We start from the raw sequence: 114,796 nt of genomic DNA on the forward strand, positions 1-114,796 counted from the left end.
GGGGGAGCCGCGCGCGGACGGCGGGGGCGCGGGGCTGCCGCCTGCGCTCGCAGCTGGTGCCGGTGCGCGCGCTCGGCCTGGGCCACAGCTCCGACGAGCTGGTGCGTTTCCGCTTCTGCAGCGGCTCCTGCCGCCGCGCGCGCTCCCCGCACGACCTCAGCCTGGCCAGCCTGTTGGGCGCCGGGGCCCTACGGCCGCCCCCGGGCTCGCGGCCGGTCAGCCAGCCGTGCTGCCGCCCCACGCGCTACGAGGCGGTCTCCTTCATGGACGTCAACAGCACCTGGAGAACCGTGGATCGCCTGTCGGCCACTGCCTGCGGCTGCCTGGGCTGAAGCCTCGCTCACGGGGTTGGCGGACTGCACCCTTACCCGCGGCTTCTGGCGCCCGGGGCCCTCTCGCAGGAGAGCCCGGGGTGGGGTGGGGGCGGGGGGTGGCTCGGGCCTCAGCCCAAAACCGAGGCCTCTGCCCGGTGAATGATGGCCATGACCCCCCGAGAGATGGAGGGACGACGGGCCTGGGGCCCTAGGGTCCTCGCCCTGCCAGTCCCAGCCCTGCAGACACCAGACACCTCAGCTGCGGAGACCTTAGGACCCGCTTCACACAGACTCTGGCACTGACTCGGCCACGGCCCCCTGGCCTCAGCCCAGGCCCTGGGGGCACAGAATCGGAGGAGACACACGGCAATCACATTGCCCACGAGGGCCTGGACTCACTCGTGGGAGCTGGACCCCTATTTATTATTCCTAAGTTATTTATTTACTTCGGTGGTTTGTCAGATCCTTTCCTGGGCAGTGGGGCTGAACGGGTAACAGCAGCTGAATGGGGATCAGGGGCTGGCCATCACCCTGTCTTCATGCTGACTCAGGAAATCACATGCCTGGCCTGGATTTTCCATTGCTTGCCTGCAGCCACCAGCTCTGGGATATGGGGCATGGAATACAGGCAGAGTGGGTGGCACAGCGGTGTTCTCCAGTCCCAACAGGCCAGCTCACACACCCCTGCACCATCCCCAGCCCTTGGGACCCGGAGTTACAGTTGGAGAGAACCCTACCCTTGCCACATCAGGCATTCTGGGGGCCTCACTTAATGTGTAATGACACAGAGAACCACAAACTGCCCCACCCCAGGGTCACTCATCTGTGTCCTACCCTCCAGGGCACTCTGACAGGTGCATACACTGCCTCTGCTTATAGACAATCCAGCACGGGGAGCTCACTGCCCACATTCCATGAAGCAGCCCAGGGCAAAAGAGCATCTGCAAAGGCTGCGGTGGGGGAAGAAGGTGCAACTGGTTTGAGGGCGGGGGGGGATGAAGCAGAGAGAGCATCAAGGGAATTAGAGGGCAGGAAAGGACTGAGGGGCCCCCCATAGGGACTGCATTTTGAGAGATGAACAAGGATATTCATTTATTCATTCAACAAGTATTTATTAATTACCTATTATATAGTAGACACCAGAGATACAGAGGTGAAAGGGACATGATCCCTGCCCTTAAGCTTAACTCAGGAGAGACAGACTATAATTATGGAAGTTCAGTTTGACAGATAGTATGAAAAGGACAAGAAGCTAAGAGGTACACACCTGCTTCTGGAAGGAAGGAGAGGTTAGTTCTGACTCTGGCCTTCCACAGTGTCCCCGAGTCATCTCTCAAAAGTCAGTGCAATCATCTGAGCTTTCCTGCCTGTCCCTATGAAACCCTGTTTCCTGGGTCCTGCGAATTTGTCTGATATGATGTTCTTCTTTGGAAATAAGATGAGGGCCTGCATTTAGAAAGGATGCCAAGTCTGAGGAAGCACGGGGCATCGAAGGGCCATCGGGAGGAAGGGATATGTGGTCTGGAGCTGAGAAGGGAGGTCTAGACTGGAGATAGATTTGGCAGCTGTGAGTACAAGGGCAGTGGCTGTAGCCAGGGGCGCATGAGAGCACGGTGGGAATGAGCTGGCTGAGGGTGGGACCCCTCGGGCATCTGCCACTGCTAACCAAAATTCCTTCCAAACTGTCTAAGTGCCTGGCTGCTTTGGCACAGTTGCCTCCTTCACTCGGGCCAAAGTGAGGAGCAGACAACAGGGACAGCTGTGTGCGCTCTGGGTCAAGGAGGAGAAACGGGTCTGTGCTTCCACTCTTCCATTTTCACTGCCCCAGTTCTAGGTGCTCCCCAAACTCTGGTGCTCTCACACTGCCTTCAAACACCCCTTTGCCCCGTCTCTCTTCCTCCAAACTGATTGAGGATCCTCAGTCCCCAGCCCTTCCCACCTGCACCCGAAGAAAATGGAACCAGTGCCATGCAGTTTGCAGACACCTCATGGAGGCCTAGGCCCTGGCCCTGGTTGGGGATGAAGGAGGACATCCCATCAAGCAGAGTCATGGGGTCCAAGGAGCCCCTGCTGGAATGACTTGAAAACCTGGCCTAGCCCCCAAGCCCTCCAGACCCTGTCCTTCAGGGGTCATTTCAGCTCTCAGAGACACTTAAAGAAGACAGACTGAAACCACCTCTGACAATGCTCAAGAGAGCACTGACCTGGCAAGAGAGCCAGGTCAGAACCCAAGCCAAGGGTGCTGGCTCTCAACAGTCCTGATTGCCAGTCCTTGAGCAAGTAGGGTCCCTCCAACTCAACGATGCATTCTGGGCCCCAGAGAGATTGTGCCCAACATCTCACACAGTCCCAGCTGAAACTGTACCTTCTCTAAGAAGAACACAGTCCCATAAGAACCCAAATACCTCTTAAAGAATAAAATAAAATAAAATAAAATAAAATAAAATAAAGCCCCTTTCCCCCAAAGGAACAAGTTCCAGAGCCCGTAGTTCTCAGCCTACAACTTCGCAGAGGTCACTGGCATGTGAACTCACCAGGCAGAGCACTTTCCACTCCCAGAAGCCACAGGTGGTATTTCCATTCTTGACCGTAGTCTTTGTTTCACATTTGCAAAAAAACTACATTGCTCCTTTGAGTGGTCTTCCCAGAACCAAGCTATGGTCTCCTCCAAAGGGCTATCAAGTCACCAACTCTTATAAGATGGAAAACTATAGGCAGCTTTGAAATGGCAGTTTTTAAAGCTTCAGGGAGCACCCAAAACTTCCCTGAACATTTGGTTCATCCAGGAACTGAGGTGTGGGGTTCCATGTGCTGCCCCCTGCACTTGCCAATGGCTTTCTTCCTCTCCTGTCCAAAAATGATCCTGTTTCCCCTGTGACAGAGTGTATGTGCACCAGCTGACTCACTGAGGTCTCATCTGGGAAAGGAGAGGCTGTGTAGAAAGCTAAGGGATCAGAGAAAAGATCTAGGAGAGTCTGCACTATGTGAGATCACCTTTCTTGGTCACAGGAGTGGTTCTTAACCTGTTTTGGGGTTGTAAAGTCCTTAGGAACTCTGATGAAAGCCGGGGGATTCGCTCCCTGCACCCCCAAGTGATGAATTCAATTTATCCTACATCCTACAGATAGGTTTTTCTAAAATGCAAATCCAATCATCACTGCCCACTTGAAACCCCACTTAAGATTTATTGAATGACTAGACTCCGACTAGATTTTGCTTCCAAGCTAATCCAGCCCCCCTCCTTACACCTTTCTTTCTATTCTTCAAGCCCAGACCAAGTTTCTCCTCCTCAGGGAAGCCTACACTCACCTTCTTCAGCCTTAGCAGGTATTGCCAATGTCAGCTTCCTCCATTGAATACAAATACAAGTCCTCCTTTCCCTTTTGATCATTTTCCCCCTGCTGGGATAACTGGCAAGAGTTAATAAAAGATCAGGGTGCCTGGCTGGCTCATTCGGAAGAGCATGGGACTCTTGATCTCAGGGTTGTGAGTCTGGGCCCCACCGTTGGGTGCAGAGATTATTTAAATAAATAAACTTTAAAAATAAGAGTTAGCATAAAGACAAGTGGAAGTGAAGGAGTAGGATCTGCTGGGGTCTGCGGTCAACCAGATCCATGCTGGTCTCTGCTACACTAGCTGAAAGCTCAACCTTTCTCAACCTGTTTCCTCATCGGAAAATGGTGACTAAAAAACCCACCGCAGAGTTGTCCAGAGAATCGGACTTAGGTATGCAAAGTACTACTTGTTCCTAGCACTTAAATGTGAGCTATTCTTATTCTAATTATTCATAAAGAGAAGCTGCTTCCAAGCACCCTAGGAAATTCTCCGAGTACTGTCCATGGTATGTGGTTTCCTGGTTGGTCACTGGGCACTCGGAGAGCCGTCCTTTTTTTTATTCCTGGGGCGCACCAAGCCCCCTTTCTACTGTGGGCGGTGCTGATGCCTTCTGCCCAGATCGCCCTCTTCCCGGACCCCAGGAGGCGCCGGCAGCGCGACACCACGGTGACCTGTTTCTCCACACCAAGCCCCAACGCACGCCTTTTCCTCTAGCCTGCATTCCCAGCTCCAACCACCGGCCCCCTCGGTCACGTCCTCCTAGGGAACTGCTCATCAGCGCCTCCCGCAGATCTGACCCTGTGGCCGGCCGGAGGTCTGGGGCCGGCGGGGCTCCACTGGTCCCCAGCCCACGTGCTCCCGACCTCAGCCGCAAGGCGCCGCCCTCCCGCTAGCCGCAATGCGGACTACGTTTCCCAGGGTACCCAGCGGCGGGGCCTTGGCTCAGTGGGGGCCTCGAGCGGCGCGCAGCTCCGTCGCCTGCTCGGGGGCGCGCGGGCCGGCGCGAGGACAAGACCAGAGACCCGGAATGAGTTTCTGCGCAGTTCCGCTGGGCCGTGCCGGGCCGGGCCAGGGCAGGCGCGGGGGGAGGGCGGCGCCTGAGTCGGCTGTGCCGGGAACAGGCGCTGGGGGCAGCCCGCGCCTCGCTGAGGTCCCCGCCCCGTCCCGGCCGGGCCGGCTCGCCTGTCAGTCACTAGGGCGGCGGCGGCGGCGGTAGCGGGGCCGGAGCCGGGCGGTGAGAAGAGCGCGGGCCAGGCCGGGCGGTGAGAAGAGCGCGGGCCAGGCCGAGCGGAGGAGACCTGCCACAGCCCCTCAACTCTACGGACTCTTCGCCCCAGACTCGCGAAGCTGCACCCCTGCGCCTCGTCGGACGCCTCCGTAACCCGCGAAGGGCTCTCTCCCTCGTCACCCCCTACCCCGTGACCTCCTCGTAGGACCCGAGAGCTCCCTCAGACGAGGGTGTTGTGGGTACAGACCATCGACCCTGTGACCTCTCACGGGCCAGGGGCTCGGTTTCCCCCACAGGCCTGCCTTCCCTATGACTCCTTCCTCAGAGATTCTGGGGACAGAGCCGTAACCCACCACCGGGACCCCCGCCTGCGAACTCTTCACTGACGGCTCCCTCCTCGGAGTCCCCCTCATTGGCTTCCTCTTAAGAGCACCCCTTTGGCCTCTGGCAAGCCCCCCATCCCCGACCGAGGTGGGGAGGCCTCGGCAGCCATGCCCGCCCTGGGCCCCCTGTCACCCCACCGCTTCCTGGGGACCCAAGCCGGGGTCTAGCAGGGGGCCAGCAGCCAAGGGGCTGGGGCAGGAGACAGGTCAGGGTCCACCTCCCTGCTGGGGAGGGAGCAAAGATGGAGCGGCGGGAGGAGCAGCCAGGGGCTACAGGGGCTGGAGCAGCACCAGCCTTGGACTTCACTGTGGAGAACGTGGAGAAGGTATGAGGGCCCTGGGGTGGGCGGTCCAGTGACAGAGCAGAAGTTCTGGGGACTGATACCAATGCCAGAGCCCAGGCTTGGGCTGGGTGCCTGCTGGGATGGTGCCCCCAGAGCACCTGGCATTTGCTGTCTCTCTGGGCAGGCATGGACAGCAGAGTAGTGGTGTCCTAATGGTTTATTTTTGGCTTTCCTTAGACATGGGCTCTCTGTGGATACTCTAGGGTCTTGGGATGGTCCCTCCAGAGTGCTGATGGCCTAGACCTATAGCCACACTGGCTATTCTCCAGCTCCATGGGAACTGCATGAGCAGTGCAGTAAGAAACCAGGAACCCAGGAGACCTGCAGCTCAATCTCCAGGAACCTTACAGATGCTGAGCCATCCTGGACCTGTTTTGTGACCCAGGGGCTCAGAAAATTACCTGAAACTAAAACAGTCTGGGTAGTTTTTACTCTTTCTTGGAGAAGGGTCCTTCTTCTATTGGATGGAGGCCAGACCAGTCCTGGGCAGGCAGGAAGGGCTGGCCCCCCTTTGTTTTGTGCTGGGTCCAAGGGGTTCAGGCCTGCTGGCAGCCTCAGGGTCCTTTCCCTGCTCTCCTGCCCACAGAGCTTCCTGCCATGGCCTTCCCAGGTTCTCCCACTGCCCCGGCCATCTTTTTTGAACTACTTCTCTGGTTCTTTTCTGTGTTCTGCCCCAGAGGCCTGGGATGCAGAAATGCCTCCCCACTGTGATGTATGGGGAGATAGGGCTACCTTGCTGGGAAGCAGGGAATGGTAACAGATATTCACTTGTTATTTTTGATCCCTTTTTGCCATTCCAAATGCTAAGAATGCAATCTTTCTGCTTTTCAGTGCCTGCCTAAGCATCCTGGAGTGGTCAAAAAAGGGACAGTAACTAGAACTTGCTGTCAGAAGTACAGATTGGTCTAAGAATACTTGAATGGAGCCTGCTTAGGGGGGTCAGAGTCCTGAGCTGGCTGTTCTACTCCCTGGGGCTGGGCGGTGTTGGCATGGTGGCTCACTCTTCCATGTGCTGCCAGGGAGACAAACCACTGTTTTCTTACTGTGTGAAGTCCCTATGGAATTGGGGCCCTGGGGATTTGGCTAGTTGAGAGCTCCAGACAAGGCATTTGCCAGGGCTGCCAGCCAAGACTTCTTGACCAGCTTTTTGGACCCTCACGTGTGCTCTCTGAGGGCTGTGCTCACCCTCCCTTCCAGTATGTCTCTGGCCTACCGCTGCCTGGCAAAATCTTAGCCCTGCTCAGATTTCACACTGGCTTTGGTGCCAGCATCTGGAGTGACCTAGGGATGGTCCTGGGGGAGCTGAATAGAAGTCTTGGAGTTGATGGGAGCAGCTGTGCCTGGGAGGGTCAGGGCCCCTCAAGCTATTCCATGTTCTACTCAGGCTTAGCGTCATCCCTGTGGAGCCATTCCTTCAACCTGGGCCTTGTCTTTTACCTCAAGTGTCTCCCTTTTGGGGAGCTCAACCTCCTCTTTCTGACTTCCTGTGGAGGTTCACTCTCTGAACCCATAATGCTTTGCTATAAGGAGAAGAGAATATGGTAGAGCACGGGCAGAGTTCAGGCTCTCAAGATATCAGTAGAACCCTGGGCTCAGAAAACACTGTAGAGCCCTGGGCTCTTCCCGCTCAGGCCCTCAGAGAGAGCAGACTTGCAGGACCAAGTCATACCCTCTGTTCTGGGCTCTGGCAGGATCCAGAGTGCCCAGCACCTGCTCAGTCCTGTGCTGTCCTGCAGGCGCTGCACCAGCTCTACTACGATCCCAACATTGAGAACAAGAACCTGGCTCAGAAATGGCTGATGCAGGCCCAGGTCTCCCCACAGGCCTGGCACTTCAGCTGGCAGCTACTGCAGCCCGACAAGGTGCCTGAGATCCAGTACTTTGGGGCCAGTGCCCTGCACATCAAGATCTCTCGCTACTGGAGTGACATACCCACTGACCAGTACGAAAGTCTAAAGGCACAGCTCTTCACCCAGATCACCCACTTTGCTAGTGGCTCCAAGATTGTGCTGACTCGGCTCTGTGTGGCACTGGCCTCCCTGGCTCTCAGCATGATGCCTGACGCTTGGCCGTGTGCTGTGGCAGATATGGTACGGCTCTTCCAGGCTGAGGACTCGCCGGTGGATGGTCAGGGCCGCTGCCTGGCCCTGCTCGAGCTGCTGACAGTGTTGCCGGAGGAGTTCCAGACGAGCCGTCTGCCCCAGTATCGCAAAGGCCTGGTGAGGGCCAGCCTGGCAGTGGAGTGCGGGGCTGTCTTCCCGTTGCTAGAGCAGCTGCTACAGCAGCCCAGCTCACCCAGCTGTGTGCGTCAGAAGGTGCTCAAGTGCTTTTCCAGCTGGGTGCAGCTGGAGGTGCCATTGCAGGACTGTGAGGCGCTCATTCAGGCTGCCTTTGCTGCTCTGCAGGACTCAGAGCTCTTCGACAGCAGTGTGGAGGCCATTGTCAATGCCATCTCGCAGCCTGATGCCCAGAGGTGAGCTGGTCCCCATCTTCCCAGAGAAGGACAGCTTGCTTGGCCATCCATCCATCCATTCAGTAAACACTATTTGAGTGCCTACAGCATACGTGCTCCTATGCTGGTGATACACAAGGAAGCAAACAAGACGTGGTCCTTATGGTTCAGAGAGGGAGACAGACAACTAACCATCCAACAAATTATTCATTACAATATTTGACTCTTTCTTCTTTTTCTCTCCACCAATCAGTCGCCAAGTCCTGGCTGTTCTGCTCTTGACCATATTGCAAATCTATTTTTTCCGTCTCCACTGCCACCACCCTAGTCCAAGCTGTCATCATCTTTCTCCCCAAATTACTGCAGAGCTTTTTCACTAGTCCCCTGGTTTTTACTCTTGTACCTTTTACTGCACACCCAGCAGCCAGAGTGGTCTTTTGAAAATGAGGATCCAGTTTGTCCTTTCTGCTCAGCCCCCTTCAGTGGCTTTTTACAGTTCTTAGGATGAAGCTCAGAGTCCTTAATGTGATTCACAAAGGTGCTGCACACTGTGGCTAATCTCCAGCCTCTTCTCATGCCACGCTCCTTTCTTCACTCTCACATGATCTTTTCAGTTCCTTGACTGTCCCATGCTCCTAGCCTCTGAACCGTCCCATGTACTTGGCACATCATCTCTACCTCAGCTGAAACTTCACTTTCTTGGGAAAGCCATCAGTGATTTTTAAGACTAAGTTTGGTCTTCTCAGTTATTTCATCTCAGAGCTCCTACTGTTTCTCCTTCTTAGCCTATAACGCAGTTTCTGTTGTAAAGTACCGTGTGTCTCCCCATTGGTCTCTCAGCTCTGTGAGGACAGGCACTGTGTCATTTGATTTTGTCACACTGTGCCTGGCGGCATTTGGTAGCATTCAGTATTTTTTGAACAGAGGAGAAGTAGGAGTTGCCTGAATGGTGAGAGGTGGGAGCGGGGCGGGGGAGGTCAGGGGAGGAGTGAGTGTTCCAGACTTCAGAAACGACAGCAGGGGCAAAGGCCTGTGGTGGGCAGCACCGTAGTACCCACAGGGGCCTGAAGGAAGGTGAGTGTAGTGAGCTGTTTGTGCAGATGTTTGTCAGGCACCTGTTTGTGTCTTGGGCCCTCTGCTGGGCACCCAGCGCGCAAAGATGAATGGGTTGACTTCAGCAAGCCAGGAGCTCACAGTCTAACAGACACCTGAAGGGGCAAGTATGGTCAATGAGATGAATGCCATAATGCAGAAAGCGGGGTTGGGGGTGCTGTGAGAACCCAGAGGAGGCATTTAACCCTATCTTAGGGTTGTGGAAGGCTTCCCAGAGGAGGTGTGCTTTCAAGAGCCTGAGCAATGAAAATGTGTTGAGAGAGCCTGGTGAGTGGGGGTGATTAAACAGCAGGGTTTAAGGGCCAGTTGGAGGTCTGGTCCCAGATCATGCAAGGCCTTGTCAGCTAGGTTTAAGATTTTGGTCTTCATCCTGAGGAGGATGTAAAGATATTAAAGGATTTCAAGCAGAGAAAATGGCATAATGAGATTTTTAGTATAGGTTGGATTGGCCAGGGCAAGACTGGAGACACTAACAACACTATAGAGATAGGGCTTTTAGGGCACCTGAGTGGCTCAGTCAGTTAAGTATCTAACTCTTGATCTCAGCACAGGTCGTGATCTCAGGGTTGTGAGTTCAAGCCCCAAGTTGGGCTCCACACTGGGCATGAAGCCTACTTTAAAAAAAAAAAAAAGGAAGAAGAAGGAGAGGTGGGGCTTTAGAAACGCTTGACAGAGTTGGAGGGGAAAACACGGAAAGAGAGCATCAGAGAGTGGTTAATGCCTCCAGCCTTGGCATTAGTCACGTCTGAGTTTGAATCCCAGATGGTCCACTTGGTAGATCTGAGACCTTGGGTAAGTCATTTTTTTTTTTAAAGATTTTATTTAATTATTTGTCAGAGAGAGAGAGGGAGAGAGAGCAAGCACAGGCAGACAGAATGGCCGGCAGAGGCAGAGGGAGAAGCAGGCTCCCTGATGAGCAAGGAGCCCGATGTGGGACTCGATCCCAGGACGCTGGGATCATGACCTGAGCCGAAGGCAGCTGCTTAACCAACTGAGCCACCCAGGCGTCCCGGGTAAGTCATTTTTAAGCCTCAGTTTCCTCAACAGTAAAATGGGTGTGATCATATCAACCACACAGAGTTGTAAAGGCTTAAACAGGATAATATGCACAGGGCTCCTGGTGCTCTATAAAGAATATTTTGGTATGAGGATCAAAGAAGAGAAGGTCTGTGAAAGGTCTTGCGTGGTTCTTGTACATCCCATAAATGGTACTTGCTAGTATTTGATACTGTTACTGCATTGGTAGTTAGTCTATCTTTCCTGTGGTTTCCCAGGTTTTCCAACTCAAGGTGGGTACTGAGTCCCAGGGCTAGCCTTCCTCAGCAGCCTGTAGCTCAAGTGCCAGCTGGGCTCGGACAGTTAGTGGCTAAGGGGAATTGCCCGGGGCCACTGCATGGGTGATATGGGGTGTCCTTGGATACACCCAGGTTTACCCGCCCAGCCAGTCTCGAGGGCTTTGGCAGGTAATTGATGCCTCTTCTCCTCTGAACGAATGAGCGAACAAGGAGCCAGTGAGGGAACCCACAGCCTCCTGAGCGCCCATTGGCTACAGCCCCCATGGTTGCTTAGCAACTCTCCCCATTTTCTCAGCTCTCCTCCCGGAGCTCTAATTGCAGGTCTGGGCTGAGCTCAGTGTGAGTGGCAGCCAGCAAGTTCTAGCAGCCCTGCCCCGGCAGCTTGAGCTGACCAGTGGGAACTAGGCCTCTTGAACCCAGTCTCAGCCATGGCCTTAAAGATATCCTATCTCCCTCCCCCAAGTCTACAAGCCTCTAGAAGCCTCAGACTTGTTCTTCTGCCTACTCACAGTTCTCAGGAATAGGTGCCCAGGTGGTAGGAAATCTAAACAAGGGTTTTCCCTGTTGGTGGGCTGCACCCATCCTGGTGTCAGAGTTTAGGCCTTGCTCTGTTAGTCTAGTTTCCAGGACTCTGGCTTGAGAAAGTCACCTGTGGTTTTGACTCTTGGGTCATCTGGCCACTGTTTTCCCCAGGTGTCCTGACGTTGGCTGTCCTCTTAACTGAGCTTGCACTCAGGTCCCCTCTTTCCCACTCTTCCAGAAGCTGCTTGGCTCTCTCTGCCTTGATTTTCTTTTTCCTGAAAATGTGTTTTTAATCCTAGAAGAGTTTTTCAGTGGGGGCTGGGGGGAAGAGAAAAAGTGAAATTAGACAGACTCTTGGGGGCTCTTATCAGTTTGAATTTGAGATACGGACTGAGATTTGCATAGATCATTTGGAGAAATTCAGGCTGGGCCCTAAAAGAGCTGTCCTGCTGCAGTAGAAGCGGCTGCCCCAGCCTGGCATTTGTTTCTAAGTTACTATATGACCTTGAGTAATACTCGGAGCTTTTCTGGACCATATTGTCCGTGATTGAGCCTATTATGCAACTCAAATATGACAAATCAAGAACCCAGTGAAGATTGAGTACCTGCTGTGTACATCAACTTCAGCAGGTGTGAGAGAGCCTTGGTAGGGATGCTTTGGGGATAGAGCACTACCTCCTGCCCTCATCTCAGCTGCTGGGAAGCTCGTAGGCCAGGGCTTTGGCCCTCCCCCTGCTCTTTGTGCCAGAGTCTGGCCTGAAGGTACCCATTGTCTGGTGGTGCGGCCTGTGTCAGGGTCATGAGACTGAAGCTATCCCAGCTGTCTCCGAGCTGCATCCTCTAGGGCTGTCTCTGGGTTGGGGGTATCCTGGCATGGGCACCTTGTCCCACCAGAATGGGGATTTGGAGAAAGCCAACATCTTGGGCTGGTTGCCTCTTGTTGTTTTCATCCTACCCCTGAGGTTATGAGACTACCTGCCTGCCTAGCAGCCTGCTTAGGGCAAATACAGATAGAACTCCTCTGGTCCATCAGTCCCCCTTCCTCTCCATAGATTGCTCTGGTGACGCCATGACTGGTAGCAGAGGGTCTCAAGCATCTGATCCCCCAACCCCTGCGGAGAATATCATTTCCTCTGATTAGTCTGATCTCCACAGAGCAGGCTGCTGGAGAGGGGTCCAGTGAGTGGAGCTAGTGTTCTCTGTCTCTTTTGTATACTGTGCTTCCCCTGCTCCCCCTTTAAGATCATTGTGCCTCAGGACTCTGACTTGGACCCTCTTTTCTCTCACTCAGTGCTTTCTTCCTGGGCAATGCTCATCTGCTCCCATAGCTTCAATTATCAGTTGTTTGCCCATGACTATCTCCTGCTCCAACTTATCTCTTGGGCTTCAGGTTTTCATATCCAACTCTCTGGACACTTCTGTTTGCAGATCTCACCAGGTACCTCTGATTCAACATGCCTAATGCTGAACTTACCACCTTCTGGCCTTCCATTAAATTTAATACTATCCCCCTCCACCCACTCCTCCTGACCTCAGTAAATAGCTCCACCATCTTAGCAGTTGTCTCGTAACCTGAGAGCTGTCCTTAACTCTTCCCCATTGTTGTATCCAGTCAGTCATCAAGTCCTGACCATTTTGCCTCTTAGCTGTCTTCCAGTTCATCATCTACTGCTCTCCCTTCATACTGCCACCAGAGTACAAAGGAGTTCGGATTTGGTGGTAGGGAGTTGAGTGGACAGTGGGGATTGATGCTGTCGGTGTCTCCTGGAGTCTTTATCAGGGCTCCTGAGCCTGTATTAACTCCTCCGTTTCCTATCCTTGTTCAGTCTCCCTTAACACTATCTATATTAGTTTCCTGGAGGGGCCATAATAAAGTACCACTTTAGATAAAGTACAATGGATAGCTTTAAACAACAGAAATTTACTGTCTCGCTGTTGCGGAGGTTTGAAGTCCAAAGTCAAAGTGTTGGCTTCCTCTGAAAACCTATAGGAGAGCCCTTCCTAACCTCCACCTAGCTTCTGGTGGTTTGCCGGCAGTCTTGTTCCTTAGCTTGCTGTTGCATGACTCCAATCTTTACCTTTGTCATCACATGTCATTCTCCCTGTAAGTCTGTCTTCATGTGGTTGCCTTCTTTTAGGGATACCCGTTGTATTAGAGCTCTCCCCTACTCTATGACCTCATCTACACTGACCCTGTTTCCAAATAAGATTACATTCTGAGGTATTAGAGATTAAGACTTCAGCATATTTTCTGGGGGGAGGATACAATTCAGCCCATAACAGTCTGCCCTCTAGTCCCCAAAATTTATGTCCTTCCCACGTGCAAAATATGTGCATCTCATTTCAACTTCCCCAGACGTCTTAACCCATGCCAGCATCAACTGTAAGTCTAATTAGAGAACATAATTCAACCCATTCAACACTGACCTTCTTATACTTTCTTCCCAGAGTTCTCCTGGAGGTAGGTCCCTGACCTGAGGTTTTTCCCAACATGGGCAGCATTAAAGCTACCATGTAGGCCCTGACCTCTTTTTCACTTTGGGTTTAATGTAGGGGAGGGGACTTGCTGGAAGACAGAGAGAATGTGCGTCTCTCTCAAAGCTGGTGGGGGATGGGCAGGCAGCTCTGATGGGTCTCCTTAACCTCTTGCCTCCAGGTATGTGAACACACTCTTGAAACTCATCCCGCTGGTGCTGGGACTACAAGATCAACTGCGACAGGCAGTGCAGAATGGGGACATGGAGACCTCCCATGGCATCTGTCGCATTGCTGTGGCCCTGGGCGAGAACCACTCCAGGTAAGGAGTCGGTCAGCTGTCCGGTGGGGAGGGTAGGGGGTGGGGAATAGCAGGGCCCTCTAAGAAGTGGAGTTATGAAGCCCTACTGGGGGAGGTGGAATGACCTTATTATACGTCCTCCTTCCAAGGGCCTTGCTGGATCAAGTGGAGCACTGGCAGAGTTTCCTGGCCCTTGTCAACATGATTATGTTCTGTACTGGCATCCCTGGCCACTACCCTGTCAACGAGACCACCAGTTCCCTGACCCTCACCTTCTGGTACACGCTGCAGGTGTGTCTGTGTGACCTCCAGTAGGATTGAGCTGTAATGATAGAAGGCAGATCATGGACTTCCGGGCCTGGTGCCTAGGTGGCTAACTTCCTTCCCTGGCTCTCTCAGGATGACATTCTGTCCTTCGAGGCAGAGAAGCAGGCTGTATACCAGCAGGTGTACCGGCCAGTCTACTTCCAGCTAGTGGATGTGCTTCTGCACAAGGCCCAGTTCCCTTCTGACGAGGAATACGGATTCTGGTCCTCAGATGAGAAGGAACAGTTCCGGATTTACAGGTGATGGTAGCAGGCCAGTCCTACCTCTAAATAGAGTCCTGAACTGATGAAGGCAATAAGGAGAGGAACCCAAGGCCAGCCTTCCTGAATCCTGGGGCTCCTTTCTCTATTCTCTAGGCACTTTTGCAGGGTTGTGAGGGAATTGGTGGGGGTGGGCTTCTGGACTTAGGGGCAGGATCGGGCAGTGTATAAGGTCTTCATCTGCTTCTTAGGGTGGACATCTCAGATACGCTCATGTATGTGTATGAGATGCTGGGGGCCGAGCTGCTCAGCAACCTCTATGACAAGCTGGGCCGTTTGCTCACCAGCTCAGAGGAGCCCTACTCCTGGCAGGTACCTCCCAAGCCTGATTCCCTCAGCCCTCCCAGAACTGTCATAACCTCCTCCTCAGCCAAGCCAGTGGCACCCTCTTTCCTCAGCACACAGAGGCCCTGCTCTATGGCTTCCAATCCATCGCAGAGACCATCGATGTCAATTATTCTGATGTGGTGCCTGGGCTCATTGGCCTCATTCCACGGATCAGCATCAGCAACGTGCAGCTGGCGGATACTGTCATGTTCACCATTGGTGAGACCTGGCACACACCCATGAGCACATTTCCAGAGCCACAGGCACCCATCCCTAGCCACAGTCAGCCTGCTGGTTCCTGTCCAGAATGGGAGAGACACACATGCCCACACACACAATCAGCATTGCACCCAACAGACTGTCCTGGCACATCTAGGGGTCCTCCTACAGTGTTCTGAGCTGCAATTCAGTGAGGCTAGTTTGCTGTCAATGGAACAGCACTGCTAGGCCTCTTCTGAGTAACTCCTTCCTGCTTCTCAGCTATAAAGCTCCTCTTTGAGGATGTGCATGCATATTTCCCTATTCAGTACTAAGACTGTAACTTGATCCTGCCAGAAGCTCTGTGTGCCTCACAGGAACATGGTACAAAGCCAGCCTGGCCTGCCTCCAATATCCTCCCCTCTCCCTTCTTCCCCCAGGAGCTCTGTCTGAATGGCTGGCTGACCACCCTGTCATGATCAACAGTGTTCTGCCCCTTGTACTGCATGCCCTAGGCAATCCTGAGCTCTCTGTCTCTTCTGTGTCCACCCTCAAGAAGATCTGCCGAGAATGCAAGTATGACCTGCCACCCTATGCTGCTAACATCGTGGCTGTCTCCCAGGTAGGCAGGGGCCTGGGTGGGGCTGGGTCTCAGGGCCCATTGCACTTCACTGATCCCATATTCCTTCTGTTTATCTCCAGGATGTGTTGATGAAACAGATCCACAAGGTGAGCCCAGAAGTTTCTAGGGGTTCTTGGGGATATTGTGGAGATCTGTGGAAATCCTCTTCTGCCTTTTCCTACCCCTTTCTTGTCTTTTGTTCCCTGTTCTTGGAACCTTCCCCCAAGAGGTTCATTCCTCCTACCCACGACCAGATATGTCCAGGATTGACTCTCTGTGTTCTGCCCCACAGACAAGCCAGTGCATGTGGCTGATGCAGGCACTGGGCTTCCTGCTGTCAGCCCTGCAGGTGGAGGAGATCCTTAAGAACCTGCACTCACTTATCTCGCCCTACATCCAGCAGCTGGAGAAGCTAGCAGAGGAGATAGTGAGTGAGCTTGGGGGTGGGGGGTGGTGTGTGTGTGTGTGTGTGTGTGTGTGTGTGTGTGTGTGTGTGTACACATGTAGCCAGAGGGCAGAGATGGGCTTCCCTTTGTGTGGGCTGTGGCTGGCTGCTGGTGGGTTGGGTCAAGTTGGCCGTCAGGGCTGGGGTCAGGAGCCAAACTGAGGCTGGGAGATCCAGAGCTTGGTTTGATTCTCCCCGTAGCCTAATCCTTCCAACAAGCTGGCCATTGTCCACATCTTGGGCCTTCTCTCCAACCTCTTCACCACACTGGATGTCAGTCATCATGAGGACGATCATGAAGGCCCTGAGCTCCGGAAGCTGCCAGTGCCACAGGGACCCAACCCCGTGGGTGATGTTGCCATTGTCCCCCCCGACCATACACCCTGTGGGAATGTCATTGTTTCTCCCCAACTTTATGGGTAATATTGTCATTGTTCCCTTGGCCCCGTGAGGCATGATACATTTGGTCCTCTGACCCTGTGAATGACCTTATCATTGCCCTTCACTCTATAGAGAGTGATGTCATTGCCTCATCCAACCCTGTGGGCGATGTTGTCTTTGTCCCCAGCCCAACTGGGGTGAGGTCATTGTGGTTCCTTCGCCCCATGGGGGACACTGGCATTATCCTTCAACCTCCTAAGTGATGTAATTATGGACCCCTGTTTAACCCCCAACTTCTACTTCACTATTCACTGTTCCCTATGGGCACTGGGGATACTTACATGCTCTACATGTATACATGTAATCAGATTGTCGCAAAGCAGTGTGACAAGTACCATGGTAAGCTTAGGCACAGTGGGGTTGGGGTGACCACTTAGAAGCTGTTTGATCTGGGGCCAGCCTCAGCTTTCCATTCAAAACCATGAATGTCAGATTCTCTGGCTTGCTCATCTCATAGAGCTGTGCTGGGTACCATATGTGAAAGTACTTTGCATACTGTAAAGTTCTGAATAAATGTGGGAGACTGCTTGGATCATTGTTCCCAGGATTTCTCCTGGAGAAAAGGAAGTCACAGTATCCTGGCTCCTCTCCTCAACTCCTCACCTTAGTTTCAGTTTCCCTTTTGGCTCTAGATCAAACTTGGGCCAGCATCCTCCAACAGAGCCCCTTCTCCTTCCATGGTAGTCATTGTCCTGCCTTCCCTCACCTCCCAGGACCTCAGTCTGCTCTCTGCTCCTCCATAAACTGTCATATATGTGTATACCTTGGGGCTCTCCACCCTAGGCCTGTTTGGGTGACATAGCATCTCCACTTCTTCAGGGGCTAGCCCTTAGGGTTTGGCACTAACAGGATTTTTCTGAGCAGAAATGGATAGAGAGTGATTTTTTTTTTTAAGTTACAAAGTTTTGGTAATTTTCTGAAGCCCTCATAATATCCCTGCTTTGCACTTTGAGGCTTCCTCTAAAATGATCCTTAGAATTCAGGATATCCTCTTTCACTCATGGGGGATTCAGTGAACTAGCCCTTCCCCCAAGGTCCCATTCACTGAGGACTCAATGTCTAGTCTAGGGTAATAGAGTTGAACTTCCAACCTGCTTTGTATTACCATGTCCATCTCAGGTGGGCGAGAGTGGTGGTGGGGGCACCTCACTTCTTCCTGTGTCTTCAGGTGGTTGTGGTGTTGCAGCAGGTCTTCCAGCTTATCCAGAAGGTGCTGAGCAAATGGCTGAATGATGCCCAGGTGGTGGAGGTGAGCCCCCGTCCTTGCTCTCTACCCACATGGTGACTGTGCTTAGATATGGAGCAGGAGGAAGGTGTTGCTGCCTCATCTCGGCTTGCAATGGTCTGGAGGAAATAAAGGAGGTGAATCTTGCCCTACAGGTAAAAGGAATTTTTTGGGAAGACATTCAGAACTTCCCAATATCACAAAGTACTTGACCAAAGCACTATGATGTTGGTGCTGAGCGACAGTCAGGGGTCCGCTTTGTAATCAGAGAGCTGCCTTTGGTCCCTTTTCAATTCAGGGTTTTCTTGCTATTGCTGCTCTGTGAGAGGAAATGGTGGAGATGTAAGTAGCAAGACTTGAGTTGCAAAGTTCCATCCTGTGCCCCTTTGAGAAGGGCCTTTTTGCCTCCTGCCTTTTGGGGTGAGGGTCAGACTTGTTTATCTTCCTTGACATGCAGGGTCAGGCCAGGCTTATAGGTAAGGGTCCCTCCTTAGGCCTCCTCTGTGCAGGGCTTCAGTTCTGTTCCAGCTGATTGTGAACTGCTAACCAGGGCCCCTTTGCTTTCTGGTTTCTTTCTTTCTTTCTTGAAATATATTTGATGTTTAACATTGTTTAAATTTAAGTGTACAGCATGTGAACTTGGTATATTTCTGTGTTATAATGTGATTGCCATTGTATGATAATTGGCACCCCATCACATCCCATAATTATAGTTTCTTTTTAGTTGTTGGAGTAATTAAGATCCAGTCTCTTGTCAAGTTTGATGATCATAATACTGTTGTCTATTTCATGGGCCCCTTTGCTTCCTTCCCAAGGCGGTATGCGCTATCTTTGAGAAGTCCGTTAAGACCCTGCTGGATGACTTTGCCCCCATGGTGCCACAGCTGTGTGAGATGCTGGGTCGGATGTACAGCACCATCCCCCAGGCCTCTGCTCTTGACCTCACTCGACAGGTGGGCCTTCTGACTGAGGCAGCTGTGTTGTAGATTTCATCTGACCTTGGGATGGGGTGGATGGGTGGAATGGGGTGAATGGGTGCCCTGGCAGGGGTTCTGACCTGCATTCCGGGGATGCTGGCCAGTTCTTGGTGAGACAGGGCCTCAACTGACCAGCATTCCCTGCTTTGTTGTAGCTGGTCCACATCTTTGCTCATGAACCTGCCCACTTTCCCCCAATCGAGGCCCTCTTCCTGCTCGTCACCTCCGTCACACTCACTCTCTTCCAGCAAGGTAGGTCCTGACCAGGGTCTCTGCTGCTGCCGCCGCTGCCACTGCCTCTGCTTCCCTGACTGGGGAGCTAAAGCTGCCCACTCTGTTCTCCTCTGTCCCCTGAGTTGCACATGGGACTTGATGGGAAACTTACAGGATCAAGGACAGCACAATTGTCACCCTACAAACAGCTGACATCTTAGGTTGAAGTGGATAAGAGAGTGAATGATGTCTTCTACTGGCCTGCTGGGCTCAGGGCCAATCTTGATGTGTGGGAAGGTGGGGCCAGAGCTCTGAGGGACTTGGGGCACTAGGCTGGCTCCTTTTCTTTGGGATATAATGAAAAGGGGAAAGAACATGGGCTTTGGAGTCAGATAGACCTAGATTCTAAGCTCATCACCACCAACTAGTTGTGTGACCTTGGGCAAGTCACTTACCTTTGTTTTGTGGAGCCTTCGTTTCCATGTCCATGGAGTGGAGATTTCATGTACTTGATAGGGTTGTTATAGGTATGAAAGTAGTGCCTTTTGGTCCCCTGACTTGGGGTTTTTTGCACAGGAAGTACTCAGGGAGTGTTGGTTCCTTTCCCTACACTCTAGGTTGAAACCCTTTGGCTGTGGCCCCAGCGCTCTATTCTCTGTGGCCCTCTGCCTGAGAGAGCTGGGAGCAGGGGGCTCCAGGCTTCCCCTGCTGTCTACCCCAGGCTTCTAACTTGGAAAAGAAATGGTGCTGCTCCGCCAGCCTCATGACTCTTGCCTGGATTTATGGTCACAGGCTGGGTGCTCACCAGGGCTTTCCACTGGAGCCAGAGTGCTCTCTGCTTATATGGTCAGTGTGTGGTCCCATGATGCTGGCCTCTGCTCCAGTGGGCTGTGGGTAGGTACGAAGTGGGCAGAAACTTGAACCAGAAACCAGGTGTGGCCATCCTTAACTCTACCTCTCCCACCCTTCATGTCTAGTCAGGGGCAAGTCTGGGTGGTCCTGGACCCTGATTATCCCATAGTCTGCCTACCTCTCCCCTCCCTCCATGACCACACCTCAGTGTGGGGTGTCTGGATCACCTCAACAGTCCTCTAACTGCTTTCCCTGACATCTGCCCTTCTCCCCAGGCCCCTCTTTGCACCCTGCAGTTGTAATGTTCTTTAGGAAACACACATCTGAGTAATTTCCCTCCCCGGCTGGAAACCCTTTCGTCGTTCGCCATTGCCTCAGGTTCTCATCCCACTCCCACCCACATGATGCAGCTCCTGTTTACTCCTCAGTGTCTTCTCCTGCCAGCGTCCCCGACATGCCAGCAGTCCAGCCACACCGACTTCTCCCTTCCTGTGTCCCATTTGATCCTCTGACTGGAATGCCCTGTGCCCTTTACTGGGTGAGCGCCCCTCCTCCAAGCCTTGCCCACGCATCGGTTCTTAGAGGCTTCTTTGGGGCAGAATTGGGTGTTTCTGACTTTGGGCTGGAACTACATCATGTACACACTGCTGACACAGCACCAGTCCTACTCAGTAATCTGCTTTTGTGTGTTCATCTCTCTCCCTAGACTAAGCCCCTCAAGGGCAGAGTTGAGGCTCTTCTCTCTGCCTCTTCAGGGCCCAGAACAAGGCCAGCATAGAGTAGGTATCAGATGCTGTTGAAGAGAGGAGGGTGAGGTCTCCCTGCCCTTGGAGCCTTTCTTCCCCACTGTCTGGGGCCCACCGCTAGCAGGGCATCTGCTGAATATCAAACGCTGTCCGCAGGGGGACCCAAGCATGGGGCACATTGGGCCTCACTTTCCAGGACTTGAGTAACTTGGGGCTCAGGTGTGAAGGAGATGGGCTTTCTCAGTGGCTCCTTGTAGCCTGGAGAGGGAGGCAGGAAAGAGCTCATGGTCTGCTTTATGGTTGGGGAAACTGGGCATTGGTGGCTTGCACAAGATCACACAGCTCCTTAGTGGTGTTTCAGGCAGATGCTCGTGCGGTGCCTCCTCCTCAGAGTGGAGCAGCCCAAGCAGCAGCTCCAGACACATGCCTCGCCCTTGCCACAGGTGTCAACAGCATTGGAAGCAGACTAGTGTCCAACGGCAATCAGATTTGTTGGCCTTATTGGTTGTCTTGCAGGACAGAATGGCCCTCTTACCTGTTACACTTCCCAGTCTTGCCATTCCTTTCTCAGCCTCTGCCCTCCCACTGCACCATGGGGTGACATGTTGACTGGTTTCCCTCTTACTTCGTGTGTCCAGATGGTGGGAGCTGGTGTTTAGCCCTTAGCCTGGCCCTCTGCTGAGTTGGTGTCCATGTGGAGGGACTTTGCTGGGTGGGGCTCTCATTTTGGGCCTCATGATACAGTTTCTTCCCCAGACCCTGCCGGTGGCTTGGCCAGCCATCTCCACAGCATACTGGGCCCTGCCCTAGCCAAGGAGAAGTCCTCTGGTTTAAGTGGACCAAGAAGATTCCTTTCCTTGGCCAGACACAGAGCTCTAAGGCCACGGAAGTGAGAGGGCACCTGCTCAGGCCCTGATGCCCTCACCTTTCCGGGGCCTTTGGCCAGGCATTCGCGGGAGTTACCAAGGACTGACCTCCCACCAGCCCTGCCCTCCTCTTTGATGGCGAGTGTGGGGAGGTATGTGCTAGGAGGCAGTGTAGGGCCACTCCAGCCAGCCAGAGGCTGAAGCAAGAGTGTGGGGGTTGTTTGTTCAGCTCTGTGGAGTCCAACATTGCTCCAGCACCAAAGGATCACTCGGGGGACTGGCCTGAGGAGGAGTGGGGAGTAGGTGGAAGGCCCCTTGGGAGGGAGCTGGGGCAGGCCCGTCCTTCACTTTGCCGTCTCTTTCTGTTGGGCTTCTCCCAGTTCATGGTTTTTGTATGTTTTGTTTCTTTATCTTGCTTCCTGCTGCTCATGTGCCCCCACGCTGTCTCCCTGCAGGCTCTCAGTCCCACATAACTATATGAGGTTGAGTTGCTGTTTGTATAATTTTTTCTTAAGTTCCATCTTTATTATATTTTAGGGCCCAGGGATCATCCTGATATTGTTGATTCATTTATGCAACTCCTGGCACAGGTGTGTTTTAGTTTTATTCATTCACGTTCTGTTCTCTCTCTTTCTCTTTCTCTTATGTTGAAATTCAATTTAAGCCTATTTTTAGCTTTCTGTTGACAAATTTTTTTTCTGTTCAGTTGAATAGAGTTTCTTCATCTGTTTCCGTGGAAGTTGACAACCCAACATCCTCCTTTAGTGCCCCTTTGCCTCAACTAGCTCATTCTTCCACCAAGACCAGGGAGAGGCGATCCTGAAGGGAGGGAGCTGGGCTGGCCTGGGTGGGGGAGGGGGAGTAACTGTGCCCAGCAGCTCCTGTGCAGCTGTGATGCCTGAGACGTTCAGGGGTAAGACTGAAGTTAAAGGGCCTGGGGTTCATTGTCCCCGTGCTCCTGCCGGGAACTGCCTGCCTCAGTGCCCCCAGCCTGATCTGGAGAGGTGGCTGGGAGGAGCTCTGAAGGGAGGGGCTAAAGATGAATGTGCTCGGGGCGGAGTCCTGAATCCTGAGTCGGGCTGGCAGATGGGTTTGCTGCTGCTGGGAGGTGGGGTGCTGGCTCCATTGTGAGACTGCGTTGGGATGTGTTTGTGTTTGGTGTGTGTTTAAGTGTGTTGGACCTTATTTGTGTGTTTTGACTTTGGAAACAGAAATCATGTAGCTGCTCTAAATAGAGCAGCTATTGTGTTGGGATAAATGTGTAGTTGAGTGTGGGCGTGTGCACTGATGGATGTTGTATATTGATGTGCATTAGGCATTGATGGGCTTTGGACAGTGATATGTGTTGGAGGTATGTGTGTTGGGCTGTGGGAGTGTGTATTTTGATGGAGGAGTGTATATAGTGGTATCAGTAGGTCTGTATTAGGGGATGTAGGTTGTGGAAGATACATGTGTTGAGCTATGGGGACATGGGGTTAGTGTGGGGTTGATGGGGAGGTTCCTGTGGGTTGGGGTAATGATGTTTCTTTGCTTAATCATTCTACAAATATTTATTGAGTGTGTAATACATGTTTGGTACTCTGCCAGATGCTGAGGATGTAATGGTAAGCAAAAGCAGGCACAGTTCTTACTCTCTTAGAACTCAAGTCTAGTAGAGGGGGTGGGGCACAGTGGGAATGGGGAACAGGGAGTGTGTTCTGGGCCTGGATGGACGTGTGTGGGTATCTATGAGGGTGCATCCTTGGGGGTGAGGCACTTATATGTGTGTTTGTGGATGGGTGTGTCGGGAGAGTACACATGCTAGAGGACTAGGTAGCTTGAAGGTGTGGGCATGTGGACATGGCTGGGGGATGTGGGGAGGTTTGGGGGTGTGAATATGTAGCAGGGTGTGTTGCAAATGTGGGGAAGTACGTATAAGGGATGTGATAGAGTTGTGTTTGAGGGTAAGTAGGGTGTTCCCAGAGAAGGTACGCGTGAGTGTGTTTGTACATGAGTGAACCTAGGGTAGTGAAAGGTATGTGAGGGGATGGGGGGTTAGGCATCTACATGGTATGCTTTGGGGGGCTGCTGGAGAGCAGCAGTGTTTGATGACTGCTGGAGCTGTGCAGAGTATCTCCTGTGACCTGAGGATGTGCCTGCCATTTGTGTCCTGGTGCCACTTGGGATGGGCTCTCTGGCCCCTGTACTCCTTCCATTCCCCCCACATGGCAGCACTGACTCCTGGGCTGGGTGTGGCTGAGAAGGGCCTGGACACAGGGTGTCCTGGTTGAATGGTGGGGCCATTGGCTCCAAGGCTCCTACCCTACTTTTCCTATTTCTAAGCTGGAGGGTGTTTGAGGAATGCAGGTGGGATGTGGGGAGGGGTGCTTTTGGACTGGGCTTCACATCCCGCTGCCATCTCTTCCTGCTGTCCTGTTAACAAATCCAGGGGGTTTTGACTGCCTCCAAGTCAAAGCAGTCACTGCTGGCTACCTGGAACCTGCAGGAGATCTGACCTTGATGGAGGGGAGAATAAGTGTTTGCTCAGGGAGTGACTTGGGACCCAAGCTTTCTGTATTGTGACACCCCCCCCCCCACCTCTCACACACACCAGTGCATTCAAGTACACGTACATGTACATAGTATCCCCTGGCTGCTCCCCTCCTGACTCACTGAACTGTGGGGTGGGGTGGGTCCCCCAGAGATGGCTGGGTGGCTGATTTTGGCAGCCTGTAACCTATGGTGCGTGAAGTTGGGGCCTGGGGTGGCAGGTGAGTGGGGGGTAAAGGGGGTTGGTCCTTGCAGCTGGTTGGGGCTGGGCTTACCAGCTCCACCTCCTGCAGGCTCTGAAGCGGAAGCCAGATTTGTTCCTGTGTGAACGATTGGATGTCAAGGCTGTGTTCCAGTGTGGTAAGTGGGGCCAGGTGGACAGGAGGGCCTGGGGCCCCCTCAGGAGGATCTTTAGGCCCTATCTAATCTGCCTCTGCCTCTCCCACAGCTGTGCTGGCCCTCAAGTTCCCTGAGGCACCTACTGTCAAGGCCTCCTGTGGCTTCTTTGTGAGTCCCACGCTGAGTCCTAACCCCCCACCACCCTGTACCCAGCCCTGTTCAGGACTCCAGAGGGTAGGGGTGTGGTGTGCCGGTCTTGTCCCCAGGGAGAGTGGGGAAAGAGCTGAGGCTGACAGGCCTCTCCATCCTCTGTAGACAGAGCTGCTGCCTCGGTGTGGGGAAGTAGAACCCGTGGGGAAAGTGGTTCAAGAGGATGGCCGTATGCTGCTCATAGCAGTGCTGGAGGTGAGATGGAGCCAGTATTTGAGGGGGGTGGGGCGCCCCTCACTGCCAAGGCAGCTGCCCTTCTGGGAAGCTGGAGCCTTTGGTTCCCTAAACTCTCTGACTCTGTTTCTTCATCAGTTAAATGGCTGACAGTTGTTAGGGTTGCTGTGAGGATCAGCCGGCTCTCAGAAAACAGCATTCACTTGTCATGTGCAGTTTGGCTGAGGAACTGTCCGGGAGTGGGTGGGATGTGGCTAGGCACCCTTGCCACAAAAGGGGCAAGGCCCTGGTGTGCTGAGAACCCATCTCCCTCAGGCCATTGGGGGCCAGGCCTCCCGCAGCCTCATGGACTGCTTTGCCGACATCCTATTTGCTCTGAACAAACACTGCTTCAGCCTCCTGAGCATGTGGATCAAGGAGGCCCTGCAGCCACCCGGTTTTCCCTCCGCCCGCCTCAGCCCTGAACAGAAGGACACCTTCAGCCAGCAGATCCTTCGGTGAGCAGACCTGGCGGGGCCTGGGCCTGGGTCCAGAGGAGAGGGCGGCGGTGGTGGATGGTACTAACCTGATCTCCCTTCCCTTCTTCAGTGAGCGAGTGAACAAGAGGCGGGTGAAGGAGATGGTGAAGGAATTCACACTGCTGTGCCGGGGGCTTCATGGCACAGATTATACAGCTGACTACTGAGGGGCGCCCCGTCCCACCCACGCCTCCTCACCCCTCCCTGTCCCCAAAGAGTAAACCTGGATCTTCACTGCATTGCTGTCTCGGCTTCCTTTCCTCTGCCACCACCACCTAACTGGACGAAGGCCTGGGGGAAGAATGGAGGATGTTTGGATCCAGGCCTTTGTAGGGAGTTGTGGGGCCAACTTCTAGCTCCTAGAGCAGAAGGGATCCACTGTAGCCAAGCCTCGTAGGCTGGAGCCGTTCATAATATTGCCATTGCCTTTGGGTTAGACTGGTCCTGCAGTAATGTCACCAACCTCCCCCCCACCCACACTGATATCCATTAAATTAGTCCCAGCATTCGTCATGCATACATTTATTAAATCAGCAATGCTGAGTACTAGCCCCCTAGTTCTGCCTTGCTTTGTTCTCTCTGAACAAAGGCTAATCTACTCCACAGCCACCATGTTCAGCTGGGAAAATGGGACCGGTGAGGGAAGGCTGCATGGAGGAATTTTTATTTCTTTTTTGTTGTTGTTGTTGTTTAAGATTTTATTTATTTAAAAAAAAAAGATTTTATTTGTCAGAGAGAGAGAGCATGAGCATACACAAGCAGGGGCAGTGGCAGGCAGAGGGAGAAGCAGGCTCCCCACTGAGCAAGGAGCCCAATGTAGGACTCAATCCCAGGACCCTGAGATCATGACCTGAGTCAAAGGTAGACTCAGCCACCTAGGTGCCCCTCAACTTTCATTTCTGATGGAAATGGATGGTTTCCTAGATAGAGCACTTGGGGCTTTTGGGCTGAAGTGAGGTGGGGCAGGGTCCAGCTTGAAGGGAGGAAATGGAGAGTGGTTTTAAATTCCAGGATAGGTTTGTTGTATGGGGTTATGGAGGCCAAACTTGCACATGGTGGAGGAAAGATATATAAAGTGGGGCTGAGCATGTTTGGTAGGAAGCATGGCAGCCCGCAGAGGAAGAGGAATGCATAACCTGGAGCTGTCTTCATACCCAGAGCGCTCCACCTCTGTGGTACCTGACCACCTCCTGATGGTCAGGGCTCAGTCAGGACCAGGGACAGCTCCTGGATGGCTGTTGATCTCCTCCCTTAGCAGGGTTCTGCCCCTTTCTGTCTCCACCAACCTTGTCTCTTAGATACCCAGCCTTCTCCTCAGTAAGATCTTAAAAGCAGGGTTCGGATCTCCCCATTTCCATTCCTGAACCTTGTGTCTCCTCGGAGGTGATAGGAGAACTAGTTACTCCCGTGTTTGTCTCACACCTTCCCTTGTTTTTTCCCCATCTTTGCCCAAGAATGGAGGCACATCCTCATTCATTCTCTTTCCATGCCAGCCAGCATCATTCCCTGTTTCATATGCCATCTCAAGACCCTTCTTCAGTCCCATTCTCACTTACTTTTGATTTCTCACTTCCCCTGAAGCATGTAGAGATGTTTCTTTCTTTCTTTCTTTCTTTCTTTCTTTCTTTCTTTGAAGATTTTATTTATTTATTTGTCAGAAGGCACAAGCAGGGGAGCAGCAGGCAGAGCAGGCAGAAGGAGAAGCAGGCTCCCGGATGAGCAGGGAGCCCGATGTGGGACTCGATCCCAGGACCCTGAGATCATAACCCGAGCCGAAGGCAGACACTCAACCGTCTGAGCCACCCAGGCACCCCGGAAATGTTTCTATTAGTCCTTTTCTCCTACTACATGGTATCCAAGTGTCTTCCTTGCTATCCCCCATGATTAAATGTAGCATATATAAGCTAGGAGAATGAGGGGGTAAAGCCCACTTTCTGAAGTCAAATCTGGGTTTCATACTGATTGTGCCACTGACTTGCTGGGTCTTACTAGGACCTCAGTGTCCTCATCTGTAAAATGGGGCAATTCTTTTTGTTTTCCAAGATTTTATTTTTTAAAATAATCTCTATAACCACCATGGGGCCCCAACTCACAACCCTGAGATCAAGAGTCCCACGCTCTGCCTACTGAGCAAGCCAGGTGCTCTTGGGACAAGTTTTACTCCAAAGACCGTTAACTTTAAGAATGTAGTACCTGGTGAACAGTAAGTGCTCAATATTTACCCGGTTAACAGACTACTGTGAGGATAACAGCGATGCTTTCAGTATATGATATACAAAGGACTACTTTGTAAACTTTTGTATCTAAATTCATTTGAGCCAGCAATCCTATTAGGAATCCTCTTGCTACAACCCCCAGTTACAGATGAAGAAACAGCCACAGAGACGTTGAATAAGTAGCAATGGCAGAGCACAGTATCCAAACCCAGGCAGTTTGGCACCTGAATTGAAAATTATGCAATACTACTTCCTAGATGATAGAGTGGAATGAAGTGCTTAACAGTGTACCACGATGGGAGCTGCTCAAACGAGTATTTTCAGGGGGTCGCTTTTTTTTTCTAAGTTTATTTATTTAATCTGTACCCCGTGGGGCTCCAACTCACAACCCTGCGATCAAGAGTCACATGCTCTTCTGACTGAGCCAGCCAAGCACCCGGGGAGTCACTTTTTCTGAGTGCCATTGGCGGGCTGAACAGGAAAACCAGCCGCTGGAGAAGAGGACCAGGAGAACTACAATACCCACAAAGCTCCGCGCCTTCCTCTGTGCCTCCCAATTGACTTGGGCTCTGGAGCAGATCATTGGTTCTCTGAGGGCGGCCTGGCGAGGATTGGAAGGCGGGAGCAGTGCTAGTTTAAGATTGGCGAAACTACTGCCAGCCCCGCCTCAAAAACCCGGAAGCAATCCCCCACATGCCCTCGTGTAGTGCTGTAGCCGAAAAACGCGAGTTTGGAAGCGTGGAGGGATGGTCCGAGGGCTGCGCACCGACTTCCCAGATTCGCCGCTCTCATTAAATGACTCTGACTTATTGAGGGCTGCTTTTAAGGACGCGGGGCCTCAAGTTGACCGAGGGAGTTCCCCGCTGCTTTCCGCCACCCAAGCGGTGCCTCATGGAGTCTACGTTCAGCAGCCCCGCTGAGGCAGCGCTGCAGCGAGAGGCGGGCGCCCCGGGGCAGCTCACTCCTCCGGAGGACCTGCACCGCGTGTACGAACTGGAGCGAGTCGCTGAATTTGTCCGCGACTTGGGGTGTCAGCGGGTGAGCGCAGGTTAGGGAGGGGTGGCTTACCTCGGAATGGGTCTCCCAGAAGATCGGGATATTGGGATGGTTTTGTGAGGATTGGGCGGGGGGTGGACGGGGGCAGTTGCTCCTCTGGGAGGAGGGGCTTTGAAGGTTAGGCAGGGACTCCTGGATGGTTTTCCTTGAAGAGGGTGGAGGAGAGGCTGTTCCTGACTCTATGGCTTATACTTACAGGTGGCCTTGCAGTTCCCTGACCAGCTATTGGGAGATGCTGGGGCCGTGGCTGCACGACTGGAGGGGACCACAGGGTCGAAGATGTTCATTCTGGGCGACACGGCCTATGGCAGGTATGAATTTGAGCTTGAGGGTTGGGGACGGGTAGGAGCTGGGGAGTAGGTCTAGGATCCAAGGCTCTTGGTGTTTCCCTTCTATGACAGTGTCTGCCCCCAGTGGCTTGTGTTTTTTCTTGATGATGATGCCCCCTCTTATAGCTGCTCCCTGAATGACAGTGTCTTCATTTATAACATCGTTTACTTCACTGGCGACATTTCAGCCTTCACATTTCCCATGAAGGGCAGCAGCTGTTTTCCCGATGAGAACTCTTCTCACTAATGGTATCTCCCCTGCAGCTGCTGTGTGGATGTACTGGGTGCTGAGCAAGCTGGAGCTCAGGCCCTTGTGCATTTTGGCCCTGCCTGCTTAAGCCCTCCAGCCCGCCCACTGCCTGTGGCCTTCGTCTTTGGTCAACGTTCCGTGCACTTGGAGCTCTGCGCCAAGGCCTTTGAGGCCCAGAACCCAGACCCCAAAGCGCCTGTGGTGCTGCTAAGTGAGCCGGCCTGTGCCCACGCCTTGGGTGAGGGTTTTGCTTGGGCTTGCAGGAAGGGTGGGCGAGCTACTTTGTGCCTTGATAGTCACATTTCAGTATACTCCCACAGAGCTCTTGATACGGGCTTGATCCCAGTCTTTGCTTTTGGGTCACATTCAGTCTCCTGGGGATGATGGGGTTCCTCCTTTGGCAGACCCCAACTCTAACACCACCTCCTCCTTCCAGAGGCCTTGGCCACTCTCCTGCGCCCGCGGTACCTGGACCTGCTTGTCTCCAGCCCAGCTCTTCCATTGCCAGTGGGCTCCTGTAGTCCAGAGCCTGAGCCCCTGGAGCGTTTTGGGCGCCGCTTCCCCCTGGCTCCAGGGAGGTGTCTGGAAGAATATGGTGCCTTCTATGTGGGGGGCTCTGCAGCCAGTGCTGACCTTGACCTTGACCCAGACCTGAGCCGGCTGCTTTTGGGCTGGGCACCAGGGCAGCCCTTCTTCACCTGCTGCCCAGATACAGGGCAGACTCAGGATGAAGGTGTCCGGGCTGGGCGGCTAAGGGCACGTAGACACTATCTGGTAGAGAGGGCCAAAGATGCCCGTGTGGTAGGGCTGTTGGCAGGGACACTGGGTGTGGCCCGACACCGTGAGGCACTGGCACACTTGCGGAAACTGGCTCAGGCTGCAGGCAAGCGTAGCTATGTGTTGGCCCTGGGGCGGCCCACGCCTCCTAAGCTCGCCAACTTCCCTGAGGTGGATGTCTTTGTGCTGTTGGCCTGCCCTCTTGGTGCTTTAGCTCCACAGCCTTCTGGTGGCTTCTTCCGGCCTGTGTTGGCACCATGTGAGCTGGAAGCTGCCTGCAACCCCGCCTGGCCACCTGCAGGCCTGGCTCCCCACCTCACACATTATGCGGATTTATTGCCTGGTGAGTGCTGGGGTACTGCCTGAGCTGGAAACACGTGGGGCAGGAATCGGGCCAGTATAGATCCTCTTTCTCCCTCCCAGGTTCTCCCTTCCACGTGCCCCTCCCACCACCTGACTCAGAACTGTGGGACACCCCAGATGTGTCACTCATTACTGGGGAACTCCGACCCCCACCTGTGTGGAAGCCATCAGATGATCCTGGGTGTTTGGCCCTGACCTTGCGGCCCCAGCTAGAGTTGGCTGAGAGCAGCCCTGCAGGTAAGTGTGCCAAGTCTCTGCTCCCAGCTGAACTCTTTCCCCAGATTCCGCCCACTTGGCCTCAGTCCCCTCTCTCTACAGCCTTGTACCTTAGTTCTCGGAGCTGGCAAGGGCTGCAGCCCCGTCTGGGTCAGACACCGGTGACAGGAGCTGTGAGTGGAAGACGAGGGATTGCCATCGCCTACGAGGATGAGGGAAGCAGCTGATACCATCTGGCCTGAGACACAGATGGACTTAAGAATTGCTGCAAAGACCTTTAATGCTCCCTGCATCCGCCTCCTCTGCCAGAAACCTTGAAGGAGCCTGGATTCAGGGAAGGGTGGACAGCCCCTCACTGAGGAAGGGAATCCTGCTCTGTCCCTGTCCTGGCCCTGGCACAAGGCTTAGCATATAGTGGCTTGATAAATACCTGTTGGACTGATGGGACTGATTTGGGGCTTTCCTGAAGTCTTATGGGCTCATCTGTCCTCCTGGGAACAGCCCAGGACCTCTGGCCAGTCCCAGTTTCTGATGTGCAATTGAGGGTTTGCCCTCTAGATAGTCTAGACCAGGGTTTCCTAACTTTGGTACCATTGACGTTTTGGACCAGATAACTCTTTGCTGTGGGAGGCTGTTCTGTACTATAGTACGTCTAGCATTGTCTCTGGCTTCTGCCCACTCACTCGATGCCACCAACATACCCAATTGTGATTACCAAAAATGCCTCCAGACATTGACAGGTGTCTGCTGTAGGGGCAAAACTGTCCCTAGTTGAGAACCACTGGTGTAGACCTGTGTTGTCCAACAAAGTAACCACTAGACACCCATGGCTGTTAAACGTGAATTTGAATTAGTTAAAATTAAAAATTTCTCAGGGTGCCTGGCTGGCTCAGCTGGAAAAGTGTGCAGCTCTTGATCATGAGTTCAATGTGGTGGGTCAACAGATGACTAAAAAAGTTAACTTTAAAAATAAAAAATAAAAATTCCATTTCTCAGTCAGACTAGTCACATTTCAGTGGTCATTTAGCCACATGAGAGGACAATGCAGCTATAGGACGTTTCCATTATTTCAGAAGGTTCTGTTGGACAATGCTGGTCTATACTGATTCCTATTTTGTTTCTCACAGGAGATCACAGAAACTTGAATAAACTGGATACTTTTTCTCCTTCTGTTTCTTTTTATTCATCAAACACTATAGGTCCTGAGTGGAGATCTGAACTGTATTTAACTGGATTCCTGCCCTCACAGTGTAGTTAGGAAGAGAGGCAGTTAAATAAGCAATTACAAGACAGTGAAACTACTTTCAGTGAGGAGGGAAGGCCCTGGGAGCACTTTTTTTTTTTTTTTTTTTAAGATTTTATTTATTTGACAGCACAATTAAGCAGAACGGCGGGCAGAGGGAGAGAGAGAAGCAGGCTCTCTCCTGAGCATGGAGCCCAATGTGGGACACAATCCCAGGACCCCGGAATCATGACCTGAGTCGAAGGCAGCTGCTTAACCAAATGAGTCACCCAGGCGCCCCATGGGGCATTTCTTCATTACCAAGTTTGCAGACATTCTTGGCATACTGGCACTGTCCAAGGTGTTGAAGAAGCAGGTAAACGGAGATGTGGTCCCTCCTCTCAGGGAGTGCCCAGTCTACTGGTAGAGGCAGATCTGTAAACTGACTGTGGCAGCGGACAAAATGGGCACCAGTCGTGTATTTTACAAATACATATGGAGCACGCACTGTGTGCCAGGCACTGGAAATACAGTAAGCTCAACAGAAACCCTTTCATGGTACTTACATTCTCATGGGGGGTGGAGGAAGAGAGATGGACAAAATACTTAGTATGGGAAATGGTGATAGGTACTATGGAGAACTTTAAAGCTGGGAAGAAGCATAAGGAATAGTGGATTGCGGTATTAAACGAGATGATTAGGGAAGGCCTTTTGAAGAAGGTAAGCAAAGACAGGAAGTTATGGAGTGAGCCATATGGATAAGTAGACGCAGAGGGAACAAATGCAAGGATGATGTAGTGGGGATATGGCTGGTATGTTCAAAGAATAGCAAGGAGGCCAGTGCAGTTAATAGGGGAATATTAGATGAGATCAGGTAAGGGGCATGGGAAGCTGCACCAGGAGAGGCCTAGTAGTAGGCCATTACTAGGACTGTGGCTTTTATTCTGAGTGAAATGGCATTTTATTAAGTATTTTATTTATTTGAGAGAGAAAGCACAAGCAGAGGGAGATGGAGTAGCAGGCTCCCCTGCTGAGCAGGGAGCCTGATGCAGGGTTCTATCCCAGGACCCCAGGATCATGACCTGAGTCAAAAGCGGATGCTTAACTGACTAAGCCACCCAGGCACCCCTGAAATGGCATTTTAAACTAAAGAGTGACAAGTTTCATAGGGATCACCAGGACAGCAGGGGAGCCCAGAGCAGGCACATTGCCCTGCCTCTGGGTTAGGAAAGACTTCCTAGAAGAGTGTTTTCTGGGGACCAATAGGTGTTAGCTGGGCAACGAGATGAACACGAAGAAGCGTGCTTCAGGCAGAAAGGAGCATAAGCAAAGTTAGCAAGACACCCTCGCTGAACTGGGGAGCACAGCAAGGGAGGAGGCCCATGGAATCAGCATGGACTTGGAGGCCTACGAGGAGGCTCTGGTGTAAAGCGGGGCCGGTGAGCCCAAGTGGAGCTGACTATAGGAGCTGAGGAAGAGCGGTTTGGAGAGAGACGAAAGTGACCCGCCGGAGGTCGCGGTACTGAGGACAGCTGGATCCCTTTCCGAAGCGAGGGACTACAACAACCACAATTCTCAGCGCTTTGGCGTCGCCAAAGTTCTGGACGGACAAAGGCGCAGGGTTGGGCGTGGGGTCACGTGGTGTCTGCGCGTCACGTGGGTGAGTCAGGTGGCGCTGCGGGGCCGGCGGACAGACTGCGGGGCGCCCGGTGGACGCAGGGACGCGGGTTTAGCTGTGGCCCCACAGACCCGAGCCCCGCCGTCGTTGCCGCCATGACGGGGCTAGCGCTGCTCTACTCTGGGGTCTTCGTGGCCTTTTGGGCCTGCATGCTGGTCGTGGGTGAGACCGGGCCCTGGCGGGCGGGGCCAGCATTCGGGCCCGCTGGCGGGGCTGGAGTCCAGCGGGAGAAGTGGGGTCCTGGGAATGCTGGGCCCCAGCGTGGGGTCTGTGTCTGGGGCCCCAGGACTTGCCTCAAGGCTGTTGGGGCTTTTGACCCTGACAGAGGAGACCCGGATTTCTAGTCCCTTGAGGAGGGGCGCGGACGGGGGGAGGTGGGGGCCGCGAGAGCAGTTCCGTACTTCTCTGTCACTACCGCCCCTCCCCCATCTCACTGTTGCGATCCCTCGCTTGCTCCAGAGGGGCCTGCTTAGGTCACGAGCCGGCCGTTCCAGTTCCTCTTTTCCCGGTCGTTTGGCCCTCCGCCCCCACCCACAGCTTGTTGGGTAAACAGCGGCTCAGATCCGGCTGGTGGGATCCGGTGCGCTCTCCCTTTCTCCGGGGTATTCAGACCTACTGGTAGATGGCCGTGGAGGGTCTTGGTCTGGGAGGTGGTGTCACTGGGAGACGGTAGGTTACTGAGGGAGTGGCAGAAAATGGAGGCCTGAGCCGAGGAGTCTGAATAGATAGCTGTGCTTTCACATGGAGGCCAGCCTGACAAATCTCCCTTGACTTACCTGTAGGCAGACCTTTGGGGACGTTACAGGTGGGCAAGGACTCTTGTCTAAGTTGGGAAGTTTCTCTCGAGAGAACCGCCTCTAACCCTTTTTCCTCACTCCTGCAGGAATTTGCTACACCATTTTTGACTTGGGTTTCCGCTTTGATGTGGCATGGTAAGGGACTGCAGGGAGAGGATTCCCCTAGGAGCTTCTTTGCAGCTTTCCTTCACTGATCTAAGCCCCTACTCCACCCCATCCCCAGATGCATGGGACATGGACCTTTGGGACATAAGATGTATTTTATCTCAGCGTTCAGGACTGGTGGGCTTGGAGGGTTGGGATATGGATTTTGTGCTCACTTCTCCACCAAGGCTGAAACTGCTTTCCTCCCCGTTTCAACACCAGGTTCCTGACTGAAACTTCCCCCTTCATGTGGTCAAACTTGGGCATTGGTCTAGCTATCTCCCTGTCTGTGGTTGGGGCAGCATGGTGAGTGTTGGGGTGGTGGGACTGGGGAGAGAGGTGAGTCATAGCAGGTGGTGTCAGTGGGTCCTTAGTCATCTTGGGGGCAGTGACAAGCTTGGGCTCTGCTCATCGTTTTTTTTATCTTTCCACCAGGGGCATCTATATTACTGGCTCTTCTATCATTGGAGGAGGGGTGAAGGCCCCCAGGATCAAGACCAAGAATCTGGTCAGGTAAATGTAGGACCTTTGGAGGGTTGCCAGACCATCTGTGTTGGGAGCTCCCTGTTTGTTTGACCTGATATGCTGCTTCTGACCAGCCTCCTGATGGGGTGGGAAATCAGTAGGGGAAATGGTGGCTGGGGACTCTCTGGGGGAGGAAGATTTGTTTCTTTCTCATCTTTTTCTCCTCTCCACCCCCATGCCCACCACTACCAGCATCATCTTCTGTGAGGCTGTGGCCATTTATGGCATCATCATGGCAATTGTGATCAGCAACATGGCTGAGGTACGGAGAACCACGATGGGGTGGGCATCTGTTCCAGTGTGTTCTACACAGTGATTAATGATACTGGAGGAGGAAGAGTAGCTTCTGATTACTTTTCTGCCTCCTGCAGCCTTTCAGTGCCACTGACCCCCAGGCCATTGGGCATCGAAACTACCATGCAGGTAGGTGGATATGTGAAGGAAAAAAGCTGGGGCTTTATGTCTGCTTCCCTACTTCTGTGCCCCAGCTTAGACCCATCATTTCAACATTCACTCCATTTGTTTGGCCTGCTTTGCAGAGTTGGGAGTGGTGACTAGCCCCATGAGTCCATGTTGGGGCCTTGTCTTCCTCTCCCTTTGTGCCTGGCTTGGCCTCAATACTCTTCCTTCCATCCCCTCAGGCTACTCCATGTTTGGAGCTGGCCTCACAGTGGGCCTCTCTAACCTCTTCTGTGGAGTCTGCGTGGGCATCGTGGGCAGTGGAGCTGCACTGGCTGATGCACAGAACCCCAGCCTCTTTGTGAAGATTCTCATCGTGGAGATCTTTGGCAGTGCCATTGGCCTCTTTGGCGTCATTGTTGCAATCCTTCAGGTGATGAATCCCCTGGGGAGCCTGTGTCCTTGTCCCCAACCCAGCTTCACTCTCTTTCCATCTATAACCATAGAATTCCTGAGCATTTCCGGCCACTTAATTCCCATATTTCGGTTTTCCCCTTTTGAAGCTTTCCAGCGCGGTATCACTGACTAGCGTGATGTGTATCTCCCTGCTGCTTTGTGTCTGTAGGTCTGTCTTTGGGGCTTTCTGTTGTATTATTTTTTGGTCTTTATTTGTAGTCTAGCCTGGATTGGGATCTTGTCTGTCAGTCTGTCTTGGTGTGTTTGACTTTGTGTCTCAAGGCCTGTGTGTATCTATTCTGTGAGTAGAACAGCATGTCTGAATTGTGTGCATCTTTTCTAACAATGTGTGCGTGTGGCTGAGGATCAGCCTGGTGGTCTGAATGGGAATGCTTAGCTGGGTTGACTCTTGGTAATGAGTCCTGTTCATGTGCCACTCCTCTGTCTCTCTGTCCCACAGCCTAACTGTGTGGTTGACTGACTGTCCCTGTTCATCGGTGTTTGTCACAGCATGCCCATCTTGGTCCCATCATCCATCTGTTGTGGTCTGTCCATCCCGCCATGGGTTTGCTAGAGCTGACCTTATGTCATTTGTTATTACTGTCTTATTTATTCCTCTGTCACTGCCTGATTTCTCCTTGTTCTTCTTTTGCAGACCTCCAGAGTGAAGATGGGTGACTAGATGATCTGTTTGGGTGGGGCCGTGTCCCACTCTTATTTATTTGTGGTTTTCCCAGGACAGCTGGAGCTGTCACCCTTGGCCTTTCAGGGGGCTTGGTGTTCAGGGCCCTCCCTGCACTTGGCTTCTCGCTGCCCATCAACTTGGAGGCACTACCTGGCTGGAGCCTCAGTGTGGGGAGTGGGTCGCTGATGACTGTGTGCAGCTGTGCACCTATGTCCCGCCTCTACCCCCAACCCATCTTCCCAGTGTTTGTGAAATAAACGTGGTTTTTGTCTGGGTCAGTGCTGCTTCTGTTGCCCTCCTTTGTTACATTATTTCATGGAGAGAGAGTAAACCGACCTATAGGCCTCAACATTATGCCAGCTTCTTGGCACCTGTCTCATATACAGTCTCTGCTTTGGACAGAGCTGGTTCCTGGGTGGAGAGGAAGGGTGCTGGGCTGATGACTCTAGCCTTGAATATCTTTATTGAAAGGAGCAAGGGACACTGGGGATGAATGGACCCAGGTGTTTGTGCAGAGGAGGGGGCTATCCTCCCAGTCCCAGGTCTTCAAGGTTCTGTCTGCTAAGCCCATATGGGCCACATCTATCTGGCTCTACCCTCAGGCATCCCTCACTGTCTATCCCTGTGGGGCTTGGAGCCCATTCGTTTGCCTCTGCATATCCCAGTGCCATCCCCTGCCAGTAACTAATTTGAGCCCTTGTTCCCAGGGCCCCAGCTCCTCCCTCTTCTGTGCAATCTTGTACCAACATCCTTTCACCCTAGAAGCCCCTGCCACACACTTCTCAGGCCTTTAAGGGTCCTGCCCAACCAGCAGCCACCCCCACCCCCACCCCGCGACCGCTGGCAGACCTATAACCCTGTTCCCATCAATGAGAGGACAAATCCCTAACCTCCCTGCTAGAGTCGCCTAACTTCGAAGCCCCCTTTTGGCGGAGTTCACGCTCCAGCCCACACCCACACCCTCCCCAGTCCGGACCCCGAATCCAACCTCTGGGATGAGCCTTACCGATTTCTTCCGCCCCTCTCTGGTCCCGTGCCACCTCTGTCCCCTCGCTCCGCCGCGCTTGGCCGCCGGCAGGGGCGGACGGCAGAGGCGCGCGGCGGGTGCGGGCGCGCTGGAGGCGGGGGCCGCGGGGGCGCGCGCGCGGGCGCGCCGGCCGGGCCTGCCCCTCCGAGGCGCCGTAGCGCGGGAGGGAGGCGGCGGCGCTGTGGTCCATCCGTCCGCCGGTCGTGGGTCTGCCCGGCCGCCCGGCCCCGCCCTGCCCCCCCGGGGCGGCTCGGCTCCATGGCCCGCGGCGGCGGCGGGAGGCGGCCCGGGGGCCGCGGGGGCCGCTGACCGGGCGGCGGGAGGCGGCGGGGCCGGGCCATGGGGGACGGAGCCGTCTGCAGCCACGGGAGCCGGGAACCCAGCCCGAGCTGGAGCGGTGCCCCCTGCTGAGCCCCGAGCGCCGGGTGAGAGGGGTGCGCGCGCGGCCCCCAGCCCAGGGCCCCGACATTCCAGACCCAGCCCCGCGAGGAGCGCCCCGAGCGCGGCCCCGCGATCCCCGCCCAGGAGCCGGTGAGAGGCGCCGGCGGCCAGACCCCGGCCTGGCGTTTCCCCATCCCTCCCCCATCCCTCCCCCTCGGCTCTTCCCTCCCCTCCCCACCCCCCGCCCCGAGCTCCTCTTGCCCGCCCCCTGCCAGCCTCCCTTATTGTCCTCGCTCGCCCTGGCCTCGTGGCGCGGGGAGACGCTCCACTCACGTTTCCCCCGGCCTCGGCCCCCGCCCCCCCCCCCCCCCCCCCATCCCCCCCCCCCCCCCAGACTTCACACCCACCGGGTCCTCACTGCCTCCCCCGCCCCGGGGAGCCACGTGTTCAGGCCGGTCTGCCTTTCAGCCCCGCCCTAAGGCACCTCGCAGCCTGGCCGCCAGCCTGACCCAGAACCCCTGCCCCGGAGGGAGGGGTGGGAATGTTTGCACGTGGGGCCGGGCGTCCGAGCTGCCCGGGAGCCTGCATGCATGGCTGTGTACGTCGAGGAGCAGCGGCTTTGTTTGTGAGTGTGTGACTCTGCGTTACTGTTACTGTTACTGTCACTGGGGTGTGTCTGTGACTCCATGTAGTTCTCAGTGTGTGTGGGTGCAGGTGACTTTAGCTGGGACCCACGGTGGCTGTGGTTGTGTGGTGCTGTGTATCTCTGAGTGAGACCCAGCCCCCAGAAGTGCTGCTCTGTTGGAACCCCAGCTGGAGCCATGGCCCAAGACCCTTCCCTGGCATGCTGGTACTGGACGGGTCTCCAGGGCCTAGGCGTTCCTTCTTCCCGGAATCAGAACCAGTAAGTGCTGGGCAGACTCCAGAAAGTTCATCCCAATCCTTGAGGTCTTAAAGGAGGAGTGTTGTATGCCCCACATTGTATTTTGAGCTCCCACTCCGGAGGGCAGGGATCCCATAAACATCTTGTTCATATTTGGGCCTCCTGGATGCTGAGGGCCACTTCCCAGCCTGGTCCTAGTTGGCCTGGCCTACTTGTCACTGGTACCTGTCCAACCACACCACTGCCCACCATGGTCCTGGGAGGACGAACTGAAGTCACGAGTACCAAGGGTTCCTGCATGCTAGGTACTCAGTAAATGGTCGCGCCTCCCCAGACCAGGAGTTCTGGGTTGAGGATGCTGGCCTGTGGGGTGTCTGTTCTCTGGGGCACAGGTACACATGTGGGTCTGCAAGTAAATGTGTTTTCATTGGGAGGTATGAACCACCGTGGTCAGAGGTCATGTGTTCATGTTTCTGAGGACACACAGGGTTGTGTGTCGAGTCACGCAATAAGGGCGTGCACCTGAGTGTGGGAGCATGAGGTTGTGTTTCTGTGTATGTGTGGCAGTGAGAATGAGGAACATGTGTGTCTGTGGGTTAGTACTCAGGTGTGTGAGGCTGTGTGAGTAGTGAGTTGCCAGGGACTGTGTCCGTGTGAATGGGAGTCTGCGAGTGTCACAGGATGTGAGCAGGTAATAAGTGTAAGGATGCGGTTCTGTGAGGGTGAGCAGCAGGCGGGGGCGGGGGCTGGGTAGCCTGGCTCATCAGGCCCTGACCTGCTGGGTCTGTTTCTCTCTTCCCCCTGCTCAGGCCGGCAGCCGGATGCCCGGGCCCACTGGGCGGGCCGGCGGCCGCCTGCGGGATGAGCAGACTGCTGGGGGGGACGCTGGAGCGCGTGTGCAAGGCCGTGCTCCTCCTCTGCCTGCTGCACTTTCTTGTGGCCGTCATCCTCTACTTTGACGTCTACGCCCAGCACCTGGCCTTCTTCAGCCGCTTCAGTGCCCGTGGCCCTGCCCGGGCCCTCCACCCAGCTGCCAGCAGCAGCACCAACTTCTCTCGGCCCAACGCTACCACCCCCAGCTCGGGGCTCCCCGAGGCTCCCAGCGCCCGGCCCGGCCCCACGGCTCCTGTCCTGCCTCCCTGTCCTGACTCGCCGCCAGGCCTTGGTGAGCCTGCAGGGTAGGGCCAGGCTAGCCTCTAGGGATGCGCAGAAGACCGGTGTGGTTTGGTTCAGGGAGTGACCCATGGGTGTACAGGGGGTCCGGGTCTGTTGCAAGAGGGCTATTCCGGGGCTTCCCTGGCCTTCCCCTGGGGCTGAGCAAGAGGGCCAGCGTCCCTGGCCTCGGACGGCCAGCTGATTCCTGCCACCATCCCGCCTGCAGTGGGCCGACTGCTGATTGAGTTCACCTCGCCCATGCCGCTGGAGCGGGTGCAGAGGGAGAACCCGGGCGTGCTCCTGGGCGGCCGCTATGCGCCCCCCGACTGCATGCCGGCCCAGACGGTGGCAGTCATCATCCCCTTCCGGCACCGAGAGCACCACCTGCGCTACTGGCTCCACTACCTGCACCCCATCCTGAGGCGACAGCGGCTGCGCTATGGCGTCTACGTCATCAACCAGGTGTGCTGCCTGGGGCCCCGGGGCTGGGCACCGTGAGCACCTGCGGCTGGGGAGATCCGTGTGCCTCTCAGTGAGTGAGTGCGGGCGGGAGCATTCATGGCTTCTCGCCTGCCTGTGGTCGTGTGGGGCTTTGTGTACGTGCCTGCTCACGTGGGAGGGTTTGCAGGTGCGTGATGGGGAGTGTGCACGCGAGCATTGGCACACACGCTGATGGCCATGTGCAGCGCAGATGAGCCCCATGGTCTACCCTTGGCGGGCCCCGTGTAGACCCTAGGGTCAGCTGGCGGGCCCCGTGTAGACCCTAGGGTCAGCTGGCTGTGAGGGGCTGTGGAGAAGCCCTTGGAGAGGGGCGGGTTAGAGCCTGAAAGAGGGATGAAGTCTGTGTGAGGGCCACAGCCACAGCAGAGGCCCCGGGAGCTCAGCTCAGGGTCCAGTCCCTGCCCTGGGCCTGGTGAGGCCTGGCTGCTGGGACCTGGGGAGGATCTGATATAGGTCCTCCTTCCAGTACTTGGGACTCCCATACTTGGACTTGGATCCCCATAGACTCCAAGACAACTGTGTGGGATGAGTTGGAGCAGGGGGCTGTGGGGGCACAGATGGGCCTTGAACAGTAGCCCTGGGGTGAAGTGGTGGTTGAGATGGGGCTTGTGGGATGAGTAGGGATCAGTCTGCAGACGGACTGGAGGCCCCAGGTCCCACCCAGAGAGCTGGTCTCATGTCTTCGGGAACCACTGGCGGAGGTGTGGGGTCCAGCGTGTAGGGTGGGTAGCAAAGATGAGCCTGGAGTTGCTGGCACAGGCCAAATCCAGAAAGGTCTCCGGAGGCAAGCGAAGCAGTTGACTTCCAGTCTAAAGGCGGCGTGCCACCACTGGATTAAGCGAGGAGTAGCATGTACGCTTGCTTCCTGGGAAGATCGCTCTGGTTGCATGTGGGGAATGGGACGGAGGGGGAGGCTGGTGGCAGGGTGACCAGTTGAGAAGGGGTATGACATTCAGCAAAGAGACAGTAAATCTGTGTGTGGGTCAGCAGCAGTGGTGGCTGTGAAGGGAGAGATGTGACACGGTAGAAAGTAAGGAAAGGGAGACACCAGGACACCTGGAGGGTTCTTCCTGGCCATTTGCTGTATGGTTAGCTGCGCCTGTGAGTGAGACGGAACAGAGGAGCTGCGCCAGGGAGAGCCTGACCCTGAATTCTTTTTTTGCATGGGATGAGTCTGGGTGCCCGCGCGAAGTACGAAAGGAATGTTCAGCTGGCAGTTGGACCAATGAGTCTTCCCAGCGGTGAGGTCTGAGGTGCAGAGTGGGATCTGGGAACCACCAGCATGCAGATGGTCCCTAAACCCAACAACGTCCATCCTGCCTGGGGAGCTCAGGGCCTGTGAGAGGAAAGCCAGCATGTAAGGGATGGGTGGAGAAAGGGACAGCACTACAGACTGGAAGGTTGGGCAGAAGAGGTTCGAGGAGTCCCAGGAGAGTGTGGTGTCCCAGAAGCCCAGGAGTAAGTGTCCAGAAGGAAGCATGGCAGCTACGTGAGCACTGCTGGGGGAGGAAGGATATGGACTAAGCAGCGTCCAGTGGATTTAGCAACAAGGTGGGCCCAGCGAGAACCATTTCAGGGGCATGGTGGGGGCGGAAGCAGATTGCAGTGGGTTGAAGAAGGAATCAGATTTGACAAAATGGAAATAGCCAATTGGAGGCAACTCTTTAAAAAAAAAAAAAAAAAAACAAAAGAACACTCTGCCGAGAAGGGGAGGCAAAGGTAGGGTGGTGGCTGGAGAGGTTTCTTTTTGAGATGGGGTAAAATTGGACATGTTTATGAGCCGCGTGGGAGAAACTCAGGTCTCCTGGCTGGTGAGAAAGGTCAGAAAGGAGAGCCGATGAGCCAGGAGAAAATGCACAATTGCTGCAAGGGCTGGTGGGAGGGAAGGTGCAGGGCCAGGAGAGAGAGCAATCAGGGTGAGCCGCTCCCACCCTGTGGGGCTCAGGCTGGCTGGTGGGAAGGAGGGGCCGTGATTCCTCCTCTCGCTCTCAAGGGGCCTGCCTAAAGACTCCGCTCCAGGGCCATGCCCAGCTCCAGCCTAGCGATGGTAGGTTGGCACAGGGGGCTCAGCAGTCAGCTCCTTTCATGGGATCCTCCTTGCTCTGGTTAGAATTGGGAGCGTGGGCATGCATGGCCAGGAACCCCGCCTCAAAGAGGCCTGGCCCTGCAGCCCCGTTGCTCAGGGGACCCCCCGGCTCTCTGGGCCATGACTGCCTGTACACCTGTGCTTGGCATTTTGCGGGGGAGACTGGGGAATCTCGCCAGGTCCTGTCCCGGTCTCAGAGGCTGCCCGGGGGTTTGGATGCGGATCCAGACGAGCCAAAGGGGCCGGATGGCCCAGTCCCTATGGTTTCTTTGTCTTCGACACTGGTCATTTGGGGCATTCACTGTTCATCTTCTCTTGTGAGTGTGCTCAGCAGGGATGCAGTGGGTTCCAGGCTGCTCTCCTCGAAGGCCCCCACCAGCCCAGGGAAGATGCTGGGCACCCAGGACAGGGCTATAGGGCATGCTGGGATGAAGGGGTGAAAGAATGAAAGGAACGAGCACTCTAAGTCACAGTGTAACCGGACACTCAGTGAAGCTCACAGGACAGAACGAACGAATGACACAGAGGCAGGGAGGTGTGATCAGGGATGCCTGTCCACACACCAGCTTGACCGTCAGAGGAGAGCATTCCAGAGCTAACAGCAAGGTCTCAAGGCAGTAAAGAGCCTGGAGTGTTCCAGGGCTGCTGAGGAACGTATCGCAGCTGGGCCTTGGGTTCTGAGGGCAACGGCTGGAGGGGAGCCTGGAGCCAAGTCCTGGAAGGTCTTGGAAGGCAGGACTTAGGGGAGCCATTCAGAGTGGGGTCAGGGGGAGGCAGGGAAGTAGGAGCCCCTTGGGGAGTGCTCTGGCCAGTGGTAAAGTGGCCGGTGCCTGCCGGTCACAGGCCCAGAGCTGACCTGTCCCCTGCACCAACCCCAGCACGGCGAGGACACCTTCAACCGGGCCAAGCTGCTCAACGTAGGCTTCCTGGAGGCGCTGAAAGAGGATGCCACCTATGACTGCTTCATCTTCAGCGACGTGGACCTGGTCCCCATGGATGACCGCAACCTGTACCGCTGTGGTGACCAGCCCCGCCACTTTGCCATTGCCATGGACAAGTTCGGTTTCCGGTGAGGGCTCCCTTCTCAGCCAGACCCAGACTCCTGCCCTGATGGTCGGTACTGCACCCAGCGTCCCCTTGCTCCCAGCCCCTCACCCCGTCTCCGGCCTTCCCCCTGGAATCCCCCTCAGGCCCGTGGCTGACACCTGCCCTTCCGTGCTGCAGGCTGCCCTATGCCGGCTACTTCGGAGGTGTGTCAGGCCTGAGTAAAGCCCAGTTTCTGAGAATCAACGGCTTCCCCAACGAGTACTGGGGCTGGGGTGGCGAGGATGACGACATCTTCAACCGGTGAGTCTGGGCGGGGTGGGGAGTAGACTGGGTGCAGCAGGTGCAGCGCAGACCGGGCGAGGCTCCTTGCCCTTCCTGGTGCCTGCTCCAGCCCGTCTGTCCCCATCCCCAGGATCTCCCTGACTGGGATGAAGATCTCGCGCCCAGACATCCGCATAGGCCGCTACCGCATGATCAAGCACGACCGGGACAAGCATAACGAGCCCAACCCGCAGAGGTGACCCCAAATGCCCCTAATCCCTTACTTCCTAGAAGGGACTTCCCAGTGCCACTGATCCCCAGACGTGATTCCCAAGGCCTCTGACCCCTTGACTCCTGGAGAGGACTCCCATGCCCCTGATCCCTGTTCCCCAACCCCTAGCTCACCCTCACCCCAGACTTCTGTCATCCCTGGCTTAATTCCTAGAGGTCACAACAATGTAAAGGCAGGGTTCAAATCTTCCCTGAGTAGATTACATTCCCGTTGGTGTCCTCACAGACCTCCCTTATGCCAGAGCAGACAAGACAAGAGGTAGCGGGCACCGGGCACAGCTCCTGGGCCTGGGGACCCAACGAAGGTGGCCCGAGCAACATGGGGCAGGGCGCGGACAGACAGTGCTGACCCCTCTGAGACGGGAGCAGGCCGTTCCGTCCCTGAGGACGTAGCGACATTAGGTGCTGGTGCCAGCCGGGAGAGGCACCTGAGGGCATGTGCAGTGTAGACAAGGGCTTCCTGGCACTGCTCTAACCTGGGGGAGTGTGTGTGGGGAGTCTGGAGCCAGTCCCTGCTGGACAGCCCGCAGAAAGTTCACTCTAGTGAGGGAGACAGGCAGCTAAGGCCCCGGCGATCAGAGCAAGGTGCTGTCCCGGCAGAAGAGGGAGTGATGGTGGGAGGCTCTCCAGGAGGAGGTGATGGTAAACCAGGGTTTGAAAGATCATGCATTCAGCAGGTGTTTGTCACACGCCTGCCTTGGGCACAGGGCCGTATTCACCGGGCTAGTGGAGGAGGCCAGTTTGGAGAAAAGAAATGGTATTTGCAGGAGTCTGGAAATGTGAACGTGCGTGGTATAAGTTAAGAGTCTGGGACTCTGGTATTACAGTCGCTGAGGGCTGGGAGTGACAGCAGTGGGGTCAGTGCTGGGTGTCTGGGGTCTCGGATCCCAGGTTGGGAGTTTCACTTTTGTGCCAGGGGCGATGGGGAGTCATGGGAGGGCTTTAAGCAGGCAAGAAGCAGGATCAGATTCGGCTTTGAAAGATCACCCTTTGAGTTTGAAGAAGGTGAAGAAGGGCTGGCAGAGCTGCTGGTGGGCCAGGAAGGAAGTTTGGAGGAATCACGGGGCCCAGAGGTGTGCTGAGTGTGAGGCTGCCACACGCCTGGATAGAACAGTAGGGGTGTTCTGCTCTGAAGCCAGGTGGAAGAGTGGGGAGATAGGCTGCAGCACCAGTGGTGGGCTGGCCTCTGGCAGGAGCATGAAGCACTGGGCATCCAGGGAGCTGATGGAAAAGCAGTTCAGATGAAAAGCAGGGTGAACAGGGACGGGAGGAGAGGGGCTGCAGGGCATCTGAGGGAGAGTGCTAGGTGCTGGGGTGGCTCTGGAGAGGGATGTGAGCTGAGCTCAGAAGGACCGGGAGGATCAAAACAGTTTCAGTGAAGGTGGGAGGGGAGCTCTCAAAGCACATGCCAGGAGTCTTGGTCCTGTTTCGGGTCACCGTGTCCTCATGAATTAGTGATGTCCGCCTTGGGTGAGGAAGTGGCAAGACAGCGAGGCATTTCTGGCTTAAAGGAATGATTCCATCCACCTAGTGGCTTTTGCCTCAAATCTAGTTTCCCTGGATGATTCTTTCACTCACCCTGTGTGTCTAAACCGTCAGTAGGTTGTACCCGTGCCACTCCCAAAACATCTCAGCCCATCCGCTTTTCCCTTCACCCCCTCTGCCCCAGCACCACCTCTGTCCTCTTGTCTGGACTCCTGCAGTCGCCTCTCACTAGTTTCCCTGTTTCCCTCTCGTCCTTCTATTGTTCCTGTCCTCTGGCCCTTCCCACTTGCCTCCCACTGGGCTAAAAATCCCTGTCTTCTCACTCCTAGAATAAAAAAACCTGCATCCTCTGACTTCCAGAGCCCCATCCCTACACGCTCCAGCCTCCAAGCTGTTCTTACGCCCTTGGCCCATTAAGCTCGAACCACTGGCTGTGCAAATTCTCATTTCCAGTTTAGGGTCAGCATGCGCTTACCTCTGCCTGGAATGCCCTTCCCGCTGCTGTCAGCTTTGGTGTCATGCGCTTACGCCTCCCAGGGCAGCCATCTTGATCTCTCTGCCCTGTCTCCCCCTTAGCATTCTGATGTGCTCCTTGTCTGTTACCTGTCTCCCCTAGGGGAACAGACTTGCCATGAGAGGAAGGACTTACTGTCCTGTTCCTGACTGTGTCCCTGGTACTTAAGAGCAGAGCCTGGTACTTGGGGACTGCTCAGTAAGTAAGTGGTAAGGGACACAGAGAAGATAGCAAAGAGAAGAGGGCTTTGGGGAATACAGATGATGACTGACACAGGACCCCTTGCATTTGAGGTGCCTGTGGGATGCCTGTGTCTGGGTCTAAGGCTTAGGAGAAAAGGCTGAGATCAGAGAGAGATTTGTGAGGGTGTCACAGTTCTGGCCTCAAGGGGATAAGATCTCTGTTTTGAAAGCAGATGCCAGAGCAAAAGGGCTCCAAGCAGGTGACGGGCAGAAGGTTTGGTGAGAACTGAGCCATCCCTGGAAGAAGCCAGGGTGGCTTGATTCTTAGCCCCAGAGATCCCATATTGGGTTTATTGGGTAGCCCTGATCTGGACCCACTTCTATCCTATCTAGGTTTACCAAGATTCAAAACACGAAGCTGACCATGAAGCGGGATGGCATCGGGTCAGTGCGGTACCAGGTCTTGGAGGTGTCTCGGCAACCACTCTTCACCAATATCACAGTGGACATTGGGCGGCCCCCGTCATGGCCCCCCCGGGGCTGATACTAACGGACAAAGGCTCCCAGTGCCAAGGATTGCCTGCCAGAGGATGGACCTCGATAGCCTGGCTGGCGGCTACTCTGTGGGACCCCCCAGGACTGAGACTGTGGGCTCTGTTTTCGGAGGGTCTTCCATAGGCACCCCCAGCTGCACCTGGAAGTTTCAGAACCTACTTTGGGGGACTTCCAACCTGGGCAAGCCCCTCCAGTGTGGCCCTCTCTGGGGTCAACCCTTCTTCCTGCCCCTCCCACCCCAGCCCAGCCTTCCCTCACTGTCAGGGTCGGGCCAGCCCCTGCACTGCCTCACCAAGTGGCCTGGGCTAGGTCACTCCACCTCTCTGTGCCTCAGTTTCTCCCCCCTTGAGTCCCCTAGGGCCTGGACGAGTGGGAGGTACAACTAGGGGGCAGTGTAGCTTCCAGGGGGAATTCTCAGACCTGGGGATCCCCCATGCTCCCAGGGGAGGGGAAACCTTTTTCATTCAACATTGTAGGGGCAAACTCTGGTGCGCCCCCTGCTGAGGAGCAGCCCCAGGAGGGGACCAGAGAGGGTGCTGTGTCGCTGCCTGGGATCTTGAGGTTGGGCTTTTGCATGGGGGGGCGGGTGGGGCTTAGATCAGTCAGTCTGGTTCCCGCCTCCCTGTCTCAGAGAGAAGGCAGTAGCCCCAGGGCCGGCTCGTTGTTTGTACATTGCACAGAAACTTGTGTGGGTGCTTTAGTAAAAAACGTGAATGGAGCAGCCCCTTTGTCTGCTTGGGGTTAGCGAATCTGGGCCCAGATTCCACACCGCGTGTGTCTTGTGGGAGGGCACCTGGCCTAACCCGTCTGTCTGGCCCGGGCTGTCCGGGTTCCCCAGGCCCCAGTCGCTCGCGAGACTTCACTGACTCTAGGAGGAAAGGTTTACTGTGCCGCTGCCTCCCGCCAGGAGAGGCAAGGAGGTAATAACGGTCCCAGTGGGCTCCGATTTCTCGGTTCTTCCCACCTGCCCCAAAGCCGAAAGCTGCCGCGAGACGAGCCCAGAGGGCTTGGCGTCAGGACTCTGGATGGTTCGTACTCCCAGACCACCTACCTTGGCTGTGGGTCCGACTCCCGGCTAGCCGGCACCGCCCGCCCCAACCTGGAATGGCTGGGGGCGGAGCCTGAGTAGCGGCGCGGTTTCCCGGGTGACAGCCGCGCGGAAGGGGCGGGGCTATAGCCCCGGTTCCCACTTCCCGGCTCCTGGGGGCCGTGACGGGGAACCGTGGCCCCCGAGAGTCAGCCAAAAGCGGGGCAGAAGGGACAGCGCCAGAGACCGGCGGCTCCGGACCGGGTAATTCAGTCGCTGAGACTGGCGGCAGAACAAGAGTGGGGCTTGGGCAGTCCCGGGAGAGCGACGGGCTGGGGGCGTGGCCCGTGAGGCGAGGAGGGGCGGGGCGCGAGGGGGCGGGGCCCACCCTTGAGCGACTGGCCTTCTCCAGGTAACGCAGCCGGGCCACCTGCTTTCCCGCAGGTACGAGCCCCGGGCCGCTCGTCGGGGGGCGGCGGCGCGGGCTGGCCATGCTCCGGGACTCCCCGTCTCTGTGGGAGCTGGTAGAGGAGCACGTTCCGCTCCCGGAGCGGCCCGAAGTGAAGAGGATTCTGGGCGAGACGACGGTGGACCTGAGCCTGGAGCTACGAGCAGAGGTGGGGAGTGGGCAGATGGGCCACACTCCAAGTCTGTCCCAGGACTCGGGTGATTTACCCCACCTCCTCCGGGTCCCCGGTCCTGCCTGATGGCTCTCGAGATCTTGCCGGATCTCACCGTCCCCAGCCCTCTTGACCCTGCTCTGCCCCTCAGTCCCCCAGCCCCCTTCACTTCTCCCCCGAGTCCCAAGGTGTCCCAGCTCTCCTTGCAGGTGGTGATGCTACAGTCACTGCTCCAAGAGGCTCGATCCTCCCAAGCCTCTGGCTCCCGCCCCACCTCTGATCCCTCCTCCCTTCTGGCACCACCGCCCCTCCTAAGAGACTTCATGCGCCAAGAACTGAGGCAGCTGCTCCTAGGGCTCCGCCAGAAGGCCATCTGCGAGGGCAGGTGGGAACCTCAGACCTAGGCCCTGCGGCAGAACTAAGAGGGGCTAGCTGTGCGCCTGATAAGGGGCCAGGATTGCCTTTGATGGTTCCCTGGAAGGAGTCCCTGAATTACCTTCAGTGCACCTTCTGCAGGGACCAGACCCAGGCTTGGGTCCAGTATAGCCCCAGGGTCCTGCGCTTTGCCTTGGAGGAGCCTAGGTGTGATTTGCCAGAACAGGAGGTATTGCAGATGAGAGCTGGTGAACTCAGGTAAAGCGGTGGTAGGAGAGGAGGGAGCTGTTCCTGCTTGGCAGAGGACCCATCCAGCTGGTGGGTTCCACTTGGCTCCATGGAGAAGTTCCTGGCCTGGAGCTGGACCTCCTACAACCATATGTAGGGATCCAAGAGAGCTGGGCTAGAGAATGCTGGGGACTGCCTGAGATAAAGGAGAAGGAGCATGTTCACAAGTGTATAAGCAGCCACTTATTTCTAGTTCTCACACAAGCCTTTAGGGGAATGATGGCCCCCTTTTACCGACGAGTATCTGAAACTCAGAAGGGATAATCCATTTGCCCAAGTTCATGCACATTGAAGGGTGGCAGAGCCGATTTGCAAACCCAAGCTCCAGAACTCCTCCCCTTTGCAGTCTATTATGTTGCCTTTGTGAGAAAAGACACAGAACTGTCTAGGAGAAGTGGCATTTGTATCCTGAAGGCCTGGGGTGAGGCAACATGGGGAGAGTAACAGTGACCTCATCTGCCAGCAGCGGTCAGAGGGACCTCAGCATCATCAAGGACCAACTGAATGTGTCCAGCATCGACCAGGTTGCTGGACACCTGCGGTGAGGCCCCTGAGTGCGCATGGTGGGGTGGACACAGGGAGGATGGGGCTGGGACAGGTCTCCAAGTACCGGGACTGGACTGCGGGAGAGGAAAAGGGGGACACACGCCTGGTGGGGACCAGGAGAGGAAGGCTGACAAGTGGAAAGGGTGGGTTGCTGCAGGGCTGCTGTGGAGGAACTGTGGCAGGGTTTTAAGCTGGGGAGGGGCTGTGATGTGGGGGAGAAGGGAGGCTGGAGGAGGCCCCTGCAGGAATGCAGAAGGCAGGCTGGCGGGCACTGTGAGGTCGGCACAGGGAGGACACATCCTGTCCTGGCAGAGGCTGGCAGGGGTGGAAGGCTTCAGCCAGTGCCTGGCCCCAGAAAGCAGGGTGGCCTGAGGCAGGAGGTCCTAGCGGTGGGGAGGCTGGAGGTTAGGGGCTGGGTGGAGGGCTTAACTGAGACTGGGTCTCGCGGAGCTGGCCGTGGCTGCCATACTCCCATGTGTCCCAGGAGCCTCCTAGAGGAGGAGTGTCACACCTTGGAGAGGATGATCCCTGTCCTGCAGGTGAGCGGCAGCCCGGGGCCTCCCTGCCCAGAGCCTTTCTGCCCAGTGTAGACACCACGGCCTCTCACCTGGCATGGGAGAGCCGCGTGTGTGTGTGTTTGTCTGGGTGCACATGTGCATGGAAAGGTGTGTGTGGGTGCTGTGGCCATTTCTCACATGTGCACGGTCCCTATGTGTGTGAATCCAGAAGGTTCTGTTTGAGCCCCTTAGCCCAAGGTCAGCACTTTTAGATTAACTCGCTGAATTGTCCCTTGTCTTTGCCTCCTTCCCTTCCCTAAGTCTGAGTCCAAGCCAGCCATCCCCTCACCAAGAAAGGCTTTTCAGGGGAGCTAGTGTCCCCCCGACCCCTATGGGCTGCCTGAGCCTGTTTGGGGGGCCCTGCCATGGGGATCTTGGCCTCTGCACCCTGCCCTGCCCCACCCATGCCTCAGGCCGGGCACTGAGCCAGCTCTCCCGGCAGCGCTGCCTGGAAGAGGAGTACACAAGGGCACCCCAGCCCTCTGAGGCAAGCCTAGCGCCCACCCTGGCAGGTGAGGACCCCCAGGAGTCCCCAGAGCACCCAGCCTCCCGCTCCCCACCCCACACTGGTATACGGCCCAGAGCTGCTGAGCGCTGTGTGTCAGAGGCGCCTCTCCCGCAGAGCTGAAGGAGCAGAAGGCAGCCATGCGCCGGGAGCTGCAGGCACTTCCGAGGCCCTCCCATGTCTCCTCCAGCCTCAGGTCAACCCCAGCGGTGGCCCAGCCGGACAGGGTGGCCAGAAGGTCAGGCCGCTGCTCGCTCACTGCTGCTCTTTCCTCTTCAGACAGCAGCCCGTGGGATCCTCCAGCCCGGGGCTCAGACCCCGGCCTTGCCCCCTCCGGACGGCTGGGGTTTGGACAGGGCCTGGCCGGTGCTGCCTGCCCGCCCCACCTCCTGAGTGCTGCCCTCGCCCCCGACACCTGGCTACCACCTACCGCTGGGGCCGGAAGCTTCAGGGCAGCCCTGGGGAAAGGCCAGTGTCTACTCCAGCATCCAGCACAACACCCCAGGCCTCCACCTGAAGGGCTGATCGTCAAGTAGGCCTTGGCGTCTGCTGGAACTCACCCCGTCCGCTGCTGCCCACCCCTCAGCTGCTGTGGCCCAGCCTGCTTCAGATCTAGTCTTGGATGGGCCCGAGCCAGGATGCAAGGCTCTGTCTGGCCCTTCTTGCCCCTCCCCCTCGCTGAGCCCCTGGTGTCTGGTTCTGACCATCAGAGCCTTTGGCCTTTCTTCTCCCGGTCCTCCACAAAGGCCTGGCAGGCAGAGGTCTCATCCCGGCCCCGACTCTTGTTCCCCTGGGGGACTCAGACAAAGCACAGCAGCAGCTCAGAGACAGGAATAGAAATTTCATTAAAATCTATGGACTTTAAAATCCTAGTGGTGCACGGATGGGCAGGGGTGGGCGATGCACCATTATTGCTACAGACGATTAGAGGTGGCTCTTCAGGGCTGTCACTGCACAGAGGGGCACAGAGGATAGACAGACAGACACTGCGGGGCTGGGGGGAAAGGAGCTCTGGCTCCAGAGGGGATGGGGCACGCAGGATGGGGCCATTTGGCACATGAACAAGGGCAGCCCAGTTTGGGAGGACTGGACCTTAGCCTGGTGGAGGGAGGGCAAGGGGGTTTCGTGTAAGGTCCCCTTCCCTGGGGCTCTGGGCTCAAACCTCCTGCTGAGCAGCACCCCACCCCTACCCCCCAGAAATGAGTGCTTTGGGCAGGCTGCTGGGTGATGGGCCTCTGCTGGCTGGGCCTGACAGCCAGGGCTGGAATGAGGTGTGGAAGCCCCAGAGCAGCCGAGTGAGGTGCAGGCAGGCAGGGAAGACAGAGGGGCCCAAGGCGGGGGGCATGGGAGTGGCAACCACAGAGAATACGATTTTTACAAAAATAATCACACAGACAAACAGGGCTGGGCAGCACAGCCTGACAAATAACACTGTACAGCCCCTTAGCCCCTCACCTTGCCCCTGGATAGGAAGACCCAAATTTGCCTGGGCAGAGGCTGGGGTCTGCTCTGGGGGCAGAACACTGGTCAGGAGGCTGGAGGCCTGAGGACCGGGACAGGTAGGGGCCCACCTAGAACCGCAGCTCCGGACAAAGTGTGAGGGCATCGGAGGCCATGTAAAGCCCAGCAGATCTCTGGGGACCTGGCCTGAGACCCCCTCCAAAGTGCTTTGGCCCCACCCCTGGCAGCCCTCCTATCGCCCACACCCATCCCCAGCTGCCATCTTGGCATCCAAAGGACCTGTAAACACTGGGGACACGAGCACAAATGACCACGCTACCAGTGGTGACCAAGGTAACAGCAGCCGCCCTGGCTAGGGCATGGCAGGGGCAGGTGGTGAAACCTGTCCCCTCTCTCCCCAGTCTCTGTGGTGGGAGCACGGGTGGGGTGGGGTGGGGCCCTCCCCGGGCTGCTGTGCTCATATCCGGGAGTCCTGCAGGCGGCTAGAGCCGTTACTGCCCACCATGGGGATCTGGGCCTTGTCCGGGTGCAGCGGCTGGACCTCAAGCCCGTCTTCAGGAGAGGGTGGGATGGTGGGGGCATAGCGCCCAGTCTGGTGCTCCAGGAGGGCGGGGCCCCAGTCTCTGCTTGGCTTTGTGGCATTTTTCAAACGCTGCAGGAGAGGTAGACATGGAGGGCGGATGGGTGCTTCAGAAGGGGGCCATGAAGCCCCATCCACCCACCCCCTCCCGGTTCACCTGGCTGTGGCCTGCCCCCACCCCTCACCTGGAGGAGCGTGTCCCCATCTGTGCGGCAGAGCTGGAACAGGGCATAGAGGGGGATGCAAATGACGGAGGACAGAGCCATCAGGAAGCCGATGGCCACAGCCCAGCCTGGGTATTGGTAGTGGTTGTAGGTGATTGGCCGGTACTGGATCACCGTGAAGACGAGAATGAACTGCAGACAGTAGGGGAAGGGAGTGCCCTTGAGGCCAGCCCAGCACCGCCCCTGCACCCCCCCCCCGCCCCTCCATCCTCCACCCCTCCATCCCCACCCTTCTCCAGGCCTCTGCCCTCCACCCAGCACCCCTTCCCCTTCCTCTCTGGTCTCCCGAACTAGGAAGAGGCATTTGGGGCAGGACAGAGGCAATGTCAAGGTTTGGGAAGGGGAAAAAGCAGGTGGAACCAGGGGTCCAGGGCCTGGGGGACAGGTAGACATCAGGCATCGTGGAGAAGAGGTCTGTCCGCACCGTAATCCCGAACCGGCCAGGGAACAACTGATAACCACTGATAACAACTGATAACCACCCGAGTCAGTTCCGCTCAGAGACTCTTGATGGCTACCTTTTGCCGAATCCTGGGCCTTAGGGTTCTTACCCTGATCTCACCCTGGTCTCAGTGTCTGGCCTGCACCCAGCATTTTCCTCCCTCTTCATTTATTCTGGAGAATCCTCTCCATTTTCCTGTCAGACCCTATGTAAATGCCACCTCCTTCAAGAAGCCTTTCCAGATTTCTCATCCCTCTTCCTAAAAGGGCTCTCAATGGCATTTTCCAACTGCTGAGCACTTGTTTCATGTTTCCCATAGGCCTGGGGCCTCCTGGGACCCCATCAGGGTCTCCAGTTCCCGGCACAGTACCTGGCACAACTTCACTGCCGATTTGAACTGACTTGTGCAGAGAGATGGGAGCGATGCAGGAGAGGATAGGGCCAAGCCCCACCTGTCTAAGGCTGGGGAGCCACAGGGGAGGCTCCAAAGGCTAGAAATGGTGAATGGCAGGCTGGGGACCAGGAGTGGTTTTGGAAAGAGAGGAGTGGAATGGGAAATGAACCCCGGGGCCACAGCAACGACAACAAACGAAGGAAGCAGAAAGATGGGCAGGTGGCTCATGGGCCATTCCCCGGGGGGCCTCAGTAGCCGCCTCCCGCCTCCCGAGCCCTCAGCAGCGTCCTGGTGCCCAAATTCAGGGTGGGCGAGATCCACATCCACTAGGGGCCCCCCTCCCGGAAGCCATGCATAGTAGGAGCTTATGACAAGTTTCCTGAACAGAACTAGATGCTGATCAAGGTGTAAACAAGTCCCTTGTCTCAGCTGACAGAAAGACAGTTTGTCAAAAAGAGCCTTTCAGAAATATAAAGAAGTAAAGCCCCCAAAGAAGACATGACATCCCAGAAATATGGGTCCACAGGGCCCGGAGTCCTCGGCTTAGGGCGACTCTGGCCTGGCTTTCTGAACTCAGAGATGGTGCTGCCCACTTTGTCTCAATCTCACAGAGACATGGGGCCTGGGCCCAGTCTGCCACTGCCCTGCCCAAACCTCGGGAGCCTTCCTGTGTCCATCTCCTCCCTGCCTCCTGCTCTACCTTGGCTGGTACCCGGGGTCTCTGCCCAGGGTGGCAGCCTCTTTGCAGTTCTGGAGGGTGAGCTCCCCTCCGGAGGGTCCTGGGCCTTGGCCTCAGCCACAGCCCCCAGGAGCTCACACTTGGCCACAGTGCCTGGCCGCCCCCGCCTCCCACCACTTACAGGAGGCTTCCGTTGCTCCTGTTTCACAGCTGGGCCAGTGGCCAGAGCTGGTGGCTGTGCCAACCTCCGGGAAGATCCCACACCCCATGTGACAGAGGCCTCCTCAGCCTCGGGGGCCTTTTCCCTCCCCCAGAAATAGGAGCTCAAGTGGAAATCCAGTGCTGAGCTCCCTGTGGCCCAGAGAAGCTGGGCATGACAGGGACATAACTGAACACTGCTTCCCCTGCCACTAGGCTCACCCTTCTGTCACTCAGGTGGCCCTTCCTCTTCTCTGTGGAGCCACCATTCCATCGTCAAACACTTTGTGGCTCCTCCCCCAACCCTGGGCATAAAGGAGCAAAATCAGATGGTTTTTAGCCCGTGGACCAGTCCGCCTTCCTGCAGGCATTTCTGGTGTAGCCTGGCCCAGCACACAGGCTCCAGACGGGACCACCGGCTTCCAAGGGCGATTCTGTCCTTTATTAGTTGTGTCAACTTGGGTCAATGACTGAACATCTCTGTGCCTCCGTCTCCTCATCTGTCAAGTGGGAATGACGATGCTACCTTGGAGAGTCGGATCGCATGAGTTGATCCATGAACAACGTGCACAAATTCCACTCCCTGATGGGAGTCTCCCAGGTGTTGATTATCAGTGGAACGAGAGCATTCCCTCTCCAGAGCCAGGCCACTCTGGTGCCTAGAAGGCTTAGGAGGCTGCCTCTAGTCTGGAGCTGACATCTGACTTGCGCAACCCACTTCTGGAACACCCATGCATTCACACTGCATACCCCGAGCACCTAGGCTTAGAGGGATTGGAGGTGGGAGCTCAGCCAGGCCCAGCAAGGGGGACACCCATATCACTAATGGTTGCTGAGGCCCATGGGGGACAGGCAGGAGGGAGGGCCAGCTCTCAGCAGCTGCCAGTCTGCTTTCTTCAGTCGAATAAGGGCTCTCAGCTCCCTCCCTACACTGAGGCCGGTGCCTGGGTGGTTCTGAGTCTCCACCTGATTTTGTGCAACCTCTTTCAGACTCCCAGTGGCCTGGGTGCAGGCAGAGACCCCGTTGGGGAGCTCTGGCCAGACGGATGGGCTCCCGAGCTCCCTCTGCTGGTTCCCAATAGAAGGACACTTGCCAGAGGGCAGCAGGGAGGGAGGGGCCAGACTAGAAACTTACAAAGATGATGGCTGGAGACACAAAGCGCCAGCAGATCTGGAAGAAGAGGGGCGGTGGGAAGCCCAGCATCATCTGGATGTCCTGGAAGTAGTTCCTGTGCCCTGAGAGAGGGGTGTCAGTAAACCTGGCAGGGCAGCGTGGGCAGGCCAGGGACTGGGACGCGCGAGGACACAGAAACTTGGGCACTTACCATAGATGTACATGATGGACACACACATGATGCAGGAGATGATGACCAAGGAGAAGCTGGCCGCATAGTTGTCCATTAACAGCAGCCAGTAGATGCCTGCCTACGGGACAGTGGGCAGCTGAGTCGGGAGTGCCCGAGGCCCCGATCTCCCGCCCCAGAAACCCCCTACCCTGGCCACTCCAGCCCAGGCTTTCACTCAGGTCTTACCTGGCTGGTGAGGGGGATGCCCAGCAGGAAGCCAGCCAAAGCCACACCCAAGGTCACGTAGGTCTTTTTCTGCAGGATCCACTCATTTCCCACCTCGTCCACAATGGCTGTGACCAGCGTCTCTAGGAGGCAGAACTGCAGGGTGTGGCTGTCAGAGCAGGGGCCTGACCTCTGGCCCCACCTCCTCCTTCACCGGGCCCCTGGCCCATGTCCCGCACCTCCTACCTGAGTGCCCAGCCCCAGCAAGATGAGCATAAAGAAGAAGAGCAGGGACCAGAGTGGGGAGATGGGCAGCAGGGTGAGGGCCTCGGGGTAAGCCACGAAGGCTAGGCCAGGGCCATGGTCAGCCACACGGGACACATCCACACCCAGGTGATTGGCCATGAAGCCCAGGATGGAGAAGATGACGAAGCCGGCATAGACGCTGGTGGCACAGTTCGTGATGCTAATGATGATGCTGTCCCTTGGGGGAGAGGGAGGGAAACAGGCTTCAAGATGAGCAGCTGGCTTGCCTTTGCCCTTTTCCCTTTGCCCAGTTGGGCAGGGAGGAGACCTGAGATGGAACATTCTAGGAACAGAATCCCCCTCAACCTCTTTTCTGGTCTGTTCCTGGCCTTTTTTTTTTTTTTTTTTTTTTAAAGATTTTATTCATTTATTTGACAGACAGAGATCACAAGCAGGCAGGGAGGCAGGCAGAGAGAGAGGAGGAAGCAGGCTCCCTGCTGAGCAGAGAGCCCGATGTGGGGCTCGATCCCAGGACCCTGGGATCATGACCTGAGCCGAAGGCAGAGGCTTTAACCCACTGAGCCACCCAGGCGCCCCTGTTCCTGGCCTTTTTAAGTGGGCTGAGCCTCTCGAGTCCCCACAGACCCATAGGGCATCACCGTTCCCCACCCTCTTCTCGGGATTCTCCAGCGACGCACTCCAGACCCAGTGCTCCCAGGACCTCCAGGCCATGCGTGGAACGGAGGGCCCTCGGGGGAGGCCTAGGAGGCTGCACTGGGTCTGGGGATCTGGGAAAGCCTGGGGAAAGCTGCAGGGTAGAGGGGGCAGCCCGGGGCTGGCAGGGCAGGGGAGGGGGGGGGATCTCACCGATAGCAGTTGTTATGGAATTTGTTGTAGGAAGCCATGGTGATGAGGCCTCCCCAGGCACAGCCCAGCGAGTAGAATATCTGGGAGGCAGCATCCCCCCACACCTGCGGGGCAGGACGGGCAGAGGAGCTGGGGTCAGAGGCGGGCACCTCTCGGCCCCTCTCCGCCCCTTCCAGGACACACTCCATGGCCCACCTTGGCCTCCAGGATCTTGTCCCATTGGGGGGTCAGGTAGTACATGATGCCAGTGAAGGCTCCTTCCAGGGTCACACCTCGGACGAACAGGATGGTCAGCACCACGTAGGGAAACGTGGCTGTGAAGTACACCACCTGTGCGCAAGACAGGCTCTGTTGGGCTCCTCCCAGCTGTTGTTCCTGCCCTGGGCAGCCCCTGCCTGGTCCCCCAGCCACCACCAGCCCTCTGGCCCTTCCCTCCCCTCCATGTCCCCTCATCACTGCCTGTGCCCAAGCCCTATACACTAAACCCCAGCAGGGGAGGCAGGGTCTTCCTGGGTGAGCACACACCCTGCTGGGGTAGGGGTACTTACTTTCCCTGAAGACTTGACCCCTCGGATGAGGCAGAGGAAGACCACCACCCAAGAGACACCGAGGCAGCCAAGGAGGGGCAGTCGCACCTCCCCAAAGTTCCCGATGTCATCTGAGAGCTTCAGCACGTACAGCCTGGGGAAGGGGACACTCTGTTATTGAGGCCTGGGCCCCTGATGCCCAGCAATTGAGTCCCAAGGCCCAGGGTACGGCCTGGCAGGTTCCTTCTTTCTCATGAGGTCCCAGCATGGAAGAAGGGGGCCACTGGGAGGCCCCAGCCCAATGGGCCCCACCCCACCCCTTCTGCCCGCTTCCCTGAGACACCACTGCTTGCAGCCCCTCCGGGACCCTCAAAGGTGCCCGGAGGTAACACCCTGAGCCTGGACCAGCCTCCTCAGCCCCCAGGGTGTCAAGGTCTCCCCACCCCTATTCGGGCCCATCCCAGACCCTGACTTGTGCCTTTCTTCCTTTAGTAATGCCCTCTCCTCTAGAATGGACACATCCTGTCAGGCGTCCTCCTCCAGGAAGCCTTCTGGGAACTCTCCACCCACACTAGCTTCTCCATCCCTGATGAGCTGAGGGAGGTGGTGGAGTGCTCAGTAAAGACTGGAGGCTCTGACACACGCAGGCCTAGGCCTAAACCCAAATTCCTCCCCTTTGTATGTGTGGCTCTATCTAGTGCCCTACACCGCCCCAGCAGTGCCTTTTCAATCAACGGGACACCTATGGGCTGGGCCCTGTGATAGGTGCCGGGCACAGAGACCCAGATCAGGCACATGGGCACCAAGGAAGGGCATCTCGATCCCAGGCGGAGGGGCACTCTGGAAGGCTTCCCAGAAGAGGTGAGGCTTGAGCTAAGGTGTGAGGAAGGGAGCAGGTGGGTGAAGAGAAGAGGACGTGCATGCCAGGTTGCGGGTGCAGCTCGCAGCAGGACAGGGGATCATGAAAGAACGTGGCCTGGCCTGGGTCTGTCAGTAGCTCAGCAAGGCTGGAACAGAAGGTGAGGGAAGAGAGAAGGATGAAGGAAAGGAAGAAGCCAGATTATAAGAAGCCATGAAAGGCAAGGCTGAGAAGTTTGAATTTTATCCCACAAGCAATGGGAAGATTCTGAAGGGTTTCTATAATAGCACTTTCAGGGTCTCTCCTTGGCTCAAAACTTTGCAGTAGCACCCGTCTCTCACCAGGGAAAAGCCTAAGTCCTTATAGTAGCTGCAAGGCCCGAAGTGGTCCATTGTCCCCAGTCTGCCACCCCTCTGGTCTCCTGTCCTTGTACTTGATGCCCTGCTCCCTGCCCCAGCTGCATGGGGCTCCACATACTTCCTGAACCATGCCAGGCATGCACCTCCCTCAGGGCCTTTGCACGCATGAGCTTTCCCTCCGTCTGGAGTGCTCTTTCCCCAGACATCCATATGGACACGTGGGTGTGAGGCGTGTGCAGTCACACAGGGCCCCCTGCTTCAAAGGGCCTTGTGCTGGACTTAACGTTCTGCCACTGACATCTTGAAATTCTGACTACATCTGAATAAGGGGCCCCATATGTCCATTTCACACTGGGCCCCACAAATTACGCCGCTGGGTTTGTTGGCATCGCCTTCTCCCTCCTCAGCTCCTTCAGGTACTTACTCTGGTACCCTCTTTGCAAAGGGACCTTTTCTGGCGACTCTGCTTAAAATGGCAGCCCTGGTCCCTGCCCAGCACCCCTTACCCCCTTTGCTAGATTTTTCTCCACAGCACACATCTCCTCTTTTTTTTTTTAACCTAATTTATTTTGTTTGTCATCCATTTTCTTGGAAGGCAGGAGTACCCAGCTCCCCCACTGTCTAGCGAAGTGCCTGGCACGGAGCAGTACTCAAAAGATGTTGTTGAATGAATGAATGAATGAGTAAGTGAATACTGTGGTAAATGGACTCGGAAGTAGAAAGGAGAGAACCTGGGAGTGGGGACCAGCCTGGTATTGCAGTTGTCCAGGCCAGAAGTGATGAGCAAGAGGCAAGCTCTTGAGCCTCAGTTTCCTCATCTGTGAAATGGGCATAATAACACCAATCTAGCATAATTTGTAGCTGGACTTAGGTAAATACAGGCTCCCTTCTGTCCCCTCTCACAGCTAAGACCTCTCAGAATAGCTCATAGACTGTCCTCTATCGTTCTCAGCTACTCTCACCTTTTTTTCCAAGTCCGTTCTCAAACCTCACGGTGACATTTTTAATACCTTGTGATGCGATGTTGCTCTGTCCCCTCATGGGACAAGGTTGCCAGGCCCGGGATTTGGTGTTTGCTCCGCAGGCCTGTCTCTTTGCAGCCACGGAAATTCCCCGGAGGCCACCCTTTGCACCGCAACCCTCAGAGGGCGCTGTCTGAGACGTCCCTCTGCGCCCCCAACTCCAGGCTCTTGGTCAAGGGGATGGCAGAAGTTCAGGAGCTGCGGGACCCCCACCAAGAGGCACCTGGTCCCCTTCGACAGTGCTTTCAATCTTTTTTCCTTCATAGTACACAGAAAAAGTATTCTGGGAGCTATTGGGGGTAAACAGACGAAATCACTCAAAGCTGAAGGCAGTTGGGCTGGGGCTCCGGGCTGCCCAGGCCCCACTCTACGGGGCACACCTACTGTGAGCACGTGCGTGCTGGGAAGTTCTGCCCTCTAGAATAGCCACAAGGTCCTTCTGCTTCTACCACTCAGAGCTGCCTTACTTCTGGCAATAGCATTCCATGTAAAGAAACCATTTCTTGTTCAAAAGATTTTTTTTAACTTTGTCTAATTATGTATGTTTAACTGGTAGTGTTTTATATGACTTTGTTTAATCATTTATATGATTTGCAAGGGCACAGCATTACAATACCAGGGGGTTAACAAAGTTTAGAATGCTAGCCTGAGCACCAAGTAGTGAATTCTACCTCTCTTTTTTATGGCACCATATTTAGTTTTTTTGTTTTGTTTTGGGACCATGTGCTTTTGAGATCAATTAACCTAAGAACTCTTGGAACCCAACATCTTTACAAGTTGGCTCTCGGTGCATAACATCTCTGGAATTATTCTGCATTATTTTTTAATTGCCCCAGCCTGGCCATCAGCTCCTTGAGAACAAAACAGCCTAATCTGTTTCTTTGCGTCTCTAGCAGCAGCTGGAGCTCGTCGGCAGGCATCACTGTGCTACCCGAGCACCCGTCCCTGTCCTTCATGGTCCATCTGTGTGATCTCATCTCCTCTTTACAACAAGGTAGGTGCTGTGACCCCCTCCCATTTAATGGATGAACAGCTATGACTTTGAGAGGTTGGGTGGTCTCCCGAGGCCAAACAGTTGATAAGAGAAAGAGCCACGATCTGAGGGTGGTCTGTGCAACTCCAGAGCTGCCATGAAGACACTGGGAGCAGGGTGCTGGGGCCTGAGTCCCACTGGGTTTCGGGTGCTCTGGGCTCCACAGGCTGTGGAGGTGAGGGCCTGGTCGTTTCTTAGGACCTCCGGGCCTGAATCAGACCAGCACGCAGATGATCGTGAAATAAGACTGAAGGGCTGGTAGGAGAGAGGAGACCATGGGCCAGAGGGTGGGCAGGAGGCAGACTGGGGCTCAGAAATTTGTCCTCTGAGCTTCTCTTGCTTTAGAAGTGTCTCCTAATCTTTTTTCGGACTTGCTTCCCTCATCTGTAAAATGGGACTATTTTATACTACCTGCACGAGCTAGCAAACGAGGTTGTGGTGGAGCTCCAATGTGATCACACAGCTTTCTGAAGGGGTGTTGGAGAGCATGGGCCAAGAACACCTGCAGAGTCTCATCGGCGTGATTCATACCATCGACCTGATTCACACACGGGGGAGGACATGTATCCTGACCCAGCGTGGCTGCCTAGTTCCTTAATCTCTGAACATCAGCCTCTGAATCTGAAAAATAGGGGTACTAGGACAGGAGATAATATGCCTGGCACATAGTAGGAGCCCAGGAAATGGGGGTGCTTGCTCTCCCCACTTCCTTGCGGAAGCCAGCCTGGGCAGACCTCTCAAGGGTCATTTTCCCAGGGTTTCCAGGAGGGGGCAGCAGGGAGCCATCCTGCAGGGAAGAAGTCCCGCTGGGGCTGTGGCTAGTGAGGCAGGCCTGGCTCCAGCCTTGACTGAGGAGAGTTCAATGGGCCACCCAGTGAGCCCTCCCAACCCATGAGCAGTTTTCTTTGAGGACTATTCCCCGCTGGATAAAATCTCCAGAACTTTGCCCTGGCTGGCCCTAGCTAGCTGGGACTTCCTGGCAGACAGCTGCTAGGGTGAGGGCTTCGAAAGCAGCCTGGTGGGTGTGGGTGAGGCTTTGTGCTCCCCAGACTCCCCACCCCACCAAGTCTAGATCAAGTTGCCAGCCCACACCGTGCCTCAAATGTATTACAACACCTAACTGGGCAGAAAATTGCCTGGTCCTTTCAGTAGATGGGACCTTCATTAGGGCAGGGGCCGAGTATCTCAGTCCTCATGCTGTCTCCCTTCCAAGGGCAGTGTCTGGTACCCACTAGGTGCTCAAGAAATGATCTGTCCAGGGGCGCCTGGGTGGCTCAGCGGGTTAAGCCTCTGCCTTCGGCTCAGGTCATGATCTCAGGGTCCTGGGATCAAGCCCCGCATAGGGCTCTCTGCTCAGCGGGGAGCCTGCTTCCTCCTCTCTCTCTGCCTCTCTCTCTGCCTGTCTCTCTGCCCACGTGTGATCTCTCTCTCTCTCTCTGTCAAATAAATAAATAAAATCTTAAAAAAAAAAAAAGTAAAGAAATGGTCTGTCTAGCGACTGAGGGGCTGAGTCAGCCTGGCGGTAATTTTGCCTGCCCCTCGCTGGGAGGCAGGAGCACTGTTGTCTACACCGCGAGCCCCTGGTGGTAGTGACCACATCTTAGCTGTTTTTGAACATCGGTGGCACAGCATAGCAGCTGGTGCAGGGAAGCCAGGCCCTGTGGGGTCAGAGCACTGGGACCAGGCTCAGAGGATACTGACCTACTAGGATTTCCAGCCTCCCCAGGGCCTCGGCCCTCTTACCTATGGCTCTCTGCCACTTGGTGGAGAGACTTCAAACCTCAGCCACCTCGCAGCCATGGCCTACCTTCCCATGTCTCTCCTAACTCTTCTACATCTCCCTCCTCCCTCCTAGGGGAAGTCTTCTGGACCACCTCCTCTTGCCCCCGTCCCTTCAGAACTGGCCACCCCCTCTTTGTGCCCCTACTACACCTCTGCCCTAATTGGACCCCCTCAGGGCTGTGGACTCCTCAGGTGAGCGCCTCTGGGCTCTTCAGACCCCATGGGTACCCAGGACCTGGCAGAGCAGACCCCGTAGATGTGGAATGAATTAACATGCCCTACCCACAGGCCCCCAACACTCTCTTCCCACCGGTTCCCCAACAAGACACGGGGAGTCTCCTTCAGGACTTCCCCTGCGCCCTCACTCCTACCCCGTGGGGACAAGGTGTTCTAGAACACTCCAGCAGCAGACTGAGACTCCCATCTCTGTCACCATATTGGTGCCAGGCTGTCTTTCCTAAGCATAGCTTGATGATGACAGCTCTGGGCTCAGGAAACTTCTACAGCTCCCTTCGCCCTGCAGTGGTATGTCTACGCTTAATTCATAGAAGTTCTCCAAGAAGACTGGTACCCCTCCTTGGCTCCCATAGGTCCCAGGAGTTTCCCACACACCTGTGAGTCTTAGCAGAAGAGCTTCCCTTCAGGGTTAGGACCAGCCTCTGCTCCTCTGGGACCTGAGGACTTTGCTCACGCTGTTCTCACAGGGAAGACACCCCACTGTCCCCACTCCATTCTGCTGGAGCCCTCCCTCCCTCACAGCACCCTGGTCAGGATGCTCCACTCAGCGTCTAGCCCTCCAGCACTGTCGGCTGGGTCAGCCTTCTCTCCTGAGCTCGTCTGTAAGCTCCTGAGGCCCTCTCCCCGGCTCTGGTCCTGGCCCCCTACCTGCTCAGCAGAAAGTTGCCCGATGGCTGGGGGTGCTGGGCAGGGAGGTGCTGGGCAGGGATGGTGGAGGGGAGGCGGGGAAAGCCAAGGCTTGGCAACAGGTGTCCATGTCGTCCCCCCCTCCCCACCCCCCCACCCCACCCCATCCCCCACTCGGTCCGGTCAGGGGCCAGCGGGACCTCACCTCCAGTACTCCTCGCTGGGGCTGGTCCGCTGGAGGGAGTGGTTAAGCAGGTGGGAGAGGCTGCCTGGCGGGGCGGCGGGCCGGGAGCCATTGGTGAGGTTGGAGGCGTCCAGCACCCCGGCACAGTCAGGCGTGTTCCAGGGGTTATCACAGTAAGCCCAGGGTAGCACATGCGTCATGGACGAGAAGAAGTAGTAGAAGGCGATGCAGATGACCACATTGTAGTAGATGCCGATATATGTGGACACTACCATCATGCCATAGCCCACACCTGCGAGAGGGAGGGAGGGGGGCAGCCTCACGCATCTAGCTGAAGGAAGCAAGGTTAACGCTGAAGGGCCCCCGCCCTGCCCCCCTGGGGCAGGCTTTTGTGGAGGGCCATCGAAGGGACAGGTCAAGGCCTTAGCAGGGGTGAGCTGGGCGGCCCAGGGGCTTTATGGATACACGTGGTAGGTGGGGAGGGCGGAGGCCAAGTAAACTTGGATCCCAGCATGCATCCGTGGCCTTGGCCATTGATGTAGGGCTTGGGGTCAAGCACCAGGGCTCCGGGGAGGTTGGCAGTGTTTGTACAGATGGGTGAGTAGGGCCCCAGAGGCCCGTGCGTGTGTGTGCATGTGTGGGGGGGTGGGGGGCTGGTGTACCCTCCCCAGGCCTCACCTTTGAACATGGGGCTGATCCTCCAGACCCCCAGGCAGCCCTGACTTGCAAACTGGCCGAAGGACAGCTCCATGAAGAAGAGGGGAATCCCACAGAAAATCAGCATGATGAAGTAGGGGAACATGAAGGCTCCTGGCAGGCAGGGAAAGGTCTGGCTCAGGGTGGGCTTGGGGGCTCCCACCCTCTTCCTGCTGACAACCCAACAGCAAAACTTTCGCAATCAGCTAAGGCCCGAGGAGGGTGGGCCACACACTGAGCAGGAGCCTGGGGCTTGAGGTATCCTACCCACAGCCCACCTTTGAACTTGGCAGAGGCTTCCTGAACAGAACCCAGGCCCCAGACCCACCATGTTAGGGTGGGATTTGATGGGTTCACCAAGCAAAGTCACAAACCTAAGTTGCTGGGATCCTCAAATTCCCCAAGCCATTCAGGGGGTTGTTGACACACAGGGGGTGTAAGACAGGGAACCTCGGGAGGCTGAGGTGCCTTTCTCCACCTCTCTTGACCTCAAGGGAGCAGGTTAACAGGGTCAGGCCCAAACAGCAGACATCCAGGGTCAGGGGGTGATCGTGCCTTAGGTAAAAGGTACCTAAGCCAGGGATTGGGGCAAAGGAGATGAGAACCAGAGGCCAGCCTGTCTGGAGAGGGGTCTGTGCCGGGGAGGGGGAGCCCGGGCCTTGGTGGGTAGGCTCTATCCGAGTGGGTGGTCCCTGCCCTGTGCCCGCTGGGTACCTCCCCCGTTGCGATAGCAGAGGTATGGGAAGCGCCAAACATTGCCCAGGCCCACGGCATAGCCCACGCTCGTCAGTACAAACTCGATCTGGTTGCCCCAGTTGCCCCGTTTGAGGTTCTGGTCCCTCTTGGTGGCCTCGCTGGGCACAGCACCATTCTGTGGGGACAGGAGAGAAGCTACCATCAGAAAGGCATTTGTGCTCCCGTGCCTGACCCTCTGGGCCTCTCCCAGCAGGGACACTATGGACCCTCCAAGCCCCCACCCCCACCCTGGGCTTCCCGTCTGCTGGCAGGAGCTGCTGGCAGGCCTGGCAGAGAAGGGGAGGAGGGAGGAGTGGCTGCCAGAGGATTCCAAGCGGGGCCTCGCTCACCAGCCCCCCAGCACCCTGTGCCAGGGGCACCAGCCCACCTGAGCAGTTACTCCTGACATCTGAGAGGTGGGATGCGGAGTGGGAGCTCAAGTCCAGAGCCCCCAGCCCCAGCCCCTCCAAAGCCTCCCCTCTCTCCTCTGGGTGAGGATCTGGGAGCAGCTGAGCCTCATACCAAGCAGCCAAGTCGGGCTGGGCACAAAGGGGCCTGTGTCCAGACAGCCCCCCCCCACCCGCCATGACCACATCACCAGGCTAAGCACGCCTGCCCATGGGCAGGCAGTGCGGGGGAGGGGATGCCCGACCCCTCCCGCAGCCGAAGACACTTTCCTGGGGGCACAGGATGGCAGGGCCTCAAGGTGGGAGATGGGAGAGCAACTGAACTGGGCCAGAATCAGGGAGGGTGTTCTGGGACTCAGGATGGGAGGACCCAAGGGAGCCACCTATACTGCCATAGCTGGGGTGGGGGGTACCCTGGGGAAGCTGACCTGGGCTGGGTGGTGCTGGCCATGAGCTGGGGGAGGAGACAAGAGTTGTAGGCACCATGCCAGACTTGGAGGACAGACTCTGCTAGGGGAAACAGAGGGAGGGACTCCGGAAAAAGGTCTCTGAGCTGAGAGGGGATGGGCTGCGGAGCAGGAGGCTGGCCAGGAGGGGCCGATGAGGGGATTCGCCCCAACGAGAGGAAACCAGGCCTGCCCTGGGGAGCTTCAGGGCTGGGCTGGGTGGGCTGAGGCCCCACTGAGGACAGTCCCTATTGAACCCCAACCCCACAGTTGGAACTGACTCAGCAAGTCCCTTTACAAGTGTAAATATGCCCCTTCCCCATGCCATGGCCCTTCCACCTCCTCCCAGGAAATCAAGCCACCCTGAGCGAGCACCTAAAGGATTGGGAGGCGTCTCACTGGAGACCAGGGACCCTGAGAATCACCAGCAGAGAAGCACAGAGCCCTGGAGTGACAGAGACAGCCTCTCGAAGATGGGCTGTTCCCTTGAGAGAAAGAGACAGGAGTCCCTAGAGGACACCAGGATTGGAGACAGAGCAGCATGGCTCCTGAGAGACGTGGCTGAAGTGACACCAACCCTCAGCTTGAAAGAGACATAGTCAAGGACAACAGTGACACTGGCCCATAAACAAAGAGGTCTAGTGCTTTGAAATGCTATCGGATCCTGACACTGACCGACAAATGCAGAGGGGAGGAATGGCTTCTTGGGGACCTGTGTGCTTTCCAGAAAGGCCTATTTGGGAATGCAGACACAGGGGGCACCAGGGGCCAGTAGAGGCCCCAGCCATGGACCCCTGGTTCCCACGGTGGGCACCCTTCGGTTTGCGTACCCTGACCCCTACAACACAGACACTCTTGTGAGGTGTTGTGGGAGACCATCCTACTCCCCCAAACTGGTATTGACCCCAGAGGAGATGCTGACCTTCATGCCCTCTAGGGAGGCTTGGGGACGTGGCACCGAGAACCAGGGTGTGGTCCCCTTCGAGGAGTGCCCAGAGCAGGCTGACAGGCTGGAAGAGCCCACATATATTCATTCCCGCAACCACGGAGACTTACTAACACCCCCTGTGCGCTAGGCCCCACCCCAGACACTGGGGACCCAGCAGTGAATTGAACAGACACGGCGGTGCGCTCAGAGCTTAGAATCTGGTGGCAGAGCAAGCCGGTAATGTCAGAAACAAATCCGTGATTTTTATATCACAGCCGTAAGGTGACCACAAAGCGGAAGTTCTCAGGGCACAATAATAAGGAAGGAGGCCAGGCGGGGGGCACTCAGGGTGAGGTCAGGAAAGCTTCCCTGATGAAGGGGCTTGAGGGCCAGTCTGGCTCTGGGAGAGGGTGGCTCACAGTCTGAGGGTGCCCTCGGGGACAGGTCTATACAAAATCTTGCCTAAGGCTGTCACCACCTCTGAAGGCCTTCTTGGGGACAGGCCTAGCAATTCTGCATGGTCCGGGTGGCGGGGGAGCATTTTTTCAGAGGGTGTGAGTCCGGCCGGGGGACAGTTTCTGCATTCCCAAACAAATCCCGGCCAAATAGGGCTCCTATATGTTGACCCTACAATAACAGTTTTATTCTGTCCAAGGCTTGTTTACTTAGGGGCACAATGGGAGACTGTGGCAGCTGCCCAGTACAGGGGTGGGGTCATGAAGCAGCGCTCACAGCTGTAATAGAGACAGCGAGGGGCCAGGAGTGTTTCATGGTGCAGGGCAAAGGCAGGACTCCTTGCAGACACCGAGGTCCCCAAGGCTGGAAGGCTGGGGCATCTGTCCTGCCCCCAGCTCCCCCCGACCAAGTTCAGCAGGACCTGACTGGGATTTCTGAGGTCTGCTCCTTCCCTGGCATCGAGGGAGACAGGGAGGGTGAGAGTGCTCCCCAGCCACGTGCCCCAGACGGCCCTCAGGAGCCAGCACCACTCAGTTAATGAGCCGAACGCTAAGCACTTTAGTTATGCTGACCACAATCCATGCCCTCGGGGAGGCAGGGGCCCTGGGACTGGGCCCAGGGGCGGGGAGCCAGGGATGGGGCTCTGGTGGGAGTCCCTGACCACACTAAGGGTCTGCAGGAAAGAAGGAGCTGGGGGTCAGCGATGCTCTGCAAGCCCCGTGAGAAATGCCCCGCAGACGCAGCACCCGCTCAGGCTCCCGGGCCCTGCGGCTCAGCACCATGCACGGGGCAGACTCCTGGAGCTGTGGCTGGGAGGTCACCGTGAGAGCACGGCTAGGCCTCTGACTTCTGTGCTAGAACTAGCTATGTTCAAGGGACTTGGCTGGTGAGGGCTTGGCTCTCTGCAGAGGACATAGCAAGCCCCCTTTCTCCAAGTACGCTAGAGGAAAGGATCTCCAAAATGCATGCCCCGAGGGGCTTCTGAGGGCTCCGGGCTCCTTCTCTGCTCTCCTCTGGGCACTCTCGGCCGCTGCCTTCCTCGGCAAGAGAGGCCCACAGCTGGCAAGACTTTCCTAGTATTTGCCTCGATTTTGTTCTCCTTGCGTCCTTTCCCCTAGCCCAAGCCGCTCATTTTCTTCATCTGCTGGGTAGACACCTGTGTCACTGATCAGACCTGTCCCTGCAGTGGACGTCGGCTCTCGGGCACCCACGGTAGAACCCCTTTGTGCTCACAGTTTCACCCAGACCGGCGGCCCGTCTGCCTGACCCAGCTCAGCCCTGCTGACTGGCCAGGCTCCAGGCTTCTCCTGCCCATCACCCATCTTTCACTCTCAGCCCCTCACTGCTCTCCCTTCCTCCCCTGCTCACACCTCGGTGATGAATTAAACCATAGTGCGCTGGTGCTTCCTCCCCAGGCTCCCCTGATAGGCCCCACCCTCACCTGGGACTCCATGACCATGGGCCTGATCGGTGGTCTCCAGGATAGGGACAGCCCTGCCCTGTGCCCAAGCTCCCCACGCGAAATAGAAGGCAGGCTCTGGGGCTTTCTTTCCATGGTTGAGAGCGGTAGGCTGGCTGATCGTCCTCCACAATGCCCACAATACATAGACAAACGCACGTAAGACCCTCACGTAAGACCACACATGCACAGATGCCCTTCCCCTTAGGAGCAGTCCTTGAGGCAGCAGGGTCCAGTCCCACACAAGGACTTGTCACCTCCCACCCCATGCCTGCCTGGCCAGGTGAGCCATACAGAACAATCACTTACATAAGTCCTTTACACAGCCCTGTGCCTGGCTTAGTCCCCGCTAGATCAGCTCCTGGAACGAGCGGTATTCAGCTCCGAGGGCAGAATCCAGATCTCCCCACTGTGCCTTGGGCTTGGCAGGGCAGGACCCTGGGCCAGGAGTGAGAACCCAGCATTCTAGATCCTGCTACCCCAGCGACTCTGGGCAAGTCATTTCCACTCCCTGCGACTCAGCGTCCTTAACTATGAGATCCGTTCACAGACCAGGCCACCTCAACAGATCTACTAGCCTCTGCAGTTCTGCCTTGCCTGGAATTTTCCTATTTCCGACTCTCTTCTGAATCTCCCATTAGTTCCCACTAACTTTCTAAATGATTTTTTAAATGTTATTGTTTTTCTTCTAATTATAAGAGCATTATAAGCTTATCACCAAAAAATGAGAACCCACAGCAAAGAGTGAAGAGGAAACAAAGACGCAGAGCCCCCTCCCAGAGGTAACCACCAACATGAGAGGCACCCCCTCTTTTCTCCATGCACAGACTCGGACAGAGCCCGGATTTCTACCCTGGGCTACGGCTTTCCTCTGGCTCCTGACTCCCACCCTCCCGGATCAGGGTCCACTGGATATTTTTGTGAATTGTGAGCTCCCTCCTCCTGCTCTCGGTGGACACAGAAGAATCCTGGAGCCGCCTGGCTGGGCGGGCCCCGCTGGGATCCAGCAGTCCTCTGGTTCAGAACTCCACAGCCCCAGGGTTTGCTCATGGGATGAAGTCCCATCCAAGACAAACTTTATGAAGGAGGACAGACAAGACCCCACATCCCAGACTGACCTTGAGCCAAATCCAGATCACTGGCAACTTTCTCTGAGCCCCATCAGGGAATTCAGGCAGGAACGCCATTACAGTAAATTGTGGCCGCCTTAGAAGACCTCACAACGGCCTCACACCCCTAGATTCTTGTTCCCCCAAGTTCTCTCCCCTTGGTCCAGGGGCCAGGCTGGCCCTTACGTAGCGCTGCCCTGCTATGACAGAGCCTTCCGTCCTTCATCTGGCCTCGCTGATCCAGATCCGGGAAAGAGGGACCAGAGGTGGAGGGACAGGACCATGGGAAAATCTGCCTGAGGCTCGCACAGTACCCGGGGGCTGTGAGTGCCTCTGGCCTCCAGGAGAGCTTCAGAGAAAGCTCTGGGGACCCGTTAGGAGTCTAAGCCTTCGTAGAGCAGGTGAGAGAGGCAAGGGGATACCCTGTGCTGTCTCGCCCAGAGCCCTGATTGGTGGAGAGAGACACGCCAACACTATGGACAGCAGAGAGAAGGGGCACCCCCAGGCATGCCCAGCTCTGCTCCAGGCCCTGAGGAGCAGTGGTGGGGAACACTGGGTGGGCCTGGAGAAGTCCAGCAGCCCGGCCTCACGCACAGCGGCTGTGGGCAGTCTCTACCCCAGGCAGTTGGCATTGGGGCTGGCACTCAGAGAAGTGGCTCTGGTCTGTGACTCTGGCAGTTCTGAGGTCTGAGGGCAGCTCTGCATAATGCTTCCCCAGGGCCCAACCTGCGTCTCGCTGGAAGACATTCCTTCTCTTGCCTTCTGAAGGTCAAATCAGGATGCTCTACAGGGTGGGGAGGATGGCTCTCCCTGTCCCCCTCACCCTTGCTGCCATCAGCCCCATTTTCCCCAACATCTTTGCCCAACCCCAGCTTCCAGGGAGGAGGCCACAGGGTGCCCACCTCATCCGGGCACTTGCCGTGGACACTGGTGAATGTTCTCTGGGGTCTCTCTCCTCCCAGCAGAGATCCTCATCCCCTCCTCTTCCCCCACTGTCACTGCTGAGTCCATGTACCATGTCCCCCTACCCCCTCGCTCACTCTCCCCATAGGAGTAACTGCCGTGGCACGGACAATGGGGCTGTATTGATTAGTACAATTCCTGGGCACCTCCGGCCCGTCTCCCCGGGAGCTGGGACAATGCAGCTTTGATACACAGAGCAGATTCTCAGCAGGTCCTTGGGCTGGGGGAGCCTGCAACCCCCCCACTCTCCTCCCCCAGGCCCCCACCACACAGCTAACTCTTCCTGCACTCCTTCGCACAGTTGTAACTTTCTGGGTCACTTTTGCTGGTGTCTGGCTCCCTGGCTGGCCGTGCCTGCCCCTCCCTGGCACAGACCACTCAGCCCCTCTCCCCACCCCCAGCCCAGCCTCCCACACCGCCTGGCTCCAGGAGGAGGGCGCTCAACCTTCTGGAAGGTGACTGACCTGTTCTGGGGAGGAGGGGGCCACAGGTCCACAAGCCGAGGCCATCCCAGGATGAGCCCTCAGAGCAGAGTGCTCGTATCTCTGCTGCTCATTCACACCTCTGCCAGCTCCAGGCGACACTGACGCATCCCTGCCTCTCCCACTGCTGGCTGGGCAGCGTCAATTACTTTCACCTCGTCTCCTCCCGAAGCTCTGCCTCCCCCTCCCCTGGCCCTCCCCCTCGGGCCAGTCCCCACAGCAGCCCAGCGCGGGTGCTCTGGAGCTGGAGTGAGGCGTGGGGTTGTTGTGTTTTTCCCTTGTTCCCAGCAAGTTATTGGAACAAAACACACACACACTCACAACCACAGAGTGAGGCAGAGCGAGCACTTAAGAGAGTGAATGGCCTCAGGGCCCAGATGCTTCTGATCTCCCAAGCCTGGCACTTGGTGGGCTCCTGGTAGGGTGGTTGGGTGCCATTGGGCACTAGACCTGGTGAAGGGCAGGAAGAAGTGGGGGCATAGTCCACAGGGCCCTAACAAAGCACCTTCGACTGCCTAGAGTGATACGGGCGGGTGGGCCCTGGAGCTGTTTCCCCCCTCCCCCTGCAAGAGCTGGAGACCCTCAACCAGCCAAGATGATTGAGGTCCTCACAGGAGAATGTGGCTGACCATGCAAGAAAGCTCTGGTCCCAGGAACTACCCGGTCACCGTCCTAAGAAAGATGGCACCAGCCCAGAGAGTGGTCACCACAGAGTCCAGGCAAAGGAGGACCCATGGACTAGGTAGGACTCTTAGAGATCTGTACTGCATTGTCCAGAGCCTGACATGTTGCTCTGGGAGTCTGTGCCGTGTGAGCTGGGTTCCGTCCAGCAGGTGTCCCTGTCACTGGGGCGGGATGTCACTCAGACCCATCCAGTCCCACTTCTCTGAGACCACACTCACAGGTCAGTCTCCAGCTGATGCTGACATGCCAAGACCAGCGGTCAGGAAAGCGGACAAGAGTGTTCCAATCCCCGGAAGGCGAACCTCTCTTTGGAAATGGATAGGTCGGCAGAGTGCCGGGCACATGGTACAATCTTAGCAAACACCCACCAAGTGGAAGCATGCAGTCTGATGTAAAAAACCTAGCCTTTCTGTGAGCTTGGTAAGTATGGTGACCTTGAAGGGAACAAGTCAGGATGGCTTTTTTTTTTTTTTTTTTTTTAAAGAATGGCTTTAAGCAAACAAAAAAAGGCACAAGATTTTAGAGTCAGACAGACCTGGTTTAAACCCCAGCACAGCCAGTTTCTCACCATATAGACAGGCAAATCACTTAATATGTCTGGTCTTAGCTTCCTCATCTCTGAAATAAGAATAATATCCACCCATCACCGAGTCTAGTGAGAATTAGCAGTAACGGTAAGTGAGTGCTTACTATGGACCAGACAGTGTCCTAAACACTTTATATATATATATATATATATATATATATATATATATATATATAAATTTGTTTCATCCCCCCGCCCCTTGCCTTGATGTAGACCCATCCCTTGATATTAGCCCCATATTTGGGGATAGATAGAGACCCGCCTTGGCTCAAGCAAGTGTCCCAAGAATGGTCTGAGACCCCACTGACTTCAGTGTCTCACTGGGCCAGCCTCACGCAGCCAGGTCCCCAGACACACTCCGCTGACTTCCTGCACACACAGACTACGGGCCAAGGCCCTGGCTGGGCCACTGCCTTCAGGAAGGCCCAGTCACCCATGATGCCCAAATGCTCACTTCCACCCAGGGTGGGCTCCGGCTCTGGCTGCTCTGGCCTGGGCAGGGTGCCCAGAACAGGCGGCCCTGGCTGGATGGCTTTCTCTGGCCCTGGCCATGGGGACAGGAGGCGGCAGCAGCCCAGCTGGGCCCTGGCCGTAATGAGGCCTCATTAGTGGGATCCAGCTGCTCCAGCCCCACTTTGGGAGGCCGACTCCCCCAGCCCCCACGCCTGACTTTTCTTAATAAGAGTGGGCATGCCTCCAGAGGGGCAAGGAATCTAGTTGCTTTGTTGTGCCCTGTGCCTCCACGGGGAAGGTCCTGCAGAGCTAGGACTGAGCAGGGCGAGGGCTGCAGGGAAGCCCTGTGAGCTGAGGGGAGGGCACAGGATGGAGCAGGTGTGCTCCCAGGAAGGTGGGGAGGGGAAGGAGACCAAGGGGAAGGGAGGGCAGGATCTTAGGTCCAGAGAGGAGGCCTCAGGAACATGGAGCCTTTTCCTCTGGATCTAGATATCGTCCATTTCACAGGGAGGGTGTAGTTACACGTCTCCAATCACCTGGTTGATCACCTAGGTCACTGTTCAGGCTGTCCTGGCTAAGAGAGCCCCAAATCTGGGCTAGGCCTCCTATAAGAAGGTGCACTTCTTATGCCACTGCCACTATGTGCCAATCCCTGAGCTAAGAGAGTACTACTGTGTGCCAGGCCCCGATCTAGGAAAGCACCCGCTGTACCACCCCAGACCTGTGTTTGGAAAGCACTCACTGTGGGCCGGGACCTGTGTTAGCAGAGGGCCCACGATGTGCAAAGTCTGAGCTATAAGGACACGTACGGTGCCAAGCCGGGGTGAAGAGAGCACCCCTTCCTATCAGCCCAACACCAGCGAACCCCAGCGGTGGGCTAGGTCCTGCGCCAGAGGAGAAGCCCATGTGGGCCAAATTCCGTGCCAGGTCAGGATCCATGGTATGCCCCACATGGAGCTGGGGGAGGACCCACTGTGCACCTGGCACTGACAGATGGGAGCCCAATGCATGCCGAGTCTGTCCTGGGTGAGCACCTCCCACGTGCTGGGGCTGGTGCTCGGTGAGGGCCTAGCCGAGGACAGGCTCTTCCCCTAGGAAGTGCCTAACGTCAGCCAAACCCTGTGCTTGGTAAACTCCCAGCATGTGCCAAGCCCCTATTAGCTGAGCACTGCCACATGTCAGGCTGTGGGCTGGGGGAGGACTCACTGTGTGCCAGGCCCTGTGATGGGCATCGCAAATAAGAGATGTACAAAACTGTACAAATCCTCCTGTCAAAGCCTAACCGAGAGGGTCAGGGCTGGGCAGCCCCCGGGTGCCTGTGGTGCTTGCAAAGGCTTCTGGGACGATTTAGATGCTCTGGCGCCTACCGCCCTAGCCCAGGTGACTCTGCTCCTAATCATCGCAAGGTTGCCCAATGACAAGAGCGACCAGGGTGCTCAAAGACACAGGGAGAGGCCAATGAGGCTCACCAAGGCCTCTGTTGGCCAAGATGCTGTCAGTGGGGACCAGGCACAGGAAGGGGACCAAATCAGCCAGCTGGTGACCTTGCTGGGAGGCCATGTGGTTACAGCCAATCCCAGTGGGGTTCTCCTGTCCTGGGCTCCTCTCCCCCAGCTCCCTGTCCTCTGAGCCTCAGGCAGCCCAGCCCCATGTGGGTACAGAGGCACTAGGTCTCCATGCAAGTATCACCCCACCCATCCCCCAGTGCCCCCAAGCATCCCAGCTGCTCCCAGGCTTGGAGGCACCCTGGCCAGCTGGGTTCTCGCATGGCCCTGTCCTAGGAGCTGCTGAGGCGTGAGGGAGGCAGCTGAGCTAGACTGGCAGAGACCATCTGGGCTGGGGGTGGGGGAGGGACACGTGCAGCAGGCATGTGGGCCTGGGCACATGCTGAAGAGGGCCTTGCTTCCCCGCCAGGCCCCTGCCCCATGGAGAGCAGGGCAGGAGCTCCAAGGATGACACAGGGTGTCTGCTGACACCGAAGAGAGCCTGGGGATGGGGGCAGAGGAGGGACCCATGTCCTCACACCCAAACCGGACAGAAAGGGGATGGAAGGAAGGACCCAGCGGCAGGGGTTAACTACCCTATCCCCGCATACCAGGTTACAAATGGCAAAAGAAGCCACAGGCCTGGGACCGTCCATGCAGCTTACATGCGTGGCCCTCAGTAGCCTCTCTTCTGTCCTTACGCCAGCATGGAGAGGAAGGCATGTCTGAAAGGAGTGTTCTTAGCTCTCTGCCCTTAGGGGAGCAGAGACACCTAAAAACGGGCTGACTCAGCTAGCCAGGAGGGATGGCGCCCCTCACAGCCTGTGTCCTAGAGACAGGCCCTGAATGGAGATGGCTTCAGTTTCCAAACTGGGGCCCGAGAACAGAGTAGCCCAAGGTCATCAGCAGAACTGAGAAAGAGGCAGGAATAGAATCTCTAGCAACCGCTGTGGTGGGGGATGGGGGGAGCCCAGGGGACAGATGTTATGGGCCTCAAACCAGCAGTGGCAGGCAGAAGCCAAAGGGCAGAGGGCATCCGAGCCCCAGCTATCTTTAGGCACATCCTGGGGCTGGGAACGGGCGTCCCAAGGCAGCACTCCCTTCTACAGACAGGCTGGCCAGGCAGGGCCCAAAGTCCGGGAAGCCCAGCTCAGGGCAGGGATTATGAGATGCTGTGATTCATGCTCCCTCTGTGGCCCGCATCTCAACTGCTTGCTCCCACCAGTCCTTTCAGGGTCACTCCCAAGACAGAAGAGCAGCCAGGGAATCCTCCGAGGGTTTCTTAGGTTTCATGGGGCTCAGAATCTCCATGTAGCCTGGGGCAGAGCCACACCCCACTTCCTACGGATGACGGGCCTGTGACGATTCCCAGAGTTCTCTGGGAAAGGGAGGCCATTTTGACTCCATCACGAGACTTCCTCTCCGCCCATCTGTGAGCACCCTGAGTTCAGGCTGGCTCGGGAGTACTTTCAGAAGCTTGGCTCATTCAGACGTGTTCCAACGAGGTAGGAGCCAGGCCAGAGGAGGCCTGAAGGACTGAATGCTAGACGTTCAGAACGGGGTAGAATGGAGGGTCCTTACCCTGGAGGGAAACTGCCCATTTCCGCTCCCAGGCCATTCCTCTGGACCAAGTACTCGGAGCCCCAGAAATCTCTGGTGAGAGACAGGGCCTATTTAGGGGGTGGGGGAGCTCTGCAGAGACCCTAGGCCAGTCAATCCTTCACAGAATGAGAAAAGCAATGGAAGGAATTGATGTCGGCGAGAGAGGTGCCAAGGGCAGGGTTGCGCTCCGTCACTGGCTTCCTCCCCTGACAGTAGCCCCATCTAGTTTGTCCCCAAGGCAAGATCCCAACAGAAGAAACACAACCACTGCTCTTGGGATGGGATCTGATATCTTTTTCCCGGTTCCTGCTTCCAGTGCCAACCTGCTCTGTCCATTGGCGAGTCTTCCTTCTTCAAGCCCTGACCACGCCAGGCCCTTGCCTGCTGCCTCTCGCGGGGCCTCACTACCACCGCTCCTGTGCTCCGTAGCAGTGGGCAAAGGAAAGGCCATGGCTTGGGGAAGGGGGAGAGGGGAGTTTCCTGAGGCCTCGGAAGAGGATTCAAATGAAATGTTCTCTGTTCCTTTTCAGAGTGAGAAGGAACCAGGGAAGGAGAGAAAAAACAGACGGTCTGAAGACCCCTGGGTTCGCACATACGGAATGCTCTGTGTGGCGGGCAGAGCACGGGGTGGGGGTGGGGTACTGGGGTCCAACTGTGTGACGGTCCTGGGTGTCCTCTTGTCTTGTTGCCCAGAGCACCTCTTGTAATAAGGATGGGGTGTGCGCTCCTGCCTCCTGATGTGCCGTCGTGGGCTCTGTGGCAGCATCGGCCCTGTTATGGGCTCAGAGCTGCAATACCATTGAGCCTGTTGGGTAAGGGGCTGCCTACTTGGGGCCTGGGACAGCCCTACTACTCAGGAGCCCCAGCAGTGCAGCCAGACTCAGGGCCCCAAGAAGCCCCCTCGGCCCTCCTGTTATGGCAGGCAGCCAGCAGAAGGCCTCCGGGGGGCAGTGCTCATGATCCCCTCTTCCTCCCTGCAGTCTGGTTCCTGTACTCACCAGCATCCCTTTGGCACCTTTTCCTACCATGGCAGCAGCAGGTTGGGGGCCCCTGGAGTCCTGGACCACGCTCACAGGCTCTGCTTCCAGCACCTTTCAGACCACAGACCTCAAGAGCTGTGGAGAGAGCAGAGAGCGGAGTGGGAACCTGGCCCAGGAAAGTGAGGGCAAGCCAGGTGGGGTGGTCAGAGCTCTCCAGGACAGGTAGTGCTGGGCCTGGGCTACCAGCTGGCAGGCCCTCACTCCCCTCCCAGGCTGGCCCACCGTCTGCCAGGCCCTTTCCCATCTGGTCCTTTCTGGATGACCCTCGATCAGCTCCTTCCTAACCCTTCTTCCAACCCTTCCCTTGAATCCCTTGGTCTCTAGGCTTCCTGTCCCAATGGGCAAAAGTCTATTTTTGACTCTCCAGATGCCCAATTCTATAAAAGATTAAAAAATGAACACAGGACTGGGACAGGGTCCAATTCCTTCATCGTCTGTGTGGATGGCTTCAACCTTTCTCCTGAAGGGGAGTCAGCGTGGATCAGCACGTGCTCCCCAAGCTCACCCCAGCCAGGCGGCCAGGACGCTCCTTCCTCATCCTGGTGCCACTCATCTGGGGCTCCAGAACAGCCGGGCAAGCTGGACCTGGACCACAGGCTCTGTGAACACCAAACATGCGCTGCGCGGGACCACCTCCCTGCCCTGCCTCAGGCCTTCCCCTGCCTGCAACGTCTTCCTTCCTGCTCACCTAGTAAAATTCTGCAAATCCTTTAGAACCACGCTGAAATGTTACATCTTCTCTGTAGCCTTTTCTGGCACTCTTCCCAACCAGAGTGAACAAACTACTTCCTCCTTTCTTTTTTTAGCAGGTTTCTACTGGTGTCCTTATCAACTCATACTAGACTTATTTGTTTCTGTCCCTCAACCTGAGTCTGTGCATTCCCCGCGGGTTGGGTCCTTGTTTCATTTACCTTCCACGCCTGCCCCTAGCCCAGGGTGCACAAGCAGGATGTCTTGCTCAAATGGGATTGAAGGGCAATGGGTGAGACTGAGGTATTGGAATGACGGTCCAGGCCAGCCAGAGACCTTGGAGGAAGCATCTGAGACGCAGTGTGGGCATGATGAGCGGAGGCCGCAGACAAACGGAAGGAGTGGCCACACGGCCATGGCCGTGCTGGTGTATACAGGTTTAATGTCGGACACGGATGCAATAGGGGCTCTTTTTTGAGAAGCCTCAGGAGAGGATTCAACCTTCAAGGAGCCTCAAGGAATTCTCTCATGGGAGGAAAACCTGGATTAGGTGGACAAGGATGTTCAACCTCCATAGGGCCTGGTCCCAGGAGGGACTGGACTCAGCTTCTGGGGCCTTCTCTATCCTCCCAGGGAGCAGACTCTACTCCAAAGGCTGTTCGGTGCCACTCTGCCCCACCCACAGCCACCTGTCAAGGGCCCCCTCTCTCCTATAGGCCCAGGAAGGTTTTAGAAGGCCAGAAGGGACGAGGAGGCAGCTCCTTGCCCGTGAAAAATCAGCTCTTGGATTCCTTAGGAGTTGGCCCCCGCCACTTGGTTCCTGCACAGTCTTCTCCCCAAGGTGGGTGCGGGAAGGGGTATGGTTATGGATAAGACCTATAACCATTTCCCTTTCGTCAGTCACCCAGTCTGGCCTCTCTGCCTCTCAAAGGGTCCTCCTAAAGAGGTCCCTGAACACGGCTTTGGTCTTCTGGGGGCAGTCAGGAGAAGAGGGGGTCTGTGCTCCTTTAGAAGGTCATACCCTGGTCATACCTGGTTTCCTTGTCCTCCTCACTCACTGCACCCCCTCCTTAAGCTGTAAACTCTAGATCTGACTTCCCCAAAGCTGTCCCTCTTCAGCCAACAAATGGTAATAACAGCCCATGGCATTATTGAAATACACCTTTTGGGTTAGTACTTATTATGTACCCTGATTAGGTAAATAAACTGAGGGCACTCTGCTCAGGAACTCAGGTTCCAGAGTGTTCTCACTCAGGTTATCCCTGAGCACAGACTACAAATACAGTTCTTGTGCTCAGAGTGTTTACTGGTGACCAGAAGACAGCTTGGTGGTGGCTCCAGGAGAATGAATGAGTTGGTCAGAAAGCTTTGCTGCTTCTCCCACTTCTGCCATTTCTGTTAAATGGCCCTGTCCATCCATTCAAAAAGTACCACATATGGGCCACCACTGGCAAGCAGTTAGTTTAGCATGTGATGAAGAGCTTGGGCTCTGGGACCTGGTAGGCCTTGGCTGGAATTCTGGTTCCGCCAGTTACTACATATATGACTCCGAGCAAGTTACTTAACTTCTCTAAGCCTCAGTTTTCTCTAACTGGAAGATGGGACTAGTAATACTTCCTTTGTAAGTTCTGAAGTTTCTGCTTAATTTTGGACTCTACTGCAAGTCCCCCCCTCTAGCCGATTCATTAAGCTTCCCAAAGCCCTAAAGCCCCGATTCCCCCTCATGGTTCTCCACAGCCAACAGATATGGCCTAGATTGTTTAATGGGCATTTAGGGCTGGTCACAATTCAATTAATTTATTCCACAAATATTTCAGGCTTGCTCTGGGCCAGACCTGTGCTGGGCAGCAAGAACTCATTGGTCTCTGCCCTCCTGCATCTAACAGACTAGGGGGAAAGGGAAACTCGTGACTCAGATGTAGACAATCAAAGGCTGAGGGAGAAAGATCCTTCCATGAGAGCTGGGAGCAAGGGGACATGGCGTTGTTTGAGAGTCACAGGGGGCTTTCCTGAGGAAGCGATGTTAGAGGCTCAGGGAGACTTATTCAGGCAAAGTGGCAATAGTGAGGAAGAGAACAGGAAGAGAGATTCAAACAAATTAAATATGTGCAAAGACCCTGAGGCTGTGTTCAGATCGCCAGGGAGAAAGTGGCCAAAGATGGAGGTGGACAGATAAGCAGGGTCAGGGCCTTTGGAGCCTGGATTTTGATTTTTATCTTGAGGGCAATGGTCCCAATCAAAGGCTTTAAGGCAGAGTTGCACCTGGCAGGAGCAAATGGTAGAAGGTGCATTTTGAAATCATCACCCTAGACACAGTGTGGGGAAAGGGTGAGAGGGAGTGGTTAGTGGAAGAGAAGTCAGTCTGGAAGAGGCCAGGCCACGATGACGGGGTGTGGATGAGGAAGGTGGCCATAGGGTGGGGACAGGTGCACAGATCTGAGAAAAATATAGAAGCTGACATTGGTTGAACCTGGTGATGAATTGCACAGGAGCTGAGGGACAAGCAGGGATCTCTGGTTTCTGCAGGTGCAACAGGAAAAAGCCAGGGCCAGGCCCAGGGACAGGAGTGTGGGGTGCTGCAGGTTTAGAGTGGGAGGCAGGTGAGCTGGGTGTGAGCTGCCTGGGAGCCACTCAAAGGTGGATGGTGAGAGGGCAGTCCCAGGACCCAGCTACCTTTGCTCTGTCTTTCCTTCTCCCCAGAGGGGGCTGTCTGTCAATCAGTTGTAAGGGTCCATCTGAGCCAAGCCTTGGAGTCCTCTCTGGGAATGGAAAGGTGATGGGCTCTTTCCCTGCCTTCAAGGACGTCATAGTTTAGGAGAAAGACAGAGGAGGAAACATACATTCTGTTCACTGTGATGCTGGAGCAGAGGGTCTGTGGGAGCAGGGGATGGCTTCTAGTTTTGCCTGGAGCCCAAGTTGGCTACCTGCAGCCACCTGTGGCCATGTGGGACCATTCCCAGAGGTTCTTGCCTCCATGTTAGTGCAGGCAATTCCCTCTTCCTTGAGCATCCTTGTCCCCATTACCATCTGTATAGATCCTACCCAGCTTCAAAGCCTGTCCCAGTAGCATTCTCTTCAAGAAGACTTCCTTCCTCCTCCAGCTGCAGTCACCTTTTCGCTGTACCCCCAAAGCGTGTACATCTCATGAACACGCTCATCACATGTAGTGTCGCGGCATAGTTACTTGTGCCCAGATCTCGATCCCCACGAACTGGAGAAATCTTCCAGGGAAAACGTGTGATTGTTCTGTGTCCCCAGGGCTGGGCACTGAGCGGGCACCGCCGCAGTCGCAGTGTAGGCCGACTAAGGGGGCGTTTTCTCTTCGGTCCTTGGAAACACTCGGGCATGCTCAGTGCCGCCAACCGGTTCCCTCACCCACTATTCTCCAACCTTCCGATGCTCTCTCACTTTGGAGTTCTCAGGTCCTTCTTTCCTTTTCCATTTCTCGCTCCCCACTTCCACCCCAGCCTTTATCTTCTAACAACCGCAGCATCAAGCTTGTTTCAGCAAAGAAATAGACCCAGGCTTTGTGCAGAAGCTGCCAGCGAGCCGGGGACGCGGCTCCTTTAAGAGTGACTAGCGAGGGGGCGTGGTCTGCGGAGAGCAGGCCCGAAGGGGGCGCGGCTCCTTTAAGAAGCAGCCGGCGATCTGCGAGGAGGCCGCGGGCCGGCAGGCAGGGGCGCGGTCGCTCTTGGAGCTGCGGCACCGCCCGTAGCACCCTGATTCCTCGAAGCGGGGTGCGTCCGCTTTAATCAGGGTGCGAGGTGTTGGGGGGCGGTGTTACATCAGCCGCCACGTGTGGGCCTCTCAGCTGGTGTGGAGGCGGCGGCCCCGCCCCCGGCCCCAGCGGTGGAAAAGTACCCGGGCGCCGAGGTCCCCGCCCCCTGTCCCGCCCCCAGGCCGGCTCCGGCCCCTCCCGGCCCTGCTGGCTAGCCCCCTCCCGTCCCGCCCTAGCCCCGCCGCCTTCTACCGCCCCGCGGTGGCTGCGGGGTGCGGGGCGCCGGCTGGGGGTAGGCGCCCCCGGCTGCCAGGCCCCTGCCCTCACCTGTGGCCGCCCGGGCCCGCCCCACACGCACCCGAAACGAAGGTTGGGGTAGGGAGGGCGCGGATTTTCCCTGGAGTAGCAGCCCCAAAATAACTGCACGGCCGTAGTCCCTTCCCAAAGCCGTGGCCGGGAGCCGCGGACAAAGATCCTGGGGGCGTCGGGACCCCCTGGCGCGGCTTCCCGGGACCCGCAGGCGCGCGGGAACCCAAACCGGGCCGGTGGGTGGGCGGGCAGATAGGGAGGCAGGCGGGCTGAAGGGGCCAGATAGGCAGACAGGCCTGCCAGCGGTGCGAAGAGATGGAGCGGGAGCCTGCACGCGGGGCGCAGACCCGGCCCGCCGGTTCCCCGCCGCCGCAGGCCCCCGGCTCGCAGACCCACTGGCGCCCCAGACGGACCGTGACACGCTCTGGTTCCGGCGCTGCCCGCACAGCTCCGCGCCCGCCGCCCCCGACCGAGCCGGCGTCGGCACGAAGCGCCCCCCCTTTCGGGAGCGCGCCCCCCCTCCGTTCTCGCCCGCTTTAGCTCCTTGGTGACAGCGGTGACACCCAGACGCGCGCACCTACCCCCGATCTTTGCGGCGAGACAGACATCCTCGTGCGTGCACCCACACTCTTACCCACAGACGCCCGCATGCAAGCGCGATCATACACACACACACACACACACACACACACACACACACACACACACACACTCACTCACGCCCGCTGGTCCTGGGGCTTAGCCTCGAGGAGCCACCAAACCCAGACCGACGGCAGGACAGACAGAGGCGCGGGCCGCAGCGCTCCCTTCCCCAAGCCCCCTTACCATGCTGCAGCCCCCGGCCCAGGCGTGCTGGGTCCGCACCGCGGTGCGCCCAGGTGGCTTTCTTAAAGGGAAAGTTGCATCAGCCTGCCGAGGCTCAGTGCCGCCGCGAGTCCGCCCGCCCCGCCAATACGCTCGCGGCTCCTCCAGAGCTTGTTGTGTTTTGGTTTCGGGGAGGCGGGGGCCAAGAGTTTGGTGAAAGTTTGGAGAGTGGAGAAGGCTTGGGAGACCTAGCCAAGTCCCTCCCCTCCCTGAACACAGCTCCCCTGGCCGCTGTACCCCCCCTCCCCCATTTCATCCCCACCCCGCTGGCCGACTTCTCAGGCTCCTCCTCCCAGGGAATAAAATTACAAGTCTCTCCAGCTATCAGATGATTGATCCCCATAACCCCTGGGAGTGGGCTCCACAAAGGACCCCCTTTCGCCCTTGCCTTGCTGCCCCCACCGCCCCCCCCTCCAACCCCCAGCTGGAGCTCTTGGAGGAAGCAGATGTCGTTGCCCACTTCGGACTAGCCTGGAATGAAGCCAGAAGGCCTGGGGCGCTTTGGGGGGCTGGGGCTAGAGTTGGCCCTCCAGGCCCCTGGTCTTCTGCGCCTGCGTTGCCCCCAGGGAGAAGTCAGAGCAAATTCCATTGCCTTTGGAGCGGTGCCTCTGGGGACTATGGGCACAGCTGGGTAAGGCCTGGGTCTTAATCCTCGGAACTGGAGGTCTAGGGGTAATTCTTCCTCCAGGGACGCTCCTTGGGCTCCTGGTTTGGTCAGCCCTACTTGGCTGTTTGTTGCAGGGCTGCAGACACAAATCTGGGCCCCTTAATTCCCTCCCTGGGGAGACAGACCTGGGTTCCAATACTAGATAAAGGAGACTTTGCCAAAAGGAGTTTGCTGAGCCTCAGTTTCCTCCCCGGTGAAGTGGAGAGGATGAGCTGAGATAATGTGTATCCTTGTGTATAAAACACATTGCTCCAGGCTGCCTCCCTGGGTGGCAATGCCTGGCAGTTGGTGGAAAGTTTGCTTCCCTTGTGAGAGCCACCAGTTCGTACTGGCAGTCAGAGAAATAGGTCTTGCCCCAGCCTGAGTGGGGCATCTGCCTGGCAGGGGCCCAGCCTGGGGAGATGGTATGCCCTCTGGACCCTACCTCTGTTTCTCACTGTGGTCTTGTTGTTCCCTGGGGACAGTCACCCTCCGAGAAGCTGATAGCACACACCAAAGTCACACAAGTGAGATTCCACTTGATTAATTTACGATCAGAGGCATTGAGTAAGATAATAGGTATCAGGCACAAACATTTCCTGTCCACAGGAGCTCTCTCAGGCCACACACAGCCCATTTCACAAACTCTCCCCAAGGCTGTAGGCTCAGACCTTACAACCTATTTACACTGGAGACCTGATTGGATCTGGAGAGACACTTTACCTCATCACCAGATTATTTGCATTTTTACCTTGTTCCCAAACCTAGCAGGGACAGCAGGTTAGGGAGTTCTGTTCTAGAACGAATGGCCAAGTGTCCTATGCATGTGCACGCGCGTGCACGAGTGCACCTCTGCCCGGGGAGTCAGCTGGGCCTGTGTGGGCTTACCCTGTGGATTTGAGGAGGTGGGTCTGTGTTTGCTAGAGGAGTTGTTGTGCACTGCTGCCACTTTGTGCAGTGGCGTGTGTGTGTGTGTGTGTGTGTGTGTGTGTGTGTGTGTGTGCCCCCAACTCCGGGGACTGGCAGCATCAAATTCAACAGGAGTGTCGAAGCCCTCCTTGACACTCCTGCCTAGGACTTGCATTCTGTTTCTGGTCTCACTCTCCCTCCCTCTCTGGAGGCTCTTGGAAGAGGCCCCCAGGTAGGGAGTGGGGAAAAGGAAGTGTGTGAGAGGGGGTTTCAATGGGCTCCTTGGCTCTTGGAGCAGTAGATGGAGGGTGAAGGGGCACAAGAAGGCCCCAAGCAGATCAGTGAAGTGTCTGATGATTATTATGGCCTGAGGAGACTTCCTACCTCACACTAAGGCATCCATATGAAGGGAAGCATTTCAGGAGACTCAGAACCAGACGCCCAGGAAGCCCTCAGGCTTTGAGACTGGGGGCAGGGGAGGGTGAGGTGCTCAGGGTTCAGCAACCTGAGGCCTTACTGGGAGGATAGTTAGGCATTAATTGGGAGGCGGGAGGTGAGGAGGCAGTTATCACCTTAGTCCATGGGTTGGGGGAAAAGATTTTCCCTTTCCCTAGGGTGTTTGGTGGGGAGGTTGGAGATTTGCCCATGAGGGTTTTGCTAGACAGAGATGACAGAACACAAAATATATTTGTATACGTATAGACAGATTCATGGATGTGTGCATTTTACCCACCTTGATCCAGAAAGGGCAGCCATACAGTGAGTTGAATCCTGAGGAGAAACTTGAGAAAGATTTTGGCTCCCTGAGACAGGAACGAGAGCAGCTGTGTTTTTTTTTTTTCTTCCCCAACTAAAATGAGGCCCCAAGGGAGGCAGGTCTGGGCTGAGCCCAGGTCATTCGTCCCTGGCTGGGAGCTCCTGGCCCTGGGCAGCTGGCCCACAAAGTGGGAAGGGCATGGCTAGCCTGGACCATTGTCAGGAGAGTAGGGGGATCAGGGCTAGGACAGACAAGAGGACTGGTGGGGTCTGCTGACCTGCTGACCTGCTTCTTCTCGTCTTCTTGGGGCCGGGCGAGAGGGCAGGCAGCCTGTGGCGGGGCCCCACCCATTGTGGGCTAAGGTGTGTCTCCCAAGCCTCCAGTTACAGTGCTATTTCCTGGGAGGGCTGCACCCAGCGTCGGATCCCCCAGTGCTGGCTGGCTTCCTCCTTTGTTGTCGTCAGCCTGCAGGATCAAGGCCTCTGTTGGGACACATAGAGTTGGCTTGGGCCTGTGTCTGTGGCAATAGGGATAAGACCAGACGTGGGCCGCTTCTAGAGGGCACTGATGGAGCTTGGTGGAGGGGTGCAGAGGGGGAGGGGCCCTGCTGAGTCGTTGCGGGAGGGTAGACGTTGTTTTGGGTTGCAGCCTGTTCTGACCATTGATCCCACCTTCTTGGAGTCCCAGCCTCAGGAACAGGGCAAGATTGTTGGGAGTGGCCCGCCTGGGCTCGGCTCTCATATTCTTTCTCCTTGAACTTGGAGCCCAGTGCTCAGTACCTGGCATCTTCCCTGCCCTATCCTAATGCAAGGGAGCAGATTAAATTGGTTCCCAATCCAGGAGATGTCTGTGGGGTTCCGTGTGTCTCTCAGATCATTCTGTTGAGCTGTTTCTGGGTCTGGTCCAAGGGGGCAGCATGAGCCAATCATGGGGCTCAGAGCAGGGTGTCAGGCTGGATCTTAGCAGCTCCAGGTGAAATTAGGCCTATAGACAGGAAACGTTGGCTTTGGCCCTGGCTAGGGGTGGGTGGGTGGGTAGCCCCAATGTCCAGAGCATGCAAAACCCGGATTCTGAAACACCATAGATCTCCCCAAATCCAGAATACCCAATGCCAAGGACGCCAGAGCTCCCAACACTTCAGAGAACCCAAAATCCAGAGTTCTCAATACCCAGAGCCTCAGGGGTCCAATACCCAGATGGGTTTATGCCCGGGGTACCCAACATCTAGATCATCCAACATTCCTAATACCCATTTTGAGTGCCAATGTCCCAACTCACCAGAGAACAACCTGGAGGGGATTGAGCAGTGCCCCTGCATGGCCCAGAGCCCTTCAGGGACTGGTGTAAACTGGGGAGCGACCATCACTGGAGTTGGGGCTGTGGGTGGTGCTGGAAATAGCAGTTATGCTTCCTCATTGCCCCCATCTTGGGTCCGCAGGGGCCAAGAGGGGACACAGAAGGGCTGGCTTTCTCCCAGGCCCACCCCCACCCCAGTCACAGGTCCCGTATAATCAGACATCCATGGACTCACCACATAGGAGTGTCCATGTGCAAGGTACTGGGAATTTGCTAATCTCTAGGAATACAGAGGAATACATGAGGGGAGAGGGATCCCCGCTCTCCCATGTGGGAGGTAGGATAGTGTGCCTCTGCTGGTGTGTTGGTGTGGCTCACCACGTGGCCATCTGTGGCCGAAGGCCTGGCCGTGAGATGGAACGGCTGTTGGCGTGTGATGGTGTTGGTCAGAGGCTGTGAACATAAACTTGCTGACACAAGCAAGCTGACACACGTGACTGTCAGAGCAGGTCCGGCTATGTCCACCCGTCAGGACATCCGTCTAGTCCCTCCCCACCTCGCCACTTTCCACGGGAAGTGATGCAAGGCCCCTATTCGCCAGCATCAGGCCTCCCTGTGGGGAGTAGGGGGCTGGCTCAGAGCTAGAGGCTGATACCCAGAGCCACCCTGCAATGGTCCTGGAGATTTCTCCGGCCTCTGCCAGACCCAGAGCCTCTTCGGATTGAGAAGACCAGAGAGGGGTGGCTCTAAGTGAAGCAGCCAATACCAAAAATAGCCATCCACCCTGGAGAGGATGCTGGGACATCCAGCCCAACCCACCCTGCTGACCTGGAGCCTGGCTAAGACTCCTGTCTAACTCCACCTCCCCAACTCCCATCTCGGTGGCCCCTTTAGACTCAAAGGAGGAGCAATGCTGTCGCCACAGAAGATGACATCACAGGGAGCTGTGACATGGCAGGGAGGGACACCAGGCTCTGGGTGTGGGTGGCATAGGGCTGGGTGGGTGGGGCTCCATCTGCTGGCAGCTCCCCAAAGTCCCAGCAGCTGGGGATGGCAGGACTGGATAAAGCCATGTTTGGGGGCCCTGCCTTATCAGTCCCCCCCACATGCCTGATAAGCCTCTTACCAGGGCAGGCCCAGGGTGCAGGCAGAGAGCTGGCTGGAAAAGAGGAAAGGGTCAGCTAGGTCTGGCTGAGCTCCAGGACAGACAACAGGGGTCAGGGTGTCCTGGCAGAGCCCCAGGAGGCAGAGGGGAGGGGTCCCTGGGAGAGCAATGCAGAGCAGGGGTTAGGAACAGGGTTTCTGAAGCCAAGATGCCTGCATTCATACCCCAGCTCTTCCATTTCATGTGCGGGTAAGCTGGGCCCTCGGTTTCTACAATGTTCCTCAACAAGAATACTATTAGAAGTGACCATCAATCATAGTATTGTGGGGATCAAGTATGTGTGAAGTAGGCATAGAAAAGGGCCTGGTATATAGTAAGTACTTGTCCTGCTTCCTAGGTGAGATCAGAATTCTCACCCAGAGGTGCCCATCCTACCCAGCAGCACATTCTGGTGTCCTGAGCCTCACTGGGGTCTGGGGTTTTCGGGGGCTGTACAGCCCCATGCATATCCCCGCGTGCACCTCCACACCTTCCCAGTCTGCACCTGCCTCAGGAATCCTTCCCAGGAATCCCAGTCTTTCTGGCCTGGTTTCTTCCTGCACCCCCTGTGGACACCTTGGAGCCCTGGTGCCCTCTGGTGACAAAAGCCATACATGGCAGTTACAGCTGGATCCCTGGGCACATCTGGCCAGACAAGGTGTTGTCACTTGTCTGGTTATTTTGTGTCGTCCTCACATCAAGTTTACAAGGTAGGAATTAGCTCCTTTCTCTAGAATCAAGGCTCAAGAAGGTTAAATAATTTGCCCAAGGTTACAGAACTAGTACATGGTAGAACTTGAACTTGAACCCAAGTTGGTCCCGTCTCCCAAGCCTACGCTCTCATCGTGTGAACAATATGCACACAGAGTTGCATGGCAACCCAGTAGATGTTTTTTGTGCCATACTGATAGTTTGAGTGTAACTATGACTGGGTGTATGGCCATTGAAATTCTCCAACTGTGACTATAAAACGTGAATTGGTTTCAAGAACAATAAGGTTGGGTGTTTGACTACTGGGACCTTTTGTTGGCTATGATGTGGCTGATTGCATTGTGTGAGTATAAACCATGGTCGGGGTTGTCATTGATGTTGTGTGAAATTGGCTATGGTAAAACGTGTGGCTTGTCTGCCCACACGTGCGTGTGTGCCTGCGTGTGGTGCTGGCATGTGTGGTTATTGAGCCTGTGTGGGGGAAGGTGACAGAGGGCCCTGAGTTCCCAACACCATTTGCCTTTGCAGTCTCAGGACTGTGTCTGCTCACCATGACACATATGATGGATGACTTCACATGCCTTGTGCACTCCCAGGGGCCAAACCGCTTCTGAGTCCTCTCCCCGCCCCTTTTTGGAGGAAGTAAAGCAAATAGTACCACAAATGGAATTGACTTTCATTTTTTTCCATGGAATATTTGAGAGAGCATTTTACAAACCTTTGAATGATATCTCCCCAAAAAAGGGTCATTTAAAAAGAAAAGTAAATACAACCACTCTAATTCTTTAATTCAAATTTAAGCACTGATTCTCAAGGTCTTGTTCGAAGTTCTCCAGGGGTCTCCAGGACCCTTACAGGGGACCCACAAGACAAAAACGATTTTTATAATAATGTCAAATTTTTATTTGCCATTTTCACTTTGTCAATATTCACGTTAGTGATGCAAGGGCAGCAGGTGGGCAGTTCTAATCTGATGCCCAAGGAGGAATCAGGGCGTGGCTCCCAACTGTACCAGCAAGCTTTGAATTTTGTCTGCCACTGTGCATGCGCAGAAAAAAAAAAGAGAAGAAAAAGGATAAAAGGGAAAAAAAGGCCAGTTTCACTTTAAAATGTCTTAATGAAACAGTAAAATTATTAATTATTTTAACTTTCAACCCTTAAGTGTCTTTCCAATATTTTTGTGACAAATGGGAAGTATACATAAAGCATGTCTTCTGCATTCTGTTGTATGATAGTAATCTTGGAGAAAAGCACTTATGCAGTCGACTTATGAGCTGAAAGTCGTTTTTCTCACTGGTTTTACTTAAAAGAACAAATGACAAAAAATAGTCAGGCTTGGGTATTTGGCATCCACTTTCTCCAAAGTGAACCAAGTGAGCCCGTCACTTCAAGGGAAACAACTTCTTAGTGTTTGTCGCCATTGATAAAATTAGAGCTTTCAAGTGAAAATTAGAATTTGGCAAATATCTATCTGCTACTGTGAGTTTGAAATCTTTTCAAAAATTTTTTTAAAGATTTTTCGTTTATCTATTTGACAGACAGAGGTCACAAGTAGGCAGAGAGAGAAAGGGGGGAGCAGGCTTCTCGCTGAGCGGAGAGCCCCACGTGGGGCTCCATCCCCAGGACCCTAAGGCCATGACCCGAACCAAAGGCAGAGTTGTTGTTTTCTTTTTTAAGATTTTATTTATTTATTTGACAGACAGAGATCACAAGTAGGCAGAGAAGCAGGCAGAGAGAGAGGAGGAAGCAGGCTCCCCACTGAGGAGAGAGCCTGATGCAGGGCTCGATCCCAGGACCCTGGGATCGTGACCTGAGCCAAAGGCAGAGGCTTTAACCCACTGAGCCACCCAGGCACCGCATCCAAAGGCAGAGTCTCAACCCACTGAGTCACCCATGCGCCCCTGAAATCTTTTCAGTTTTGATGAGGTTGGTGATGACATCAATGAATATGGTGGGGGGGTGTGTTTTGTTTGTATTGTATAATGAAATGTGTCAGTATTTGGAAAATCTGCATAACTCAGTGAACCGATATCTTCCAAATGACCAGGACGTGATGTTCAAAATCACACATGGATAAAAGATGCATTCAGGGTGCAGGACAGACCCATGAGATTTCATGTAACAGGATATGAAAAGCTCTTTAATGGAGTTTCAGATTCCACACGGCAACTAACCTTCAGGAAACTACGCCTGGCGAGTTTTGGTGTGGTATGAAAGAATAAGCACAATGGATAAGTCTATTCAAACACTTCCCTTTTCCAGCGACATACATTGTGAGGCTGAATTTCCTTTGCATAACTCAGCCAAACCAACGTATGGTGACAGATTGAATGCAGAAGCAGGTATAAGAATCCAGCTGTCTCCTGTCAACCCAGACATTAAAGAGATTTACAATAATGTAAAACAATGTCACTGTTCTCATTAAAGTTTTCATTTTGGAAAATACACAGCTATTTTTCGTAGGCATTTTTTTTTTCCGTTAACCTGTAATACGTGGATATTGTTATTTTCAATTTATATGTATTTTAAGTGTCTCTCACTTTTAACTTTGAATATAGTGAATATGAACAGATAAAATCCACTTAAAAAGAACTTTTTGGGGAATGCCTGGGTGGCTCAGTTGGTTAAGCTGCTGCCTTCGGCTCAGGTCATGATCCCAGGGTCCTGGGATTGAGTCCCGCATTGGGATCCTTGCTCAGCGGGAAGCCTGCTTCTCTACCTGCCTCTGCCTGCCACTCTGCCTGCCTTTGCTCTCTCTCTCTCTCTGACAAATAAATAAATAAATAAAATCTTTAAAAAAAGAACTTTCTGGGTCCTCAGTTATTTTTAAAAGTACAAAGAGGTCCTGAAATCAAAAAGTTTGAGAACCACTGAATGGGAGTTTTATTATTTTTTAATAAATATTTATTTATTTATTTGAGAGAGAGAGGGAGAGCGTGAGCAGGGGAGGAGTAGAGGAAGAAAGAGAATCTCAAGCAGACTCCCCCGCTAGGCATGAAGCCTGACTCGGGGCTCCAACCCACGAGATCATGATCTGAGCTGAAATTACAAATCAGGTGCTTTAACCAACTGAGCCACCCAGGTGCCCCTGGAGTCTTATTTTGAAAACAAAAAAAGACAACAAAATTGTATTATAAACATTAAAATGGCTAAGAGACTACACCATGATTGTCCCCATTGCCAGAAGAAATGTTAATTAGGGCACCTGGGTGGCTCAGTGGGTTAAGCCTCTGCCTTTGGCTCAGGTCATGGTCTCGGGGTCCTGGGATCGTGTCCTGGCATCAGGCTCTCTGCTCAGCGGGGGACCTGCTTCCCCCTCTCTCTCTGCCTACCTCTCTGCCTGCTCGTGATCTCTGCCTGTCAAATAAATAAATAAAATCTTTAAAAAATAAAAAAGAAGAAATGTTAATCATGTGACCCAATAGAGGTGTTAGCTAATCACATTGCAGTATAAATGTATCAAATCAATATGTTGTTTGCCTTCAACTTACACATTATATGTCAATTACATGTCAATGTTTAAAAGAGAGCCCCTTTTCTGCCCTAGACCTCTCTGATTAGTGTACCATGAGAAAGTAAGTTTATCCTACTGCCTACATGCCAAAGCTCATAAGCTACAGATTTTCAGTGTGTTCCTACTGCGGTTGGCAGCATTCCCTCTTCCTCATGAAGGGTGTACCTTCTCCCCACAAAGCCTGGTCTTTCTTAATGAGAAAAGAAATCGATCCTTACAAACTCCTGCCCTCGGGACTGATAACATCGGCTGGCAGGTGACCTGCGTGGTTGCCGCTGTTCTTGCTTCATACTGTCTCTTCCGTTTCTAAGTGCACTTTTTTTACACTATTATTTATTGAGTACATTCTGTGTTAAGAACTTGACATTCACTTTCCCATTTAGTCCTCACAATGACTCACAAACCAGTTACTATTCTTCCCATTTTATAGATAAGAGAACTCAACCTCAGAAAAGTTAGGAGAGGGAAGCCTGGGTGGCTCAGTTGGTTAAGCGGCTGCCTTCGGCTCAGGTCATGATCCCAGCGTCCTGGGATCCAGTCCTGCATTGGGCTCCTTGCTCAGCAGGGAGCCTGCTTCTCCCTCTGCCTCTGCCTGCCACTCTGTCTGTGCTCACTCTCTCTGACAAATAAATAAATAAAATCTTTAAAAAAAGAAAAGAAAAGAAAAGTTAGGAGAAACCTCTAGGAATGTAACTGAATTTAAATCCCTTTTGTTTAAAGAAAGAGGAATATTTTTTAAATCATATAATTTTTTTTTCACCACAAGGGCACTCCCTAATCTCCATCCCCTATTTCACCCATCCCCCGACCCCTTCCCTTCTGGTCACCACCAATTTGTTCTCTAGAGTTAAGAGTCTGTTTCTTGGTTTGTCTCGCCCCCCACACACTCCCTGCTCGTTTGTTTTGTTTCCTAAATTCCACATACGAGTGAGATTATATGGTATTGTCTTTCCCTGACTGACTTATTTCACTTAGTATAATCCCTGAAGGTCCATCCATGTTGTTGCAAATGGCAAGATTTCATTCCTTTTTGGGGTGCCTGGGTGGCTCCGTCGTTAAGCATCTGCCTTCAGCTCAGGTCATGGTCCCAGGGTCCTGGGATTGAGCCCCCTATTGGGCTCCCTGCTTGACGGGAAGCCTGCTTCTCCCTCTCCCACTCCCCCTGCTTGTGTTCCTCTCTCACTGTCTTTCTCTGTCTGTCAAATAAATAAAATAAAATCTTGAAAAAAAAAGATTTCATTCTTTTTTTACAGTGGAATAATATTCCATTGTATAGATACACCACAAAAGACGCTTTTAATTCATACATTCAAAAAGTTATTCACCTGAAGTTTAGTATTTTAACAATTGTTTTTCGTAACAAGTCAGTACTGAAGGGAGGCACCAGTACAGATCCTCCCCTGAGCCCCATCGGTGCCCTCCCCTTTGGGTCCTTGTCCCTGAGCCCCCACTGAAGTCTCCTGTCATATTTATTTGTTTATTTATTTTAAAGATTTTATTTATTTATTTGACAGACAGAGATTACAAGTAGGCAGAGAGGCAGGCAGAGAGAGACGGGGTGGGGGGGGGGAGCAGGCTCCCTATTGAGCAGAGAGCCCGATGCGGGGCTCGATCCCAGGACTCTGAGATCATGACCTGAGCTGAAGGCAGATGCTTAACCCACTGAGCCACCCAGGTGCCCCTCTCCTGTCATATTTAGGGCGTGTTTGCCCCAAGCCTGAAGTCTTGTACCTATGTCTGGCCTGGATTTTTCCAGAACCTTTATGCTGAGCCTTCATCCCCTCTCTTTTTCACTGGAACCTCTCTGAGCCCTTACCCTGGGGCAACATGCTTGAGCTCCTCACCCAGCCTCCAGACCTGAGCCCACTGATCGGTCCTCACAGCAGAACCTTGCTCTTGGTGAACTACAGGTGGATTTTGGCCTTTGAGGTAGTCCGTTTCAGGGAGCCGCAGAGGAAGTAGAGGCCAGAAGCTGGGGATGCAGCCTGAACTGAAAGAGCAGGAGTGGAGACAGACCTGGGCACTCAGCCCCCAGCCATGGTTGGGAATGTTCCCAGAGAGCACTGACCTCTCACCCCAACCCGCTGCAGTTCCAGGATCCTCTGCCTCCACTGTCCCCACTTCAAGGCCTGGCAGCCGCCTCTGGAGCAACTGGGGTATCACCATGGCAACCAGGCCAGGCCAGTGTGTGGGTGGGGCTGCTTTAAAGACTTATTGCCCCAAAACCCAGGCCTGATTCTTTCATTTTGGTAATCCTCAGGGGCCCTGTGGGTGAGGGGCCTGGAACAGGAGGGACCCTCTGCTCCCCACCACAGCTCTCAACCCAGAGAGATGTTTCTCTGGACTCAGCCAGATCCTGCCAGAGACAATCTAGAGGAAAGCTCAAGATCTCTGTCCGGGGGCTCCCCAGCCCCCACCAACACTGTAGGTGCCTGTGGATCTCGCCCCGCCCTGGTTTCCCGGTAGCAGAGCTAGAGGGGAGGCTGGACGGTCTGACCTCTTGCCCCCGCCCTCCGGCCTGTGATTTTTCAGGGGTGAAAACTTGTCCATGGAGTCCCTGATGGGAGGAGCAGAGGAGTGGCTGTGGGGGTGGGCGCTGCCCAGGGCTAGGTGACCTACACAGAGGTCTCGTGTGGGCGATTAGCTGTCATGCTGGGTCTAAGCTCCTTACCCCGAGAATCTAGCCTCCCCACACCCAGGTCTAATCCTGAGGTGGGGGGAAGGGCGTTGGTGGGTCCCTGGTGACCCATTTAGCATAACCAGCTATGGCCCTCTTGGCGGGGTAGAGCCTCTCTCGGTCCCTGGGAGCGTCTCTGCCTCTTCCTGCCTTGTCTTGGCATCTGGGTTTCTGTCTCCTTGTCTCCGCCTCCGTGGGTATTTTGTTCTTTGTCTCTGTGAAGAGCTTTGTGGCTCTGACCCTGTGAAACTCTGGTTGGGAACAGAGGGCAGGGATGCCACTAGGTAATGGGTTATAGAAAACTCAGTGACAGGAAGTTTTGGGGACACAAGCTGGTAAGTGACCAGGGGTTTTAGACAACACGGGGTCTAGGTAGCAATGTGTTGTGGGTGACCCAGAGTGTGAGGAAAATTGGGTTGTTTGTATTTGACACTTGCATCGGGTCGCCCTGAATTGTGGCTAACGCAGCATCCGGGTCACTCAACGTAGCGATTCAAAAAGAATCTGGGAGGCTGTAGGAGTGGCCGCGGTGGTTTTCAACAGGGGGTGATCTGTCTGTGTCTGGAGACAGTCTGGGTTGTCACAACTGGGAGAAAGGTGTGCTAAGCATCTAGTGGGAGGAGGCCTGGAATGCTGCTCACATCCCACAGGGCACAGGACAGGCCCCCACAACAAAGAATATGGGGCCTATATGCAGACTGTCCGCTCCAAAGCTGGCTGCCCAGGCTGAAATCCCAGCTCTCGCACTCTGCCATCTTGAGCAATTTTCCTCCTATCTAGCATGGACTACGCTTCTGAGGTTACTGGGGTTACTGGGCCCATACCTGGAAAGTGGTCCTCATAGCGCCTGGCACTTAGTGACTCTTGTTCATTGACTGCTGCCCAGAGAGAACAAGAGTAGATCTAGATCCCGGGACTCAGACATTCTCTCCCTTTCTCATTACAGCTTCTACTGCAGGCGGGATTCTTCCGGAATCCACACAAGATTCCCCACACAGGATCCACGCAGGAAGCCACACAGCCAAAAGCAGCTCAGGTCTTCCATCACAGGGGCCTTGGTTGTGTGAGAGGAACAGAGGGAAGCTTTTCCTGGCTTTAGTACTTCGAAATCCCGAAGATCGGCTTTGATTGGCTTATTATGTAAATACATTCATTAACTCTTGTCATCTTCATACCACCAATGTGGTGAAGTAGGTAGACGCTCTTACCTTCCCCTTTCAACAGCTAAGGAAACTGATGCGCAGAGGTGAAGTAACTTGCCCAAGTCCACACGGCCAGTAAACAGCAAGCAATGGGAGGCAGTCTGGCTCAAACACATGCACTCACAAAAGCCACCATCTTGAATATATTTATGTTTAGATATGTCCATTTTTGTCAAAAAGTACAATAAGAAGTAATGTTTTGTTATCAAGGCTCATTCATAGAGATGTTTTCAACACCAAAGTTTGCTCGTTTTTGTTTTTCTAAGATAAAGTAGTTGTGCTAATAACATGAAGCCACCCATTCTCTTGGGTGAGCTAATGAGAGATTAGTCCTGACTTTTGATATAACAGCCTTGGGGAGAGGAAACAATGAGAGCTGGTCCTGAGACAAAAGGTCCGGGGAGAAGGGAGGAGGGGATGCAGGTGGGGGTGACCAGGAGGAGAATTAGGTCTAGAGAGGAGACAGCCTGGTCATGAGGTGGGGTTGTCAACAATGCTGACATATCTTTTATGTTTTCGTAATGACCCTAGACCCAACTCAACCCTTTGACTTTTTCTGGAGCATTGACAGGGGTCCGGCACTGTCAAATCAACTTCACTAAAAATGAACCTGTGTCAGTCACATACACTTTGAGGGAAGGAATGACTGGATAGTGAGAGTATCCTGCCTGGGGTCCAAGGGCTCAAGAATAGGGGGATAGATGGTGGTGCTGCATTCCTTCCTTATTCATGCCACCGATTTCTTTTTTAGGTGCTTAGTAAAAGGCATAATCAGATAGGACTATGTAGGTGGGTTATACAGGAAGAGGAAGTTTCCCTTGGGAGTTCGCAGAAGCCATTCTGTGGCGAATCGGTGTTAGAGGTGGTGTTATAGTGCCCTCTAGTGGAATTTAAGCAATAAATAAATACCGATAGGTACGCTGCTAAATTCACCAAAGACAATATTATTTACCAGGGGATGGCTTCCAGAGTGTTTGGAAAGCAGGCCCACGAAAAGAGAGAGAGAGAGAGAGAGAGAGAGAGAGAGAGAGAGAGTGTGTGTGTGTGTGTGTGTGTGTGTGTTGGGAGCTGTGCGGCTTCTCCTAACTTCACCATGTAGATAGATGTCAGGAAATGGTGATAGAGGCAAAATGTGGGAGTAGCTGATGGCAATGGCCCAAAGATTTTATTTAAAAATGTGAGAAAACCGAAGCCTGTGAGACAGGAACTTTTCCCCTTTCCTAAAGTAGACTAAGTACGGTGGTTTAAATAAGAGAAGAGGCAGAGCCAGTAAGTTTCCAAGCAGAATTGGCTGCGTGCCTGGGGTGGTTCTAGATGTCAGTTATGCTGAGAAACGTCCTGATTCCACGGATTCACCTGGAACAGACAGAGAACCGAAGGATATCACAGCCTCATACTCACAGTGTAATAAAGGGATGTTTCTGTCAGAATGGGGAAATAGAAGGGTTTTAGGGGAAGAGCAGATGAATTAGAAGTTCCTTCTTAATGGTAAATGCTTTTGTCATGAAATGTGTGTTTGACTTTTTCTCCTTCTGAGAAGGTACTATGTTCTGTTTTTTGAACCAGAAACTTCCTCTGATATGACTGGATTGAGAGCTCATTGGTTAAAAGTTAGTATTTGGGGGTTGGGAAAATATTCTTTTTGCTCTTAAGTATGTGAATGAGTTGCCTGATTGTGAGCCTAAGTTTCCCTTGGTGAAATTGTCTTCATGTGTTTGGCTGAGGTATAGTTTGTTTAATTTATGAACACAGTAAGATTTATCTATGAATTAGAGACGTTGAAAAGTTAATTTATTCTGATAATAATAAGATTTTTGGTTTTATGTGTGCAAATACTGCACGAATGCGTTAGCTTAATAACCCTTTAATTGAAATAACTCCCACAGAAAATTTCATAAATCATAAATATATAGCTTAACGCATCATTTCGACTTGAACACATCTGTGTAAACTTAATTGTTTTAGTCAGCTCAGGCTGCTGTAACAAAATACTGTAGATCTGATGGCTCGAATTTCAGGCATTTATTTCTCATGGTTCTGGAGGCCGGGAAGTCCAAGATCGAGGTGCTGGCAGATTCAGTTCTTGGTGAGAGACTTCTTCCTCACTCCCAGAAGGTTACCCTCTCTCTACTGTGGAGGGTGGCGGAGAGGATAAAGGGAGAGGAAAGAGAGCATACACCCTCTTGCTTTCTTCTTCTTCTTTAAAAAAAGATTTTATTTATTTATTTGACACAGAGAGAGAGAGAGCACAAGCAGGGGGAAAAGCAGGCTAGAGAGGGAGAAGTCAGTCGGAGAGGGAGAGGTGGGCTCTTGCCAAGCAGGGAGCTGGATGCAGGGCTTGATCCCAGGACCCTGGGATCATGACCTGAGCTGAAGGCAGACACTTAACCAGCTGAGCCACCCAGGCATCCCTGTGCTTTCTCCTTAAAAGGGCACTCATCCCACCATGGGGTCCCTACCTTCATGACCTCATTACCTCTTAATACCATCACATGGGGGGTTAGGGCTTCAACATGTGATCTTTGGGGGGCACAAACATTCAGTGCATACAATAACCATTTTGTAAAGAAGCCTCCCCATCACCACCCTCTGTCCTCCCCAGGTAACCACTATCCTGACTTCTAACTCCCTAGACTAGTTTTGACTGTTTTTGAACTTTACATATTGTTAGAATTACATACTATACACTCTCTGCTATTTCTCAGATTCATTCCTGTTGTTATGTGTAGCAGCAACTTGTTTATTTCCATTGCCGTGTGGCATCCCATTATATTAATGCACGATTTATCCATTCGAGTTCTCCGGCTTTTTGACTATTTTAAGTAATATAAATCTTTCGGTGCACATACCTACCACTGGAATTGCTGTCCCCCCATCAACTTGAGTAGATATCATCAAATGATGTTTTAAAGTGGTTGTGCCAATTTAGACTCCCACTGGCAACGTGTGAGGGTTCAGCCACAGTCAAAAAGTATTTATGCCACAGAAATCGGCAACTTCTACAAATTAGAGTTTCTTTCTCAGAGAGCCACTTGTTAAATAATTGCCAACAGACCACGGCCAAAACCCCCTGTCACAGAAACCGCACATGCTTTCCAATACTTGGTAGAGTCAGTCTTTTTTTCCCCCAAAAGAAATGATAAAAAATTTTTGATCAAAATTTTAATTGGATATATTTTTAACTCTGATTTAAGAATTTAGAGAAATAATTTTATTTTATTAAGATTAAATATATAAGGAGTCAGACATCTCTTATTTTATACACATATACATACCTCAAATTTAAAAATAGGGTGCCAGGTGCCTGGGTGGCTCAGTGGGTTAAGCCGCTGCCTTCGGCTCAGATCATGATCTCAGGGTCCTGGGATCGAGTCCCAAAAGAAATGATAAAAAATTTTTGATCAAAATTTTAATTGGATATATTTTTTACTCCTATTTAAAAATTTAGACACTCTCTGTCAAATAAATAAATAAAATTTAAAAAAAATATGTTTTGATATATTCACACAACAGAATATTGCATGGCAATAAAAAAGAACAAAGTAGGGCACCTGGGTGGCTCAGTTGGTTAAGCTACTGCCTTCGGCTCAGATCATGATCTCAGGGTCCTGGGATCGAGTCCCGCATCGGGCTCTCTGCTCAGCAGGGAGCCTGCTTCCCTCTCTCTCTCTGCCTGCCTCTCTGTCTACTTGTGATCTCTCTCTGTCAAATAAATAAATAAAATCTAAAAAAAATATGTTTTGATATATTCACACAACAGAATATTGCATGGGGCTCTCTGCTCAGCAGGGAGCCTGCTTCCCTCTCTCTCTCTGCCTGCCTCTCTGTCTACTTGTGATCTCTCTCTGTCAAATAAATAAATAAAATCTAAAAAAAATATGTTTTGATATATTCACACAACAGAATATTGCATGGCCAATAAAAAAGAACAAAGTAGGGCACCTGGGTGGCTCAGTTGGTTAAGCTACTGCCTTCGGCTCAGGTCATGATCCCGGACTCCCGGGATCGAGGGCTGTGTCGGGTTCCCAGCTCCATGGGGAGTCTGCTTCTCCCTCTGACCTTCTCCCCTCTCATGCTTTCTCTCATTCTCTCTCTCTCTCTCAAATAAATAAATAAAATCTTTTTTAAAATAATGAATAATCGAATAAAAATAACAAAATCTTTTTAAAAAAGATTTTATTTATTTATTTGACACAGAAAGACAGAGAGATCACAAGTAGGCAGAGAGGCAGGCAGAGAGAGAGGAGAGAAGCAGGCTCCCTGCTGAACAAAGAGCCCGATGCGGGGCTTGATCCCAGGACCCTGAGATCATGACCTGAGCTGAAGGCAGAGGCTGAACCCACTGAGCCACACAGATGCCCCAATAAATAAAATCTAAAAAAAAAAAAAGAATTAAAAAAAAAAGTCAGACACAAAAGAGTCCATGCTGTGTGATTACAGTCATATGAAGTTAAAAACTGGCATAGCTAGCCAACAGTGGTAGAGATTAGGAAGGAGTTACCCATGGGAGGGGTACTAACTTGCAGGGATGCGAGAGAATCTTCTGGGAAGCTGTACTTATTGTATTCTTGATATGGGTGGTGATTACACAGGACATATACATTTAAAATCAATTTGTACACATTACCATTTCTAAATTACATGCCAATAAAATGGAAAAGATTGCCTAACACCCTGTTGTTAAGAGTGATATTACTGAGTCACATTCTTAAATTTCTTTTTCTTTAAGATTTTAATTTATTTGTTTGACAGAGAGCGAGCACAAACAGGGGGAAGCGGCAGGCAGAACAAGAGGGAGAAGCCAACTCCCTGCAGAGCAGGGAGCCCGACATGGGACTCAATCCCAGAATCAACCGTGGGATGATGACCTGAGCCGAAAGCAGATGCTTAGCCAGCTGAGCCACGCAGGTGCCCCTGAGTCAGATTCTTATGTCAGTGCATGCTCAGTCTTTTTCCATATGTCTTTGACATTGCAGTGTGACATGAAAATACCATCTTCCATAGGCGTGTGGTAAGAAAGGGGAGAACCAGCTGTTTCTTCAGCAATATTTGGCAATACTTTTCATTAAGGCAGCTCCAGAGTTCATTAATCATAAGATTTGACAGCTGACACCTGATATACATATGTGTGTGTGTGTGTGTGTGTGTGTGTACATATATATATATATATATTTTTTTTTTTTTTAAATCATCACTTTAATGTATTCTGACTCTTTGCTTGTGAGGTTTAGACAGACCTTGGGAATAATAATACTCGGTTTTAATTTGCAACCTTCTGTCTATAGCCATAGATTCAGGGGGAACGAGTTTACATACGATGTCAAAATCCACCAGCAAAAGACCACCAGGAACACACCTGTATCTAATCGAAGTTAAGTTTCTTCGGCTTACAGCATCAGGGAGAATGTACCCCAAAGGAATCGGGGGCATCTCAGGCCCGGAGATGCGTTTGGGCTTGTCTGAGAGGTGATGAGGGAAGTAGGAGCCAGGAAACAGGGTGAATGCTGGCAGGAAATGGGGTGGGGGCCACAGAGCAGGGTGGGAGAAGGTGGAAAGCAGATCCCAAATGGGCAAATGCTGCCCGTGTAGCTTCTCTGAAGTAACTGTTAGGCAAGTGCTTCAGCCAAATGGAAAAGCAAATGAGAAAAGTTAGCTGAGAAACAAGGAAGGCCTGATATGCTGAACACAGCAACGGGTAATCAAAGCAGTAAGATTTATAGTTACGTATTAGTAACTATTGATATTGTGATTGAGAAAAGATTCTTTTTCTTTTTTTTTTTTTTTTGACAGACAGAGATCACAAGTAGGCAGAGAGGCAGGCAGACAGAGGAGGAAGCAGGCTCCCCGATGAGCAGAGAGCCCGACACGGGACTCATCCAAGGACCCCGGGATCAACGCCAATATATGGAGAACGTTACCTATAAATCATTTAATGATGTACAGTTTAAAATAATTCTGTGTTAGGGTCATGGCAGAGATTAGCTGCAGGCCTGGTTTTCGGCTCATATCAGCTCTTCAACTGTGGCTTTGGCCTGAACCCTTCGAAGGTTGAACAGCCAAGCATTTACTTTCGTATCATTTCCGATGTCTTTGAACTTGTGTGTGGTCCATGATCATGATTTCCATCAATTCTTATCAAGGTAACAATGTCTGCAAATTCAATTAAGGAAGCCATGTTATTTAGGTTTACTATTAATATCTGAATATTTGCTCTCAAACATGGGTAGCTATTTCAGATGCAAATCACTGAAAATGTCCATCTTTGGGGCACCTGAGTGACTCAGTTGTTAAGCATCTGCCTTCAGGTCAGGTCAAGATCCCAGGGTCCTAGAATCAAGTCCCACATCGGGCTCCCTGCTTAGTGGGGAGTCTATTTCCCCCTTTCCCTCTGCCATTCTGTCCTCTTATTCTCTCTGGCTCCCTCTGTCAAATAAATAAATAAAATCTTTTTTTAAAAATGTCCTTCTTTGCTTTAGATGCTTAAATTCTTTCAGCCAGTTGAAGTACAAATGTGTATTTAATATTTCATGAATAAAATGTTGTAATAATTGATGATTTGAAAGCTGCTAATTGTGTGTATAAAAGCAATGACTAAGAACTTTCAAACCATTAAATATAGGAGCAGATTAACAGTTAATGCAATTCTTTTTTTTTTTTCAAGATTTTATTTATTATTTGACAGACAGAGATCACAAGTAGGCAGGGATACAGACAGATAGAGAGAGAGGTGGAAGCAGGCTCCCTGCAGAGCAGAGAGCCCGACGTGGGGCTCGATCCCAGGACACTGGGACTATGACCTGAGCTGAAGACAGAGGCTTTAACCCACTGAGCCACCCAGGTGCCCCAGTTAATACAATTCTTAAGGAAAAAGATGTTAACTAGATATCTTTAGGAAGAACTTTATATTATTATTATATTATTTTTTAAGATTTTGTTTATTTATTTTTAATGTTTCAAGTTTTTATTTAAAATTCTAGTTAGTTAATATATAGTGTGAAATTAGTTTCAGGAGTAGAATTTAGTGATTCATTACTTACATACAACACCCAGGGCTCAGCACAAGTTCCCTCTTTAATGCCCATCACCCATCCTAGACCATCGCTCACCCACTTCCCCTCCAGCAACCCTCAGTTTGTTCTGCATTGATGAGAGTCTCTTAGCCGCACCTGGGTGGCTCAGTCAGTTAAGTGTCTGCCTTTGGCTCAGGTCGTGATCCTAGGGTCCTGGGACTGAGCTCCATATCCAGCTCCCAGTTCAGCGGGGAGTCTGCTTCTCCCTCTCCCCCTTCTCATGCTCTCTCTCTTGCTCTCTCTTTCTCTCTCAAATAAATAAATAAAAATCTTAAAAAAAAATTCTCTTATGGTGGGGCGCCTGGGTGGTAGAGTAGGTTAAGCATCTGCCTTCAGCTCAAATCATGATCCCAGTTCCCTGGGGTTGGGCTCCCTGCTCAGTGGAGAGCCTGCTTCTCTTCCTCCTTCTGCCCCTCCTCCTGATTGTGCAATCTTAAATAAATAAATAAATAAATAAAATCTTAAAAAAGAGTTTCTTGTGGTTTGCCTCCCTCTTTCTTTTTCCTTTACCCTATATTCATGTGTTTTGTTTCTTAAATTCCACATATGAGTGTAATCATATGGTATTTGTCTTTTACTAACTGACTTATTTTGCTTAACATAATGTCCTCTAGTTCCACCCACAGCATTGTCAATGGCAAGAGTTCATTCTTTTCTATGGCTGAGTAATATTCCATTGTATGTATACACAAGATGTTCTTTATCGATTCATCAGTCAGTGGGCATATGGGCTCTTTCCATAATTTGGCTGCTGTTGATAATGCTGCTATAAACATTGGGGTGCATGTGCCCCTTCAAATCAGAAGTTTGTATCCTTTGTAAATACCCAGTAGTGCAATTGCTAGATGGTAAGGTAGCCTTATTTTCAACTTTTTGCGGAAACTCCATTCTTTTTTCCAGAGTGGCTGCACCAGTTCGCGTTCCCACCAGCTGTGTAAGAGGGTTCCCTTTTCTCTGCGTCCTCGCCAACAGCTGTTTTCCACGTTGTTAATTAAGCCATCCTGACAGGTGTGAGGTGGTATCTCGCTGTACTTTTGATTTGCATTTCCCTGATAATCAGTGATGGCGAGCATCTTCTCATGTGTCTGTTGGCCATCTGCATGTCTTCTTTGGAAAAATATCTATATTCATGTCTTCTGCCCATTTCTTAACCAGATAATTTGTTTTTCAGGTTAAAAATGTTATTTGTAAGTAATCTCTATACCCAACATGGGGCTTGAACTCATGACCCCCAGGCCAAGAGTAGCACACTCCTCTGAGCCAGCCAGGCGCCCCAAACTTCATATTTTTTAAGGTCTAGAACTCTTTGTAATAATTTAAATAATACAAATCAGAAACTAGCGATCAGATTTTATCATAATTCCAATTTTGTAGAACTGTTTGGTGTAATAGTATTCCTAACATTAATCAAAATACTCTTCACTAGCTGTCTTACTTCCACTTATTAAAAAGACACCTCAGAAGAAATAAAAATATAAACCACAGCAAAGGAGAAGATAATTGTAACACATATAATCAATAGAAGATTAATATCTAGTGTATGTAAATAACTACTATAAAATAATAAGAAAAAGAGAAGGCGTGCACATGTGTTCCCTCTCCCCCCTCAAATAAATAAATAAATCTTTTAAAAATAGGGGTGGCACCTGGGTAGCTCAGTCGGTTAAGCCTCTGATTCTTGATTTTGGCTCAAGTCATGATCTCAGGGTTGCGAGATTGAGCCCCAGGTCAGCCTCTGTGCTCAGCGGGGAGTCTACTCCAGATTCTCTCCCTCTCCCGCTGCGCCTCCCCCCAATATCCCATGTTGTGGGCACATACTCTCTCTCTCTCTCTCAAATAAATAAAAAAATCTTGGGGCGCCTGGGTGGCTCAGTGGGTTGGGCCTCTGCCTTCAGCTCAGGTCATGGTCTCCAGGTCCTGGGATCGAGTCCCACATCGGGCTCTCTGCTCGGCGGGGAGCCTGCTTCCTCCTCTCTCTCTGCCTGCCTCTCTGCCTACTTGTGATCTCTGTCTGTCAAATAAATAAAATCTTTGGAAAAAAAATAAATCTTAAAAAAAAGAAAAACAGAAGGAATTCAATAGAAAAATTGACAAAAGACATTCTCAGAGAAGAAAACATGTATGGTCAATAAATTGATGAAAAATGTTTAACTTTACTAATAATTAGGAGATCAAGACTGGAATGAGATACCATTTTAAATACAGCCAGTTGGCAAAAGTTAAGAGCAATACTTTCTGAAGAAAACGTTGATCAATGAGAGATCTCTTACACATTGACAGTGGGTGTGCAAATTGAACAGCTACTTTGGAAAGCAATTTGGTTTTCTTTTATGCTATTGGATAATCATATACCTAGATATTCAACTCTTGGGTTTATAGCCAACAGAAATTTTTGCCATGTGCATCAGAAGATAGGTGACAAGAAAGTTGCTGGTAGCACTTTGTGTAAGAACAAAAAAAATTCAACTTAAGAACAATTCAAGTGCCCAGTGGCCCCAGAATAAATGGGTTGTGGTGTATTCACACACAGAATACTATACAACAGTAAAAATGAGTGATACTCCTTTATATGTCACAACATGGGTAAATCTGAGTAGCATAATTCTAAGTGGAAAAGCAAGTCTCAAATGACTATGTTCTTCATAAAGTTCAAAGAAAAGGCAAAAACAGTATCTTACTTAGGCATCCACATACATGATAAAGCCTTCAGATAGTAGTGACCTCTTGGGGGAAACACAGGTCCCAAGGAGCACATGGCAGACCCATGTTTCTGATAGTATAACTTGGGATGAGTGTTGAACTCATGGGTGTTCATTATGTTCCTTACAAAATTAAAACAATGGGTAAATAGTCCTCACTATGTCATCCTCTGTTACTAATAGGACCTCCAATGCCTTCAAAGCCCAACCAGGTCAGATGACCAGTCCCACTCCTAGACCAGACTCCCTGCTCCCTTGAGCATTAATTGACGCAATCTTCTCATGTGAATCATTGTATTCGTCAAAGTCCTTAGTTGCAGGCCACAGAATCTGCAATATTGAGTGTAAACAGGAAGGAATTTATTACCAGGTATCAGGTACTCAGTGAGGCTAAAATTCGAGTGACAATGGGTTGTGGCTGACAGGAGGCCTGGGGTGATGCTGGTTGTGAATGAATGATACAGGGTTTTCTAGACTGGGTTTTCTAGAGTCCCTATAAGAAAGCCTGCTGGGGAGATTCCTGCTTAAGTGATTTACTGGATGAGTATGTGGGACAAGGTGAGTGAGGAACAGGACAGGTCAGACGACGAAAGTTCAGCAAAGATGTGGACATGGTCTCCTCTGGAGACTCCTCGGCCTGGTTCCCCAGGGAACACTGGAACATGAATCGTACCATAGAATCTGTACCTGCTTTAGGCAAGTGGGACAGGACAGCCATCTGCACTCCAGAGAAGGTGTCTAACCTCCAGGGAAGTTGATTCCCATGTGGTTGAGGGACATTATTTAGAGAAGGAACAACCAGCTCTCACAGCGACTGGGGCTGGGTGCAGTGACCAGGACATAGTCCTGGCAGTGACCCAGTGCCAGCCTGAGCTCACTGGGAAAGACCAGAGTTTAGGTGGGGACATAGAGGAGGGCAGCAAGACAGGGGCAGCAGCAGGGGGCTGTCTGTATACCTTGGAAGTATAAGCCTGGGTTCCTGAAGACCCTGGGGGCTTGTCCTCGTGCAGCAGTGACCACTCTTCCTTGTGTGGACACAGAGGGACAGACCAAGCTCTCTCCTTAGCTTTTCATTCCAGTGAAGGCTGAGCTTGTCATCACCCCACCCCCAGTCATCACTGTCACCCTCCCAGTTACTCAGGCAGTGAGAACAGGAGGCTTCTCTCTTAGCAACCTGCTGCCCCCTCCCCCACCCTGGCCTTCTCCTTGATCTCGGGCTCTGACAGTGCTAGATTCAATGTGATATCTGATTCATTGGCTGATGGGCAGTTTTTTCCCAAGCTGTTTGCCTCAGTCTGGAGTGGAACATTCTGTCCTCATAGAAGGGCAAATGTGAGGGGGGGTTGGGAGAGGGGAAGGGGGACATTAACTCCTGCTATGCCAGCATGATTCTCCAGGGCCAGAACCTGGGGTTCTACAAATTGTTTTCTCCAGGATGGCATCAGAGAAAAACCTTGTCGAAAGCTGTAGATGATCCACATACTTCCTCGTCTCTACCCGGGGCCATCCGAGAAACACTTAAACGAAGGGAAAATAGTGTGTCCCCTGCCCCACCCTCCTTTTCAACACAATTGCTACCCTCTGCCCTTCTGTCTATACTTTGGGGTCACCACTGGGACATCACGAATCAGGTGGCCTCCCCTGGGCTTTCTGCACACATTTCTCCCTCCCCCAGCAGCATCCCCCGCTCTCAGTGGCCAGGGCCCCACCTCCAGCAGAAATGGAAATTTCAAGGACAGTCACACAGAAAGTCAGAGACAGCACACCCTCGTGGCAGCAATTCAGAGGCTGAGACAGCCCTGGGTAGGAGACATTCCAGTTCTTCCATCCTTCTGGCTGATGGATAGGGGGCATCTTGGCAGGTGGGGATGGGAATGGGGGCCTCAGCAGGGAGCGAGAGCTTTCCAGGGAGGGGTCTTGGCCAGAAGGAGCTCAGCAGGCTCATCCCAGGCCAGCGGGCTCTCCTCCCCTTTGCCCTCACCTTGAGGGTGCTGAGGGAGAGGCTACATCTCTTTTTAGCCCTAGCTTCTTGGGTGGGTCAGTGTCCAATACCCCAACCCCAAAGGCACCAACGTCCTCCCTTTGCTCTTCCTGGCTCTTGTCCAGCCTTAGCACCTGTTCTGGTGCCTTTAATGCCTGTCCCCTCCTTTAGACCCAGTGCCCCACGGCCCCTCACAGCTGTGACCACTGAGGCCTCGGGAGCATGTGGGTGGGGACCCGACATCCTCAGCAGTCCTTCCTGTGCTCCAAATCCCCCCCACCTTCAACCCTCATGTTCTATCGATTAGACCCTCCGGCATGTTGAGCCTTCAAGAGTATGGGTTTCTATTTATAGTCCATCAACATGCAAAAACCTCCCTTGGTTTTTTTTTTTTTTTTTAAAAAGGCCCCACTCTGTCTCCACCACAAGTCCCACTCCCCGTCCTCCCTTCTCTCCTGTCCCCATCAGAGCCAAACAAACCCTGCTGGGCCACCAAACAGAGGAGCCAGGCCTGTGCTGGGGGGCACCACTGAGGAGGAGCAACCCTCCGGAGAAGGAGTGAGACAGCCACGGCAGAAGTTATTTTCAATGAAAAATGGCAATATGTTAACTTTGCATTTAAAATCATTTAGAAAGGGCTTATTTGAATTTAAGCATACATGCAAGTTTTATATTAGTTTGAAAATCGAAAATGTATTTTGTGTCATCTGTAGAAAGGATGGGAAGCCTCATCTTTTTTTTTTTTTTAAGATTTTATTTATTTGACAGAGAGATATCACAAATAGGCAGAGAGGTAGGCAGAGAGAGAGGAGGAAGCAGGCTCCCTGCCGAGCAGAGAGCCCGATGTGGGGCTCAATCGATCTCAGGACCCTGAGATCACGACCTGAGCTGAAGGCAGAGGCTTTAACCCACTGAGCCACCCAGGCGCCAGGGAAGCTTCATCTTTTCAAGGTGTTCGTTCTCTCTTTCCTCACCCCTTGATCTCCAATCCTGTGTGGCTTCAGACACCGTGGAGTCACAAACTGCTCCTGCCAAGGTCACCAATGACCTTCACATTGGTATGTTCTGGGCTCAGCCATGATGCCCTCTGACCTTGAAAAGCTCTCCTTGCAGTTCCTGTGACAACTGCTCTCTCTCGGTGTCTCCTCGACTTCTTAAGCCTCGCCCTTTCTGACTTCCTCTTGGTTCTTCTTCCCCAAAGTGTTTGTGCTCCCCAGAGTTCTGGGCGGGGCCTTCTCCCCCTCCAGCCCTGTATCCGTCTCTCCTGGTCGGGCTCCCTCCCTTCTTGGGTCTTCGTTACCATCTGTAATTAGGTTACTTCCATATACCACCCCAGCTCAGCTCCTTAGCTCTAGGTCCATGTATCCGGCCACGTGCCCTTCCAGGCACTTGGGTTCATTAAACCTGAACTTGAACTTGATTTCTCCTCTCCCCCACAACACCTTCGGTGGCCTCTATATGGCAGGGTCAAGCCCAAGTGAGCAGCTGTGTCACCTTTTCCGTCCCCAAGCTCAAAGCTTCCGCCCCTACATTCTGCCTACAGCCAACTCCCGGGTCTGTAACCATCTCCTAAGGATCCTGAATGTGCTTCTCAGTTTTCTGTGTCGCCATTATCTCTTGCTTACACCGCAGCAACTGCCTCCGAATGGGTCTCTCCTACCTCCACGTTCTCAGTCCATTTCCCATGCTGAACCCAGTCTGGTGAGGTTTCACCGAGTTCTCATTGGCTCAAAAGAAACCCAAGTTCCAGCGGGTAATGATCCAGATTCCCCACCTCTGGTCCCTGGTGTGTGCTCAACGTTAGCTCTCCCCACTCTTTGTCACCCACTCTCTGTCCAGTAGTATCTATCTGGAGCTCCCACTCTTCTCCATCACACCATTTCTTCCCTGTGTTGCCTGGGTCACCTTTGTCCCTTCCCTCAACCCCCGCAGCTCTGATGATGCTTTCTGGGGCAATCATAGCCAGGCTGGAGATGTGGGTGGCTTGGACCAGGGTGCTGACAATGGATGTGGTCCAAGATGCTAGACATACTTAAAGGAAGGTACGGTAGGATTGGTTGGGTTTGGAAGTATGGGGGAGAAAAGCGAGGGTTTTTTTGCCTAACTAGAAGGGATTAATTCTGCTAACAGATGAGAAGGTAGTGGGAAGAATGGGTTTGAGTGGGAAGATGGGGAGTTCAGTTTTGCAAGTGCTAATGGAAATGGCCCTTAGAAGTCCACTCGGGTATAGGAGTCTGGTTTCAGGGGATCTGAGCTGGAGCTGTACACTTGGAGGAAAAGCAAGAAAATGCAGCACCCTGATAGCCTAGTGGAAAAGGGATTTGATGGAAGAGAGAGGGGTCAACTGTGTCCCAGGTCAAATAAGAGGAGGTCTGAGAATTGACCCCCTACACATGCTAATAGGAAGGTCATTGATGCCGCTGGCAAGAACAGTGCAGGAAATGGTGGGGCAAAAGCTTAGGGGAGCATGTCTGGGAGAGAAAGAACAGAAGGGTGGGGGTCAGGTGGACAGACAACTCTTTCAAGGAGTTTTGCTGTGAAAAGGTAAAGTAGATGCTAGCTGGAGGGTGGGTTAGGGACATGAGAGTTTTTTCTTTTAAAGATAGGAAAAATTACAACACCTTATTTCAGTATATCTAGGGGATTGATCCAGTAGAGACCAAAAGATGGATGGAGGAAGAGAGAAGAAATATTGGAAACGGAATCCCGAGGGGCCGAGAGAGAAAGGGACCTACTGACAGCACAGAGGTCAGCCTTGGACATCAGATCTTCTGAGCTGTTTGCATGACTTCTTCTCTCCCTTCATTCTGCCCCAATGTCTCCTCTTCAGAGAAGTCTTTCCTGACCACCCTTCTACAATGGTGACCCCCACCCCTCTATCCTTTTATCTTGCTTTGCTTTTATCTGTAGCACTTCTCATAATAATATAGAACACATTTTTTTTTTACTTTCTATCTTCCTCACTAGAATATAAGTTCCATGTGGGAAGACTTGGTCTTTTTCCCCCTTGTATTCTCAGCACTCAGAATTGTGCCTCACACAGTAGCAACCCAGTAAATAATTAAGCATGAAGGAACAAGTGAATATTTCCCTGATGACCATTGCAACATACTCAGTTCTCATTCCATTCTTGTTTTTATTCCATTCTTCTATAACCCACATCTCCTCCCCCGTTCACCCAGGAGAACATTCAGCCCCATGCCCATTAGCATCCCTGGCATCCCCATGCCATCCCTCCCCCATACCATCCTCGTCTGATGTGTACCCGCCCTCTTCTAGGTCTAATTTCCTCCATCCCCCATCTTAATTCCCCTTGAAACCTCAGTCTTAGCTCTATCCCCATCCACATCAGGCTCCTCATCCTGGTCCCATCATTAAGGCTACTCTCATCTTGGTTTCCACTGCCAATACTGTCTCTGGTCCCCCCACTCCCAGTCCATTCTCTTGCCAGCAACATGTCGTCTCCGCCTCCATCACTGTTTCTTCCCCCATTCCCTTCTGCCAACGCCATCACCACCTAACCTGCTTCCTCACCCTAGTTGGAAATCTCCAATCTTGTATGGTTAAGACAAGCAACTATGGGAAGACAGATGGATGGGACTCCTTCTCATCGTGACTTAAGTAAATATTAACAAACATATCTTACAAACTAGCATGATTCCCTACAATAAACAGTATAAATGACTCTTAGAAATTTTTTGAAACATGTTTTACAAATATTGGCATTATCTCAAGCCTTGAGACAAGGGGTTCCGAGCCTGAGAGATTAAGCCAAACTCTGTGGTAAAAACAATATGGCTTCTCAGAGGGCTTTCCCCTCCCTACTTAGTTTCTAATGTCAGGAAATTAAGAGAATGTCTGTAAGTTATGATGAAAAACAGAGCAATTCAAATTGAATCTTACTTGGGACTCTGGTCTCTGCCAGAGTCGGACTGACTAGTCAGCTAACAAGCCTTTTTGCGTTGCTCACTGGGTTGTAAGTACTTCATCTTTCTTTATCTTCAGGAGAAATGATCACCACAGCACCTGAATAAACACAGTATTTTTAGTTTCTTGAGTTTTTTTTTTTTTAAAGATTTTATTTATTTATTTGACAGAGAAATCACAAGTAGGCAGAGAGGCCGGCAGAGAGAGAGGAGGAAGCAGGCTCCCTGCCGAGCAGAGAGCCCGATGCGGGGCTCGATCCCAGGACTCTGAGATCATGACCTGAGCCGAAGGCAGCGGCTTAACCCACTGAGCCACCCAGGCGCCCCGAGTTTTTGTTTTTATAAGTCTTTCCCCTCATCCCAATTTGTGACCTAGAATTTCCTTGTAGTTGAGACTGGACCAAAATATGTATATATTAAAATCAATGAATTAATTAATTAGAGGTGCACCTCATTTTCTTGCACTTCACAGATACTGTATTTAAAAAAAAAAAAAACAGTTGAAAGTTTGTGGCAACCCTGTGTAGAGCCACTTTTCCAACAGTGTTTGCTCACTTTGTGGGTCTGTGTCACAGTTTGGTAATTCTCAAAATATTTCAAACTGTTTCATTATTATTGTATTTATAATGATCTGTGATCAGTGATCTTTGATGTTACCATTATAATTGTTTTGGGGGACCATGATCTACACCCCTACAAGATGGCAAACTTAATCAATAAATGTTGTGTGTGTTCGGACTGCTCCACTGACTGGCCGTCCCCCCATTTCTCTCCCGCTCCTCAGGCTCCGTATTCCCTGAGACATGATGATACTGAAATAAGACCAATTAATAACCCTACAATGGTTTCTAAGTGTTTAAGTGAAAGAAAGAGTCACGTGTCTCTTGACATGATTCAGCTTAGTGAGGAAGGCATGTGGAAAGCCAAGATGGGTCCTAAGCCAGATCCCTTAAGCCAAACAGCCAAGTCGTGGCTGCAAAGGAAAAGTTCTTGAAGGAAATTAAAAGTGCAACTCCAGTGAACACATCCGTGATTTAAAAAAAAAAAATGGAGAAGAAAAATAACTTTATTGCTGATATGGAGACAGTCTTAGTGGTCTGGATAGAAGATCAAACCAGCCACAACATTCCCCAACCCAGAGTAAAGCTCTAACTCTCTTCAGTTCTCTGAAGGCCGAGAGGGGAGGAAGCTGTAGAAGAAAAGTCAGAAGCTAGCAGAGGTGGGTTCCTGAGGCTGGAAGAAGGAAGCCATCTTCATAACATGGAAGTGCAAGGTGAAGCAGCCAGTGCTGCTGTAGAAGCTGCAGCAGGTTCTCCAGAAGGTCTGGCTATGAGAATTCACGAAGGCGGCTGCACTCAACAACAGATTCTCAGTGTAGACAATACAGCCTTCTATTGGAAGAAGATGCCATCTAGGACTTTCATAGCCAGAGAGGAGAAGTCAGTATTTGGGTCCAAAGCTTCCAAGGCCAAGCTGACTCTCCGGCTAGAGGCTAAGGCAGCTGGTGACTCAGTTGAAGTCCACGTTCATCTACCATTCCAAAAATCCTAGGGCTCTTAAGAATTAAATGAAATCGACTCTGCCTGTGTTCCATCAAAGGAAAAACAAAGGGGCACCTGGTGGCTCAGATGGTTAAACATCTGCCTTCGGCTCAGGTCATGATCCCAGGGTCCTGGGATGGAGCCCCACATCAGGCTCCCTGCTCAGCAGGGAGTCTGCTTCTGCCTCTCCCTCTGCCTCTCCCCGTGCTTGTGCTCTCTGTCTCTGTCTCTGTATCTCTGTCAAATGAATAAATTTTTAAAAATCCATATAAAAAGGAAATGCATTGAACTTCTGGAGGGAACAAAAAAAAAAAAAAAAGGAACAACAAAGCCTGGATGACAGCACGTCTGTTTACAACATTACTGAATAGTATCAGTCTGTTGTTGAAAACTGCTCAGAAAAAAATGTTCCTTTCAAAATAAGACTGCTCATTGACAAAGCAGCTGGTCACCCAAGAGCTCTGATGGGGATGGACGAGATGAATGTTTTCGTGCCTGTTAAAGAAACATCTATTCTGCAGCCCACGGATTGCAGTTTAATTTTGACTTTCAAGTCCTATAATCTAAGAAATACGTTTCTTGAGACTACAGCTGCCATAGAGATCGAGTCCCCTGGTGGACCCAGGCAAAGTAAACCAAAAACCTTCTGGAAAGGATTCACCATTCTAGATGCCACTAAGGATAATCATGATTCATGGGAAGAGGTCAAAATACTATCATGAACAGGACTTCGGAAGAAGGCGGTTCCAGCCCTCACGGGTGACTGTGAGGGGTTGAGCACTTGAGCGGAGGAAGTGACCGCAGATGGGCTGGAAAGAGCAAGAGAACGAGAGTCAGAAGTGGCGCCTGAAGGAGCGGCTGAGGTGCGGCCATCCCTTGAGAAAACCTGAACAGGTGAGGAGTTACAGCTTATGGAGGAACAAAGACAGTGGTTTCTGGAGATGGAACCTGCTCCCGGTGAAGACGCCATGAAGATCGTGGAGATGACAGTAAAGGATTTAGGACATTCCGTAAACTCAGTTGCTGAAGCGGCTTTAGGGTTGCAGAGGACTGAGTCCCAGAAGTTCTGCTCTGGGTAAAATGCTATCAAACAACATTACGTGCTACAGGGAAATCGTTTCCGAAAGGAAGAGCCAATCAGTGCAGCAGACTTCCTTGTTGTCTTATTTTAAGAAACCACCACAGCAGTCCCAGCCTTCAGCGCCCACCACCCTGACAGGTCAGCAGCCATCAACAGCGAGGCCAGACCCTCCACAGCGAAAAAATTAGGACTCGCTGAAAGCTCAGATGATGGTTAGCACTTTTTAGCAAGAAAGTATTTTTAAGTTAAGGTATGTACATTGTTTCTTTAGACATAATGCTTTTCCACGCTTAATAGACTATCTATAAACAGGTCTCTTCTATGTCATGGGAAACAATTTCCTTTGACTCTGTTGCTGTATTTGCTTTATTGCATTGATCTGGTACTGGAACTACCATATCTCTGAGGTACGCCTGTATCATAATAGTACAGATATCATAATAATGATATATTATCAAAAATTACTTAATCTATAACTCATTACTGTCACATATTAACAAGACTGTTATTTCCAGTATGATTATGGTTCCTTATATAATTTTATTCCTAGTTTTTTTAGTCAGATACCAGCCCGAGGTCATAAGTCATAATCCTCAACCTGGTGCTTAATACCTTTTTAAACATTTATTTATTTATTTATTTATATATAGGGGAGCCTGGCTGGCTCCATCTGTAGAGCTTGTGACTTCTTTTTTTTTTAAAGATTTTATTTATTTATTTGACAGACAGAGATCACAAACAGGCAGAGAGGCAGGCAGAGAGAGAGGAAGGGAAGCAGGCTCCCCGCTGAGCATAGAGCCCGATACGGGGCTCGATCCCAGGACCCTGGGATCATGACCTGAGCCAAAGGCAGAGGCTTTAACCCACA

At 53.5% G+C, this 114,796-nt stretch overlaps 7 protein-coding genes across 16 annotated transcripts in view; 6 read left to right on the plus strand and 1 right to left on the minus strand.

The window, feature by feature from the left end:
- LOC111142769 (artemin) overlaps nt 1-332 on the plus strand; it is a 1,430-nt gene extending 1,098 nt beyond the window's left edge. The window contains exon 4 of the mRNA XM_022496064.1: nt 1-332. This exon is cut by the window's left edge and continues 38 nt beyond it. Coding sequence (XP_022351772.1) covers nt 1-332 — 332 coding nt within the window.
- A 4,463-nt stretch (nt 333-4,795) lies between these two features.
- LOC111143024 (importin 13) lies at nt 4,796-25,271 on the plus strand. The gene is made up of 20 exons (XM_022496437.1): nt 4,796-5,587; nt 7,342-8,078; nt 13,644-13,784; nt 13,913-14,054; nt 14,163-14,329; nt 14,542-14,662; nt 14,749-14,896; nt 15,316-15,497; nt 15,578-15,604; nt 15,790-15,924; nt 16,144-16,287; nt 17,552-17,632; nt 18,424-18,561; nt 18,741-18,837; nt 21,800-21,852; nt 24,085-24,151; nt 24,240-24,298; nt 24,446-24,535; nt 24,830-25,011; nt 25,103-25,271. Exons 1-20 carry the CDS (start codon nt 5,504-5,506, stop codon nt 25,197-25,199), a joined length of 2,892 nt encoding a protein of 963 aa, XP_022352145.1. The 5' UTR covers nt 4,796-5,503; the 3' UTR covers nt 25,200-25,271.
- Nucleotides 25,272-27,969: 2,698 nt separating this feature from the next.
- On the plus strand, nt 27,970-31,405 carry LOC111143090 (DPH2 homolog). Of its 3 annotated transcripts, none has more exons than XM_022496554.1 (6): nt 27,970-28,286; nt 28,503-28,615; nt 28,898-29,121; nt 29,320-30,003; nt 30,084-30,260; nt 30,342-31,405. In XM_022496554.1, exons 1-6 carry the CDS (start codon nt 28,140-28,142, stop codon nt 30,464-30,466), a joined length of 1,470 nt encoding a protein of 489 aa, XP_022352262.1. In that variant the 5' UTR covers nt 27,970-28,139; the 3' UTR covers nt 30,467-31,405. The 3 variants fall into 3 exon arrangements, with proteins under 3 accessions (XP_022352262.1, XP_022352263.1, XP_022352264.1); XM_022496555.1 differs by having other exon boundaries at nt 29,593-30,003; XM_022496556.1 differs by lacking the exon at nt 29,320-30,003.
- A 1,156-nt stretch (nt 31,406-32,561) lies between these two features.
- Nucleotides 32,562-36,423, plus strand: LOC111143472 (ATPase H+ transporting V0 subunit b). 4 transcript variants are annotated; one of them, XM_022497248.1, is made up of 8 exons: nt 32,570-33,301; nt 34,023-34,071; nt 34,303-34,386; nt 34,516-34,593; nt 34,798-34,867; nt 34,977-35,028; nt 35,247-35,437; nt 36,116-36,423. In XM_022497248.1, the coding sequence occupies exons 1-8, from the start codon at nt 33,235-33,237 to the stop codon at nt 36,140-36,142; spliced, it is 618 nt and encodes a 205-aa protein (XP_022352956.1). In that variant the 5' UTR covers nt 32,570-33,234; the 3' UTR covers nt 36,143-36,423. The 4 variants fall into 4 exon arrangements, with proteins under 4 accessions (XP_022352955.1, XP_022352956.1, XP_022352958.1 ...); XM_022497250.1 differs by lacking the exon at nt 32,570-33,301 and adding an exon at nt 33,314-33,757; XM_022497251.1 differs by lacking the exon at nt 32,570-33,301 and adding an exon at nt 33,314-33,719.
- Nucleotides 36,424-37,496: 1,073 nt separating this feature from the next.
- LOC111143515 (beta-1,4-galactosyltransferase 2) lies at nt 37,497-47,234 on the plus strand. Of its 5 annotated transcripts, XM_022497326.1 has the most exons (8): nt 37,497-37,597; nt 38,022-38,457; nt 39,246-39,601; nt 39,818-40,053; nt 43,057-43,247; nt 43,403-43,525; nt 43,638-43,742; nt 46,352-47,234. In XM_022497326.1, the coding sequence occupies exons 2-8, from the start codon at nt 38,375-38,377 to the stop codon at nt 46,500-46,502; spliced, it is 1,245 nt and encodes a 414-aa protein (XP_022353034.1). In that variant the 5' UTR covers nt 37,497-37,597; nt 38,022-38,374; the 3' UTR covers nt 46,503-47,234. The 5 variants fall into 5 exon arrangements, with proteins under 5 accessions (XP_022353034.1, XP_022353036.1, XP_022353037.1 ...); XM_022497328.1 differs by lacking the exon at nt 38,022-38,457; XM_022497329.1 differs by lacking the exons at nt 37,497-37,597; nt 38,022-38,457 and adding an exon at nt 37,618-37,703.
- A 797-nt stretch (nt 47,235-48,031) lies between these two features.
- LOC111142786 (coiled-coil domain containing 24) lies at nt 48,032-50,948 on the plus strand. The gene is made up of 8 exons (XM_022496092.1): nt 48,032-48,157; nt 48,370-48,545; nt 48,677-48,793; nt 49,287-49,364; nt 49,854-49,908; nt 50,369-50,438; nt 50,549-50,627; nt 50,711-50,948. The coding sequence occupies exons 1-8, from the start codon at nt 48,032-48,034 to the stop codon at nt 50,946-50,948; spliced, it is 939 nt and encodes a 312-aa protein (XP_022351800.1).
- Nucleotides 50,949-51,440: 492 nt separating this feature from the next.
- LOC111143224 (solute carrier family 6 member 9) lies at nt 51,441-82,897 on the minus strand. The gene is made up of 14 exons (XM_022496799.1): nt 82,736-82,897; nt 77,152-77,268; nt 65,074-65,230; nt 64,342-64,473; nt 63,685-63,955; nt 57,582-57,714; nt 57,229-57,363; nt 57,034-57,137; nt 56,167-56,404; nt 55,942-56,076; nt 55,735-55,834; nt 55,545-55,645; nt 52,658-52,828; nt 51,441-52,544 (listed from the first exon to the last, which is right to left on the minus strand). The coding sequence occupies exons 2-14, from the start codon at nt 77,179-77,181 to the stop codon at nt 52,350-52,352; spliced, it is 1,902 nt and encodes a 633-aa protein (XP_022352507.1). The 5' UTR covers nt 77,182-77,268; nt 82,736-82,897; the 3' UTR covers nt 51,441-52,349.
- Between the last annotated feature and the right edge of the window lie 31,899 nt (nt 82,898-114,796).

The sequence above is a fragment of the Enhydra lutris genome, unplaced genomic scaffold, assembly GCF_002288905.1.
Source record: "Enhydra lutris kenyoni isolate GAN:26980312 unplaced genomic scaffold, ASM228890v2 scaffoldscaffold9, whole genome shotgun sequence".
NCBI lineage: Eukaryota > Metazoa > Chordata > Mammalia > Carnivora > Mustelidae > Enhydra > Enhydra lutris.

Excerpts from the sequence above, each read along its gene's own strand:
- LOC111143515 (XM_022497326.1), top strand. The coding sequence starts at position 38,375 with ATGGCCCAAGACCCTTCCCTGGCATGCTGGTACTGGACGGGTCTCCAG. Across the intron at positions 39,602-39,817 it reads TGACTCGCCGCCAGGCCTTG|TGGGCCGACTGCTGATTGAG; the intron begins GTGAGCCTGCAG and ends TCCCGCCTGCAG. Across the intron at positions 40,054-43,056 it reads GCGTCTACGTCATCAACCAG|CACGGCGAGGACACCTTCAA; the intron begins GTGTGCTGCCTG and ends CACCAACCCCAG.
- LOC111142786 (XM_022496092.1), top strand. The coding sequence starts at position 48,032 with ATGCTCCGGGACTCCCCGTCTCTGTGGGAGCTGGTAGAGGAGCACGTT. Across the intron at positions 48,546-48,676 it reads AAGGCCATCTGCGAGGGCAG|GGACCAGACCCAGGCTTGGG; the intron begins GTGGGAACCTCA and ends CACCTTCTGCAG. Across the intron at positions 49,365-49,853 it reads CAGGTTGCTGGACACCTGCG|GAGCCTCCTAGAGGAGGAGT; the intron begins GTGAGGCCCCTG and ends CATGTGTCCCAG.
- LOC111143224 (XM_022496799.1), bottom strand. The coding sequence starts at position 77,181 with ATGGTAGGAAAAGGTGCCAAAGGGATGCTG. Across the intron at positions 55,835-55,941 it reads GCATCCCCCTCACCAGCCAG|GCAGGCATCTACTGGCTGCT; the intron begins GTAAGACCTGAG and ends ACTGTCCCGTAG. Across the intron at positions 55,646-55,734 it reads GTCCATCATGTACATCTATG|GGCACAGGAACTACTTCCAG; the intron begins GTAAGTGCCCAA and ends CCCCTCTCTCAG.
- LOC111143472 (XM_022497247.1), top strand. The coding sequence starts at position 33,235 with ATGACGGGGCTAGCGCTGCTCTACTCTGGGGTCTTCGTGGCCTTTTGG. Across the intron at positions 34,072-34,302 it reads TTCCGCTTTGATGTGGCATG|GTTCCTGACTGAAACTTCCC; the intron begins GTAAGGGACTGC and ends TTTCAACACCAG. Across the intron at positions 35,029-35,246 it reads GCATCGAAACTACCATGCAG|GCTACTCCATGTTTGGAGCT; the intron begins GTAGGTGGATAT and ends CCATCCCCTCAG.
- LOC111143024 (XM_022496437.1), top strand. The coding sequence starts at position 5,504 with ATGGAGCGGCGGGAGGAGCAGCCAGGGGCTACAGGGGCTGGAGCAGCA. Across the intron at positions 18,562-18,740 it reads CTCTTGACCTCACTCGACAG|CTGGTCCACATCTTTGCTCA; the intron begins GTGGGCCTTCTG and ends GCTTTGTTGTAG. Across the intron at positions 18,838-21,799 it reads ACTCACTCTCTTCCAGCAAG|GGCCCAGGGATCATCCTGAT; the intron begins GTAGGTCCTGAC and ends ATTATATTTTAG.
- LOC111143090 (XM_022496554.1), top strand. The coding sequence starts at position 28,140 with ATGGAGTCTACGTTCAGCAGCCCCGCTGAGGCAGCGCTGCAGCGAGAG. Across the intron at positions 28,287-28,502 it reads GCGACTTGGGGTGTCAGCGG|GTGGCCTTGCAGTTCCCTGA; the intron begins GTGAGCGCAGGT and ends TTATACTTACAG. Across the intron at positions 30,004-30,083 it reads TTATGCGGATTTATTGCCTG|GTTCTCCCTTCCACGTGCCC; the intron begins GTGAGTGCTGGG and ends TCTCCCTCCCAG.